General features: G+C 41.2%; 2 protein-coding genes across 7 annotated transcripts; both read right to left on the bottom strand.

Annotated features, from left to right (window-relative positions):
* Positions 1 to 9,722: 9,722 nt before the first annotated feature.
* Positions 9,723 to 62,625, bottom strand: fermt2 (FERM domain containing kindlin 2). 3 transcript variants are annotated; one of them, XM_061695699.1, is made up of 16 exons: positions 61,571 to 62,624; positions 59,597 to 59,755; positions 41,744 to 41,977; positions 34,035 to 34,163; positions 32,399 to 32,431; positions 26,724 to 26,949; positions 26,544 to 26,646; positions 25,174 to 25,281; positions 22,170 to 22,304; positions 21,108 to 21,157; positions 19,305 to 19,429; positions 19,114 to 19,220; positions 18,804 to 19,022; positions 13,664 to 13,788; positions 12,840 to 12,981; positions 9,723 to 11,868 (listed from the first exon to the last, which is right to left on the bottom strand). In XM_061695699.1, exons 2-16 carry the CDS (start codon positions 59,751 to 59,753, stop codon positions 11,695 to 11,697), a joined length of 2,067 nt encoding a protein of 688 aa, XP_061551683.1. In that variant the 5' UTR covers positions 59,754 to 59,755; positions 61,571 to 62,624; the 3' UTR covers positions 9,723 to 11,694. The 3 variants fall into 3 exon arrangements, with proteins under 3 accessions (XP_061551683.1, XP_061551684.1, XP_061551685.1); XM_061695700.1 differs by lacking the exon at positions 32,399 to 32,431 and having other exon boundaries at positions 61,571 to 62,623; XM_061695701.1 differs by lacking the exons at positions 9,723 to 11,868; positions 12,840 to 12,981; positions 13,664 to 13,788 and adding an exon at positions 13,795 to 15,324 and having other exon boundaries at positions 61,571 to 62,625.
* A 5,885-nt stretch (positions 62,626 to 68,510) lies between these two features.
* ddhd1a (DDHD domain containing 1a) lies at positions 68,511 to 85,422 on the bottom strand. 4 transcript variants are annotated; one of them, XM_061696786.1, is made up of 14 exons: positions 84,428 to 85,422; positions 81,422 to 81,601; positions 78,041 to 78,142; positions 75,014 to 75,142; positions 74,586 to 74,733; positions 73,821 to 73,930; positions 73,613 to 73,719; positions 72,654 to 72,916; positions 71,966 to 72,041; positions 71,741 to 71,890; positions 71,049 to 71,113; positions 70,193 to 70,365; positions 69,903 to 70,103; positions 68,511 to 68,717 (listed from the first exon to the last, which is right to left on the bottom strand). In XM_061696786.1, exons 1-14 carry the CDS (start codon positions 85,125 to 85,127, stop codon positions 68,530 to 68,532), a joined length of 2,592 nt encoding a protein of 863 aa, XP_061552770.1. In that variant the 5' UTR covers positions 85,128 to 85,422; the 3' UTR covers positions 68,511 to 68,529. The 4 variants fall into 4 exon arrangements, with proteins under 4 accessions (XP_061552770.1, XP_061552772.1, XP_061552773.1 ...); XM_061696790.1 differs by having other exon boundaries at positions 68,611 to 68,712; XM_061696788.1 differs by lacking the exon at positions 78,041 to 78,142.
* Positions 85,423 to 102,060: the final 16,638 nt, after the last annotated feature.

Here is a 102,060-nt window from a genome sequence, read left to right as displayed (position 1 = left end):
ACTCTAATTAATATTGCGTTTGTGTCATAAGAATTAAAGTGGGCGCCATGTTTAGCCAAATCGTCGTCAGCCGCAGACCAGAAGTGATGTTGAGACTACAGGAGCGTGTTTCCTGCGAATTCAGCACATTTAAGCAAGCTTGATTTGTTAAAAAAAATAAATAATAATGGATTGGCTTGGTGTTGGCACGCTGTTAAGTGTGCAGATTTTTCATTTTTGCCTGTTAAACTACCTTTTGAAAAGTAGTCCGCCGGCTGTCGGTTCTTGCCGCTAGCAGCTAGCCACTGGTTGCTAACGCCGGCGACATGGCGCCGTATTATGTAATTTAAATCAATTCCAGGATTATTAATGAGCATTTTCTTCTAGCATATTACATTAGCGATTGAACATTATTTCAGGATGGTGTTGTGCTATTGTTGGTGGCAACAGTATATGACTAGTCAAAGGTAGGATACCAACTTGATTGATACGAGAACAGCCATTGCGAGTCAGCCGCTACTCCGCCATTAGCTGGCTAGATAAGTGGATCTCTCCGCTCTTGTCATTGCTGAATGTTTCAGAACGAAAACATATCCGCACACAAAATAGTTTCCCTCTGAACTAATTAGCTTTGGAGTTTTATGAGCAACATGTTTCCATAGCTTAGTTTACATTGTGAACTGACTAACAAATCAAAAAATGTATTAGCTAATGATAACAACTGAAAAAAAAAATAGATCAGTTACTTGAATATGTTTTATCCACATAAGACTGAGTTTCACTTTTCTCCATGTTGCTGCTGTCCCCATTTTTTTATGCCTTATAAGACCCCAACATCTCAATCCGGTATACTGTATGCACAACCTATTTCCGCATTTGGCAAAATGGCGAAAGGGACCGTGCCAAAAAAAAAACATATGACCTTTAAATGTCTACCTTGTCCTTTTTTTAAAACAAGATTTCACCACAGAGCCACCAAACATTACAATATTCGACGTTTAAGTTTTGTTTGTGTTAAAATGTATTTTAAAAGAATTATATCCACGTATTTAACTTTTGTCCGAAGATTTTTGCAAGTTCGGCTTCAAACAATCATGTAATCAAACCAGTCATGCTCATTAGCTTAGTTTACACAGGAAGCCAGTTATTCCTTTTTTCTGGGTTTGGTCATGTGACGTTTCACATACTGTATAGCGGATTAATCAATCAATGAAATCTACTATCGACTAAAGCACAGTCAGAAATTATTCAAATTCTTATTTCATAGCTCACATCAGATTAGGTTGTAATTTATGTCAAAGTCTTACCTTACCTTTTAGAAGAACACCACTTTATCCATTCTGATTGATACCACAGTATTGGAACTTTTTCGAAAAGCATAAAGCACAAAGAACAGTCTTCAAGGTCGTCACAAAAAAGCGGAGGGTGCTTTGGCTATACTACCTGAAAAGGTTTCTCAACACGTAACAGTAGCATTTATGAGAATGTACAGCCCTCCGGAGGCTCATAAAACTGGGCCAGGAAAGAATTGGACACCCCTTGTAGACCCCCTTGGATCATTTTAAATGCCACAGAGCCTAGCTGCGTTATGAAGGATGACCCCAGCCACCCTTGTTGTGCTCTTTCTGGTACCTTGTGGACTCTGCTACAGGATGTAGTACGACATATTTCAGTGTTATTTATCTGTATGGGGTTTGGCTGCACATATTAAATGAAGTGCACACGACACAGGGGTGCGAGACAATGTTCAGCGGCCATAAACCCAATTCGTTCCGCGGTGGTGGGCCTATAATGGCGCCAAACGTAATATTTTACACATTTAATTATTTAATTATCCACTCGCTGGCTCAAAACCTCCAAATAACTCGGACAGAGTAGCTTGCCCTCCCAATAGTCGCGTGAACTGTTACCAGCTCCTCCACCAGGGAAGTTTTCGTTACACTTCTGCGAATTCCTGACTGCTACCTGAACACCTTCCAGGAAGGTGTCCGTGTTTATGACAGTTCTTGTTTCTGCAGCCATGCGAGCACAACACTAGGCTACCACCACGAGGCTATGTAGCTGTGAAAGCGTCTACCAGTGTGTGTATGTTTGTGTCTGTCTCGTGCTTTGCTTGGCCAGTTGTGAGTCATCCAAGAGAATCCCGTGCTAAGCTGCAGAATCATTTCCATGTTGTTTTGGCTGTGGATACATTTTTTAGACACTACAACCTTGCCCGTGGTACTTCAGCATTTACTGTATGTGTCGTTAAACCCAGTGGCACGGTGAACGACTGGTTAGCATATCTGCCTCACAGTTCTGAGGACCGGGATTCAAATCCCGGCCCCGCCTGTGTGGAGTTTGCATGTTCTCCCCGTGCTTGGTGCGTTTTCTCCGGGCACTCTGGTTTCCTCCAACATCCCAAAAACATGCGTTGTAGGTTGATTGAAGACTCTAAATTGCCCATAGGTGTGAATGTGAGTGCGAATGGTTGTTTGTTTCTATGTGCCCTACAATTGGCTGGCGACCGGTTCAGGGTGTACCCCGCCTCCCGCCCAAAGATTGGCTCCAGCAGCCCGCGACCCTAGTGAGGATAAGCGGTAAAGAAGATGGGTGGATAGTTAAACCCATTAGAATTTGACAAATGATCGAATGCCATCTTACAAAATAAGACTACTTTTTTTCCTGTTTAGCAAAAAATACTCTATTGGGGTTCCACCTGGATCTGTGTTAGCTCCACAGGTATTTATGTTCACCTAGTTAAAAGTGTCACCCCAAGCACATAGTCTACAAGTTATTGTTGGTCTCGATAGGTTGTGTTCATGCTTATTACGTTTTTCAGTACAAAACCATTTAAAACAAAAATTGATACATGGTGCACTTTGCTTGAAAATCTTGTTCCTGGTTTACTGAAGGTTGACACTGGTATCATGAAAATCAAGATCGGATCTGGTTTTAGGAGCAATGTAAATGTCAAAAGTTGTCTTTGTCCGATGACAATCACAATAACTGCAAATATTTCGTAAAAGCACACCACAAACGGCTTTCATTTGACCACTTTACCATAGATGCATAAATCTGTCTTTGCACAATCATCTCGTGTTGTACTTTCAATATTTCAAAATGGGCGGAATGTCTGTGTCCAAACAAAGACATTATGTATAATAATGGCGAATGGATTTTTATGGCAGAGTAAAACATGTTTCCACAAAGTTCACGATTCCATCAAAGCAGTTCGTTGATATTTTACAGTAACATCATCATAGTTGAATGGCTAATTTAACTGATTTTGACGCTGATCATTCACATTTGGTTTAACAATTTTTTGTTCAATCACCAGTTTATAACAATTAGTTCATTATCCAGGATTGTCGGAACATGATTTATTGAAACAAAGGAACAGCGATAAGCTTGTCTTCACCTGTTTTTGAGTTTCTGTTGGTTCTGGCACGGAAAAGAGATCTTCGGTTGACAACGGTCGCGGCATACGCCGTTTCGTGGTTACGATACATGGTCACATGGAACACTCACAAATATTCACTGTAATTATGACTTTCAAACTCATAGACCACTGCATTTTCTGACTTATGTACAAATTTGGGCTATGTCGCTGCCATAGGACCAAAACCACCGTCATAAACCGATGACCCCCCCGAACTGGTTAAAACACGGCGGTAGTAACACGTTTTACTTGCTTGTTCAGCTTTACACCTTTACCAATTCATGCAGTGGAACACTGAGAATCTCATGTTAAAAATTCAAAATCGTCTTAAAGCGTAGATAGGAGGTTGACAACAGATGGCAACGAAAGAGATAAAATGCCGTTGGACAGCGTTTTAAGGAAAAATGTGCAACAATACCCAAACTTCAACAGTACCGCTGCCTTTTGGGTTACCCAGACTCACCTGGTGAAGCAGTCTTGGAAGACACCAGGGTTCACATGATTGTGTTTACATCTAATCTGCACTGGTAGAGAAATCCCAGCAGAGTTCATTACAACCGTGAACAAACCCGGTTGTCTCTCACCCGTGGCGAAATTCTACAAATGATTCACTAATCACACAGCGTGAATGAAACCATGTACTTGGCAGCTGGCAGTCGCTAATAATGAAGTCTGAATGTTCCTCGTTTAAGCTTCTCAACTCACAAGTTTGTCTGGCTCTTTGAACACACAACTACAGCAAGCTGCTCCGCCATCTGCAGCACCAGGTGGAAACTGTTCGTTTGGAGAATCCACAGGGAGAAAAATGTTTTCCTCTGAAATTTTTCTGCTTACTTTGAGACCATCAACTTTGATTTCAACAAGCTCAGTAAATGCAGATGAGAGGTGGGCGGGAGAGGGGTTGGCTGCGAGGGAGGTCCGTAGGGAAGGACAACAACAAGACGGTTGTGGAAACTGTGGAAAGGCAGAAGTAAAACCTCCCTGATATGAGTAAACCTGCTCTAAGTAATGAGTCACTGTTTCCTAGTGGGGTATACCACAAAAAAAAAAAAGTGGGGGATCAAAGGGCATTGGCTTTTTCCTGCTAGTCACTTTGGGAGAACAGGGAGCTTCGTCTCCGGAGGGAAAAAGCTAACTGCTGATTTACTCCTGATGAAAGACGTGTGACCGTGTCCAGGTTCGTACTGACGACGCCAGGCTACAGGCCACAGCGGACCGCAGAGCAGTTTCCCAACAGATGAGCTGAAAAACGTACACTTTTTATGGCTCAAGTGGTGCTTGGATGCATGAAGTTGTTTTCTTTTTTTTGTGCCGTGATCTTTTGGGTTGGCTAGGTGGTGAATTTATGGTTTAGGGAGCTTGTAGTCTTCTGTTTTTATGACTCGTGGGTTAGGACATGTACACACATAGAACCCACACATTAAAAGCACCAAAAATATGTATATATATTTTTTTATATTAAAAGTTTATATTCACACACACATACATACATACCATGGCAGAAATTGTCCAATACTGGCAATATGACTTATGACTGAATGGTGACCATCTCATTATTTTCTTTGTATGTATGTATATATATATATATATATATATATATATATATATATATATATATATATATATATGCATGCTACACATCTTACAAATTTTCCAAGGGTATGTAAACATATGAGCACACGTGTAATAAGTGTGGAAAGAACACTGACCGAATATCTTCTCGGAAAATCCGACTTTTAGGTTCTCTGGAACATCTTCTGGACTACACGTTTTTGGGTTTAGGTGCCACCTAAAGGAGGGTAGTTTGTAGTTGACAAGATGTACAGCACTTCATGTGTGTGTCTGCAGAAGATCTCCTAGTAAACATTGTCAAGTGTTCCAAAGAAAACGTATTTAATGAAACATCTTGAAGTTTGTCCGCATAGCACGAGCAAGTGATGAAGGAAGCCACCAAAGAACCAAAGAGGTTTCGAGGTTAATCGCCCCACATCTCCTCCTCGGTTCCCATCAATTGTCATTCAGTAATGAGAAGCGCTCCCAAAGGAGGCGGGTGGAGGGTTGCTATCAGAGGCCTACCTGGCACGTTGTTCCCCTTGGCTTACATGTCCGACTTTTTCCCCCTCCCTCCTCCTCCTCCCTGAATCCTACAACACATAAACATCCTCTCACCCACATGGAGCTGGGCCTGGGCTGTGTGCGGCCTGGATGGGGTAGGGTGCTGTGGGCAGGTGCCTCGGCCTCCACGGTGAGCCGGGTAAACATGGAACTGCCGATAACTGAGAGATGGATCTCCTTAATACACTTGTAGAACTAGTAACACTAAAAATTGGGAATATAGGGGACGGAGTTCCCCACCACTGTGGTTTTCAAACTTTTTATTCCTACAAAGTACATTTAATATTATTGTATGCCACTGTAGAATTATGCAGTTGGAACACTAACACTGGGCTTAAATAATGATTGAATTCAAATGTATTGCACATACACGTTTAATGAAAATTGTGACTATAAAGATGTTCCAAAACAAACAGTTCTAAATCATTAAATGACAATGAGTTGTACTTCAAGGTTAAATACACCTGAATTGTACTTAACAAATGTACTGTCCTGAGTAAAAAAATGAAATAAAAAATAAGGTAACGTTATGCATGTTTGCACATTTAATTCAGTGATTCTTTCACATACCACGAGAGGGAGCCCACATACCAACATTTTTTGCCCGTCTTTCAAAAATGTACACTGGAATCTCTAAAATCGAACACCCGTGACACACTATTATTGGAATTTTGGAGAAAATGTGCCTCTTCAGCAAGCATCAAAAGAACAACTCTGAGGTTTGTTTAGCTTTTTCTTTTGGGTTTTTGATGAAGATAATAATTAACGGTTAATTGTTCATGAGTAGAGATAATGATGTTTTTGTTGCATCTAAATACATTAGAATAGCACAGAGAACCTATTTTGGTAGTTCAATTCAAAATGTGTAACTCGTATTTTACATATTTACCACACACTGAAATATTCATGATTTTATTTCTCATCATTATAATGAGTATAGCTTATAGAAAATCAAAAAACCCACAATTTCCAGCTTCAAAAATTGGAAAATGACATTCTGCCTAGCAACAAATGGCAGGTCCAGAAATTCTGCTTGTCTACATTGAAGAGTCTTCATGGACATGTATAAAAGCCACTTCAAAAGATTCATCTTATATATAATTGTGTCATCTGTGTCGTTTCTAACATTAGAATTGAAATATCAAAAATTCACATGGTCAGCATGTGGGGGGACAGATTCATTTGTTTATCTTGGGTTGATGCTTGTCAAAACGGACTCGCTTTATTTTATTAACAGATCATCGAAATTCCCCGCATGACCTTTTAAGACAAAAAAAGTTATTCTTATACGCTTTGTTTTTCCTCACAGCAGTTTTGAACCGTGGCTTAGGAATGGGCGAGACAGCCACTTGAACAGAGATTTAAAGCAGATATCAGCCATCCATCATGTATACGTGCAGAACCAGTCACTAGTAATGGCTTTCATACGCCGATCCATCACCGCTGCTTTGGAATTCTGCATTACTGAAAGTAAACTCACCAGAACAGTTCAATTATATCACGATCTCCTGAGAACTTAGTTGGGAATGAAATGGTACACTGGTACTTTAACTTACAAATGCCCCAATTTATTTTAGTTTTTTTTTAGAATGGCGGATGACTTGATTGTCATCTTTGTGTTCTGAGCAAAAATGTGACTTATCACCAAGCTTTTTTCTCATTGTGCGTCTTAAGAAAATGAGTGCTGAGAAGAAGCGGATGATGTCTGTTCTGCCCTGCTTGAGCGAGCAAAGTGTTCTTCCAAGATCTGCTTCAAACATTAGGTCAGAAAATAAACCACGTGGTACACTCGTAAAGAAGTTGACTAATCGCGTCTTCCAATCGGCCAATTTCCAGAAGACTTCGACTCGCCTGTCTGCTGCCTTCGCCAGACTAAAACATTTTTTGGAGCAGCGGAATGTGCGGCCAGCAAGGCGATACAATCTTCACACATTCGCACGCATCGAGAGTATGAAAGTAAGATGGCGGTGGAGAAGAATATCGGCTAGCCTCTGGTCGCCAAAATGTTGTCTATTAAAGCACGGACAAGTGTGTGCTAACGATAACTTTTTTTTTCTATTCTCAAATACAATAAAAGCACAAGTCAAATAGACAAATGTTTGATTTTTGGGAGCCCGGCTACGACATGCTACGCTTAGAAATACAAGATGAGAGCAGCTGGTTTGTTAAAGGGAAACACGCACAGGACTCTAATCCACTGATCATGTTCAGCGTCATGATGATTTGTATTTTTAATCATTTGTTTTTATTTGTTTCTTTTCCGGATTGTCGAAATATGTCTTTACATGCAACTGCTCCGTGACACGAAAAAAAGTTGGGGACCGCTGCACTGTGCAAATCAAAACATCAATGATGTCACCAATTAATCGACTTCAATTGGACTTCCGTCACATTGTATTCGACTACAAAAGATCTTTAGTCGTTCAACCCCGACCACTAAGTAATTTAACACCGAAGAAATTGCTATGGTAAAATACACTCTCTCTAAAACACTGTGAATGCAATGCTCCTTATGGCCAATTATGTATGTAAAAATAATGTCTATAAACATTTTTGACCAGTTTTATATGTCAGGCTGCCACGCGGTCTCATAAATTTATAAATTTGACTTTGTCAGTGCCTCACCAGCCATGAACGTCACCACATTGTCACATCATCGCAAAGCCATTTTCCCCAATGTGACTTTTTTCGTAACGTCACTTGTTTTTATTCTTTTGAGTGAAGAAGTGATGAAAGGGAACGTCACCATCATCATCAACAGCAGCAGCAGCACGAGGCTCCATCTTGGCCCTGTACTCACGTGACATGATGTCAAGGGTAGACCGGCTCCATACCGGCACATTAGCATCCAAAAGTCTCAATTTGTAATGGTGTTGTTTATGCATGACATCAGTCCAGACAAATTGTTTGAGGGAAAAAAAACAAAAAAATCTTGTTATCCGACGAGATGAGATGAGAACACTGCGACACAGAACTGATGATATTATCATTAGAGTCTTGGCATCATGTCATGTTTAGTAGTTTTCCATGGAAACAAGTCACTTTTGTTTTGATGTGGCTCTCAAGTGGCCACACTGACTCTGAGTAATGATGTAGTGCATCTGGCTGGGATACAAGGAGATAACGCATTATTTGGTGTCAATACTCGGGTTGGTGTGTTGTTTTTCCTGATTTTTCAAGGATTCTTTTGGGGGACACACACACACAAACACACAAAGACTTCCCTGGATGACCACAATGTATTCCACGAGGCAATTTGATGAAACATAGCAAAAGTGTCAGGTAATGATTGAAGTTGAATCTAGGTGAAAGAAAATTATGGTCACATGGAAAACAATCAACTCTGCTTAGAGAATTTAGTTTAAAAATCATTTTTAAGGATGCTCTATTTTTTTGATGGAAATTTTTTTTTTTTACAAAAATCTTTGAGCAAATGTTTATATTTTTTTAATTTCCCCACAAATTGGGTTAACTTTTATTATTTACATTCACTTTTTACTGAGATAAAAAAAAATCGTAATGAATTAAAAATAAAAACACTTCAAAACTAACTTAACTTTTTTCCCTCGTCATTTTTTTCTGTCCGAGTGAGTTGTAGCAGGTGCCCGATACGATGCCCGCTCATCTAAATGTGCAAATGGAAAGACAAGGCAACCACTCTTCTATAATCTCTCCTCTGTGTGCGGTTTGATTGGTGTTGACAATGGAGAGAAGAATCCTTCTGAGGGGGTCAATTTTGGGAAGCCAAATCCAAGTTACTGCACTCCCCTCTGGTGGGAAAATGTAGTTAGTGCAAGTGTGGTGTGTATTTTGTTGCAAACTGCTTTTGTACCATTTTTTTTTTTTTTAACTGGAAAAACAATACAAGGTGCAAAGTTAAAATCACTTTACAGTATTTAGAATTTTACTGCCACTCACATGAGAAGTAACGTTACAACCGAGCTGTAATATGAGAAGTCTTGTTTCTAAGAACAAATTCTCATTCCCCCCGCACCCAAGGTCATACCATTTCAAGAAAATTCTTTAACTATTGTATAGTACATTCATCTGATTAAAGTCAAATTTGTTTCTGTAAAAAAAGTAATTTTCTGACAATTAGATTTATCCCCCAGGATGTTTTTTTTTTTTTTTTTAAATTCTAAGAACAGTCCGAATTTTGAGAAAAAATATTGAACTTTGAAACATTTTGAATTAAACCGAAAGAAATCAAGTGAGGCATTAAATAAAAATTAATTTTATTTTTTTTTAAAATAAATGCATGTATTTTTACAGTCAAAAACAACAACAACAAAAGAACAGGACATGCACCGTCACTCCTGACAAGAATGGCAAACAAAACAAAGACAACTTCATATTTTGTAAAATACTTTTTGGACGACGACAAAAAGCTGCAAAGTAGTGTTTGAGTAAAAGAAACTAAGGCATTTCCGTAAATTTAGGATATTTTCATCTTAACGTTATGACTGACAATGGCATACGCGCTGTCATTCGTCACGTTAAGAACACATGCACACACACTTGCGCACAAACACACGTGCACAAACGCACACAAACACTTACCCCTCAAAGCAGAGAGAAAAAGACTGTACAATTCTATAAAAGCTGTGTTTTTACATTAGTTACAAAAAAAAATAATAATACTTCACGTTGCTTGCATAATTCATTGTGGGGTGGTGTGTGGCCTTTGCTGGTGCGTTCTCATACAAATCCTATTGAGAAGACGAATAATACTATGTGGCGTGAGAGACGGGTAGAGGTAATATGAGGATTATTTTACACGTCCGTTTTGTTAGACCGATTGTATTAAAACAAAAACAAAAAAAATGCGGATAGTAATATTTCATAATTTTGCTCAATATTAAAAGTGACTTCACACTTCATGCAAAGTGGGTGTGGTCTCTTAGTGGAAGATAGTCCAAGTAGCCCAAATTCAATGTTATGGTGTCCAAGTGCTTACAGGGGAGAGGGTGGCTTTTAGGACCTAGGGGAGAGGCTGGGGAAAGCCCTTTGAGCAGTTATTCGATATCATACTAGATCGCTCATGTGTCCAGGTACTAGTACGCGCTGTCCTCACTGGTAAGGCAATTCATGACACTAGTAGAATGAGTGTCGTTTCTAACTGGTAATGCTGTTTCCACTACTGCCTTCTTCAACGGCATGACATTTTTCACACTAGTAGAAGAACTATGTGTTACTAGTGAGGCAAAACAGTGCACTAGTTGAAAACTGCCTGCTTTTATTACTGCTATTTTGCCCCAGTCAGTCTACTAGTGCACTGTATTATCTTAATAGTGAGGAAAAGTACCGCTTTCCATAGAGGCATGTGTCCCAAACTAGTAGCCTCATGGACCCTAATAGTAGTGCCAAAGTGCCAACTAGTAGTTTTGCCTCACTAGCTCACTTACCTCAGTAGTAGCTGTCCTCCTAGTGGACTCTGGTCATCCTACTAGTGAGCCCAGGTCATCGTACTAGTCCGCTCTCATCATTCTACTATTGATCTCTCATCATGCTACTAGTGCACCAAATTATCTTACTCATGAGAAGTAAGATTAATTTCCATGAGTAACGTAGTTGTCCTATTAGTGCGACCTCGTTCTACTACTGTGCTGAATTGACTTACTAGTGAGGACAAAGACCACATTTGTACATGGACACCAGGGCACTAGTAGGAAATCCAATAAATGCGCAAATGACTTCGCATAGAGGGATGTGTCAGACACTAGTAAACTCCTGGCTCTTACTCATAGCACCAAAGTACCCCCTGGTAGTTGTGACTCACTAGTAATTGGTAGTTGTCCTACTAGTATGCCAGAGTTGTACTACAAGCATGCAAAAATGTTACGGTAGTGTACAAAAACATTACTGGTAAGACGGTCGGTCATTCTACTAGTATGCTGAACTGTCATAATTATATGTAGATACCAAGAATATTGAATAAATAGTATACTATTATTTATTCGATATCTAGCTTGAGGTCCATCTCCTAGTATGTTCTTTGTCCTCTCTAGTAGGTCAACTACATGTTACTAGTGAGGCAAAAGTGCACACTACGAGTGCCATAAAATTCAACTAGCCACCATGTAGCGCGCGCGCTTTACTAGTGGGAACCAAGAGCGTGGCAATCCATGGATTCGGTTCTGATAAAGTGAGCGGGTTGTGGTCCTGCTCATTAGGTCCGGTCAGACCCACCCGCTGGTGAGCTTGTAGAACATGTCATCGTCCAGAGTCTCGTTCTGGTCCTTGGCCCGCGTGGACAGGAAGATGTAACCCCCGATGAACTCGTGGACCACCTTGCAGTCCACCTCGGCGCAGATGAACGACAGGCTGGGCTCGTCCGCAAACTCCACGGTCACCTGCAGAGGGCGCCAGACAAACAAACAAAAAGAAGACGGATAACAGACGCATATTGAGGCTCCATGCTATTGCCGTTAGCATCTGTGCGTGAAGTCATTGTGTATGCCATTGAGATTTATTTCAGAGCCAAAGCCTTGACACCCTATGTCTTAAAACCCACACTATGAAACCGTAAACCTGGTTTAAAACCCCACTTTTAATCCCTAACCCTGGTTTGCAAGGAGCCTAACTCGAAACCCTATTCCAGGTTTGAAACCTCACATTGTAAGCCTAACCCATGGTTGAAATTTTAACACTCGTTTGAAGCCCTACATTAAATCCAGACCAATGCTTGAAAGCTGAATTTGAAACCTGGTTTCTAGTTTGAAATTTGAACACTTGTTTGAAACCCTACTTTGAAACATTAACTTTAAATCCTGACCCATGCTTAAAACCCTTCTTTCAGAACATACTTTAACACAGTCTTGAAACCGTAACCACTGCCAAAAACCCTAATTTGAAATCCAAGCCCCGGTTTGAATCCATTTTAAATTGTAACTGTGCTTTGAAACCGTAATTTGAAACCTTACTTTCACACCTAATTGAAACCATAATTTGAAGCCCGAACCCAAGATTTGAAATTTGAAACTCTAACCCAAGCTTGAAGCCCTTAGTTGCAAGCCTACTTTTAAATCTCAAGTCCCAAATTCATTAGATGAAAGCCAGCATGGCTTGAAACTCTTAACATAGGCCCTGAACCCAAACATTGGTTTGAAATCATACTTTGAAACCCTAACCAAGGCACTAAATCCTAATTTAAAAGCCTAACCATGGCTTCAAACCCTAATTTGAAACTCAAACCTTGGCTTGAAACCATACTTTGAAACAATAACCAAGGCTAGAAATCACAATTTGAAATCCTAACCAAGGCTACAAACCTTTATTTGAAACGGCTAAAGCTAAGCTAAGGTGTTTTGTGTGTGTTTTGTACCATCTTGATCTCCCAGTTGACGTTCCACTGTTTCATGTTGCTGAAGCGCCAGGTCTTGATGGCGTCCCCGGTGCCGGCGTCCATGCGGATCAGACGGTTGTACGTGATGCCAATCAGCTCGTCACGCTTGCCGCCCTGGAACCTGATCGCATATGTGTGTGAGCGGGTACCGTGACGGAAGGGCCCGCTTCCAGATCCACTATATCAAAATCGTAACGATTAGGGAGTAGGGAATGAGTGAAGGATTCCAAACGCACCGACTGCATTCGGAATCATTCACTCATTCCCTAATCACTGGACAGTATATGAATTTTTAGTGGACCTTTCAGTGAGCATTGTGGTTCACCATTTAAAAATCCCTACAACAGTGATTAGGGTGTAGGGAATGAATGAACGATTCACTGCGTTCGGAATAATTCACTCATTCCATAGTCCCTAATCACTAGAATGTACAGTGAAGCCTCATTTATCGCAGGAGTTAGGTTCCAGGACTCAGCGCGATAAGCGAATTTCCGCAAAGTAGAGACACCGTATTGATTTAATTATTTAAAGTGTATTTTGACCTTTTAAAACCCTATCATATTATTCATAGGATAATCATTTCATAGGATATCACATTATTGCACACTACTTAGCAATAACAATTGAAATTAAATTTAAAAAAATAAGATGGGTACTGTAATAATGTCCATATCTTAAAAACCCTGCGAAGTCGTGAATCCGCGATAGTCGAACCGCGAAGTAGCGAGGGTTCACTGTATAGGCATTTTGAGTGAATGTTTAGTGAACTACTACTGTATGTTATCGTCTAAGACTAATCGTACTTGGCCAGGAAGTGAGTGATTCCGAACTCTGGCAGCGACTGCCACGCCTGGATGAAGCGCATCTTGGCCTCAATTAGACTCATCTGGGCCACGTTCTGGTGGGCTTCAAGGATGCGGGCTGAGATCTGAAATACAGATACGCATGCACGCGTTAAACGCTACTTGTGTATGTTTGATGAGCCATCACCAAGACCCCCCAGAGTGTCACCAAGTTGGACAGAGGAGCTGATGTCCCAACCAAGGGCTAAAGGAGAACTCCAACCCATGCAACACTGCATGCATTGAATGTATGTACACCCGTTTTCTCACCACCTTTCCCTGTCACCAACCCACAATGGGGGATCAAGTAAGCAATTTTCTCCCTCCCTTCTGTGGTACTGTAGATCAGCGCTGTAACAGAGGCAAGCGACAGCCCTAATCCATGCTAGAAAGCCTACTTTCAATCCTGAACCTAGATTTGAAGCCCTACTTTGAAACCATAAAGATGGCTTTAAAACTACTACTTTAAACTCAAATTTGAAACCTCAACTTGAAACACTAACCAAGACTCGACCACTATTTTGAGACCTTCACCCTTAGTTGAAACCCTAATTGGAAACTAAGTGTCTTTAAAGCCTAATTTGATACCCGAAAGCCTAATTTTAAACCCTATCCTAGTTTAAAATTAGAACCCAGGCTTGAAACCCTACACCTGTCTTGTAACCCTAATTTTAAACTCCCAACCCCAGTTTGAAACCCTATCCCTGCCTTGAAACCCTACTTTGAAAACCCAATTTAGTTCAAAAGTGAAACCCAGGCTGCAAACAGTGTATTAAAACCCCAATTTTAAATACAAACTAGTTTGAAAGCTTAACCCGGTCTTGAAACCTTAACCTCTTGTTTGAACCTATATCCTCGTTTACTACCGTTACCCAGGTTGTAAGCCATTATTCAAAATCCCAACCCAGACTTGAAACACCATCCTAGTTTGAGACCCTAGTGCAGGTTTGAAACCCTATTTCAAACAGGCCGGGACAGATGTGTGAAGTTTTGCCAACCGCTCTTGTTGTGTTGACAGCAACTGTTGCTGTCCGCCAAGTATGTTACATTACACATGACACCAGATGCTGGCGTCATCTACTGATCAGATTGAGTGATGCCCTGTCACTGTATGACAGCGTGCACAGTTTTGCAAAATCCCACTTTCAATGGGTTCTGTGTAAAAGGCACAAATGGCAGATCCCTGTTATTGCCTATTTGGCCATTTTTTTGGAGGATCTCCGCATGAAAGAGTCTTCTATGCCTTTTAACGAATTTGAGCTGTGGCTAAATCAAAAAGAAGACACTGTTTCTTTGAGTCGAAAGTTGAACTCCAGATGCTGACGACTTCCCATTCCTAAGGCATTAAGCGGTCACATAAAAGCCAAATAAATGCGGACAACACCAGTGTGGGGACTTAAATCATTGAAGCGGATCATCTCGTGCATTACATATGTGGTCCTTTAACACAGAGATGGGTTAAGTGTTAAACAGGTTAGAAGCTAAATCTAGCACGCTCACTGCTATTTGACACTAAGATGTGGTTACATGAGAGGAGGCTACTACCTACAAGTGGTCAGGTTATCAAACATGCACCCAGTGGACACTCAGGATCAACTTACCAAATCCCTGATTAAGCCTTGCTGGAGAGGGAGGACAGAAGGGATGAGAAACGCAGGAGAAAGAATCAAACCGACTGGACTCAGGAAGTAAAATCATGTCCACAAGGATGTAGTAGGTAGGAAAGAAAAGAACATTTAGTGGTGAGTCATTGAGATGTCGGCTTATTCTACATTTGATCCCAAATTATTCATCTTTGCCAAATTAAACTTTAATTTGTGAATGAGGAAGGCATTGTATTAGGGATATAAATTAATCTAAAACTTTAATTGAGATTACTCACTCTTTGAAATATTTTACATTCACTTTTTTGTGTGTGCATAATAAATACTTTATTCTACAGCATGCACAATAACCACGAAAAATAGGCACAAAATAGTACATTTTATATCAATTTTACATTTTGACAAAATTATTTGTATTATTGTATTATTTTAAGTTACATTTATATTATTTTATTTGTATTTTCCCACAAAGTTAAGATACCATTTACTGTATCTCCAACTACAATCAGGACACTCGTATGGTCCATAGCTCAAAAAAAGGAAGGGCGGGGGGGGGTTAAAATAAGTTTTAATAATACTTAATATTTTAATATATTTGTTTCTACGGGGTTTCTATTTGTGAGGGTGGTGATTTTGATATAATATTATATATAATATAACAAAAAGTATATATACACTGAAGGCTATACAGTATTTATATACAACACATTTTTCATTGTAGCCAAGCCCTTGTGATTAGAAAGCTTTCTTCACATGAGTCTAGTTTTCAATTTTACTCTCAAATTCTCAATCTTATTCAATGACTATCAACTCTAAATATCAGTTTCTTACCCATTCACCTCGAACATTCACAAAATGTTGCTTGTGTATGACAATCTCCTGCAATTCCTCTTAGACCCACAAGAGTTTGTAATTTCTGTTGGCCATTTGTTTTTCCTGACCACACACACCCAGGAAGTTGATTGTTATTGTGTTGTTTTCTCTTCTCTTAACATGTGCGATTTGGATGGGGAATTCCCGTGTGTGTGTCTCCACTGGGACTTTCTGTTAACAGGAAGTCCTCTTTGAGGTGGGGGTGGGGGAATCAAAGCTGACATTGCTTTTCCCAGGCAGTATGACCACCACAGTATTATTTGTACTGTTCGCTTTTTACAGGATACCAGTTCTTTTGAATACTGTTGTCCACATTTGTATTGAAATGTAACCACATGGCGTGAGTAAGCTATGGAGACCACCTCACCCTCCTCCTAACACACTGATGGCAGCAGTGTACTCAGCTGTTCCAGCGCGCGCGCGCACACACACACACACACACACACACACGCACACGCACACACAGCTGATGATTACGTTAAAGCACAATTCATCCTGACTTACATGTGACACGTCTGCATGCGGGTAGCAACAAGCAGCAATGGGAAGTAACCAAGTTCAAATACTTCGTTACTCTCAGTAGATTTTGCAGGTATCTGTACTTATTTATTTTTCCTGAAGACTTTTTACCTTTACTCCCTACATTTGAAAACGGGTATCTGTAGTTTCTGCCCCTTACTTCGTCCAAATAGGCTCTGCAAATGAAAACTCGACGTAAAAAAGACAGAAGTCAACTGAGGTTGAGATCTTGGGGTTTTTAAAAGAGGAAAAAAGGGACAGCAGCGACATGGGGAAACGTGAACCAGGGAGCATTAAAGACGACTACAACAGATTGGGAATAACTTGCTTGTACCAATCTATGGCCTTTACTGTACACTAATAATTTGTGGCAAATGCATTGTCTTGTGGGAGCCTAAAAAAATCACAAGCTTTTGGCATTCAAAAATTCTTGTCTAATCTGAAAAAAACATATACAGTACTGCCCCAAATTAACGAGTTATCTAAAATATGAGTTTTTGTCTAAGATGCGCACCGTCACTTGGACCATTTTTTTGCTTTGACTTGCAAGCAAAAACTTGAGATACAAGAGCTAGATTATGGCAGCGAATTTATAGATAGTGAAAACGCAGACATATGAAATAACACTCACAGGTGTGTGCATATATATATATATATATATATATATATATATACACACACACACACACACACACACACACACACACACACACACACACTAGACTTAACGCCGATCGGATCGGCTTGATCAGTATCGGTCGATAATTAGCCTTTTATGCTGATCGGCGATCAGCCCCAAAAATCCTGATCGTGTAAAGCCCAATATATACTTTATCCTCTGCGTAGTATGTCTATAAGCATAATATATTATAATTATTATTATTTTTCCCCCTCTTCTCAGTATGAGCACTATGTAAGGTAATAAAAGACGGAAAATATTTTGTGTAGAGATAACTGGGATAGGCTCCAGCACGCCCGCAACCCTAGTGAGGATAAGCGGTACAGAAAATGGATGGATGGATGGCATTTGTTTCCTCTGTTGTAAAAATAAATATGTAAAAATTCACTTCTACTTTTTACTTTCGTACTTTTTTTTTTTTTTTTATTGCCATACCTGGCAATGAGGGACGGGCCGGGGGGTCCAGGGACCCTCAAGTCTACCGAAGTACGTGTTACTTGGTAGGACAGGAGGGGAGAGCATTCCAGGGTAAGACAAGGCCGATGCCAGGAGGCACCCATCTGGGAAGCATCAGACGCCACTCTGTCCCAACCCACTCCCCCAGCAGAGAGTCATCAACAAGTCAACAAGCTCCCACTAAACAATCACACAGCCACAACGCAAACCATATGGTGCCTCACTGAGAGCACACTGCTTACTTTAAGACACACTCGCTAGTTACTTACAGGTTACCGGAATGTACTGTTATTGGTTTCTGCCCCGAAGTACAGGTTGTTATTGTGGTCTTTTGCTGTTGCTTTTTTGTTCAGTCTTTTTTTTTTTTTTTTTTTAAATCTTTCTAAACCCCAGAATTAGTAATGTTGTTGCTATTTGTTCCCTGTTCTCTCGCCGTCCCCTTTCAAACTACACACTAGTAGATGACATTATTATTGTTATCTTCTATTATTACTTTTTATTGTTTCCATATCTGTCTGTCCCTTCAATTCAAGAAGCAGCAGATGTCTTGCTATTGCTGTTTCCCATTTTTTGCTCAAACGACACATTAGCTTTTGTTCTTAATTTCTGTTGCTGCTCTCTTCTCCGTCTGTTCCTTCTCAAACCAAGGACCACTGGTGTTTCTGTTGTCATCTGCTTTCTTTTTTTTGTCTGCCCCCTCTCAAACCACCTACTAAAAGGTTATATTATGGTTTTATTTCTTTTTTGCTGTCATTTTTTTTTCTCCATCCTTTCTCAAACAAACTTGTTTTTTTATTTCTCTCCTCTGGATGCCCTCTCAAACTGAGTACCAGGGGTGTTATTATTTCTATGGTTTTCTTTTGCTATTGCTGTTAGTTGTCTCTCGTTCTCTTTCTGTACCCACTCAACCGTGCACTGTCCAGTGGCAATCACACACACACACACACACACACTACAACCTCCGACTCACCTGCTTGTTCTTGTACTTCTTTAGGTAGCGCGGTGACACAAGGCACTCAGGGTTGATGTCTGTGGTGATGGGCTCGATGAATTGTGGGTCAGGGTTCATGTGCTGCATTTTTAGGAAGGACAGGATGTTCTGCACCTCCAGGTTGTAGGAGCTGTCCGCCATGGTCTTCCCCTTGGATGCCAAACGACACGCGGCCATCCAGTGGGCATACTGCTTCTCCTAGGGGAAAAGGCACCACAATCCTGACACTGAACTCAAATCCAAGTGTTCAAAAATTCAGCACTATTGACAACCACAGTGGCGGGCTCACCGTATCGCACCGCAGCCAGATCTCGTTCATTCCATCCGCCACAGGGATTAGCAGCTTGATGTTGAATTTCTGACCTGATATGTTCACATCCGGGGTCACCTCGCAGCCTACAATGACAGCATGGCATTTGTTAGAGAGAGGACATACGAGATACGTGTGTGAAAAGGACAGTGTTTTTTATTTTTATGCACCTCTGAGGTTCATTTGGTGAGCGGGCGTCCCGTGCGCCTCCTCTTTACTCTTGTAACAGGAAATTGTGATGTCTTTGAACGTGCACCAGTACTGCTTGTAGCCCTTCAGTGTCAGTTTCTTGGGTCTGGAAAATACATCATACATAGAAGTTAATGCAGTTAGTTTCAGAATAACAGTAGTGTGTTAAAAACAAAAAACAATAGCTTTATTTTTCCATACAAGCTAAATCTAGTGGGAACACTACATATCCTTTTCACAAGGGGAAAATGTGTCAAATGGGTTATTCCTTTACATGAAAAGAAATATGATGGATTTTTCTTTAGAAATTCAAACATGCTGAAAGAATTTGCTTTCCTGTAAATCACTTAACTAATAATTATTTGTACACGCACTGTACAAGAGCTGCTTCACATCTGTGTTGAGCTGAGTCTGGACTATCTTCCACAATCTCTCTGCATTTCTTGAACATTTCTTAAAAATTACATACACCCATTGGTTAAAATGAAGGTAAACTCACCATTACAGTGAACGCCCACACGTTCACAGGGCGCCATTCATCTATTTGCGGATTTTTTGAGGAACCTATAATCCTTTATTCGCAATTTTTTGTTTGCTCAGGCCAAACTCATATGTAATATCAAAATATTGCTGTGGTGCCATCTTATTACCAAACAACAATATTAAACAGAAGGGACTAGCTTCATTTAGTGTTTTCCTCGTGGATATTCATTATTCGCGCCAGGGCTTGGTCTCCATGCCCCACAAAGAGCAGGGCTTCATTATATTCCACTGGCCACAATAATTTTGCTTATATCTTTGGTACATCTGTAATGTTTCTTATGTCTTATTTACAACATATTTCATACAGTTTTGATTTATCTTCTTTCATTCACAGTGGGTCTTCTTTGGGGTAGTCATGCATGTGTATAAGGGTGGGGAAAATACTGATGTTGCAACGTACTGTATCGCTGTCATTTACAAAGCAGTACTGATAAATGTGATACAAATATCGGCACTGTCGCCATCTATAATCTGCCCTGCATGTCCTCTTAACACTGCATATCAAATAAAAAGAGGTTTCATTGACAGTTTTTATTAAATTCTTGTCTGTAAAAAAAAAAAAAAAAAAAAAGCTTCAGACTATATTTTTATAGCAAAACTGATTTAATTTATTTCACATTTTCTGTCTGTGCATGCCGCTTCATTATGTTTTGCCTTCAGTTCAATAGCTATCGGAATGTAGCATAGGTATTTTTCTTCTAGTATTACTGGCAAGATTTTGTTAAAAATCGTGTGTGAATGTATATGACAAATCGGTGTATTCTGACGTCAGCCTTGCATCAACCGTGTAGATTCAATCTCTCGGTTTACACTGCAGTCGCATTGGGAGATATCCGATTCATATCTACGTTTGATCTGAAATTTTGTCACGATGTTGTGTAAATTCAGCCTGGCAGTGATGTCAAGCCAAGGTGGGATGCAATAGCATTAATGAGGAAATGCATTTTCAAATCAACCTCAATTCGACCCCCTCTCCGCCCTTGAATTAGTCTGTCAGCAAAGGCACAAAGCCAAAGACTGAATACACTTTAAAACGTGCTTAGTCTTAAACTTCAAAGCTAAACAGAAAGGCCTATGGCAAACAATCTAATATGGATATTAAACAGGCCTCAGTGTTCGCAGTTATTTAAGGCCATTTCCTGCTTCCTGCTTTTTGGATAAATGCGCCACCCTACCCCCACTTTAGCAAGGTTTTCTGAATGAACAAGCTGTCTTGTGGTATCAGCTCGAGGTGGACTTACTTGAAGACCTTGACGTAGTCCGCCAGCTCGGGAATAGACGTGATGTCACCCTGCGAGGAAAGGGGGGGAGGAAAAAAAAAAAAGACCATTGACCAAAAAAGACCAAATCCAAACATTGTTGTTAGCTGAAGCTGAAGAAAAGCCTAACAATTAACAAGGTTAAACAATGCCATGCTCAGCTGACTATCGAGCAGTTTCATTTTGTTTCAACGTTCATTACACAACAAGGAATGCAGACCAGAGTGGAACCTCTTAAAAGTGGAACTACACAATATTTCCCATTTGAAAAAATGACGATTAATTAGTTCCAGGCACAAACTGCCATCATAAAACCCATTTCAACTGTATAGTGAGCTCCAACTTTTTTGGTTGGGCATTTGTAAATTCACGTATTTTCAGGTTGTTTTTTTGTTACCATCTGGTAGCATTTTTGTGACAAAGAACTATTAAAGTGAGTTGAGCAGCTTTATTGAGAAAAAAAAGTAGTCATTTTCTACCATCTAGTGTCATCATTAGGCAATTATAGTATAAACCTTTGACCTTTAACCACAGGTGTCAAACTGGTGGCCTGGGGGCCAGATCCGGCCCTCCATTTTATGTGGCCCGCGAAAGCAAATCAAAATTGCTCTTTGTGTTCTGGTATAATACCATTGAGATATTTGCAAGCATTTTTGTGTTACCAATCCCACTTTGAAAAGAAATGTAATGGTCTAAAAAGATGTTTTTAAAGGCTTCTGATTTCAAAAATGGTTATTTATCAATGTGTTATGTATACTGTATGTAATTACAGTATATGAGGTAATCTTTGATTTATATGGGTTCACAGTTGTAGCGGCCCTCCGAGGGTAGTCGTAACTACGATGTGGCCCTTGACAAAAATGAGTTTGACACCCCTGCCTTAAACCTCTGGATTTTTGTGATTTGCGGTAGAGCTGTGTCCCTATCCGCCGGCCCGTAACCAGTTTCAATTGACATTTGATGCATTTTTTTGGCCCGAAAATGTTTGTGGAACTCCATATGGTTCCACTTTTGGGGAGGCTCATTCGGCGGGTGTCTTCCTACCAGGGCATTGGACGTCTTGCCTCCCTCCAGCGTGATCTCCAGGTCGGAGAGGGCCGCGTCCACCTCGTCCACCTCCTTCTCGCTGTTGTTCATGTGGTTGTCCGACGACATGACGGACAGCTTGTTGATGTGGTACTGGCGGGAGGGAGAGAGAGGATGGAAGGGGGTGTTACACTCCATGACAGGGAATCATGAACACTGAGTTCAATTCATTTTGTGACCACACTCGTGACTCAAATCTCAAAATCAACTTTCCTCATTGAAATGATTTTGAAATTTTTTGACCCTTCAAGTACCAGTTTGCCTGCAAAATGCACAGGTTGTATGACCAGCTTGGTGATTTTTTTTTTTTTTTAATAAATATGTAACCCCAGTAGGTGTTGAATGACTGAAGTTTTTTTTTTTGTAGTTGACTATAATGAAATATAATGTATGGGGAAGACATTTGAAGTCAATGTTGTAAAGTGTCACAAGGCTGGTGCATGTTGGATCGTACAACTTATGATGAATAAAGTTCTCATTAGCACACAGTTGTCGTCTGTGCATTATTTGGCATAACATTTTGGCAACGAACATGGAGCTTTCTCTTCGAACCGCTGCGCTCGTTCTTCACAAACAGTCCTGTGATCTGGGTGGTATGAATATTTTAAAGACTAGGGCCAATCGGAATAGCCAGAGCTAGTGAGGCTAACCACTATTTTCATCCACGACCATCTTGTTTTCCTACTCTCTGACCTGCGCAGACAAAGACTGTCGCCTTGTTGGCCGGCCATTGCACTGCTCCACATGGCCTTATAGTCTGGCGACGGCACCAGAGAGACGAGTTGAAAGTCCTCTGGAAATTGGCCAATCCGCTACATGCGGAACACCACGTGACCAAACCCAGAAAACAAGCAAGCAGACTTCCTGTGTATGCCACAACAACAAGCAAAACAATAGGTTGATGAAATTATTGTTTGAACCCGAACTTGCTAAAAAAATATTACAGCTGGTGTTTTCAGACAAAGTGAAATACATGCACAGTGTATTATTGATTTACCCGTAAACATATATTACATATCTAAACATGAACGAAACCTAAATATCAGATATTGTCATCTTCGGTGGCTTTGTGGTAACATCTTGTTTTAAAAAAAGACATTGTCGACGTTTAAAGTGCTTTGCAACATTCCCTTCCATTCAACCACTAATTCTTAAGTAACCTTTTTGTTCTTTATTTTGCTAATAATACAGTCTATCAACAACCAGCACAGGGCGCTTCCACTTCTTAAATAAAATGTTATTCTCCTCCATCATTAGTTGAGGGTATCTCCACTTTATAAAGTCAAAATTATGTCAGTCATTTGCGCCATTGGAGTGCAGTAAGCCATTAAAACACCTCTTTTGAGAACTCACATGAATGATGATTACGACAAGAAATTGCTTCCTTGTCCGACAATTTATAGTTGATGTAATCGGTTAGAAAACATAAAAAAATTCGAATGAAACCCATTTTACCCAAATTTATGACTAGTAAATAAGGAAATAAAAAAATTACTTTTCAGAGTTTTCGCTTAACCAAAAGTGGCCACGATAGAGCCAACAGGTAGCTGAAGTAGGAAATTTAAAAAACAGACAAAAATCCACACCCTTGGGAAGTTTCATTACATTTGCATTAACCCAGCTAAAATGATTGGGAAAAAAATAAGCCAGGTGGACACAAATGGCCAGCATAGAGCCCAAAAGGCTAGGAGGTGAGAAGTAAAAGAATAAGCGTCAACATTAGCCACAACAACACGGAATACAAGTTGTTGACAAATGCTATTTCTAATGCCAATCCTCTTCTGTTATTTGAATGAACAGCTGTCGACCAGTGAGACACCCACAGACACATTCTCATAGTTAATGTTAGCCAATTTGGGACAAAGGGCGCAAATGTGACTCATCACTCCTCTACTGCTCTCTTTTAAACATTTGCGAGGCCTGGCGAGGTTGTTTCCTGTTAGCTGCAAAGTTCAAAATGACCCCAGTCTATTTTCTAACACCTGATTATCTCATCTCAATGTGCCTCCAACAGTAGCTGGCGACATAGTGAATGCGGGCAATCCGGGGTCTTTTTTTAGGCTCTAGTATCCGCCTTCCCCTCTCGTGAAACCTCAGCCAACACTGTGAGATCACGCTACCCTTGATGAAAATTAATATCAAACAGTAAGGAGTGTCCAAACACCCAAGTTAGATTAGCGTCTCTCTCGAGTGAGGAGTAACAGGAAACCAGCTAATTATAACCGTGAAGATGAAACTCATGAGCGAGAACAGTGTCCAACTGGGCGCTGGTTGGTTCGGGGGGCCAAACGCACAGCATCCTGTGACCCGAGGATCGTCTATAATTAACCCCACGTGTGAGGACAGGGTGGCGTCCTCAGGATCATGGCACCCACACTTTATGACGGTCTGAAATAGTAAAGGTACCACCCCAAAGACTAAAGTGGGGTACAAACATACCCGATTCTCAACAGCTTAACTGATTTTTAAAATGATGACGATAAAAAAAAAAAAAATTATTCTACACAAAAATTGTCATGTATGTGCTTACTGATCTTACAGTATCTGGCCAAGAGTTATAAAAGTTGGGAACTTTCCATGGAAATTAATGGGAATAAACTGGAACCAAAACTGAAGGTTGAGTAATAAATGTATTGTAATGCCCTTGCATGTAGGCAAGGAGAGCTATTGATCTTGCTAGGATGTCTGATAATGAGAAAAACTAAATGTTTAGATTTATCGCTTGAATATGATACCTTTATATTAAATTAGCCTAAATTCCCAGTTAATTCCCATTAATCGCCATAGAAAATTTGCTGGCTTTGATCGCAAGGGAGAGAAAATGCTAACATTTGTACCGATCATCGGTATGTGTGTACCCAGCGGGGGAGTGTGCTCACATCTGTAGGTCACCATGGATGACTGAATGTTGGATTTCAAATGCTGACAAAGCATCAAAGACTGAGTGAAAAGTCGGCTTTACCTGCAAGGCGGCAAACATCATCATTTCCTCCTCCGTGCACTCGATTTCCTCCAGCAGGATGGCCCACTTTGACTGCTCGTAGAGCTGGTTCACCCTTATGGCGTCATACTGGGGAGGGAGAGGTTGTTCATGGTAGTTAATATACAAAGAAACATGCACCCAAAGCAGGCTGTACAGTACGATAATAGATGCGCGTAAACCTTGAAAACTACATAATACAGTGGAACCAATAAAGTCAAAAGTTGTTGTACAATTTGTAAACGAACCCAAATATTCTTCCTCCTCAATATTTATTCAAAAAGACAGACCACCACGAAGGATTACGTCACACGAGACGCACAGTTTAGTGAGCATCAAAGGAAAAACTTTCACTTTGTTTTGTTGTTTTTGCAACACTCATTTTAAAAGATGGCCCCGCTTCAACATGGGGAATCAAGTGGTCTTAGAGAGCAAGACACAAGTGAATTCCTTTTGGATTACGCCTTTGCCATTAAAGTTAGTTAATCCTGAGTATTTTCTTGTTTTGATGTCTTAATATTAACCGTATTAACCTGGCATGGACCTTACTGCAGTATTGGAAAGGGTCTAGCTGTTCAGTATAAATTACTTACGCAAAGATGCTAATGAAAAAAGCAGTGCGACAATAACTAAAGAACCGAACAGGGAAGTAAATCCAACAGTGTCGACATAAATTGCAGACCTTGTCTGATCAGTACAACACGACCAATAAGACTCATTACATAAATATCAATTGATAACATCTAATTGCCCTACGGTTGCTAATTTAAATAGCCTAATAGCTAATCGCTAGCGTCCTACTTTTTCCCACCCAGTCACGTGTCTGTCAAGCATTTTCATAGGGTGATTAGTTTATAATTTAGGTTTTATTATGCAGTGGTGACTTGAGATACAAGTGACCCGACTTAAGAGTTTTTTTTAGATGCCAGCTATCATCTGGACTATTTTTTGCTTTGACTGTGAGTGCAAACCTGGGACACAAGTGTATGGTGGCAGTAAACCGCAGTAGACTCACGGCACAATAAGCAGCTGTTTGACAAATAGTGAACATTTAATAAAAAAAAAAAAAGAGGCTTCAAGCTATTTAATGCCACTCCCAATTGAAGTTTAGTGTCAAACTAAACAAAGCAAAGAATTACGACCCTAGTGAGGATAAGCGGTACGGAAAATTAATGAATGAATGGATATTTAAAATTATGAGACGATCTCGAAATAGGAACGAGTCAAAGTTCGACAAACATCCCTGAATGGATTGTGTTAAGCGTTTCCACTATCATGTAAATACTGCAACAATTTAACTTGATGGAAGCATCCTGAAAAAAGTGTATTGACTATGATTTATGGAAAATTACCTTTGGGTTGAGGTCAAAGAAACTGTGGTATTTAAACCTTAGCAGCAACACCTCATTCTCTTTGACATCTTGTTCCATCAGAGACCTGGAGGAGTCCAACCACCTGTACATACACGGTCAACATATTTGTAATACAGACGAAATACAGTGCACAGAGCGACTAAGTGACGTTCCCCTCACCCCTGGTTGATCTTAGCCTTGTCCAGCAGTGACTGCGGTTTGTAGATCTTGACCAAGATGTCCGGGGAGGCGATAGGCTGGCTGACAGCGAGGATGCCGGGGTTGCCCTCCGAAAGGGGGCTGTCGCCGAACCAGGCGGACGTGGGTGACAGCGGGCTGCCGTCCCTTGAGTCGTACGTGGGCGTCATGGTCTTACTGTACAAGCCAGGGCTGGAGTAGATGCTTCCTGAAAGTCATCCATTCAGGGGCTCACATTAGAAACTCTGGTAACCAACAAACTAAAAGTGGAGCAGATACAGCTAAAAAAAAAAAAAGAAAAAAAAGAAAGTTTATTTGATGATACAAGCATGAAATTAAGCAGAAACACTCATTCATGGTGTAGACTAAGAGAAAAAGTGTTCGCCACCAAAAATTCCAAGATGGCACCATACAATGCTTATTGTGAAAACATTTCAACATATTGTTTCATGAATAGCCAAAGTGAGGTTATTGAAATAAACGTTGGCTTGGCAAAATGGTCAACAAATACTGTAACTGCCTAACACGCAAAGTTCCACAGTATTGCTACATATTTGTCCATATTTGATTTTTATCTCTTGCTATAGTCATGTTCATAGAAGTACTGAAAAAACAGTTATGATAGTCATGAACGTATTACAGGTATTAACTGTCTGAAGTTGAGAAACTACTGTACATGGTTTCTTTTTGTGCCCCCGCTATTTTGCAAATTTTTTCATTGATTGTTTTTTACGTTTTTTTTTTTCTCATAGTATACTAACTGCAATGCCGTAGCATGTGGGAAAGAAGCACCACATTCGCCAATGCACTTTTCAGCCCTTCATTTAGTACCGTGAGAATAGTAAAACACAGTGAGCACACTCACACAGGAAGCTGCTGTCAGCCATGGCTCACACCTATACACTTACACACAGACGTTTAAATGTGTTAAAAGCGTGTGGAAGAGGTAAAAATATTAAAAGCTGAAAATACAATTATTTACATTGTCTGTGGCAGATTGTCACCTCTTGCGGGTGGGTCTGAAACGTATCCCCACGATAAACGGGGGTCACCTTACATAATGTATCAATATCATAACCCGATGGCTCATCATTTAAATGCTGTGCAATCTGTAGATTATCCGGATAGTGTTAAAGAGGTTTCTGACAGTTTTTAGTGCACTGGTGGCCAATTTTAAAGAAAAATGGAGGCCATTTTTGATGGCTAGCACTTCTCTCCCCAGATAATGACATATATTGTATAAGTAATATACAATATATATAATGACTATATTCATACCAATTTTCATGCTTTTATCATCACCTGAATCACATTTAGCTGCTCCACTGTAAGTACATATTGACAAAATATGAAGGTGAACACTCTCTCACACTTAGCAGCCCAGCCATGAACCAGCCCCACACATTGCAGATGAGTGGCTTCAATAACGTCGTCCTGGTGGGACTGATGTGGATCAGCATGCACACGATGCACGAGATGATCAGGTTTTACCCACTTAAGGGAGTACACACAAAAGATTGAGAGCCCCTCAAAAAAAGAAACTACACCAGCTGTTGGCTTATCTGGTAAATCCATTGCGTCATTGAGTCTTGTCATTTCTAGTGCGGGAAGACTTGGAGAATACATTTTAAATAAAGTTAGTCTTCGTTTTTTTTTTCGTCTTTGTGAGGTGCGCGTGGCAAATGTTTGGGAAAGGCTGCTTCAGGGCCATGGGATAATCGGGCCTTTGCCGGCTTTGGTCGGTATGGGGGAATATCAGGCTGTAAATCTGTCATATTACCTTTATGTGTGTACCCCCCTTGTGAGTAAAGCGGAGCAGGAGTGCACTCCACGCAGAAAACTACATCGCACAAGTTGGCATAGAGGGGAAGCGGAAAGCTTTCCATGGATATAAGCCAAAGTACTTTAATATTGAGGAGTCTGACAAATATTTCCTGTTGTTTCCATCAAACACCATTACCCTTCCATTCCCGGTCCCCTCTTTTAGTGTCTACAAGCAACACTGTACTTGAATCCCTTCTGAAATCAGGAAGTGGGCTTGGTTTGTGTTTCAAACAGAGGTCATGAGAACAGGGTACAAGCTAGGGGGGGACCCATCCTCAGCAGAGACGGGGGTTATTCATGCGCTCCTTGACGGATTTCCTCTAATGCCCGAGTTCAACGGGTCAGGAAGAGCCCTATCGGTCTCTCCCACAGGGGTCTCTTCAGGAATCCAACAGTGGAGGACCATGTACAAGAAGAAAAAAAGCTGCTTTAAAAACACAACTCCTCCATCCTGTTTACAGACTATCTGATAGGAGAGTAAACGTCACACTGAATGCTTACATGCTCCAACTCCCTGAGACTCCCACACATGGGATTCATAGATAGACCACTAAAGGTTGTTAAGATTGAGACATAAACATTGTCACTCCTTAAAATGGTGCAGTTCCCTCTCAAAACAGTTTTTGCAGTGATGATCTCGCTCAGAAAGCTACTATATTCAAAAGCTGGGCATAGACTGTGCAATGAGGCCTGAATTTTAAATTTCAAGTCTGGACAATTGGATAAATTTGGTCAGTGATCTGGCAGAGTTTCAGAGAAATTGATGCATCTGAGACATATATTAAGTAGAATTTATCCTCCTCTACCTTTCACACAGAACCAAGCAAGGCAGAATAGTACTTTACATGATGTCACTTGTTATGTTACTTGTCAGACAGTGACATTTTTTTTTTTTTAAGACAATAAGGGGGGGAACGTGTTCACAACCCCTTTTCGGCTTTCCACTATTCCTTTTCATACAGATGGGTTGCCTTCAGCCAGAAATTTGGTCATCACATTCATCTCGAACAAGTGATGCAGAAGCCTCTTTTACAAAGTTTATACAAATTTGCCGCATCCAAGTCATCCGTATAAGTACAGCATTTGTCCTCCTTTGCCTTTCACACAGAACCAGGGCGGAATATTACCAAAATTTTGTCCGCTTTCGTACACAGCCTCTGGAATAAGATAACAATATGCGTGACGTCGTCTGTGCCAGTGTCTGGTGTGACATTAATTACAAGTTGGACAGCGGCAATCGCTTTCAACACAGCAAGGCGGGAGAAGGAAGTGTCAGGTGTTAAACTTCACACCTCTATTTAGGCCAGCCGCCAGTGTCTTTCATACAGGCGTCATACCACTTCTGATACTACCGCTGACGATGGGAAATTGCCATCAGCCAGAAATTACACAGTACGCAGATACCAAGCCACATAAATAGACCCAGCATTTCTCTTCCTGTACCTTTCACACAGAACAAAGTGAGGCAGAATATTACCGCAAGTGTGTGTGTGCTTTCACACTGCCACAGGGAATCCTGCTTTCATATAATGTATGTCTGCCAACCGCAAATGCTTTCAAACACAATGATGTCAGTGTCAGGTGTTAACATTTGGCTTTTCCGCTACGCCATTTCACACAGGCACTATCCCGCTTCTGTTATGTCGCTGATACTTCCTCCAAAGTCGTTAAATTGCTGGGTTGCCGTCAGCCAGAAATTTGGTGGTCATATCCTCCTTTGCCTTTCACACAGAACCAATCAAGGCACGATATTACCACAACTGTGTGTACTTTCACACAGATGGAATCCTGCCGATACATAATAAATGTCAGATAGCCACATTTGCTTTCAACACATCTGGGCGGTAGGCCCAGGTGTTGAACTTCACTCCCCCAATCCGGCTTTGTGGTTTCTGGTGTTAAACGTCACACACCAATCCGGCTTTGTGCCATTTCCCTTTTTGCGATTAGTCGACTAATCGGTTATGTAAATTGTAACCCTGCACCAGCAAGCAGTTGCTTTTATTTTAGCATCATTAGCTTCCATCTTGAAGTGTTCAAGGTACGTGCAAATTAGAAATAAAGACAATTAGGTAATAGTACATTCAACTTTTAGTAGATTTTGAAGCTTGTACCAGCATTCCTGACATGTTTATATATGAAGTGCTAATTAAAAGGTGACAACTCTGGCCTTTAAAAACAAACCAAAAACTGCACAATCATGTACAATCACAAAAGGGGAACCTGGAAATACAGTAACCTTTCATGTGTACATTTTATTTTGCTCTTTTCTTATGAATTCTTATGAATTGCACATGCTTTGATGTCGACAAAAAAGTAAACCTCATGAAAGTCTGTTCAGAATTGAGCAACTAATTTATTTTCAATATACATGCATTGCCTTTGATGGAAACATTGTCCCCACCAACGTGGCCGCCAGGTAGGTACGTTGCTTAGCTGGGCTGCTACAGAATCATCTTTATTTGCCAAGTATGTCCAAAAAACACACAAGGAATTTGTCTCCGGTAGTTGGAACCGCTCTAGTACGACAACAGTCAGTCAATTGACAGAGAACACTTTTGAGACAAAGACATTGACAAAAACAGTCACTGAGCAATAAAGAGTTGCTAGTTAACTGGTAATGCCGGTACATTTTTTTTTTTTTTTTTTTTTGACAATTGTGCAAAAAGATGCAGAGTCCTCTAGCACATAGAGCAGTTCGAAAGACTAATATTGCAATAGTCCGACGCAATGACCATTGTGCAAAGGGTCGCCGAGACTTCAAGCAAGTAGTGCGATAATCTGGGACAATGTTGATTGTGCAAATGTTGCAGATACTCCTCAATCAGTGTGCAAATGGAGCGGATATGCAAATAGCAACAACAGATATGCAAATAGTGCAGCGTGGCGAGACTACTACAGTGAGTGCACGAGTAATGTAAAATTGGCCCCACATTGGCCTAGGCCTATCTATCGTCTATTCATATCTGTGGTTATAATGTTTCATCAAACACAAAAGCTGTGTGCTATTGCTAATGAAATCTTCGTTAGACGTATGTTAATGTTTACAGCTTTAAGCAATTAGCTCATTACCGTTAACATTTAATATTACCAGCTAACTAGCCAAATAGCTTCCCGAGATGACTGTCCCTCTTCCTCAGAAATTGAATCAGCCACATCGTGCTTGCATCACTGTCGTGCTCTCATGATAGGAAAGTTCTGTCTCGCAGGTTTTGCATCACATTCCTCTATAGTATTTTTGCTGAAATGCTTAAAGTTTCAGGCTCCGTTGCTAACGCTTGTTCGCCGTAGTTCTTCCGGGTACATCACCGGCTGACCCGGAGGACCAATACTGCGCATGCGCGTCAGCATGGAAGACCCGGATTACCACTACTGTCCATGTGCATCACAGCCAGAAGGGTACAGGCATTTTTGGGTAAAAGTAAATAAATAAATAAACAAATAAACAACGATTATCAAATTAATTGTCAACGATTTTGACCGTGACTAGTCAACTAATCTTGGCAGCCCTATTTGCAACAATTTGAAATGCACGTAAAAACAACTACAGGATCTCTGTTCAATTTACGATTAACTCATACAGTGCTTTTTGATTATTTGTAACAACTACTGTGTATGCTCAGCTCAAGGTAGGCCCAAGCTCTCATAAGGTGGCCCTCTGACTCAGCTGACTTCCCCTCAGAAGAGTCAGATGACCCAGACTACTGCGAAGGTTATGGATGCCATGTGAGCTCCACGCGGCAGCTGTGGTATGGGTGGGGATGAAGAAAAGGAAAGGCGATGGTGAGGAAGCAGTGCTGCAGAAACAGGAGAGGACAGAGGGGAAAGCTTACCTTTGACAGGTCCGATGTATATAATCTCTGAGGCTAGGATGAAGAAAAAAAGGCAGGGAAAATGGAGGACAGCGGAGGAAACATCAATGGGAATATTCAGGATACTTCTTTTAAGGAGGGAAGGAAACAGAGGTGAAAGGAAAAAAGTATGAATAGATGATGGTCATTTTCAGATTTGATAGCGATAATGACTCAAGTTTGCCTCTGTAGAGGCATAGAAGGCCTGCCCATTCTGAGACACTTATTGAAGTGTCAAAACAGGCAAGGCATTGCTGTGAGAGTCCCAAGTGTGAAGGCTGACCCAAGTCTAACACAAACCACGGGCATGACCGTGGAGACGCTTTGCTTAAGTTTTAAAATTGACTCATTCTATGTGCTTTAATGGTCTTGGCACTAGACATTTTCTAAACGGAATATTTAAAAGATAGAGGGTGAGGTCTCCAGTCTCCAAGTGGAAATAATTGGTCATATAACCTCACTGCTATTAACAGACTGTTATTTGTGGCTTCTACCATACGGTGCGGGTACGCTATTATTTATGCGTTTAAGCATAATTTTCAAACAAGGGTATTAAACCAAAATGCTCTTTAAAATGAAGTCAATAAGCGGGGGGAAAAAAATGCAACTTTGGAATTGATCGGTTAATTACATAAAAATGGAGCGAACTGCTTAGTAGTGACCAGCAGAGGCACTTTAGACTCAGTCCTAATTATTTTGTTGTCAAAAAGAGTCCACAACGTCAGCTATGGGAAACAGAGTTACAGCCACGCTCTTAAAAAAAATATTAAAAATAAATAAATACATTTTAAAAAAGTCAAATTAAATTTTGACATTTTGGGGGTCAGTTTACTGGGCCTTTAAACCCTAGACTGTTCAATTCTGCCCATGACAGATAAAGGAAATTAAGGAAAAATGTCCATCCCAGCTCTGTGCATTACTACACTGAGTACATTAAGTGTGCAGGAGTAGTAGTTAGCGACCAAGTCAGTTTTGGTAGTGATTGCATCGCTTCCTCCCTCATCGTGATTTCAATCAGGAGACACAGGCTTGCCATCAAGGCCCTCACACATGGGACGGAATAACGTCACGCAATTTGGCTAGCTATAGCATGTGATCTGATGGGGGTGGGGAACGGATTGTACACATTCTTGTCGTTAAGTGCTCCCTCACAACATCAAACAAAAATAATATATCTGTCCATCGAGAGAAAAAGACACCCTGGAGGAAATGTAATGACGAAGGTTTTTGGGCGTTGGCGCCGTCCTCCATTAAAAGAACTTAAATTGTGTTTTTGGGATGTTCACTGTACATGCAAATGTATGATCTTTTGCTGTGTACTTGGTTTAACAGTGAAAGTGACGCTGACCCTGTTGTGTTCCGCTCCTCCCTGCCCACTTGAGTCATAACTCAGCCCTTGCTAGGCTAAAGCAGGGGGGTGGTTTTGCACAGCACTGTCAGGCGTTTAAAATGGTAGCGTGACCAACTATGTGTGGAATCTCAACCATCCGCCATCCTGCCCGCCAAGGAAGCCAGGGCTGCAGAGCCCACGCAGGGCTCGAATATTTGGACCAGCGCATCTTGGTGGCTTTCGGACCAAAATTCGAAATAGATGCACCACGGGAAGTCAGTGACTGACCTGATCCAGGGGTTAACAGCGGACCCTCTACCTCCAGATCATCCTCCTCGGCCTCCTCCAACTTTTTCTTCTTCTTTTTGGGATCACGCGGCTTGCGCAGTAGAGATAACTCCTCTGGGTGACGAATATCTGCATAGAGAGACAGGTTGAACGGGTGAACAGCAGGTTGAATGGTTGAACCTAAGGTGAAAAGTCAGTACATCAACAATCGTGCTTTTCCTTTTTTCTTTTCTTCTCTTTTTTAAGCTCTGCCACAAAAATGGCGAGAATGACATGACAACGAGGGCATAGTAAATGATAACCATACAACAGAAAATGAAAGTGAACGTTAAGGAAATTGATTTCAGAGCTGCCAAATGTTACGGAATTTCCGTATATTGTTACAGATATCACTGAACATTGACTCATTACGGCCGTAAAACTGATTGTTCCGGACAATGAGGGGGAAAAAAATAAATAAATACAGCGTCTGACATTATCGTCACATCCACATTGAATCACTTTTTAGTACGCCGCCCGGCTGCTAAGCCGCGGAGGCGAAAGTTCTCTCGAATTAATCCATACACACAGATATTTTTGATGATGGGAGATCAAAATCTCATATACTGGCAGATTGAGTCAGGCTGCAACTGCATCCACCATTACAAAGTTGATGTGATAAAAACAAAATGACAACTATTGAAGCTGTAATTTATTGATGATAAGGACTGTCGCACGGAAATGTTCTTGATAAAATTTTTAAAATATGGAAATTGACAAATTTAGGCAAATTGCTCTGAAGTCAATTTTTATAGGTTGGCAGCTCTGTTATTGTCAATAGATTTTACGATTAATTAGTAGCCGCACTTGCGTATCATATAGCAGTTAAAAAAGTTAATGTTACTTTTTACATTGATGTCAGCTTAAACCCAGGAACTGATTAATTTAAAGTTACATTATTTCCAATCAGAAAACGTTGGCCATTGTGTTTGAATGTACAGAGTTGGAACTTAAAGGTTCTCACTAAATGTTGAACATGCTTCAGTGCTCTTTAAGCGCTACATGCAAAATTTAAAATGATAACACACCACATGTATTTTAAAAATGTGTGTTAAAAAAAAGATGTCTATGGAAAGAGTCAGCACAGGGACACGAGAGAAGGTAAGAAATGCAGAGACAGCTGCGGCACATGAGCACTGGAAAAATTGCAAATCTCTTTTCTCAAGGCCCCTACAAATCTTTCCTTGGAGTATACCTAATCCCCAAGTGAGACAGGCCAGACACAACCTCAACCATCCCACCCCCACTTTCAACAGCCATTTCTCAAACTCATGCACACACGCAAAAGTGCAATTGGGTTGCTGTAGAACAGTAGAACCTTAAACGCATCTTAACTGTGTGTGTGTGTGTGTGTATTTGAAGAGGATTTGATATAATGACTAAAACAGAGCAGCAGCTTTCTATGCTTTACCCCCCTTCTCAGGCCTCGGAGGCCAGGGAAGCATCACTCACCATAGACGGACATGTCACATGATGGTGGGCTTGAGTGGGAGCGGTGAGTTGGTCCTAAATGTGTCAAGGCCGGAGAGCTGATATGGCAAAGGCAAAGCACTTTTACACCCTCACAAATGTATTTACTGTGGTAACTTAAATGTGTTGTGAATTTGCCTTTTGGTTTTAGCAGCTGCTTCTGGCAGGTAGTGTCCATCTGACTTGCTGTACAGTAAGTATGCTGGGTCGCAGTAAGTGGCTTAATAAAGTAACATTACAGTCTGCAGCAACGTATTTGCTCGACTATCTTTATTTGCATCTACAAATACTGTAGATATTTTACAGAGTGAAGTCGCCTCTGAAAAAAAGGGTGGATTTCTTTCAGTCATACAGATCATCTGAAAATTACGTGATCGATCCAGTCATGTATTATGATCAGGACAACTGTACCCGTAAGTCGAGGTACCACTGTACATCCATTTGAATTCAGACTATGGTAAACAGAGTGCTGCTGCGGATAATGAATATCCTAGAGTAATTGACACCCACCCAAAAACACTTCTATCAGACAAGGATATGGCCTGACTAAATAGACCTCTTGCTATCAGTAGTTAAATAGTTGCTTGGCACCAAGATGCCACCAGATGACAAAAAAGTAGTATTTTTATATTAATCATACCTTCGTCTGAGGAAAAAAACAGCAAATAGATGAGTATTTCAGTATTTGAGGATAGGTTCCCCAAAAATCAACGAATAGGCAAATTTGCAAATGCCAGTTCCACTTACAGTATTTGCCGATAGAAAATGTCAAGTCATACAAGTATAAACATATGTTAACCACTTTATAATAAAACTAAAGTAAAATTGGTCACCCTTTGAAGATGCCCAACACAACACAAAAATGTTCTCCTCTGGTCAATTCCGCAGTCCCCGAATTCAGCTGTTAGCCATTATGCTATTGCTATCAGCATCTGCTTGGTTTAAAAAAAAAAAAAAAAAAAAAAAAAAAGAAAAGAAAAAGTCTACTACTCACCTATGGACAAACCACTGACTTCCCACCTTCACAACGAACAATTTAGTCTTCAATTAAGCTAACATGCATGTTCTAGGAATATGGGAGGAAGCCAGAGTACCCGGAGAAAACCCACCCAAGCATGGGGAGAACATGCAAACTTCACACAGGAAGGCCAGGGCTGAGACTCAAACCCAGGACCTAAAAAAATTGCTCCCCCTGTTCCAGTTTTGCATCGTGTTCTGAGCAGCCATGACAAACACACTACCATTGCCTTCCTTTATCGCAAAAATATATTCTGTTCTATGGTTACCATCAAACTTGTCCTCTTTGCCATCACATCGCACAAACTAGCCAACATGATGTTTTAAAATGTCTGTTTTTTGGTGTAATCTTCAGTAAAACTCAAAATTGTTTTGAAACACTGAGTCCACTGTAGTTTGTGTTATATTAGGATAATGGATGGGGGTGTGTGATTTAAGAGTCTGTCCAGAGAAGCGTGAGCCGAGGGAGAACATGGTAGCAAGAAGGCTCCTTGTTTGCTTTGTGTAACTAAAGCAAAAGCATTCCAGGGGTATTAAAAACTACCAGATGGGAGTTCGCTCACTCTCACTCTTCTCCTCCTCCTCTGGTCTCACTGTTGCGTTAAGACACTATCCCTGTGCCCTTATACAGCCATGTGAGCTGCAGGCGTGCTGCCGAGCTTCAGGCCCACTTAGCTGGGCTTCAGTACACGCACGCACACACACTTAAAACACACACACGCACACGTGTGTGTGTTTTAAGTGACGCGTGGCATTTAACTTACTACTGAGGAATAATGGGAATTAAGTAATGGTACACCCTATTTTTTTTTATTCACCACAAACCAAATGATTTCCCACAGACATGTGCAAGATCTTTACCTTATCTTGCAAGACTGAATTCCTGCGAGCTTATATCTAGCTCATGACTTCAGCTCTGTTAGCTTCTAAAAAGGTATTTTTCTTAGGCTTTTTTGTGTTTTATTGTGATGCCACCACAAAACGGTACAACTTGAATTGTTGCCAAAAACCATAGAACAGGAAATGGAACGTGTACAAGAACCAAATTATCTGGAAATTGAGCTGCACAGTTCAATGTTTTTAGTTTCCTATTATTACTATTATAAAAAGAAGTCAACTTCTTTTTACACTCTCATGACAGTCCAATATTGCAGACCTTGTCTCTATTTAGACCTCCATAGAGTGACTCTCTAACATGGACTCAGTATGAAAGTGTCAATTTTATTTCAGAAAACTACCTTAGTTTTGTCATAAGAGCATCCAGTTTTTTATCCACTGTGTTCCTATTTGGCTGAGACCGCCCACTTTCCTCTGATTGGTTGCCTCCGTGTAGGAGACCCACTTGTGAGAGCACACGTGTGTGTTATGTTGAGAGTGCTGGCTCAGGGGCCGAGTGGTAGGCGGAGATGTTCGCTAGTAATGTAGATATGCTCAAGAAATTCAAAATGACTTGTTTTTAGGCCTCTTGTCAGTAAATGGTTTGGCAAAATATGTCCCCTTTAAGATTGTTAAACTGTTACTTTAAAAAATATATTGTATGGTTATTAAAAGGTTATATGATAGCAGTTCTACGGCTGAGGAAAACCTTGACTGAGTAGCACAACTAATCTCATTACCAAAATTATATGAATGACGTTATGTTTGTGACTGAGAAGCAAATCTGATGCAAAGTCCCCCTTTGCAACAATTTCACTAACTTTGGTGGAAAGGTCCTGAGGGTTTTCGTTGCTGGGAAAATTCAGACAGACAAAGAAAACACCGGCAGAAGCAGATTTTACTGGGAAGAGGAACAATAGAGATACACTGCTCCCTGCTAATACAGTATTTCTCAAATTTATTGCTGACCGACCGAGTAAGCGTATGTTGAATTATAGGTTCATAATATTTCACGAGCTGGCAGGAAAAAAAGTTTACCAACACTTGCCACATACTTGTGGGCCTAGAGTGTTGACGTTTACACAAAAAAAAAAAAAAAAAAAAAAAAAAAAAAACAAGGTCCATTAGCGGAATTGACACCGCCAAAAGGAGAGTCAATCTTCCATCCAGGAGACATGCGGCAGTGAGCAGGCCTAGAGCCAGAGCTGAAGGCTTGACTTAGTTCCAGCAATGAATAAAAAAATAAGCTGTGCTGGAGATGTGAGCTCCCTGGAACACATGATTCACTGCAGTGACTAAGGCCAATCACTACACAGTCACATTCTAAATTTACAGAGCTCGAGCGCAATCACAGATTATTATTTATTAAAAAAAAAAAAAAGACCCTAGATGGACTAAAAAAAAAGGAGTGATTGCATCTTTGCTGACATTTCACTCATGTAGCTCAGATGCAAAGAGAGCGACTCACTAGGAACATTGTTATGACAACAGAGGGCAGGCATCCCAAGCAGACGTCGGTTAACAGGCCGTAAATCCGTCAGAATACCGGATCATAGAATGCTAAAAAAGGTCAGTCCTAACACTTGAATGGCCACATACATACACTGTATGTGTGCGTGCGTGTATATATATAAAAATACAAATCAGAGGATTTAAAAACTGACCAATATTTTCAGGAACAACCAAATGTACCACTTAAGCAGCAGTACTGATACATTAGAAAAATATGACTTCAGTAAAAAGTAACCCTCTAAATAATTACAGAAGTACTCCACGAAAAAAACTACAAGTACAGAGTAACGTGATTATTTTTTTTAATTAATCCGAGCATAAACGTCAAATAGCTTACTTATAAAAGGTGCAATGATTAATTGACAACTAATCGATTATCAAATTGATCAACAACTATATTGATAATCAATTAATCGTTTAGAGACCTTTTTAACTTAACATTGTCCAAATCCTCTGATTTTAGTCTCTGAACAGTAAATAGTCTCTTATTTCTGTAGTCCTCCATGAAAGCAGGCTGATTATCGTTTGTGTTTAATCAAAATAAGACATTCGCAAATATCTGATTTTGCTTTGGAAAACAACGATCAACATTGTTCCTTATTTTTTGACGTTACAGAACAAACCAGTCACCCACAATAATAAATTAATGAGAAAAAAATAACCAATTGAATCTAGTACGGAAATACTTATTTGAAGCCATAGAATGAATAACCTGTACCGTAATTGGTCGTGTATAATGCGCATTTATTACCCCCAAAAATGGTCAAACGTCAATAGTGCGCATTATACTACCACTATTCCACCGCCCCCTAGAGGTCATGAAAAAGTTGTACACTTTCATTCTAGTATTCTACCTAGAGGTTATGAAATAGGTGGAGACTACACTTTCATTACAATATGACTAAATTAAATGATTCAGCAACTGACCACATTTATTAGGAACATGTTATGTCACCCAAATCAGATATCACCACGTGTGCAGTAGATGTGTTGTTTCATTCAGTCAGATTCATGATAACCAAAACTAATAAATGCCACACCGCAAATAAACTGCTCTTTATTCCGCTCAGTAGGGAAGATAATCTGATATTACCATGTATAGGGTAGACGTCATTGGTGGTGGGTTTTTTTCAGTCCGACACAAGATTACCATAACTTGAGAAAACCCCCCACCTCAAATAAACCCCCCTTTATTCTGCTCAGTAGGGACAATGTCTTCAACCGCTTACATTTGTCACTAGTATAAGCCACTAGCTGGCGTTGCAACGCCACTTGGTATCCAAGGAAGATTGTTTTATTGATTAAAGTTCATTAATTTACTTTGTTTTAAAATCAAAAGGTCATTGAACAGATTGTGAGCTTCCATTGTTTAAGAGATGTGGTATTTGCTTCCTGTTATGGGTCTTTACGACAGTGTCAGTCTTCGCACAGATGACGACTAAACAACTAAAGTCGTTCATGTGGCGCTTAAGTGAAGCAGCCTGACTCTTGTTTACGTTACGTTACGTTGTGGTATACTGAGCTGAGAAATATAAGTGCCCTTTTTTGCTGCACACTTGGACTTCCAGCTCCAGTCTTGTGAAAATCGTGTATGCACTCATGAGGAGGTAAACAACGGTACTCTGTGCAGGGGTTTATAACACGGCAAAGGTGACTGAAGTGAACTCTGGGATGTCTAAACAAGACGAGCCCATGTCTGACTGGACAAACGGACGAGGAGCTGGTTTTAATCAGTGTCAGATGGGTGGTTTATGTGGAAAACAAACAGTGTTGAGGAACGGTATCATAAAACGTTATAACCCACGTTTGTCATTGGTAGTGTAGTGGTTCACATAGGATGGATGGCTGGGCCCTTTAACAGCACTTAAACTGATACTTTTTTTTCTCCATGTTAAGGAGTTTTGGCTGATGATAACCCAGCTGGAAGGCAAATTATAGTTAGTTAGGTCAACCTGTGAATTCCGTGGCTTCCAAGGCAGTATCAGTTGTGACAGAGTCGTGCGTAAGGGTATTCCGCAATAACATGATCGGGGTGTGAAGTTTAACACCCGACAGTCACTTCTCTCGCCCTTTTGTGTCAAAAGCGGCATGTTTGTCCAAGGGAAGCTACCCAGACATACAACCTTGACATCCTCCACCCTCTTATCTCCCTTGTCTTTGGGAGTAATCCAGTGAGCAGCCGTTTGATATTTATGAATGGTTCGTACTTTGCTGTGTTCCAAGCCAAAAATGATAATGTCTGTTTACCAAACATAAGCACAAGACAAGATGGAGCCCGAGTCCCAAGAACATGAGACCAGAGCAAACAGTGCACTACCTACAAGTTGGCAGAGCTGACTGAGCATGTTGGGTAAACACTATACTATATACTATATGAATATACTGTATTGGGGAAAAATTAGGACTGCAACAGCAAATCGATATTGATTTAAAAATCTAGCTGGTCTTTTTAATCTTTTTTTAAATATAGCTGAGGCAGAGAAAGTCATCTAAAGTGTTTTAGAATTTTTCACGCTACACAATGCTAGATAATGTGTTGAGTTGTCCGGTACCAAATGGCTCGCCGGTACTGGGCCATTGGTTGGGGACAACTGATTTATTACTTTAAGAGCGCTAGGATGGTCGTGCAGCAACTTGTTCATGCAATTTTCTGCACTGCCAATTTGAAATAATGTCCTGTTTTTGAATAAAGGGATGCGAATAAAAAAAATATATATTTCTTCCCATTCATTGATTATTAAAATAGTCATTAGATTCAGCCCTAAAAAAAATAATAATAATACCGCTCCACTTACTGAAGGTCTTGCAGATGTCGGAGACTGCTTTGAAGACACGGTCGGAGAAGTTGACTTTTACTTTCATGTGCTTCATGTTGGGCAGCTGCAGACGCAGGAGCTTGTGCTGCGGCGTGAAGAGCAGCCGGGCGTCGGCCTGGATGCCGTACTTGTCGAGCGTCCAGTGGGTCTTCAGCAGCCACGTCTTCTTCTTCTCCCACCATAGCGCGTGGTCTGACCAGTCCTTCTTCACGTCTGGTGGCGAAAGCGAGATGTTAACATGAAAACATACTAATATAAAAAAGGAAGAGTCATTCAAGATGGCCATGTACTTTAGTAATGAATAGGTTTTTGTTATTAATATTATTTGTCATGGAGGATTTTGGAGGCACATGAAGTGTTCATTCCATGTTTTTTTTTTTTAGTTCCACAAAAATTGCAGTCACTTGTCACACTGCTACAGTGAGGTGAATGTGCTAACCAGTCAGTAACCGTGACAAGCAAAAAATAAATCTTTAAGATTAAAAATCATAAATAGACACAAATAAGCTGAAAAGTAGCAAAATGGAACAAGGCCTGAAGCTTAATCACTAGCACTGCTTTTAATTTGCATGTTTTTTACTGGTTGCTTTTGTGACCATTCCTGTTCAACTGAGAAAATAAAGGACTTGCATGACTCGCATTTGAATCCGTTTGTGATTTTTGACAAGAATGAGAATTTAACGTTTTACAGTAGCGGTTAATTTCAGGTGATACTTGTGTTCTTGTTAATGTAACAAATGAGATGCGAGTTGCATCAGTTAAGAGTGTTTAAAGAACGTTCTGTTGTTTTGAACAGTCATTACAGTGGTAAACATCTCTTTTTACTTGTCTGACACTTAGCGATGTGTAAGAGGCTCAAAGCAGATATATGTTTTGTTTGTAAATACATTAAATATGTTTGAAGTGGCGGCACAGTGAGCGACTAGTTAGAGTGTCTGCCTCACAGTTCTGAGGACCGGGGTTCAATCCCCGGCCCCGCCTGTGTGGAGTTCGCATGTTCTCCCCGTGCCTGCGTGGGTTTTCTCCGGGCACTCCGGTTTCCTCCCACATCCCAAAAACATGCGTGATAGGTTGATTGAAGACTCTAAATTGCCCGAAGGTGTGAATGTGAGTACGAATGGTTGTTTGTTTAAATATGCCCTGCGATTGGCTGGGAACCAGTTCAGGGTGTACCCCGCCTCCTGCCCGTTGATAGCTGGGATCGGCTCCAGCACTCCCGCGACCCTTGTGAGGATAAGTGGCTCAGAAAATGGATGGATGTTTGAAGTGCTGAAAACATATGCGAAGACATCACAATACAGTGCTGAATTGTTGCGCTATAGCTTAAGCATCTTTTTCACCGTTTAAATTTTTCTGATTTTGTGGTGACATCACGGGACTGGGGCGTATACTTTGTAGTGAGAGTTCCCTCCCCCACTATATAAGTACGAAGTGACATCATTTCGTTTGTTATATACCTCAGTTATGAGAGGTAGCTGTGCTTAGCTTCCATAACAAGGCCCGTTTACCACTCCCGCGTTCATTTAGCAAGCTAACGATGGCTACACCCCAAAAATGCGTCTTCACTGGATTCCTCAAATTACAGAATAGCTCGGTGACGTTTTTTAAGCTCCCAAAAAACAAGGAAATAAAAAAGCGATGGATTGACTTTTTAAAGACACGCAAGATGGCGAGCTGAACATCAACACCACCAGCCTACTCTGCAGTGCACATTTTACGACTAATAGTTTTGTAAACTTTTACCAGAGACAACATGGCTTCGTGGGTAACTTGATACTAGTGAATGGGGGAGTGCCGACTGCCTAACGACCTGGGCTTCCGCTTACCATCCCACTGTTGTCAGGTGCAGTGTTCGGCTGTGACATTGTCAGCAACAACGAGAGTAAGTTGACTTGTGTGCTTATTTTTATGATTATAAACCACAATAACCATTCAATTTTGAAGTTGAGCCTCCCAACGTGATGTTACCTCATATAAGCTATCACCCTCACAGTATGGTTGATTCCTTTTGCCACATTCATCTGACACGCCTACAGTGTCTGAGAGCTGAGAGGTGGCCCTTATTATTAAAGTGTTTTTTTTTTTTCTTTTTTTAATTCATTCAAACTTGCTAGGCTTGTTAACATTATTCTTCTCTGTGGTGTTCTGAATTTACATGCCATTTTTTGGGGGTCTGTATAGAGCCACTTTACAATGTAACCTAAAACATGGCCTGTGCAGTTAAAACAGGTTTGGACTTAAGAACTAATTAATCCAAACATTTTAAAATATGAAATTTTGCTGTGAATTGCAAACAAATAAGGGATGGCCCAGCATCACGGAATGAATTGTGTTGGCCTTTGAAGGTTCCATTGTAATTCCTTTCATCCAATTGGATGCATAAATCAAGGACACAGCTGGCATTGGTCCAACATGTCAACCTAATGTCCCTTTTGGGCAGAAGATCATATGTGGGGTCTTCCAAAGAGTATTTATGAAGACAAAGTGTGAGGGAGTCGACTGTGTGAGAGATATCGGGATTCATACCCGCCGCTTTGTTGCAAAGTCACGCTGTGATCGCTGGAAAGCAGAGACAAGCCACCCAAAACCCTGCATTGCTTCCAGGGTGTTGCTCGAGAGCCACTCAACATGATGACAACGTAGCCCTGCTCTCATTGTGTATGATGCTATGGAAGGTAAGGACCCCAGGGATTGGAGGAAATTCAAAGCAGCTGTTTTGCTGGCTTACCACGCTCGAGATTCAGTTTCAGATTTAAACTCCCCACTATTGCACGGAGAATTGCTTTAACACCCCTACTTTAAACACACATTGGCAAAAGGATAGTTTCATAATTATACTTTCAGATCTCCCTTGGAGTGGTGATGTCATTACTCTAGCATTATTCAAGGAGTGGTGTCTAATTTCCTACGCCCTCGTACTCTTGAGACACTGTCCAGCCCATACAGTCTCCCCGCGGGTCTTTTCCTTTGCTCGCTGAGTCACTGCTCAGATGCAGACGTCCGTTTATTAAATCTTCCTTTTATCAGTTCAGTCGACATACTATATTGCGACAGCGCATGTGTGTTAAGAGGCTCCGAACGGAGACGTGGTAATGGCAAAATAATACACCCATACAGAAAACAAGGAAAATGACTATTTGAGGCAATGACACTTTTAAAGACACCAAAAAACTAAATTACTGTGATTTGAGGGTCACCATTACTGAAATAAATTACTTAATTGGTCAGATCACAGTTTCCCACAAAATGTTACTGATGTTTCCAGTTGACTGGTTTGTACCCAAAATGTGTCACTGGTTTTAACAGAAAGCACAGCTTAATTCCTTTTTCATTTAATTATTTTTTTTTTCAACACAATAGTCTGCTTCAAACAACCTCTAGTTTGTTTTGCCAGGTAATTGAACTCTACAGACCAAACCAAACAGTCGCGGTATGAACTACAGCATGATTTAATTATGGTAACAAAACAATCAAACCGTGTAAGATCCTTAACCACGTAATGGTGATGTACAGTAGCTAAAGTATTGCGTAAACCCATAAGTCCATTGAATTGAAAAACGTGATTTTGTGACAGTTCCAGATTTGACGAAATAGCCAATAATGGACATCTTAATTTGTGGATGTGGCCAGCTTGAGCTAGTGATGTGGTTGTGGAACATTTCCCAGAGCTCGTAGAACAAAAAGGTGGCTCAGGTCCCTACCAAAATGGATATAAATCGAGCCGCCATTTTTTGTGCCACTTCTGGGTCCGGCCGGGACCCTGTTGTGGGTGTGGAAGGTTTTCCCAACATCCTGGCCAAAAGGTTGCTCTTAGAGAACCGTATACATGATAACCAGAAGACAATTTTGGTAAGGCTATCTATGTTTACCGACAGTTAAGTCACCATTATGTTAAATTAAGGTTGAATCATATTGTAAGTACAACAATGAAATGGGCCAGAGTTTGTTTGGAACGGAAACCACCAGATTTGGTCTGCATCAGAGTTTAATTACAGTGTTCATGTCTGACCAGATGAATCGCACAAAAGGGGTCAATGTACTAGGGTTTATATAAAAACAATGTGCCAGTCTGTCTGTCATTATATACTAGGGTTTATATAAAAACAATGTGCCAGTCTGTCTGTCATTATAAAATGACGGGACGACGCATTTAAAAAAAAAAAAAAAGCCCCCAGGACCAAAATATGTAATTCATCAATGATGGCTTAAAAAAAACGACACCCAAGCAACTATTTATGCAGAGTTGTTTGGCGCGCCAGCTCGATGAGAACCAGACAAGAGTTACTCATCATTCAACGGCACAACACATTAGCCAAATGTGGCACCGAATGTCACATCAACATGACTGCAGCATAAGGACAAAATGGAGAGCTCTCATTGACAGTAAGTTGTTTTTTCATCATAAATAGCAACGACTGACTCATTGCTTCCGTCTTGTCTAAAAAGGAAAATATTACGCTGATATCGAAAGTGATTGGATGCCATGGAAACCTCAACCCTTGAAAGGGGCATCCGTAAGAAGTGTTGACACCCCCCTGCAGATCCCATCTAAAAGAGCTAAATGAAAGGGGTTTGACATAAATCAACACATTGGCAGCTTAGAATCAGGAAACAAGACCGCTGTGATGCCAAGCACAGCAAACCGGGTCGAGGAAGAGATTACAAAGGTGATTAGAACTGGGAAGAAAGTTCAACAAGAGTGGCCAGCAGCCTCTCAATGCAGATGTCATTATTGTGGGGCCCAACTGAGGGAGGGCGCAAGGGGGTGATGCAGTTTGCCGCTACCACACCGTTTACACTGCAAACACTTTGTAGCAGAGTGAAAACATTCCATAGTTTTCTTTGAGGGGGGACATTGCGTGCATTACTAGCGGCATTGGGTCTAGCTGTCATCACCACTTCCTGATGCCTCAGCTGTGCAACACCTCTTCATGACTACCATAATGAGCTGCTTTCACACAGAGATCCAGCAAAATTGTTGCAATTGAGCCATAACAGTAAATCTACCGAGACAGGAAGGTTTTGTCAACTTCATGGGGTGAATTGGGACTTATGGGAACCAGAAGGAACCAGTCAACGGAAGCCTCTTTCACGGCAACAATCTTGGAAATCGAACAATCGACAAGTCGCCTTTGTCCATGCTCACCATGACACAGAAAAGAGAAGGAAAAATGCCAGCAGCGTAAAAGGGGCTTAAGATGTGGGTTCATGTCCTGACTATGAGGACTTGAAGACAAACAATACGTACGAAAGAGGCATTATGATTTCAGCACAACATACTGGGAGACATGAGTGCCGAGTATTAAATGTAACACTCCTGTCCCAGCAGAATATCCTTACACACAGGGAGCAACCTGCCTCTATTAGGAATCTGACAGGTGGAAAATTGCAGAGTCAACTTTGTACCTCAATTCCACGTTGCTTTTCTGTATAAACGGGACTAACATGGAAAAAACACGGAAAAATTACAGCTTTACAACAGCTGTCTTAACACTAGAGCCGATATAAAAAAGGCAAAAAAGACTAATTAGGATGAAGGTTCGAAAAATAGTCGAATGTATTTTCATAAGATTTTTTTATGTCACAAGCATGTAATTTCTCATGTCTGACAGCAATGCTAGCACTTATCCACTCACTCTGCACCACAAACCAAATTCTATAGAAATCAGGAAATCTCAGCCCTCATATAGTCAGCCTACCTAAACCACCACAGTGACTGTAGGGCGCTATAAATGCACATTAAGCCCCTTGCACACTGCATGTTAAATTGCTCTTTTTGTCCGTGCCGTTTACTGAAGTCCACCAAGGACGTTTCTACCATCTGAAGTAGAATCAGATCTGTAACAGAGGTAGGACACGACCTCCCACCTGTCCCAACGCACACCCAGAGCCGAAAGGGACAATCCTTCCCATCTGCAAGGTTCACTTCGCTGGCCCTTTTGTGTCGAAATAAACTATTTTCTGCCTACCAGGCATCATCTAATTATCTGATTTGGGGATGCAGCAGTGTCGTGTTGTGAAACTGCACACATTTGGGGAAATATCCCGCTCTGCTGAACTTTGAGCAAACAATTTTGCGGGATCACTGTGTGAAAGAGGCTTCACTGACCGCTCTTCTTGACTCCTGCCTGTTCCAACTCACCCGCTGAACCTGACGGGAAGTTTTTTTTTTTTTTTTATGTTACAACATGAAATTACCTGATCGCGGGATGCAATTTTGATTATCTCTGTGTGAAAGGGGGTTGCTTTACCTCAACAATCATAATTCCAGTCTGTTCCATCTCACCCCTAACAACCATATGATTTCCAGTCCTGATTCCAGTCTCCCGTCTATGTCATGTTCAAAAGACGAGAAGCTGGTTCACGGGGGATTGAGGCCAAGCCAGTCTGAAACTAACAACAATTTTGTAATTGTTGCGTATCCCTCAAAAACTTTAGAATGTACTGAAATTGACATTAGATGCAACAAGGTGACGGCAAAGAACTATTGTCTAAATGAAGCTCCTCAACTCTAGTACCAAGATGCCATCAGTTGGCGCCAAAGCAATACTGTTATTGCTTGAACACAAGAAGAGCAAACAGGCAAAGTTTTCAGCAAATAACGGAGCATAGGTTCCCAAAAAAACAAAACTGAAAATTGGCTAATGCAGAATCACGAATATGTGGGGGATCACTTTATGTATTTTCGATCTGTTATGGCTCCAATGTGACAATGTTGGCTGTTGTGGATCTCTCTACCCGAAAGACATTTTCCTCCCGATTAAGTGATGCTGCGTCATACTGTGTGAAAGCTTCACTTGCGTCTGATGCAACCATTTTGCAGCCTCTCTGTGTGAAAGAGGTTTCAGTTCAATGTTCCTTTTAGCTCCCGTCTGTCCTAACTCACCGCCAACAGGACAAATACCTTCCTGTCTGCAATTCCACGTGGGGCTTGGGGTTGGACGTTGGATGGGTTCTTTCGGCAACGAGGAGGTAACTTAATCCACACGCAGTGAACAGGGAGGGCAAACGGCATGTCCCGACTAAAAATACAGCCTCCCAAACCTGACGTAATGCGGCAGACCGGAGAAGAAGCAGGAGAGGGCTGGTGGGGGTGGGGGAATGGTGAGGGTGGTGGGGGGGGGTTTGCCTAAGTAATTGGGTGCATGAAACGTGGACCTGCGAGCCCCTCACCGTGATGCGTGTGTGTCTTGAAAGACAAGGGTAGGGAAAGCAGAGCCACTGTTTTATGACCTCTAAAGGACGGGAACGATGATCCTAAGATTTAATGCGTGTGTGCCGTGTTCTTATTTGGCCATTAACGGCATGAGACGCGTGTGTGTTTCTACGTGGGCACGCTTTAACGAACTAAATTAATCCATAAATTCTGTTTAAGTGATTCGTTTTTATTCAACACTCTCCAACCAGGACCGCTTTCCTTGCTACCACAGTCAGCAACACTGCTTTACACCGTTTATCAAGAAGATTCAAGGGCATCAAACCAGTAAAGGCAACCTTTGTTCATAAGAATAATGCATAAAACATTGTTTCCTTTGAGCATTCTTCATACGCATGTTCATGTTCGCACTGTTACTAATGTAAGCCTTGGGGGAGGGGACACTGGAGATGGATGGAGGAGAAAATGAAAAGGACTTGGAAAATGGAGGAAGATCAATAAGGAGTCACTGTGATAAGTGACTGAGCAGGCCAAAACAAAAAATAACAATTTTCTTCGGAAAAACAGGTATTAAATAATTACTAAGGTTCTAAAAACGCGTCGATCTAGTGGCTAATATCTAGAAACGATCAATTCTGAATGTAGGTTATGCTTGTTCTTCTACAACGGGGTGTTAAATGACTGATACCCCCCTAAAAGGGTTTGTAATTGCCTATAGATCCCACAAGATGGCAGCAAAGGACTACCTTTGTCTAAATGAAGCTCCTCAACTCACTTCAACAGTTCCTTAGCAAGGTACCACCAGATGGCACCAAACCAATACTGTGTGTTTTAACCTGACCACAAAACTGCAAATGGGTAAGTTTTTAAAATATCTGAGGACAGGTAAAATAAATAAACAAACAAACAAACAGGCAAATGCCGAAACACGAATATGAAAGGATTCAGTCATTTGACCGTGGATTATTTATGTTTCGTATCATTTCCTATGGGGAAAAATTCCTTGGTTGAACTATTTTTTTTATTTATTTTTTTTAATTATAATATTGGGTAATTTCTCCCATCTAAACTTTCTTGCAACAACATAATACATATATTGTTGATAATAAATGCCTAGTGTAATTCAACTGAGAGAGAAAAGAAACAGCAGTGACAATCAGCTGAGTCCACAAGCAAAACACAAGACTCATGACATTGACTGATAAGAGTTAAAATAAGACAGACGTTGCCAGTCAGTGCATTTCCATGCGTATGCACACAAACACAGTGTAATCTTTTGGTCTGTTTTTCCAAAGGTACGCTGGTTATGGCGGCAGGGGTTTTGGAAGGGCATGATGGCAAAGTTAAGCATTTTCGGATGATAATACCACAACAAGGGGAAGAGGCTCGCCCTGTCGTTTTTATGGTGCCTCCAGTGTGAAGCCGCTAGACGACAACTTTGTTTCCATACACAACAGACATCTGCAGGTTTGTTTGTCTAAATCAAGCATCCAGTTTGTAAAAAGGCAGTGTTGGTTAACATTTAAAACACAATGCCAATGTTCTAGGTCTCCATTTCACACAGTCAAGCGAGATACCATCAACACCAGACAGTCAGCATGAATACAACAGCCGCGATAAAGCCAGGTGATGACAATATCTGTACAACACATACAAACACAGAGGATTAGTGTGGCTGATTGATGTGATACAAAACACGAGCTCATGACAAAAGCAGCGAAACTGGTTCACCTGACTCATCATTTTTACAGCAAAAATTCAATGTCTCCGAGGTATTGTACAACCTAACCTATATCTATAAAGTGTTTGCCATTGACAAGGCTAGTTGAGAACATTTTAGTCATGTATTAATACCAGATCAAATCTGTTGATTTTTAACCTGTGTCCCTGCTTCTACTCTGTACTGAAGCAATTAAAGTTACCAAACTATGTTTACGTGTACAGCTGTAGAGCAATTTTTGACCACGATTTCTGCGCAAAGTACAGCGCTCAAGTCTCACAAAAATAGAACCATCCTTATGCGAGACATTCAGATAAATATATCTCAATAGCGTTGTATCATGAGTTACTCCGATCTGTGTCCCTAGTATTAACCAGAATCCATGCTTGGCTTTTTTTTTTTTTTGGGTACCATTTCTTAAGTGTGACTACACAAAATAAATGCGGAGGGGTGGTCGAGCTGTGGCTATTTGCAATCAATCCAAATGAATAAAAATTACTTTTTAGCTGGGTCCTTGGTTCTAGGTGTGCTTGAGCATTAAGTTAGCATGGACTTAATGTCCCTAGAGTTGTACAATTCAAAATTAGACCAAAAGGATCCTAAAAATAAGATCTTGACATCCGAATGCCGATATATCACATAAAGTGATATTAAAAGTTGTGTGTTCGTATCGAATTGTGATTTGCCATTGCCTTTTTGTACAATTTAGGGCTACATTCTTTCAACATCAGATGGTTGTTCACAAAATAAGTGCTGGTTGGGTCTTACAATTTAGAGTTGTCCACATTTTCCATAAATCTAAATGAATACATTGTAGTAAAGTGCAATTGTTGCTTAAACTTTGTGATAGCTCTAAAATTTAATGACCCGTTAGTCCAACAATTTGGAATTTGACCACAAATTTGGAATTTGACCACAAATTTCAGGGCAAAAATTCACACAATATTCCACGTTACAAGGCTGTCGCTTGAGTCTGTTAACATGAACATGATAGAGACTATGTATCTTAGATCGTTTTCTTCCAATATATTGATGATCACAAGATTGCCATGTCGTGACGTCTCCGACTGAATCTGTAATACTAAACAGCATGTAGGTATGCTTGATAGTTTTTTTCTGTGCAATTTTCTACTAAATTCTCATAAAATGGGGTGGCTGAAAACAATGGTCAAGGTAAAGTCTTGACTATTTTTGATACATTTTACAGTGAATAAATTAAAATTGGAGGTTTTTAATAGTATAGTAGAATGAGGAGCATTTTCATGTTTGCTCAAGAATTAATTATAGCACACAGCACAAACATTACTGGGCAAAATCCACCTATAATTAAGGCTTTTTAGCCAGCCTAAAATATATTCAAAAGGGACAATTAGGCTTGTGATCTTTGACAATAACTTTATACTCAAGTCAATGATCTCAGAAGGTCACGACTGGACTAGAAACTGTCAGGGGACATCACAACGGTTTGATATTGATTGTACTGCCAATAGCAGTTACACCCTCAGGGACACCAGCCAGTCTAAATTAACGACACAGAGAGTAGCTACAGTATCTGAACTAACTGGGGCTATTGTAAATGCTAGACCTATCCGAGCATGGAACACTTTAGAAGGCGTAGGCAGAAAGCAAGTTTGCAGTTCAAGATAAGTACAGGCACGAGTATGCTTGCATTGCGGCATTAGCAGCCAGATGGCTATTAGCGTAAACCTTAGAGACAGGTACTTTGTGTCATCATCCAAACAGGGGCAAGAAAGTGGTACACTCTAGTGCTTCACATCACCCTGACGCAGTTTGATAAAAATTAGGGACGTTGTGGAATAACAACATTACCAAGAAAGCTGAGAGGGGACTCAGATAAATATAGAAGATATGCAATGTGCAAGATGTTAGACACTGTTAGAAAGATGAAGTACTGTGAATGTGAAATTAATCAAATGTAGCATTAAAGGAAAAACTCTTTCCATTCTAGTTGATCATGTTATGACCATACATTTTTCATACAATAATGTACAGTGCCATTTTTCTTACTTTAAACCGTATTACAATTTATTTATCTTCCCCTATTAATCTTTATTTATTTATTATCTCTATTCAGAGATTGAACTCCCATTACGTGAAATCTTCGTGTGAACAGTGGCCAACTTCTTTTTACACTTGGTTGACACTTTAGAATGCCAACTGCCCATACTTGACTCAAAGATTGAGATCACGTTTTGTTTTTAGTGTCTTTTTTTTTTCAACTCTTGTATGAGATTTAAGACTGTGTCATTTAAGTGTGAGAATGTATTTTTTTGTCTCTACTTTTTATTCTTTTATTTTTTTTACTAATGTGACCCTTAAGAATAGCAACCATTCATCAGTGACTCATCATCGAAAAACGAGAACACATTTCATGTTTTTATTGGAATTGGGGAGCAAAAGTACACAAGAAAGAATTTCAGGGTTTAAATGAAACTACTCTCCGTACACTCTGCGACTATAAACGACACATTAAATCATTCTCTGGTTAAAGGTTACGCCTTGGCTGTGGAAAAACAACACCTTCCATTTGGGCCTTCATTGTGAAATGACTATAGAACCTTAACGAAAAAGCGGCGTATTGGTTTACGCATTGAGACGCAGGTGTGCGGTTCTGCGACAACAATGCCAGAGGCTCTAAAATGTCCTTGCACTGGATTCCTTGTGTCGCATAAACCACTGAAGGAAAAGGGAAGGGGCAAAAAGCACAGGAGGCTAAAGTTCTATGGAAGAGAATGATTGGGAGAGTTAATAGGGGTGGGAATTGGACTATACGATAACATGACATTTTGCCAAGGATACCAATAATATCACAATAAAGAGAAAACCATATTCGATAAATGACTCACTCAACCCAAGTAACTAGTGAAAAGTCATGATTTGATATTGTGATATTTGGCGAACTATGCCACTTATATACAGATACAGCAACTGTGTGATAATTGTTATATATTGGAAGAAAAACATTTAGAATACATCGCAATACCTATGCATCTAATAAATCATCAATGAACACAATATGATATCACAATACTTTGGCAACAATTCAGATTCACAAAACTATGTATCCCTCCAAGGCAATTAAGGATGCCAGTAATTTACATACAGCGTGTGTACCATGTACGATACATCACAATATATATACAACTAATAAAAAACTCACAATACTGTATATCACATCACAATATTTAGGCAACAATACAAATAATATCGCGATACAGCGATAACCATTACATATTGGTAGAAAACATGTAAAACATCACTAAAGCAACGTGGCTAATCGAAATGCAAAACGCCACAGTATATTTAAATTATATTTTTATCAGTGACTGGGCAGTCACTGATATATTGGAAGACAACCATCTATAATACCTCACAATATCAAATACTGTATGCATTATGTCTCTATGGGTCGTTTAGCTCCGCAATGAGGGGAATGCAGTGATTCACATAAGATTACAGGTTAAATTTGTCATGAAGTACTGATACAGTACTATATTACAAGTGAAAACTATACGTCAAGGTATCGATATTTTGCCGCACCTCCAGGCAGATTTATTGTATGCTGAAAGTTGTCCCTAGTCAGCATATGAGCAGAGAACAGCACAATCACTGCCCTGCAACATCTTGCAAGTCAAACAGGAAAGCGCTGGCCTGGGCAGGACCGCTATTTAGGCTAACTACTTCCTGTCAAGGAGATTAGGGAGCAGGATGATCCCGAGGGCTGCTTTTTGATTCATAAAAGCCAGATCCTTGCTATCTCCCATCGACATGACTGGATAGTTTGAGAATGGCAACATAGTTTAAAAAGTCAAGGTTATGTTTCCCCAAGAGGTATTCAAATGTAAAGGATTGGCATTTAAAAAATAAATAAAAATAAAAATAAAAAACAGAATACTGGGAATTGACCAAGCTGCAGAGGGCGAGAAGAAGGTGCGTATAAACCCAGAGGAAGTTAGGCTTCCTGTTGTATGTCACATCTGTTTCCTCGCAAAACTTGTGCTCCAATTGTTTGTAAAAGAAAAAAAATAAAAGTTCCTAGCAGGACAGAGAATTGAGGAAAGTCTCCTTCTGAGCGAGTCCACAAGAACATTATGAGATGTGTGGATGAGCAAAATAAACGAGCACCTAACTGGACCAGCTATGTTGCCTTTTTGGGCAGTCGGGACCTGATTCAGGAGATGCTTGCCGTTTTTAGGTTGCTGACACTTTGGAGCGCACATGGCATTTTTTCATACTTGTGTTTTAAAAGAAACAGAAAAGACTGACGACTAATCTATATGTTTGAACCCTCCCTTGATATGTGAGGAAAGGTCTCGGTGGTTGACCGGTCGGCTAATTTTCAAGGACCACCCACCACTGGAAAGTACTACACCAAGGATCAGTCACAGTACAACATTTTATGTTTGCTCAACTTCTATTTATGGAAGAGCTGAGCAGCCAGCACCGCAACCTAGATATCGCCTCAAAATGGAGTCTAACGCTCTATGAATTTGTCAATATTTTTTTTTAATCACTGACATGGTTGGTCACGGGGCGGCACGGTTGACGACTGGTTAGCACATCTGCCTCACAGTTCTGAGTACCCGGGTTCAAAGCCGGCCTCGCCATGTTCTCCCCGTGCCTGAGTGGATTTTCTCCGACTACGCCGGTTTCCTCCCACATTCCAAAAACACGCATAGTAGGTTGATTGAAGACTCTAAATTGCCCAGAGGTGTGAATGTGAGTGCGAATGGTAGTTTGTTATTTGTGCCCTGTGATTGGCTGGAGACCAGTTCAGGGTGTATCCCGCCTCTTGCCCAAACATAGCTGGGATAGCCTCCAGCACGCCTGCGACCCTAGTGAGGATAAGCGGCACGGGAAATGGACAGATTGATGGTTGGTCGTCACTCTCGCACAGAACCAGTAAGTATGCCAAGAGTAAGCAGACAGTTAGTCCAGACAAACAGAATACTGATGGTCTATTTCTGCAACAACCATCTAGTGCAGGGGTGTTTAAACTTTTTCTTCTAAAAAGGACCACACCGGAAAATAAAATTTATTTACTTTTTAAAAAAAAAATTTTTTTGGTTTTAAATCGAAGGATCCACCTTTAATTCATTGAACACGCCAAAACTGATCCTTCGTTGCAGGTAAAGGTACTTTAGAGAATTATATAGAGTGGTACCTCGACTTGTGACAATTTTTTTCACGATACGATTTTATTGCCTTGAGCGTTTCAGCAACCTATATTTGAACATAAACGGTAGCAACACATGCAGGCAGTGCATACAACAATACTCCCAGGCACATTCTTGAAAATGACTACTATTACTGCAGCTTAATTGCGACCGTCTTCTTCCGTTTCATCGTCAAATGCACGTGTACTATGTCTATGTACTATACTGCCTCCTGCTAGCCAAGGCACACACACACACCAGAATCAATGCGTATTGAATTCCTACATGAAATTATTATATACAAACTATTTTAATTGTTTACATTCTGTTTGTTATTTCTGTACATTTTCATAAACTACAATATTTTACTGTGCTATTTTGTTTATTTTTTTCACAATGGACACTTTTGTTGCTGTCCATTAAAAAGCATGTAGGCCAAATTTTTGCATTTTTTGTTTTGTTTTTTTGTACTGTAACGCCAAAATGCATCCTATTTGTAATGTCCCCCTCCCCACACCCCCCCCCCCAAAAAAAGAAAGAAAAACAAAAACACAATTTTGAGACGTATGCTTTTTTGGGGGGGGGCAGTGATGATAAAGTCTATAACAAAAAGCTTAGTGTGTACATGGGTGATTCTTTGGAATTCTGATCCCAACTACTTATTCCATCCACACAAGTTGGAAAAAAGTAGTATAAGAAGGAGGGGAGAACTCTACAGAGGGAGGGGGCTGAGAATGCAGCAGTGACGGCAGTAACGGGGAAACAACATGCCAGACCCTGGAAGTCATTTCCTGCTGCATCCAAGACTTTTATGGAATTCTAGTAGTAATGTGGCTGACAAGTTCCTCTCTCTGACCCCTCCCCATTGTTACTTCATGCGTCACACCCCACCACCACCCTACACTCAGCTGCAACATTTGCATACACAGCTGATTCAAGCAAGGCGTTTTCAATAGCGTAAGCTTGTCTTGCTTCGTTTACAAAACTACGGATTTTAACAAGAGTCTCAATCCAAATATCGTAGATGGTCATAGATGATGCCGATGTATCCCACTGGGCATTCATTAGCCAATAGGGCTTCGTTTACTTCTCTTTGCGGTTTGTGATACTAGCAAACAAACTTGGTCTTGACCCCGAAAAATCAATGGTTATCCTCGCTACAGCGAAAATGACAGGTCACAAAGTATTTATTGACTGGCCATATATGGGACCTTATGTACAGTGGATATAAAAAGTCTACACACCCCTGTTCAAATGCTAGTTTTTTTTTTTTTTTTGTGATACAAAAAAATGACATTCAAACTTGTGTTGTAATGTGCTGTAAGATGTAACAACAAAAAATGTCAGGAAAAGCATACTAGAACATCATGGGGTTGATCAGAGGCACTTTAAATGGTGGCAGGCGTGTGCTGACTCCCATTCGACATGAGTTTGAATGTGATCATTCTCAACACAGCCACATCCCCAACTATAAGAGTGTGTGCACACTTGTGGAACCACATGACCTCAGTTGTTTATTTTTACTTCCCCTCTCGTAAAGATTTTTTTCAATTAAGTTGTACACCATTTAAGCCACAGTAAATGCAGAAAAAGGTTTGAAATTATCTCGGTTACATTTTGTTTACATCACAAAAACCTGGCATTTGAACAGGGGTGTGTAGACATTTTATCTACTCGGTAATCACTTGGTTTGTACTGTAATTTTGCCGGCCAACCGCACTTAATACGAGCCAATATCCCCGGTCTTGACGGCTGAACCTGGCCCTTTAATGACAATAGCAGTAACTTTACTAGAACCTCCCGCCCACAAGTGTTGTTTGTTTGTGCAATATTTGTATTATCTTTTCCAGGCACTGGCAGCACTTGGTCAGAGAACAAGTGAACTGACAGAAAGGTGAAAGCATTACGAGAGGGTGGCTTTAAATAAGGGTTACAGTGGGGGCTGAAGTACCGCTGTGATCAATAGCTGAGTGCCTTCCTGGCATTTGTCTATTTAATCCATTATCGAAGGCCATCTGAGCCTGGGATAGTGCGCGCGGGACGGCTGGAGAGGATGAGCTGACTGACTGAAGCAGGCGAGCATCTGTCCAATCGCGTGGCCGTGCTCACGTGCGCTAACACGTGCACAAGTAGCGGCGAGAAATGCATTTTATATGGACAGCTGCCATTGTCAACACATTGCCGCGTGGATGTGGTGAACAGCATGGACAGAGTATTGGGCGATTAGTTTTAAAAATATACATGCCCAATGAATGGGGTTCGCCTTCTCTGCAAAAGGAGGCTAATGGTATCCGAGAGGAGATTAAGGGCAGGGAGAAAATGGCATGTTGCAGAAAAGTGGAGACTGAAGAGTATAATACTCCAACAACAATGGAGGAGAATGAAGGTTTTCTGTTATTAATTCTCCACATAAGGAGACTCAAGTTATCTGAGAGGAACTTGAGGGCAGCTAGAAAAGGGGGTGCAAGCAGCAAATTGGAGACTGTGGAATATAATACTACTGCACGCATGCTAAACCAAAGACATGTTAGCTTTTGTTTCATGAGTGCTTGAATGCTAAGGGCGTTAGCACAGGCTAAATGGTGAGTGGAAAACAAACAAGCACAACAACACAATTCATTGGCTAAAGACGAGCGCAGTGGACAAAGGCCTCAATCATGAGGTGGACAGGAGAGCTAAAAAAGGGAGTGTGGGCTGGAAATAAAAGCCTTGTGCAGCACTGGAGGAATGTCGGGCATTCGGACAGGCAGCCTTCCACACACGACACACTGTCACCCCCAACCCAAAAAAATATATATATATCACAGCTCCTTTCTCCGTGGCCTCTGTGAAACAAGGCACTGTTCAAGTGGCTGCAACACAGAACCACACTTAATGCTCGTTGCTAGCATCATTTGTCAAGACTGCAGTTGCACAACTGCATCCTTTCTTTCGAGCTTGAGCCAATGACTTTTGTGGATTATTTCTTATTACTTTATCGTTATTTATTTCTATTGTGCAAGGTGGCAGGTATTATGTGGGTCTGGAAGCTTAACCCCAGCGATGGAGGATGCGGGATTACTGTGTAACAGTTACATTGAGCGTGCACATGTGCCCATGCGTGACCACGTGCCATGGACGTTTTGGACAATTTCTAGTCCTTGTGTTTATTTCTATTGTGCATGTTGGTGGTTATCATGAATTACTGGCATGAGGAGTCACCACATAATTATAGATCATGTACATTTCAAGTGCACAGAACAATTTTTGGGACTGAATTATTATTGGTCTTTTTTGTGGATTATGTCAAGTTACATACCGCATGTTTATTTCTATAGTGCGCGTTTCATTTTATAAATAATTATTGGAGAGAGGAGCTATGTTATGTGATAATACACTGCGCATGCAGGACTGAGCAGTCTGTGGACTACTTTTTGACATTTATTTTTTAATCATTTTGTTCATTACTATTCTGCAAGATGACGGTTATCATGAATAACAGGTCGAGAAGCCATGCATTAATCACATGATAGTACACTGCTTGTGCCTGTGTTTGACTGTTTTTATTTTAAACTCTTGATTGGATCATTTCTAGTAATTCTGTTAATTTTTATTGTGCAAGGTGGTGATGATCATGAATAACTGGCAAGGGGGAACCTGTACAAAACTTGATAATGCGTCACAGCACAAACACACCCAATTGAAGGTGTCAGTTAGGTCCAAGCAAGTTTGAATGCCGTAAAAATAGTATAGCACAAGACTGTGCTTGAGTTTTTTTATGACACTTAGACATAGCTCACCTAATTTCTCCACCAGCTTTAGCATGACACCACCTATGTGGATCTCGCCGGTGACCCGCAGCGACACGTCACGGTGGAGGTCAGTGACGTGCATCTTTAGCTCCCACGTCCCGTCGGCGTAGCAGCCATCAGGCATCCGGATCCCGTCCAGCGCCATACCTGTCAACACCCCCCGAAAAAAGAAACACACAAACTACAGTAAGAGACTTCAGATTTTGAACTCAAGAACTGTTTTGGATTAAAGGTTAAACATCTCCAACAAACAAGAGGAGTCCAGTTGCTTTGATTCAAATTTTGCAGATTCCTACAACGTGGATGACTGAGAATCTACACAGACAACACTAATAGACATTGTGAAATTATCACCTTTATGTAATAGTAACCTTTTAACCCTTACACATTGCATGAGTCAAAGTTGACCCGGTTTGACATTGTACAGCAATACAAATACGGTAAATGTCACTATTTCACCTTTAAATTGATGACTGTCCCTAAAGTGACCCAAAATACACACACAAAAAAAGAAAATATTTAATAAGGTCATTGTTTTCTATAGATACTACAAAGTTTGTGTACACTGAGGGTGTTCTAGGTAAAATTTGAATTCGTCAACTGAAGTGGGTTTTAGCTTTAACAGTGTGTCATAACTGAAGGAAAATGGTGGTGATGTGTGTATTTTTTATGGGACAGTGGTATCAGTGTTCAAGAGGTAGCTTGAAACATTCCCGAAAACTGCCTGTGTTCCACCACATTTGCACATTTCCCACAGGAACCTACACCTGTTATTCTTTGGAGGGTCATGGGGGAATCGCGACACAGTGTAAGAATGATCATCGTAAGTAATAGACGTCATACAGAGGTCAAAGTGTGCCTTGACCCAGGCGTGCAGTCACGGACTGAGACCTAAACCCGCCAAAACAAATACAGTGAACCTTCTAACATTCTGGTGGGATTCGTAGATTTTCAGGAGAACCTATCCTCTGTTATTCATACTATCTAGTGGCATCTTGGTTTCAAGGATGCATGTTGAAGTGAGTTGAGGCGTTTCATTTAGACATAAATCGTGAAAGTTTGCCGGCATTTTTTTTTCATCCATAGGTAGTTACAAAACATTGACCACGAACATACTGTACTATGTGCACATGGAAAATGAACAGTATGTAAGGCTTAAAAAGTCCTTTTATATATATATATATATAAACTCTACTCGTCATTAGAATGGGGGCAGTTGGGATATACCCCTTTAAATATACTTTTTATATTTGAAATGGTAAAGTATTACATTTAGCTTTGTTCCCTTACTAACGTCGGCAGAGTACTGAAATTTGATAACAAAAACATGTTTTTTATATATTTAGAGTACAAATTTAATTGATAGGATGTCATTTTTCACGGTTAAGGTTTGCTTTAATTAGCAGCTGCGAATGCCTCCATGCTAGGTCACCGCGAAACAAAGTTAAACGAACAAAAAAACAAACCATAAAAATGAAATAATACGGATTTAAAAGATTATTTTACGTACTTATCACGGTACAAGACGCACCCTAGTGTGGTGGGGAAAATAGAGGGGGGAAAAAAAGTAAACGAGCCAATCTGTCACTCTTAAAAGCGACCCGGTCCAGGAGAGCGAAGGGGGGCTTCGCCGGGCTAAATGTGTCCGAAAAAGGAGCCTCTCGCCCGGGTCGAGGGGTGGGACCTCGGACCCCTTTGCCGACTTGTTACCTGCGGAAGTGATTCACCTGTTGGAAAGTAACGGTTTCACGCTTTACACCACACTTCCACGTACGTATGCTTCATTATGTAAGCTTGGTACTGCACTTCCAGCGCGCAATAAGTATTCTAAAACGGCAGCGAAATGGCTGTAATGAACGGGTCGGAAAGTTGGATGCTAACGGCTACAAGCTAGGGTTTAAAAATCGGCATTGTACGGTTAAAGTAAACGAGATTTGTTTTTTAAAAAACAAAAACACTCACCTTCACGATAAAGACACTCAAATGCTCGACGACACGATACACAACTGCTTTGTCCTCCTTTATAACATATAGGATGGGTTTTGGGGAGGGGAAGACGGTCCAAAAATAGAGGAAAAAATTCCCGACGAGTCGCCCTAGAAGAAGTGGAGTATTCCCAAACACTTTTCCAGCAGGCTTCGTCTTAATGGAGTCCAGCCGTCCACTCTTCCTCCTCCTCTTCCTCCTCCTCTTCCCCCTCCTCTTCCCCCTCCTCCTCTTTCCAGCATGAAATCACGTCACTGCTCCAATCCCACTTTTCCGCTCCCTCACTGCCACCGGGTTTAATATAAGAAAGTATAAAAGTAGCGAGACACTTTCTAAATTGATTTAAGGAAAGAAGAAAGGAAGGAAGATGGAAAGGAAGGATAGTACGAAAGGAAGTATGAGGGAAGAGACAAGGAAGGAAAGAGGAATGGAGGGAGGTAGGAAGAAGTGATGGACAGAAGAAAGTAAAGAAGTAGGGAGGGGAAGGAGGAAAGATGACAGGTAGGAATGATAAAAGGATGGAATGGAGAGAGGATGAAGAAAGGAAGGTAGAAATGAAGACTGTGATAAAAGAAGGGAGGGAGGAGGAGGTTGGGAATCTTAGATGTGTGAAAGGAAGAATGAGGGAAGGAAGCAAGGAAGGACAGAAGAGTGGAAGGTGGGAAACAAGGGAGAAAGGGTGCGAAGTGCGAGAGGAAAGATTAAAGTACAGAAGGGGGAAGGAGGAAGGGATGAGGAAGGAAGGGACATGGATGATAGGAAGGAAGGAAAAGTGGAAGGAGGATGGTGAAAAGAAGAGGGAAGGAAGCAAAGGAGGACAGAGGAATGTAGGGAGGGTGAAAGGAAGTGAGGGAGAAATGAAGGCTAGAAGCACAGAAGGGGCTATAAGAAGGAAGGGAGGGGAAGAATGGAAGGAATGACAATGAAAAAGGGAATGGAAAAGGGGAGGAAGTATGCAAGAAAGGACAGAGAAATGAAGGAACGCAGGGAGGAAGAGCTAGGTTGCAAGCAAGAGAAGAAGTATGAAACGGAGGGAGGAAGTATGGAACCAAAGAAGGTTATAGTAAGAGAGGGAGGAGGGGAAGGAAGAAATAATGGAAGGTATGAAGAAAGTTAGGAAGGGGTAAACTTGGGAGAGAGGAAGAAGGAAGGAAGAGTGGTCAGAGTCTGGGAACAAAGGATGTTATAAAAAGAAGGAAGGGTGATGGAAGGATGGTCAATGAAGGAAGATGGGAAGGAAGGGAAAGAGGAAGGAGGGATGGAAGGGCATGAAGGAGGGTGTGCAGAAGGTAGCAGGGGGAAAGAGAAAGGAAGGGTGAAATAATGGAAGGTTGGAAGGAAGGGAATGAAAGCGAAGGGGAAGAAAGGATGGCAGATAAAAAGGAAGGAGAGTAACACAGAAGAAGGATGAACCAGGAAGGAAGGGAAAAGGAAGGTAGACAGTATGTATGTATTCTGTTCAATTTTCCTTCTCTGAATGTTACATTTTTAAAAATTAATTGGTTGGCGACCCGTCCGGGGTGTGCCACGCCTCTCGCCCCAAAGTCAGCTGGTATCAACTCCAGCTCACCCGCCACCCTAATGGGGACAAACGAAAACAGCTGGTGGTATGTGGGCTCCCTCTATTGGTACACGAAAGAATCAGCGCCTAATACAGTTCAGTTGTATTTAACTTTTGACTTCGCTACGCCACTGCATTTTAATGTCGGTCATGATGGTGGTACTTAAAGAGAGCTCAGTATTCTTTGTACTTGGTGTAAAAAGTTTGATAGCCTGTAGAAAACAGATGGATATCGTCACTCGTTTCCTCCTGCGTTGACCGTTTTTGGCTCACCAACAATTCATGTGAGTGAGCACAGCGGCCATAAATGGAAACAGCAGGGGAAGCAGCCTGAGCAGATGGCTCAATAGGAGCCATTCCCCACCCCCTCCGTATTAATTATACTTCACCGTCCTCTCCTGGCCCGTCGCAGAACAGCTAGTCCCGGTTTCAATGTTTTATGAGTTTCCTCCGGGGCCCGTGCCGTGCAGATGTTTCACAGCCTGCGTTCAAAGTCACAAGGAAGCCCATTGACCATTTAGAACACCGCTTTGTTGTTTCCCTCATGGTGAGAGCGGTTGGGGCTCGGAAAGAATCTCATATCATCACAGTAGCCCACAAACACATCCTTTGTCCTCAAAAAGTCAAGACTTCCTACGCATTTGGATGAAGCCTTTCAAAGACAGTATTTCATTTGGACAATGGCAAGCTTTTTTGTCACTTTACACCTCGGTGAAGTTTAACTATTACAATTTCAAAACAAATCGTGTGAGATTTCTACTCAGTGAGCAACTAAAGTTCTATTTGTTGTTCTTTTGCCATCATCAATCACCCTTTGTCTCTTTTCCCTAACTGGTAACACACACACACACCCACACACCCACACACACGTTTCAAGGGTCTGGCATGTGTTGGGGATGTTAACCATAGTGCAGAAAATTCATCACAACATCAGAATGCAAAAAGAGGGTCTAAAACAGGGGTGTCAAACTAATTTTTGTTCATGGGCCAACATTCGCTTTAATTAGATCTCAAGCGGCCCAGACCACAATATTTGTGGCTTAAAAATGCAGAAATAACTATTCAAAGTTTTCCCCATTGTTTTGGCACAAATAATTACAAGTACTTTCAGAAAATATTCCCATTTATTCATTATTGTCTTTTTGCAAATGTTGTTGCAAATCATATGAGCAGTCAACAGTATTATGAATCAGTGAGCGTGCACCATTCAGTTGTGCATCCTTTGTAAATGTATACATAGAAATTGAAGTTGTGGCAGTGCATGGAAAACAAAAAGCAAAAAGGTTCCAACAAGCCAACCTTTTTTGAAGTGAAGATTTTGACCGAAATTTTGTCATATTCAATGTCTTTGAACATTTCTACAGGAGGTATTTATTTTCGCAGAATTGTAGTGTGAACATGGCACACCAATTTATATTAGTGTGCTCCTGAAACCTGGCATCGTTTGGCCTTCACAAGTGCATCAACGTCATTTAAGTGTTGTCAGTGCACCCTCCAGAAGACAAAATTAGCAACATAATGTACTTTTATTGAAAAATAGCAGTGAATGTGTTCTCCATCCCCACGGGCTGGATTGGATCCCCTGACGGGCCAGTTCTGGCCCGCGGGCCGTATATTTGACACCATTTTAGCAAGAAGCAAGAAAGGACGACTGGATGCAGTTGAGGGAGGAAGTATCAAACAGGATGCAAGGAATGAAGGATGGAAGAATGGAAGGTAGGTAGGTTGGAAGAGGAGAGGGATGGAAGGAAGTAGAGAAGGATGGTATAAGGGAGCAGGAAGAATGGAAGGAAGAAATAATGGAAGGTTGGAAAGAAGGGAATGTGGAGGAATGAAGGTAAGGGAGTGACAGAAGGATGGAAAAAAGGATGGTATGAAAAGGAAGGGAAAAAGGAAGGTTGGCAGGCAAAGGGAAGGAAGGTGGAATGCTGGAAGGAAGGAAACAAGGACATGTGACAGTAGGAAAGGATGAAGGAATAATTCAAAGAAGGACAGGAGACAAGAATAGTATAAAAGGAGGCAAGGAAGAAAGAAATTAAGGTAGGGAGGAAGGATAGACAGCAGGAAAGAATGAAGGACTAAGGAATAAAGGGAGGAGGAATGAAAGAGGGTAGACCAGAAGGATGGATGGAAGGAAGGAAGAATGGAAAGTAGGCAGGGAGGATGGATGGAAGGAAAGAATGACAGAAGAGGAAAGAAGGAGGGATAATGTAAGGTAGCAAGGAAGGACGAAGGGAGGTAGGGTGTAAGGTGGGAATGACAAAGGAATGAAGGAAAATTGAGGATTAAAGGAAGGATGGAAGGATGGAAAGAACACAAGGAAGGCTGAAGGGAGAAAGCATGGAAAGTAGAACAGGAAATGGAACATTACCTAAACGCACGTTTGGGGAAATGTGACGCCAACGGCACATTTTTCACCACGTTGAAAACCTGAAAGGAGTACTTTTCCTTCAGTTCCATCATCCAAAGCATACCACATCATTGACAGGACCAAATGACAGGTTAATGGCTTTGTTCCAACATAAGGAACACCCTTTAATGACAGGGGATAAATAGTAACAGTGTTTGGATGGAGGTTAGGATTCAATGACAAGACATTTGTTGTTGTTATTGCAAAAAAGCAGGGCAGGGAGAGGTCATAAATCACTCTTTTAATGCACATCCTTCTTTCCAGCTCATCCAATGACACATATTGCTCGATACTGAACATAATAGTTTAATGTGCCTTTGTTAATAAAAATACACTATCATTGTCAAAATAAAGTCCAGTGGTGTGCTTTGATTTAACATCAAGAAAGGCAGTGTGGCTTTCAGTCAACAGGACACACACGACTGATCTATGACACTAGTAGACAATAGTGCATCAGCCCTTGATTGTGCAGAAACAGCACAGAATCTATGATGTCCTTTAAAGACAGACTTGTATTAGTTTTTGTTTAGCAACATGAAATTCGGTCAATATTTCTATCAGTAGTAGACTCACAACAAAGCCCCAAACTCTCAAAAAAGCCTCAAGAACTCATGCCTGAACAGACACAAGACTGTCATTTTAGGGTCCTATGGGCTATTTTCAAAGGTCCTTAAAAGACGGACCCGTCATAGATATATTGAAAATCCAGCCCCCAAACCCAATGTAGTTGAGCCTCATGAAATTTGGTAGCCATGTCTATCAGGAGTGGACTCACAAAAAGTCTCCTATTTTAGCTTAGAGCGGCCACTTTCAAATTGCCAAATTCAGCCTCCTCACTTACTACATGAAATTCAGTAGATATGTCTATGGTGAGTAAAACCACAAAAAAGTCTCAAGAAGCTATGCCCCAAAAGACACAGGAAGTCTGCCATTTTGGTTTAGAAATGTTCATCAATCATTTTTGAAAGTCACTTTTATAGACGGCCTCGTCCTCAAGCTTTAGTCCAATGGTTAACAAATTTGAACTTCACATACTGAAACCCGGGTGACACTAAATTGCTAGGGTTTTGAGTTTTTGTCATTGCATGTGGGTGGAGCATGCCAGCGAGGTTTGATGACTCGCCATAAAACACGAAATTATAATAACTCCACAAGATCATGATCAAACATCCCTTGATGACTCATACGGAGCCCCTATTGGCAGAAATGTAATACTTAGTACTTTTACATGATTAAAAATCATATAAAGCCCCAATTGTATGTTCCTTCCTTCTAAATATATAACATGTTTGGCTGGTTTCAAAAGGCAAACCAGTGTATTCCAACAGGCAGCTGTGTTGCGAAGGCTCCAGACCGGCTTGTACGGGGCGATATGTACTGAAGCACTGGTGCTATGCTAATTAGCTACAGTAGTTCCCACTGTCATACTGGCTATTACACTAAAAATGTGTTTACAGCGTTTACAGTGGAACCTCTCAAGTGGACTGTTTCATCATGAAAAAGTTATGATAAAAATAGGACCAGAGGGAAATGGAGGCCTGGCTGTTAAGTACAATACAGTAATCCCTCACCTATTCATTATTGTTTTTTTTTTTTTTTTGGTACCCTATCCTCCATTATTTACTGAAAAACTCACCAATTAGCATTTTTTATGCTCTCTATAACACTGTAAGATGCCACATGATGGCACCAAAGCCCTTTCTAAATAGGAACTGGTCTCAAGGATGTATGTTGAAGTGATCTTAACTGAGAGACAATTTGGGGATGAGCCGAGTTTAGCCTGGGTTCTTAGCGGAAGTTAGTAGTTTGCGCGGCACTTCTGGTGCATTTTTAATCAAATCATCTGGAAGCAATTTATCTCCAAGTGTAATGTTGTAAGATGAGGTTGCTCGGAATTAAACTGTTTTGTGAACAGAGTTTGTGTTATATTTACAGTTTTAACTATTAAATAACAGACCCTGTAGGGACTGAACTATAGTAATGGTTTGTAAAATATAGGCAATTACAAAATGTTTTAGGGGGGGGTGTCAATTATTCACATTTTTTCGCTATTGATTGAAGGGCTCGGTCGATATTCTCCACAAATAGAGGGGAATAGTTGCATAAGCAAAACATTTAATCAATTACCTATTCAAGGAAGGAGAAAATATTACAGTGTATGGTAGCATTAGCGTTTACGATACACCAGCTTTAAATGTCCTATCTTCCAAGGCAATTAGTTTTACTTTATTGTAATTCTATTTTGTTGCATTCTAGTGATTACAATGAAAAATGTAAACTGTTACATAAAATATTGCAAATTTTCTTTACAGTGAACCTCCTTTTCGAATTTCCGTTAGCCCATTTATGGCATTTCACATTACGTTGGCATTGAGCTAGCAGGCTTTTGTCAGACGAAATTATATGATTTGTATGATTCGAACACGTTGGTGTTTAAATATACAATGTTGTTTTATGTGTCAGTTTTACAGGAAACCAAGTGGGCGTGACAAATAAAAATCTTGACGCAAGCACGCTTGGCATCTTATTTGGAGGGTGTCTTCATTTAGTTTCCTCAAAGTGATGTTATACGATAGTCTCCCATTTAAGAACAGGTGCTAAGGAATACATAAGAGTGTGTTTTAATAAATGTGTTAAGTTTAAATGTGTCTTAAGTGTGTGAGAGCAGTAAAACTATATATAAAACAAAATTATATATGATCTCTCTATAACCCAGATTGTCACCTATCCTGCGTGGGTTTGGAACACTGTATATGATTTCCCATGGTGAAATAATTGTTCTGTTCCACTTTGGAAGTTCCACTGTACTGGAATGAAACTAAATCAGCTTATTAGTTCACAGAACTGGATCATAGGAAAAATATCTGTGTGCATAAAAAACAAGAGAATAGTTTTTCAATCTAAAAATCAACAACAACAAACAAAAAAAAAAACAGAAGGTGGGGGGAATGGGGGGGGGCGTGTTCAGTCAGGTTCGGGGGTGTCTCCTCCTGGGACGGAGGGGGTTTTTCTATGCTCGTATATGAAGGTGAGCAGGAAGAGGGCGATGTCGTGTGAGCACCAGTAACCCGTGTGTGACGTGACGGCTGACCAGTAGCGACTTTCCACCAGGCCCTCGCGCAGCTCAAAGTCTATGCGGCGCTCCAGCTGCACTGGGGAAGCACACAAACATAAATTGCGTTAAGTTTTTGTTTGTTGTTTTTAAGGTATGCGAAATGTCTTTTTATGTATACGTGAAATAAAGCACCTACCTACCTGCCTACCGACCTACCTACCAGACGTGCTAACCACTATTCCACGATGTTGCCATTAATATAATTTATGTTTTAATTTAATAACATTTTTAATAACTTTTTAAAATCAATTCCTTACTTAAAAAAAAATACAAAACAAATTTTTTTGCATTTTATTTCTTATGAAAACTAAATTGATATCTGTAATATTTATGAGGGTAAAATCAGTAGCAATGATATGCATTATTTAATTAATATTTAAATTAAAATTTTACACTCTAGTGACATTGCTTTTTATTTTTTTAAATCTTTATCTAAAATACAAATGTTTTGTTTTTGTTTTACGGATTTATCAGACACAGATACGTTAATCACTATTCCACCAATCTGCCATTTATTATACTGTATGTTTGATTTACTAAATGTACTAATTTGTTATGAATTGCTTTTTAAAACATTTTTTAAAAGGTTGTTTTTTTTTTTTTTAGACTTTTTGGGATTAAAATTTAATTTTATATTTCAATTATATAGAAATTATAGCAATAATAACATATAGTATATAATAGTGCTCAATTCATATTTATTATTTTGTTTTTGATTAACTGAATTTTTGAATTTTATTGAAAACTCAAACATATATATATATATATATATATACACACACACACACACACACACACACTATGCGTTTTATATTAAAATTTTACATAATACTTGAAATGCTTTTTAATTCTTTTAATCTAAAACAAATATTTTGTTTTCTTTTTAAAAAGTAAAACACATTTTACTGTATTTTTGAAATACAATAAGCCAAACTATCTTTATTAATGCTCGTCACCAAACGGCCATGGTTACTAAAATTAAATTAAACATTGAATCCAATTTTTTTTGTTTTTAATTCCCTGTTTTTGATCCGATCCTAAAATTGGGATTATGAAAAATCCTTCTTTGTTTAAATTTTAGATTAAAAAACAATATAATCTGGCATTTTTTCATTTTCGAGTGCCAAATGAAAATGGAATGAACGAATGCCATGAAAGAAGAAGAGCCTGTGATGGACCTTGGCAGAAGCACAGTGAATGGGGGCGTATGCTAAATACTCACATGAGACATCTGCGGTGGGCGAGGTGGGCCGGGCCAAGGTGGAGAGGCCATACGCCGACTGGCTCTCGGTGCGTTTCTGCTGCTCGTCGTCTTCGGGGTTGGACCCACCCTCCAGTCCAACAGAGACGGAGGGTTGGCTGTTGGAGCGCGAGAAGCGGGAGAAGAGGATGCCACCGATGCCCTTCCCAATACTCGCTGCTCCTAAAGAGGAAAGGAGAGAAAGAGGGGAAAGTTAGCCTTAGTTCTTCATACGCAGGATAGCAGTGGATGATTAGGCGCTGATAACTTACCCAGGATGCTGGCCTTGCCTAAGTTGGTAATAGACTCTCCGTAGTGTCTCCGGGGGAGGACGGGAGAAGTGCTCGGACTGGGGATGCTCTCTGTGTCCGACGTCGGCTCCTTAGTGAGGTTGAGGAATGTGGGTCGCACCTCATCGTAAGGTGTCGGGTTGGTGGCACTACACCTGCAAAGGTTTCATCAACTGTACAGTGGATCAAAAAAGTCTGGTAGTGGATTTTCAAACCTTTTTCCACAATTAATATGACATATACAACTTAATTGGAAAAAAAATATTTTTTTTTAGAGGGGAAGTAAAAATACCAGTTTATGTGGTATGTTGCTTGGGATGTGGCAGTGTCTTACCAGGTCTTGAGGCGAATATCTAGCATGTTTGATAGTTTTCGCCCTGCAAGGTAAAAAAAAAAAAAAAAAAAAAAAAAAACTCCCTGTGTGTGCTACTTGAGCAGTGACCAATCAAAACGCATCCACCGTCGCCTCTAAGGCTGTGGACAATGGCACTGTAAGATGCAACTGCAAAAAATTTTTGGAAAAGCATACTAAAAGAGTTTGAATGTGATTGATTCATTTTGAACTCAGCCAGCCATATCGCCAGTGATAAGAACGTGTGCACACTTGTGCAACCACATAATGTCAGTTGTTTATTTTTACTTACCTGTTCTAAAATATTTTTCTTTTTTCAACTGAGTTCTACTGGTGACGGGTCAGATTAATGCTGGAATAAGTTTTTAAATGATTTAACTCATTTTGTTTTATTTCACAAAAACTTGACATTTGAACAGGGGTGTGAAGACTATTCATATCCCCCGGACATGGCTTGATCTCGTGTTACTGCCACATAAGTCTTACCAGTGTATTTGCACTGGCGCAATGTTGCTGTAGTGTTTGAGGATGAGGGGCTCCAGTCTGTAGGCCTGAAAAAGAGCAGAAAACTTGAGTTAACATCCCACCATAAGAAATTCTGGAACAGAATTATGACATTTTAATGATCATCGATGAAAGCTATAGTGTATATTTACACAACTACAATGTTTTAAAAATGTATATACATAGTTCAGTGTTTTTTATCTCATTGTTTAGAATTTTTTCTCAAATTTTTTAAAAATGTGTATTTTTTTAATTTAGTATTTTTGCCAAATATTTTGTATATTTGTAAAAATGTAATTTTTTTCCTTTTTTATACCCATGTATTTATTTTTATAATATTTTTTAATTTCCTGATTATTTCTATTGTTTCTATTATTTGTGTAGTTTTTATTTCAACATGCTTTGGTCTAGTTGTTTAAAATTAAAAATTACTTTCTAATATTTGATTATTTTTGTCTAAAAGTTTGTCATACCAGTTTTGATTAATTTTTTTGGTATTTATTGTTTTGCATCCAAGATTATGGCTTCTGCAGTTATGTTTCTTAACATAAATCCATGTGTGACGATAGCGTCTATGATAAGAGGTGATAACAGCTACTACCCGTTTTTTTCTTCTTTCTTTCTAATGTCCTATTTAAAGTAGGCGCTAATTTATAGTATTTGAGCCAACTGACCACAGGGTCCGTCGGGTGGAAGACGTTGAAGAGGTGACTGCAGATGGACGTGGGAAGAATGTGGTCTTGGTGGCAGCTGGTACCGGGTCGGATGCCCCTCAGTGCCAGAAAGACGGCCAGAGGAGAACCCATGCAGAAGAAGTTTTCCACCTAAAAAAATAAGAAAAATATGTAACTTAATCAACAAAATAAATTTTAGCTGTAACATCATTGACGTGTGCAAACCTTAAATTTGAGTGCAGGAGGCGCTGACGGTTTGGAGGCTTCCAGTGTTAAAAGTTGATTCTCCAACTCTTGTAATCTGGAAACGAATATAAAATACACCGATTTGCTGAGTCACTTGAAGTCTGTTATTACACAGAGTGGACAAGTGGTGGTGCAAGTCAGCGACAATGTGCAAGTGCGCAGCCCAGCGTCAAGACTGAGATTTGATATACAGTTTTCATTGTATTTTCGTCTCGTATGTATTAGTAATATTTGTTTTTTAAATTCTCAATATTTTTATATTTCTATGTAAAAACATTTTAATTGAATTGTAGTATTTTTGTATTTTTCATATAAATGTGGTATTTAATATTTTGTATTACTTTGTTCAATTTTTAATGAAAATGATTTTCCTAATAGTTTTTTTCTGGTTAACATTTTCTAATTGTGTATTGTTCCATCAATTTTTGTTTTTTAAACTTCTACATTTTCCATCCAATATATTTGTCCAATTTTTCGGGTCTGTTTTTGTAGAATATTCCATCTAATATTTTGTGCATTTCTTTTCATTTTTGAGTATTTTTTTTTTTAAATGGATGGATGGTTGTTAATAATAATAATAATAAACCCGTATACAAGTAAAAGCCCATTTACCATAATTTCCATCACTGTAATAGCGATTTCCATAGCGTTAGAAAGCGAGTCATACCTGTTCCTGGTGTGCCGCAGTTGTTCCAGCAGATGCCTCTCCTCGTACGACATCCAGTGCATGCGCAGCTCCTCCTCCACGGCGTGGTGCTCCTGAAGGCAGAAGCGCACGGGGTCCCAGCCTGTCATGATGTCGTACGTGATCACGCAGCCCAGCGAGTGCGACACGATGGACACTTTGCCTCCCCTCTCCTCGAAGTCGAGGTTGCGCGAGCAAAACAGGCTGTACAGTCTGTTCAGCTCCTGTGTCAGTCCCTTAGTGATCTGAAGGAAAGGATAAAAAAAAGTCACGTGACTTCTTGCTTCATGGCTTTCCTGCCTTGTGCACACCCACTTGCTAAAAACTTCCTCTGAATAAACAATTTGAATGGCTGTACTTGGGTCACATGGAAGTGGTGCGATGCACGCGACTGGATTATTTCCTTGGACTTCTCACCGTTGGCCCGCCTCACATGCACCCACTTGCAAAAAGCTGCTCTGAATAAACAATTCCTTTGTCTGAAGCTGTACCACATGGAAAAGGTTGCAGTGCTCGTAATGGATCGGTGTGTTTCCTTGACCACCACTTGTTCGCCTTGCAGAGACCCACTCGCAAAAAGTTTGAATAAATGATTCGATTGGCTGGAGTAGTGTCATGAGGGAGGAGTTAGAATGCACGCAATTGGTCTGTATATTTCCTTGGCTTCTATCCTCACTGCTTGCTCACCTAGAACACACCCACTCGCAATACGTTGCTCTCTATGAACTATTTTATTACCTGAGATTTACTGTGCTTGCACGACGGGTATATGGATTCCCGGGACTTGGTTCTTCACCGCTTGTGTGCCTTGCACACACCCACTTGCATGAAAAGTTGCTCCCAATAAACCATTTGATTGGCTGGTATTGTGTGTGTGTGTCAGTCCATTTCCTTGACTTTTTTTCAATTGGTCTATAAGCATGTATGTGACTTTCACTTACCTCATCACGGTAAAGAGGACTGTTATAGTACATAATGTCCATGGCACTGCTGTTGAGAAGGTCTCTCAGGCCTCTCAACTTGTCTGGTGTAATGGAGTCCACGGTATCTATAGAGACAACCCACCGTGTATAAGCAAGGTAGGGGAAACATTTACTCAGTATTGCTAGTTTAATATTAACCTTCTGAATGCACAATGAAATGACAAACCTCCATCCAGAGCCAGTTTGGAGCGCCACTCCACAGGAAGGAACTCCACATGCTCATCATTGTGCTCTGAAAAGTGCTTCTCCTCCATCTTCCTCACACCTTCCCTCAACCTGAACAACAGCAAATGGGATGTAGGGTGTCACAGAACAGACTGCATTTTATTTTGGAGGTTTGGCTGTATGAAAACAACAGGAAGTGGTTTGACCCGGCACGTCGATGTTTCCTCTTTGCTGAGGAAGGTGTTGGAGACTAATCCCGATGTAACCACTAGTAAGGCTTAAAGTGTCCTGCAGCTCGACTTGGTCTACTTTACCTGATTAGCCGGCCTAAGCCTCAGGCGACGGCCTGACTATCTTTGTGACACACAGACACACGTCTTGGTTCGGCTACAGCAGGGTTTCCTATGGGACAGGAGCCAAAATGGTTCTCCCGTAATATTTTAATAGGGTCGCAGACTCATGATTTCAGGTTTTCTTGTAATAAATGCAATGCCTGTTGCATTTCGTTATCATGTACCGTATATACATGCTGTGGTAATACATGTTTGATTTGTACATTGGGGTCCAAATTGGAACCAAACGTATACAAATTTGATACAAATTGGAACTAAATTTCGGTTCAAATTAGAACTACATTTGAGTAGTTCTCTGATAGTGAAATATTGCCAGGTTGACTTCCCCTACATTCCATGAAAGAACACCGGCACGGAAACAAGGCAGAAAAATATCTGCTTTACATGCAGTGCAAAAGAGGACTAAAACTCACATTGCAGTGTTTTTGATAATACGTCCCTGGTCCATCTTCTGCCCGATCCCATGGACCACAAAGACAATGTGTGTGGTCTGTGGGGGTCTGTCCTCTGGAGAGGCCTCCTCCACGTAACCGCGGTGCAGCCGGGTTCCGCTGCTGGAGGCTGGGAGAGAATACGGCAGGGTTGGGGTTGTGGTTTCACATTTACATTGTTATGCTATGACCGTGGACCTGTTGCTTGGCAGCACTTCACACAGTGAAGCACTGGAGTCTCTATTTAGATCTACAGTCATGTGCTATGAACAAGGTGATAAGCGGCAGTGAAAATTTCTGTTGGTTGGATTGCATTAGGAAGGATTTCAAGGAGGAGTTTGAGGACTCAAGATTACAACCATTAAAAAATCAATCCTAACTACGGAAACTACTTCCCGAGAGAGACAGACCTTTGGAGAAGCCCAGTTTCTGCGTGACAGTGCGAGCGATTTTGGACGTGGTGGCGTCACTGTAGAGGTAGACCTCGTCCACACTGTGCCAGTCCACATGGGTCCGACTCAACTTCAGGCTGTGGATTGCTGCAGAATCGGGGTGGTGGGAGACAGCGGAGTGAAGGCATGTTAAGAACGGGATCAACATGGTTTATTCTGAAAAGACACAGGTGAATACAGGAGAGGTAAACACAAGAGTTGGGATTGTGTTGACAGGACAAATGCAGTCCAAGGGACTGATTTGTATTTGGAAGAAAATTAGGAACAAGACAGTCAACTCTTGCTTTTCTGTCCCGTATTTACGTGCTTGTAATGCGATGACAGAAGTAAGGAAGACAAAAATTATATTGAGCTTCCCCAGTCAGACGCTGATTTGACATGCAAATGATGACATAATCAACAAACTGATGGTTTGCTATAGAGTTTTGCACTTCCTTGTTATAGAGTGTAAAAGGAAAGGGGAAGACAAAAGTGTTGACTGAACTGGCAACCAACCATAAACCATTCAAACTTAATTTGTTAAAAATGCCGCTGTCTTTTCTTTGAAGAATAGGCATGCAAAAAAGGGGAAGTGTGAACAAGAGAAGCAGATGTCGAAGCACCACGGTCATAGGACTAACTTTCACATTCTCTCAGCATTATAAAGGCATTGGTGTAATTGCAGGACCGTGAATGAGAGGAAGTCCTTTGTGGAAGAAGAAGTAGATTCCAGCCTGCTGCTCTCAAAGGCTGAATAGCAACAAGGAGGTCATATTGATGGCTCCAAACAGAGGAATAAAATTGCCTCAGAAGTAGCCAGGGTGTACGTTAGATAGGCTGTGAGAGACTGTTTACTATTCTATGACAGTCCCAGCCTCACCTATGGTCACAAAAGTTTGGGTAGTGACCAATAGATTGGAAACCGAGGACCCCTTGTATTTCGTGTTGAACTGAATGTCCCCCGGTTGAGCCAGATCCAGTCAAGAGGAGACCTTAAGGCAGACCTGGAACACAAAAGAGGGACAATGCCTCGACGCTGACCTGGGAAGACCTCGGTATCCCAGCGGTAGAAAGAAAGCAGGAATCCTACTCTCTGGGTGACTCTGATAGCAGCAGCTACTCCGTCCTCTAGGATTGGGACTGGAATATGAGACCTCCATGGATGAATGTTGGGGCACTAGTCAGGAATCCAACCCATGGCAGTTCCATGAAAGGCAGTACTAAACTACCAGTGTAATTGGAGTTATGCAAGTAACCTAAAGAATTAGTCCGATAGGAGGACATAGCCCAGAGACCTCCCATTTTCGTTGAGGGTCAGGTGGTCCAGAAGTAGGCCAGTAGGCTGTACAACACATTGGGGGGCTCTGTAATCAAGGGCCACAATGGCTCCCCTGTTCAGTTCATCCCATGTATTTGGATCGCTACCAAGAGCTTTGTTCATCGCTTTTACTGTGGAAGGGGAGTTGGTGACAGCAGTTCATTAAATGTAGGATGGATGAGAGGAAGTATAGGTAGCAATGAGATTGAATAGATTTGATTTGGCTAGACAACACCAGGCACATTCCATGAAAGCATGTACTACTTGACGTCACATATGTAAACATGTGTTGTAAGCGTGTGTTCTACATGTCATGTTTTATGTAAGTGTGTGTTCTACCTGACGTCACTATATTGCCAAAAGTATTTGCTCACCTGGCTTGACTCACATATGAACTTAAGTTACATCCCATTCCTAATCCATAGGGTTCAATATGATGTCGGTCCACCCTTTGCAGCTATAACAGCTTCAACTCATCGGGGAAGGCTGTCCACAAGGTTTGAGTGTGTTTATGGGAATTATTGATCATTCTTCTATAAGCACATTTGTGAGGTCACACGCTGATGTAGGACGAGAAGGCCTGGCTCTCAAACTCAGCTCTAATTCATCCCAAAGGTGTTCTATCAGGTTGAGGTCAGGACTCTGTTCAAGCCAGTCAAGTTCGTCCACACCAGACTCTGTCATCGATGTCTTTATGGACGTTGCTTTGTGCACTGGTTCACAGTCATGTTGGAAGAGGAAGGGGCCAGCTTCAAACTGTTCCCACAAAGTTGGGAGCATGGAATTGTCCAAAATTTCTTGGTATGCTGAAACATTCAGAGTTGCTTTCACTGGAACTAAGGGGCCAATCCCAGCTCCTGAAATACAACACCACACCATAATTCCCCCCTCAACCAAACTTTACACTTGGCACTATGCAGTCAGACAAGTACCGTTCTCCTGGCAACCACCAAATTCAGACTCGTCCATCAGATTGCCAGATGGAGAAGTGTAATTCGTCACTCACCAATGCTCTAGAGTCCAGTGGCAGCATGCTTTACACCACTGCAGCAGACTCTTTGCATTGCACTTGGTGATATATTGAAGCTGGATGCGTGAGCTAATACCTTTGGCAATACAGTGTATATTGAACGTTTAGTAAAACGTCTGAGTGTTCTATATGTCACGTCTAAGTAAGCGTGTTATACGAAATGTCATGTAAATGTGGTCTCAAACACGACATGTTTTATCCTAGCGTGCTATAAATGTCACATGTGTGTTCTACTGAATGTGATATACATACACTGTTATCTTATACATTCAAATTCAACATCAAATTCTACCGTACCTATGCGTATGTTCTACAGGTCATGTACAGGATATGTAAGCAAATATTACATGTCATGTAGATGAGGGATAGTCAGTATCACCATGATTTATGCACTATCAAATCTAGGAAAGCGACAGAAAGAGTAGGAGCACCATACTTTAGGTCACAGCACAAAAGGGGAAGTTCTAGCAACTAGGCCCAGTTATGGCTACACTGGATAACTGAGCCTAGGACTAGATCTAAATATTAGCTCAATAAAGAGGAATCTAGTCTCACAAAGTCCAAGGCTCTACACGGGGTTTGAGAGGATAGAAGCTTCTGGGTTGATATAAAGAGACTGAAAAGAAAACTTTTTTTTTTTTTTTTTTTTTTACAGTACCTTGGCAGCGTTTGCGCTTGTGACATGTTGCTCTAGCGCTCGTCTGATATCCACTCCATTTGAACAGAAAGGGGAGGTAGAAAGGGGGCAGGTGGGAGAGGACTAACAACCAAGAGAGAGTGAGTGACAGCCATTGACACTGCCTACCCCGGTCATTGCTGTTCAACAAGTCAGTCGAGTGGCGTTGCTATCAGATTACTACTGGGGCCATGATAGAACAACTCAGTATTGTTGCCTACTATCAAGCCTGATGGTCTGATATGCAGCGCTGCTTGACACATGCCAAAGATGACCAAGGTAGTGACTGTAGATATTAGGTTAATACTGTACTTAGCAATTATCATGGCATTTGCACCACATCCTAAAAGCAAAACATAATAGATAGGTTATTATACAGTGGTACCTTGACTTAAGAGTGCACCAATTTATGAGTTTCTAAGTTATGAGCAATTACAATGTAATTTCTTTGCTCTGTGTTGGAAGCACAAATTTGAGGTACAAGCGAGCTCCACATATGCCACGGTTTGTGTGAAATAAAAAAAATAAAAATAAATTTAAAAAACGGCGCATTTAAGGTACTGTCATGCCCCCTTACACGTGGGCAAGGGGAGCTACAGTCATCGATGCACTTTCATCCGTTTATTGAACCCTACAAAGCCACACATCTGACACACGGATACTACAGTACATATAGTAATTACACTTTATGAAACAACTAGTTACTTTTTATTTCTCTTATTCTTTTATTTCTTTTATTTATTAGTTGCTATGTTATTCTATTATCATCATTGTGCTATTCGCAGGGGATATGGAATGAGCCCTGCCGTGAATTGAGAAAATCAGCAAGAAATTGAAGCCCCCCTAAAACGGTTTATATTGCCCTGTAACTGCCTATAGATGCTACAAGATGGCCCCAAAAGGCCCACTTTTGTCTAAATGAAGGTTCTCAACTCACTTCAACAGTACCTTGGCACTGAAATATCTTCAGATCGTACCAAATCGGCGCTGTTATCATTGTTTTCATTTAACCTTTTTTTTTTTTTTTCTTCTCCATTCAAGTAAGGCAATTGAGAACAGATTATCATTTGCAATGCTGACCTGGCTACAGACAGCAGAAGTATTATTATTGCTTTGGCTGAGCACAAAAACAGTGACGGGGTGAGGTTTTTTTTTGTAAATAATGTAGGATACATAGGTTCCCCCCAAAAATTTGCAAATACAGAACCGTGATTATGCGGGGATTAACTGTATAGTTGCTATTTAACTTTATTAAAAACATGACAAAAAATTATATATATTTTTTTATTAATGGCAATTGAATTCATTTCAATGGGGAAAATTTATTTGATACACAAGTAAATTGACTTACACGCTTGGTCAAGGAATTATTTAAACTCTTAAGTAAAGGTACCGCTGTACTGTATGTTAAAGAGCACAGATACATCAATAAGTACTATCGTCATAAATTGCACTCAAAATGTCAGGTCAATGTAAACTGCAAGGAGGTATCTGGGTTTGACATTTTAAAACGCCTAACCGGCATTTGTTAGCCAAATCAGCAGGTTTTGAATATCAAACGCGACTAAATCATCGATTTCCATGCGAACTCAGCCACCAGTTTTTGTAAATGTCAGCGGCGTCGTCTTTGGCTGAGGTGAAAACGCTGACAATGAGAGAAAGACCTGCGGAGTACACAGGAAGTAAGCCATGAGGGGGAGTCCACTGGGCTTTTAAAGCCATTAAAGAGTTGACGGACTATGTGAAGATACCCACATTTTATTCAAAAGCTAACTATGCAGCCACATCACAGATGTTGAGATTTTGGAATTTATATGTAGGTGACGAAACCTCTCCCAGTCTCAATAGACGTGAGTTACGCTTTTTCTGTGTTTTTTGTTTGTGTTTTTTTGGGATCAAGGACGATTCCATTGTCACTAGGCATTATGGTGTTAAGGTTTTATTATTCAACAGTGGTTAACTTCCTTTTATAATTGCATGATAGACAGTTTTTATTTTGACCCCATAATGGCCTAATGGCAACACGGTGGTGGTTAGCACATCTGCCTCACACACAGGTCTGAGGTTTGTAGGTTGAAGTTTTCTTCAGGTACTCTGGCTTCCTCACACATTCCAAAAACATGTATGTTAGGTTAATTGAATTCTCCATAGGTATGAATGGTTGTTTGTGCCCTGTGATGGGCTGGCGACAAGTCCAAGTTCTACCCGGCTGAATTCAACCAAATGTCAACATTCTAACAGTTGGTATGTTAAGACCTGGCAATATAGCCACTGGAGTATAGAAAGGGCCAAGGCTGACTGATAAGGGGTTTGCATTTTGTCCCATAATCAGATGCTATTTCTTAAGAGAACAGATCCAATAATAACATGCTAGCAGTTCCTGTCTGTGGTTATCACTAGTGCTTGGACTTGCACCCTAACACCCCATTTGCTATTCGTATTGCCAGTAACGTATGACGAGCAAATCACAATCGAATCACTACTCCTTGTACTATTCCAAAATAATAGTCTAACTAATGAAAAATCCAATTTGATGAATTTAAAACTATCTATTGAACCGGTCAGCAGGTACGCTGGCACATTTTGAGTGATTTGTTATAGCTTCTGCGTCTCCGTACAGGAAGGTTTTTCTTTTTAGTTTAAAATGGCTTACTTTAACCAGGATCCCCCGCCATAGCTTGGCCACAGGTAGAATCCCGGGTCGGTTTTGCGCTCGTCGGTGCCACAAATGCTAACGGAGCGGACCAAGTTGCCACCTTTCAAACTAGTGTGCTGCTGCTTAGAAGAAGAAGATGATGCTGGCAACCGAGCCGCTCTAGCGTCACTGTATTGGATTAACTTTCTCCCATTTAATCTGCTGCCATGCTGTGGTTGCCTTCTCCAGCAGTGGCTCTTCTTCGGCTTCCATTGTGGGGCCTCCATATTATCCATGCCCATACAGGTAATTGGAGAGCTGGGCTAAAAGCATGCCTCTGTCAGCGGAGAGTTTTTTTTTTGTTTTTTTTATCTTGGTGACGCTAAAAGGCATACATGCGCTGAAGCAATGCAAAAATGGCGGCGACTGTCACAGTATTACAGCGCTTGTCAGAAAAAAGTAAGAAAAAAAAATGTTCTCTGACTTTTTATTCAGATGTAAAAATTCTGATTCTGGATTATTTCTCATTGGGATTTGCGAGTCAATCAGAATCACCACTGATTTGTTCGTAGCGCTAGTTATCACCACCTGTAACGAAGTTAACCAATATCGCAATTTTCCTCTTTGCCATCACAGGTACCTACAAAAAAAGCTAAACAACAATGCAACAACAACAAAAGCACAGGTTCCACTTTACTAGATCTATAAAGTGTACAGTAATGGCTCACCGTCTTTACCATCGACGGTCCTGACAACCATGTCGCTGGCGTCGAAGGTGTCCTGCGTCTGCTGTCCATGGAAATGGCTGAGGTGCTCGCTTTCGATGAGGTCACTCTCATCCTCCTCTAAGGGTAGCCATGTGCCGTCGATGAACCACTGACCTCGCAGCACCGGAATATGGTCTTGCTCTGCAAAACAAAACAAAAAACAAAAAAAAAAGAATGAAAAAAAATCTCAACAGATTAATATCATAAAGTGGTTGCAAATAGCTTTACTTATACTGAATTAGGATGTATACCACTGTGTTAGAGGTCTGTATAAAAAATAAATAGAGCCTAAAATGCAGATGGTATGTGTAAAGCTGCCACTGCCACTTGAAAGAGAAACTGCAGCTCAGATTGCTATCTTGCAATGGTTTAGCATAGCAACTGTTAGCATGTTAGCATTTGAGCAATACTCATTAGAATTAGTACCCTGACTACAGGGCAAGTCGGGTATTGACCTGCCATAGTGCTTTCTACTCATATTGCAAGCTACCTATGTTAACATACCAACTGTTAGCGTTTGGTAAAATTACAAATAGTAGCTCAGGGGGTAAACAATAAAACCCATATCAATTTGCCTTATGACTTTCTCGACTGGCGTTGTTATCTTGTTGTATGTTAGCATAAATCTGCTAGCATGTAGGAATTTGTTTCATTCTTAGAAATACTACCGACAACACAGCAAGAGATTTAAAAAAAAAAAAAAAAACATTCTTATACTCACTTTGCGTGCTACACGTTAGCATAAAAAATGCTAGGATGTTACCATTTGAACAGTTTTCATTCAAACAGTACTTGAACTAGTGTGCAAGATGTAAAATACTAATCAATCTGCCATCATGCTTTCTCAATCCAGGCTGATGTCTTGCTATATGTTAGCGTAGCAACTGTTAGCATTTGATCAAATCGCAATAGAAACGGTCCCCGACTACAGGGAATGATGTAAACCTATCTATCTGCCTTAATGCCTTCGCTACTTTGTTACTATCTTACTAAGTATTAGCATAACAAGTGTTAGCATGTTAGAATTTGATCCATTATAATTAACTTAGTTCAATAATTCATCTTTTGAATTTTTCATAGCCATGACTAATAGGGGGAAAAAACAATCGATTATTATGCTACTGCTTATAAACTAGGCTACTATATGAGGAAATGGGTTACGTTGCTGCTTTTCTAGAAAGGGTTGACTGTAATTTAACTCCGATAAATCCAGCAGGGCCAAGTCTCAGTGGCTAATGGAGTTCCGCCAGCTGTGATTAGTCTCGCACAATCAGTCTGCTGCTTAGTCTCGCACAATCAGTCTGCTGCTGCGGTAACTAATGACGACAAGGAAAATAATAATAATACAAGCACGTGGATCAAAGGATATTTAAACGAAGAGCATCACTGGTAATCACCGTCTTTACAAGGTGACGAATGAGACTGATGTACAACCACAAACAGCATAGCATGTTAAGTCATAACAAGATGGGCAGCTGGCAGGGGAACATCACAACTCTGACAAAAATGTGTAAAGGCTTGTTTGTTAAGCTCTTCAGGCCAGATACGATAATAATGCTTTGTGTCTATGTAGTACCGTTTCAGTATATCCGCTCTTCAAATGAATACACTCTTGGCTTAAAGGGGAAATACAATGGTGCCTTGAATTACGGGTTTAATTTGTAAATGACTTAACTCGTAAGTCAATTTACTGATGTAGCAAATACATTTCCCCCATTGAAATTAAGAAACAATTTGACAAGAGTAATTCGGCGCCTTTGTGCTGACTCCATCAGGGGAAATACAATTGTGCGTCCTACATAGTATGTGCCCCCTGACTGTGGCTGGTCCGGGTCAAATTTGACCAGTGTCTTCTAAAATGGATTTTATGAAATACCAGTGTGTGTGTTCAGTCAAGGAAAATGGTGGTTATGGTGGGAATCTTGAAACTGTGAAAGTGTGCATGCCATAAATGTGTGAATATTTTATGGGACATTGTTACCAGAGTTCAAGAGGGAGTTTGAAACAGCCCAGAGAATGTGTGTGACCAGCACGTTTGCCCAGGTTCCCGCAGAGACATGCACCTGCTGGTCTTTGAAGGGTCACTGGGGAATCGTGCAACAGTAAAAGAGTCGAGGTCATGATTATGTGTAATTTTATGGGACAATGGGAACTGTGATAACAGGGGAGTCTGAAACAATCCCAAAAACTGTCCGTGTTTCCACCACATTTGCACAGATTCCCGCAGAAACATGAACCTTTTGGACTTTCAAGACTCATGGCGGAATCGAGAAATAGTGAAATAATCCAAAATGTGTGCATGGATAATGAACAGTATGTAAGGGAAGTAAGCCATTTTCAAAGTGTGGTATGTGGGTTACCGCTCATCGTAGGAGGAAGGGGGAAAAAAAACAGTACAGTTCATCCATTATCTGAGCCGCTTATCCACACAAGGGTCTCGGGAGCGCTGGAGCCTATCCCAGCTATCATTGGGCAGGAGGCGGGGTACACCTTGAACTGGTTGCCAGCCAATCGCAGAGCACATTTAAACAAAGAAGTCTTCAATCAATCTACCATGCATGTTTTTGGGATGTGGGAGGAAACCGGAGTGCCCGGAGAAAACCCACGCAGGCACGGGAAGAACATGCAAACTCCACACAGGTGGAGCCGGGGATTGAACCGGCAGTACTGTGGCCGACTCTAACCAGTCGGCCACAGTACAGTTCAGTGTTACATTTTTTACAAGTCTTTTGCATTTTCCTAAATTTAGATGCAATGTTAATGTTCAAACTGTGCATATTGTTACAGTGGTTACAACTACATTAAATGTACTTTAGGAATAAAATTTAAAAACCCACATTTTGGATGAACCAGGCCTACTAGACTACTGAATGTTGCTCATGATGGTGGTACTTGAAGGGCTAAGAATGTTTTGAGGGGATACTTGGTCTCACAAGTTTGAGAACCACAAGTTTAAGGGATACTTACGCTTCCAGTAAACAGGGTAGCATCCTCTTTCTCTGACGTCCACCTCATAGAGTCCTCCACGCACACACACAGGCTCCACACGGACATCAATGCTGTCAGGGTCCCTCTCATCCGTGCTCATGGACGGCGTGGATGTGTTCAAGGACCCCTGGTCTCCGAGGACGCCAATGGTTCGTGTCTCCACTGACACTTCTCCGTTGACTTCCACCGGGGGGCTGGTCGCACCGGGGCTGAGCTCACTGTACTTCCGATACATGAGCTCGATGTTAAGCGAGTCGTGTCCCACGAAGGGCTTCCACGTCTTCTTGTCCTCCTTGTAGAACCAGCGCACCTCCTCGGGACCCAGCTCGGCCACCACGTCGCCGAAGTGGTGCCTCGAGCTGTTGGAGCGCGACCGCTTCCGTCTCTCGAACAGCGGGCCCTCGCCGTTGACGTCCCCCGCGTAGGGTGAGGCGCCGGGCGGGAAGCTGAGATCCTCCAGGAGACGGAGCCCGTTCCGGTCGTCGTCCGGCGCGTCCAGTCCGGGCTGGACGGACGACATCCCGGGCAGCACGGCTTCATCCATGGGGCTCATGTCATGACAACACCCGCACTCATCGCTACCCATCGAGTGCCACTGTTTATTGTTATTATTAGCCGCCGTCTCTCCCTCCGGGGGACATTGTTTCTCTTTTAAAGACGTAATGTCACAATTGTTCATAACTACTTGAGCCACTTAAGCATCACTACTCCGTCTCGAGCTAGGTAGCTAACGAGCTAGCCGCTGCTAACGAAGCCGGTAGAAGTCCGACGCTAGCTTCTAAGCGAGTCTTCCTTACGGGTCTATGTCAACTTCAAACCTTTTATTTTCACCACTTTCCCCCTTTAATCCATCGTGCCGGCCACTTTGCGGTTATGTTACTTTTAACCGTCCACGAGGAGTTTCTTTCGGTAAATTCAAAGGCAGCAGTCGTAGTCGTCCATAGTGAGTGGAGCCGAGTGGTGCGCGTTCGCAGTTTGACAGCTGACGCACTGGCACGGGAGCGCGCACGTCGAAACCACGCGAACGTCCGACGTCGTGTTCTATCCGCAAGATGGAGACAAAGATCAACCAATAGTGACAGAACTGCAGTAACACATCTGACCGCCAGATGTCGACAAAGACCGTTTGATAAGATGCTACCCCCCCCCCCCCACACACACACACAGAGACAGACATAACAGACGGATAGAGGTTTTTAAAGTAAGAAACCACAAAAATATCATCACAGAGCTCTGACATCACTCCACGAATAAAGTACTTTTTTTTTCTTCAACAAAAGGTGTATATTTTAATTAATACGGTCCTTTTTTAAACTATAAACGATTTTTTTACAGTACAAGATGCATAATATGAGACTAAAAGTGTATATTGAAGATCCAATCTTTAACTTTTACTTAAATATCACAATATTATGACTTTATCTTTAAAAAAAATACAACTTTATTCTCTTAGAATTTCGGCTTTTCATCCTGACAAAATACGTGTTTGTTCTTGTAAAGATTTACTTTTTTTTCTTGAAAAAAATATTAATTTGTTACCATCTTGAGAAATGGTGAATTTGTGGTGAATTTATATAATGTCTTCATTAAATTGGGAATTAACTCACGAAAATTCTTTTATTTCTTAAACATTTTGAAGTTAGAATGGTTTGAAAAGTAGAATTGTTTGGAGTGTTGGAACATTTTGAAGTTTGCATTCTTTGAGAAATATGAAGTGAATTTGTTTAATTTCTACTTTAAGATGGGAATTTTTCTCAGGGAAAATGTGGAATTCTTCAAAAAGTAGGAATTTCTGGAGTGTTGGAACATTTTGAAGTGAATGGTTAAAATTGGTTGAGAAATGGTGAATCTGTTACATTTTTCCATGACTTTGTATCTTTTTTTCCCTTGTGAAACATGTATAATTATGAGGAAAAGTGGGAAGCTGCAGGATGTGAACAATTGTAGCCAATGTTTGTTGAGAAATAGGGAATTTGTGTTTTGTTTTGTTTTTCTCTATTAAATTGGGAAATGCTCGAATGGAAAATGTGGAAACTTGAACATTTTGAAGTTCAAAGGGTTTGAATCAGTTGAAGAAATGGTGCATTTGATGTGAATTTGTAAAATGTATCCATTCATTCTGGAATCTTCTCATGTGAAATGTGGACTACTTGAAAAAAAGCAGGAATTTTTCAAAAAACATTTTGAAGTTAGACTGCTTTAAATGCTTTGAGAAATATGAAGTGAATTTGTTCAATTTCTCCAGTAGAACAATATTGAACAGAATGGTTTGAACGGTTTAGAAATGGTGAATTTGTTACATTTTCCCATGAATTGGTAATTTTCTCTTTGAAAATGTGTGATTCTTCAGGAAAGTAGGAATGTTGGAGTCGTGAACATTTGAAAGTTTAATTTGTTGAGAAATTGTGAAATTGATGTGAATGTTTGACATTTCTCCATTCATTTGGGAAAACAAATATTGTGGGAAAAGTGGAAATTCGTGCTTTTCACAGGGAGAGTTGGAATACTTGAACATTTTGAAGTTTTAATGGTTTGAAAAGTAGTAATTTTTGTGAATGTTTAACATTTTACATTTAAAATCCCTCGTTTACTCATGGACTATGTGTAATTCTTAAAAATAAATCAATCAATCAAAAAGTAACATTTTTAGCGTTTGAAACGGTTTTGAAGTTATAATGCTTACAATCACTAGAGAAATAGTAAATTTGAGGTGGATATTTACATTTTCCCATTCTTTGGAATGTTTTTTTCAATGTTTTTTTTTTTCCATTGTGGACAATGTGGCATTATGGGAAAAGTGGAAAACCGGGGGATGTAAAATACCCGCACGGATGTTCTGAATGGGCATTTTGATGTTTGAATGGTTTGAATCGGTTGGAAAACGTGGGAGTTTTTTGTTAAACATTAGTGGTTAAGTCATGTTTTGCAAGCACCTGCATGAGTGGATGAGCAACAAAGTGCCCCTTTTTCTTCCAGTAAGTGAGCCAATAGATATTTATAACCAGCTGCTCACCTCTCTCCCCCTCCTCTGCTGTCCTTATAGAGCTCTCCTTCTAAAGAGCACTCTTGTCACTTGTTGCCTTTGTTCTTAGACAAAGACAACTTGCCCTTCATCTGCCTGTAATTGGGCCCTGGGACTCTTGGAATGCGCTTGATGTCTCCGCTCCAATAGACAGCAGTTGAAAATGCAACCAAGCGTCTCGACATATATCCTCCAGTTTTGTTCATTGTGTTCAGGAAAAGAAAAAGAAAAAAAAAAGGCTCAATAAAAATTGACAGGTTGACCTCCTGATGAATACCTGGTCAGCCTAGAAATGGAAATAAAATGCTACTTTTAACCTATTGCAGCGCTATGGGCGCTGCAGTGTTATACTCCGCAGTCTCCACTTTGCTGTAGCAAACCTGGCTTTTGACACTGCACTAGTATATTCACTTCCTGTGAAGTAAACACAGGAGACCGTGGTTCTTCTCCACTGTTTTGCTAGCGTGATGCATTCAATACATCGTGGTTTTTGCAGTTTCCTGTAAAAAGCGGTGTTGCGGAGCACGTTTCAAGGCCAAATGTGTCACTCGCAGTTAGGCCGGGCGATGCTGACCATGCACAGATGGCTAGCGCTCCTTTTGCCGCATTGTTAGCGAAGGGGAAGCAATTAAGCCTGTTGAAATTCCACTCGCAAATTATTTTCAAACAGTAGTTGGCAGCCTACCAAAAAAACAATGCCAACAAGAAAGGCCTTACTTTTTTTTCCCGGTTCATAGCAAATAATCTTCAACTCTGGCAACCATTAGGGTGTGCCATGTTCGAGGCGTGTGGGAAATCTCGACAGATTAGCTGGAAAATCTGTAACAATCAAGCGAAATGTTGGAGGACTTTCGCAACCACAAACGTGACTGTTTGTGTGTGTGTGTTGCCCAAGCTCAGAACCAAAGAGCTTGGACAACCTTGTCGCTGTGTTCTGAACCCTGCGGTGTTACACTCCGCAGTCTCCACTTTGCTGCAGCATTCCCATTTTCTCTTCGACAGAAATGACATGACATGAAATGACTTCACCTCCAAGTCGAGGGTGTCGCTACTGCTGGTATTGGCTAGGACACCACAGGGTGGAGTTTCCTCTGCATTTTTTTTTTGGGGCCATTTCCGGTAGCCGTTTTTACTTTCCTTTCAGTAACAAGGAACAAAGCAACAACAATGGCGACTGTGGAACAGTGTCTGCTAGAACAAATGGACCTAGATGACCAGATGATACGTTTAAGTATGCTGCAAAATCGATCGAGAAGGCGGCGGCGTAGATGGTATGTAGTACCAAGGCGCACGCTGAGTACATCATCGCAGCATGTGACTAAAACGGACCAATCGCGAGAGATGATCTCCGCGGCGTTTGACACACAGCCACTATTTTTGTCTTGTGCGCGACAAGCTACGCAGAGGGGCCGGGCGGGGCAATTCGTCGGTCAGGTGATGCAATGCGGGCGTTGTCGGCTGCGCCACCGCGGGAGTATAAAGACGCCTTTAGTCTGGTCCCTCAGCTCGGACCCGTTTGCCTGGGTGATCCTACCATGGGTAAGAAGCCCCCGACAACGCAGCTTCTAAGATCACTGGGACACACAAACCCCCCTACCACGGTAAGGTGACGGCTCAAAGAGGAGGGAAAAAAAAAACACACATGCGAACATACTTTGTTTTGGACGCGGCAGTATTATACTCCTCAGTCTCCAGTTTGCTACCGAGCCCCGTTTTCTCGCTCTGGACACAGCAGTGTTATACTCCAGAGTCTCCATTTCGATGCAGTGCCCTTTTTTCTTACTGCCCTCAGCCTTGTTTTGGATAAATAATTGTGGGGGGGAAAAAAAAAAACTTTAATTGTTTTCATTAATAGCAACAAATCTTCCACTCTGGTAACCATTAGGGGAGTGTCACATCCAAGGCGTGCCGAAAATCCTGACGGATTAGGTGGGAAATTTGGAACAATCAAGTAAAATGCTGAAAGATTATCGAAACCGCAAATGTGATTTTGTGTGTACGTGTGTGTGTGTGTGTGTTAAAACAACCTTGTACGAGCCCTTTGGTGTTGGTCATGACTCATTTACTCCTGACTCCTTCACCTTTCACCCCTCCTTTGCTACATTCTCCATGATGTAATGTGTGTTTTTCACCACCACCTGATTCCAAAGACTCCCATCTGCCTCCACCTCTACCTGGGTGGGGAGGTAATGGATGAAGCTGCCCCCGTCTGGTCCCTCCATCCCGGTAGCTCGTAGCCGTGGTCGGCCAAACGTCTCCGCCTTCCCGCCCCCATTCCTGGATGTCTGGTTCCCAGGTGCCAGCCGCTTGTTGGTCCTGTTTTGCCCCGTAGTAACAACCTCCTCCAGGGCAAGCAGACCCATTGTCATGCGATGTCTGATATACACCGGAGCCCCCGGTCTGCCTGACTGCCGACTGTTAATGCGCCCTCCTTATGCGAGGTGCTATTTTAATTACAATGTGACCGCTTAAATAATGGACTCTATTGTCTTTACGACGCTGGCACAGTGACCGACTGGTTAGCACATCTGCCTCACAGTTCTGAGGACCGGGGTTCATATCCCGGCCCCGCCTGTGTGGAGTTTGCATGTTCTCCCCGTGCCTGGGTGGGTTTTCCCCAGGCACTCCGGTTTCCTCCCACATCCCAAAAACATGCATGGTAGGTTAATTGGCTGGCAACCAGTTCAGGGTGTACCCCACCTCTCGCCCAAAGATAGCTGGGATAGGCGCCAGCAGCCCGCGACCCTAGTGAGGATAAGCGGTGAAGAAAATGGATGGATGGATGTCTTTACGACGTCTTTTACTTTGCATTGCTGTTCTTTTTTATTTTTATTTTTTTACAGTTATTTAAATGAAACATCCACTCTCCTGAAGTGACACTGCTATAGCATTAAGACACTAAAACGTGTGTTTACACTGTACGTTGAAGTGCCTATCCCAGCTATCAGCAAAATTTATACAGTAATTTAAATTTAAAAAAGCACTAGATTTTATTTTTAAATTATTTGATTTATTTGATTTCAATAAAGGTATTTGATTTAAAAAAAATTTTGTTTCATTCGATGTTATATTCTAGTCATGTTTATTTTCATTTTTGACACATTATTGCAAAATTTTAATGATAAATATTTTTTACAAATACAATTAATCGAGAAGAAGGAGCCTCTTTCACGTGGGGGCAAAGCAAAATATGCGTAACCGAGCTATAGCAGCATAGCATGGTGTTTGTAAGCAAGAAAGTCTTCTTTTGACAGTGTTTTCATTTCAAGTGTGATGTAGTGTGTGTGCAGATTGAAAGTGGTTTGTAATCGGAATTACAAAAAGAAAAAAGGCGGGAGGGTAGTCTAAACAGACAAACACTCCTGCCGCCTGATTGATGCGTAAAAAACAAAAAGTGAGAGCAACCCCCTGCTGTCTGCACTGCTTTTTGTTGACTTGAGCATGTGAGTCCATCAGGGACCCCCCAACACACACACACACGCACGTGCACACACACACACACACACACACAATCATGAACACACACACAGACAAACAGAGGGATGAAGAAAGGGGCAGTGTGAACGAGTGGAAAGACACACCTCATTAATCTACGTGGCACTTAGCACTCCGCGGCTGTCTGCTTTAGCGCCTTGTTTACTTTGGGGGCAAAAGTGAGTGACGCTCATTAAAAGGCACAATGTGTAAGTTAATATTTACTAAAAGCTTTGGATGGAATTGCTCAACACGCTCATTCCGCTCTGGGCTCGACATTTTTAACTTGTCTATATACAATCAATCAAAACTTTATTTGTAAGTGCTCTTTATACAAAAAAGAACGCAATTCAAAGCACTGCACATGAATTAAAAATATAATAATAATAATAATAATAATAATAAAAACAGCCCCACCCACTACTTGTTCACTTGTTCATATACAGGTTAAACATAATACCACAATGACCTAATAATCTGAAGCTAAATACAGAACATCCAAGTGAGGAAACATCATCACAGGGAGCCGTCTGCACCAGGACTGGACCGTAGGCCGCGGCAACCCAGCCACCAGGATGGGGACCCCATGAGGCAGCATTACGACCGCGGCCCACCACAGCTCCCAGTACAGAGGGCTCCCTCTAAGGAAACACTGGAAACAGTCAAATATCACTGAAAGATATTAATCAAACCAAAAATGTATAGACTAATATGATAAAAAAAAAAACATGAACAAGACCTGAAAATATTATATAAAAGCAGCATAAGGATAAGTACAATAAATCTTAACGAACAGAATCGGCCTTTGCTAAACAGTTAGCGTGCACAATTAGCATTAGCGTGCTAGTAATGACAATTTTAGGTTAAAAAGAACTCTAACTACCATTCAGTTCACTCACACATTATGTTATATGTACATTACACATGTCATAGTGTCTCAAAAATCACTTACAGATGCTCCTCTGTCGTTTTTAGCAAAGTTTATCAGTGGCCCAACCTCATCCGTCTGCATGAAACATCCATGTGAAACATTGGTTCTGGCGGCGCAAACATGGTTCCGGGTAGAACATCTCTTGGGGGCGGGGTCACGGGGCAGCTGAGACTTTCCCCCCAGCCCTTATATATATATATATATCTATATCTATATATATATATATATATATATATATATATATATATATATATATATCTATATCTATATATATATATATATATATATATATATATATATATATATATAGAGAGAGAGAGAGAGAGAGAGAGAGAGAGAGAGAGAGAGAGAGAGAGAGAGAGAGAGAGAGAGAGAGAGAGAGAGAGAGAGAGAGAGAGAGAGAGAGAGAGAGAGAGAGAGAGTTTTTTACCGTACTGTACGTATGCATCATTTACCAAGACAGCACTTTACCCTCGGGACCTCTACAAGGAGACTTACATGTGTTCTCGCCCATCTCGGATGATGTTTCACACTGTCGGTCTTGACTTATCTGAGTGAGGTTCCCTGGGAATACAGACACAGTGTTGGAATGTTTGTACAGAATGGCCCAGAGGGGAACGGGGGGGACCCGCATAGACGGGTATGCGCCAGACTAGAGGGGCGGCTGATGTATAGTTGAGGCCCACATGTTCCCCTGTATTCCAATATACAGTATAGAGTATATGTAAATCCGTGTGTGTACAAGAGTCCCTGGGAAAAAAACAAGTGCAATTGGTGAAGATTTATACCCACATGGTGACGGTGTAAGATGTGGTGGAGACTGCCAGAGTGTGAACATCTTCATTTCTTTGATCTTGTCCTTTTTCCGTCTTTTCTTTTATAGGACAGGCACAAAGATGGCACCGCAAATCTCCGTCAACATCCATCTAATGGACGTCAGATGTTAGTGTTAAAAAAAAGAAAAAAAAGGGGGAACAAAGGCAAACGCAGGAATTTAGGCAAGAATTATTAACAGCGGTTAGCTTCTGTGTACACTTGTGTACACTCTTTTTATACATGATTTGTATACGTAATGTATTTTTCTAATCCGCCCATAACCACTAATCCTAACCACTTACACTTACCCCCCCAACCTTATCAAAACTACCAGCCCTAACATTAACCCAACCCTGACCCTATCCCCCCAACCACTAGCCCTACTATAACCACAAACTCAAATAGTCTCAAATTTTGGTGGCAAAATATGAGGGGCAGTCTGGATCCCCAGTAAAAGTCTGACAAATGTAGAGTTGAGCAGGTTGACGGCATTTCAGCCACCAACTGCCCTGTGGCTCTGCAGGACAGGGGCAGAGGGCCTCATTATATCTCTGTCCATGCCGGGCCCCTAAGTCCTTCCAACCCCCAGCGACCGTTCTGTTTATTTAGAGCGCCGGAGCCTTCCTAAGCTACGTTCGGCCTAATGAGCCCATTATCTGCCAATGATCCAAAAAGGCGCTTGGCCTCTTTTGTTCTCGCCCCCTCCCTGTTCCTCTCCACCTGATTTCACCACCACTTTCCCTCTCTCTTTATTTTTTATCTCACAGACATCCTCCCATTTCCTCCGTCCGCCTACATGTGCGTTTTATGCCGACGTTGGGAACTACTTGGGTCTGGTTTTTACAGCCCAACACCTGCACACGTTGTTGCCGCTCTTCATCATCACATGACACGACGCCTTAACGGTCTTCAGGGGACGACTGAGGGAGATTTGTGAAGACACCTACAGAAGCGCAACAAGATGCAACATGGGAATAAAAATGTGTTCTGGCTGGGTTTGGCGCAGTCCCACATGTGTTTTACCATCCGGGCTTGTGTGTCCTATTACAGGTGGGGGAGCTAAACATCTTGTACAGAAAACTTGTCGACTGTTTTTTCCCATTTTTTGGTGTGTGAAAACTGTCCCTAAGTTAACATTATGTTTGTGTGTGAATGGATGGGGATAGATGTGACAAACGAATGGGATATAGTGATAGAGGTCCATAGAATTTCGGTCAAAAATGCATGAAAACAAAAAAAAGCAGTAAGGTCTGATTTTCATGTAATGTTTCTACTCTATTCAAACACACAAGCAAATACTGTGTCTGTCCATTCATATATATACGTGCATACAATGTAAACATGTGCCTATGTGTTCGCAGATTCATTCATGCACACATTCCCAGACACACACACATACACGCGCGCACCTTGTTATCTTATTTGTTCATTTCATTGGTGCTATTGATTATGATCATACATCATTCATCATACAGTTTGCCTTCAAGCGTTAACGGGGTTTATCGATCTGAACCATACTTTGTTGAACCAGCCCATATTGGCTCTGAGTTATCGGGGGAAAAAAAAGAATTCCGCAGTTTTGAGGTAAAATCATGCGCGGGGTCTTCGCCATGCTGGCCATGTTTGTTTACTTTGCTATGCCACCATTTTTGGGGACCTTGTCTCTCCAGGCACGATTGCTTCCATTTTTTTGGGTATCATTTCCTCCTAAATTATCGTGAGCGCACATTGTTTTGATCAGCTCCAGGAATCCAGCATGAAAAAAAAAAAATGAAAAAAAAAAAATCACCCGAGTGGATCAGAAGGTTTCTCATGCTGCTTTTCTAATGCCATCCATTTGTTGTCTGCTCACTTCACTCCAGCTTTAGCCGCATGCTAAATTCCTGCACATGGCTCACCCCACCCCCTTTTTTCCTTTTGTATTTTTTTTTTTTTTTTGTGTGCACATTTTTGGCTTCCTGCTAGGCCCTCGCTATCGTACACCAGATTGTGCGGTTGCTTCGTCTATGTTCCCATCTGAAAATAGATGATTAGAGTCATCGTGGAAGACAAATACAACTTTTCTGGATGCTCTAAATTTGTTTAGGCACATTTAATAGTGTCAATTATTGAGGGGCCAAACGCAGGACTCGGCCCTTTCTGTAGTCTTAATAACATTGGCTGCAATGAGAAGCAGATGCTGACCTGCTTGGTCCCTTTGAAAAAAAAAAAAGACATTTGAGTAGCTCTGCTTTTAATTTATGAGCCCCCACTGCCCCTCCTCATCCTTCACATCTGGAATTCTTTATAATTAAAACATAAAGCCCGACGTTGTACTTCCACCTGTCAAACGCTGAGAGGATGAACATAGTAATGGGCTGGAGGGACTGCTTTTTGGCAAGGAGCAATAATGGGGTGCAAAGAGGGATTGTTTTTCTTTGTGGCACCGTAAAGGTCCAGGACCGACGTCACACTGGCGTCGGTTTATGGGGATGTAAAAAGTCGGAGAAAGAAATCCTCTAACAAATAAGTCATTTACCCACACCCCCACCACTACCCCCCAGCTTCAAAGCGATTACGTTAAGACGCAAACAAAAGATTCACGATTCCAAGCCGACTTCCCGATTAATAGATTTTCTCTTTGCGTGCATGTGAGTAAACTAATGGAAGCAAAGAAATGAACTGAACATGGCTGACGACAAACATCATTACCACCTCGTAATAGGGTTTGTTCTACAGATCAGGGGGACACACTTGATTGTGTGTCGGCGTGTGTGCGCGTGAGTCGATTCGACCGATGTTTACTTTGCATGTTTTACCGTTTCCTGCCATTCATCCATGCCAGTTCCAAGCCTGGATTAAATGAGATGGTTGTGTCAGAAAATCCTCTTTTTTTTTTGGAGGGGGGGGCGTACTCCGTTACACGCTGAAAAATGCGGTTCTTTTGTTACGATTAATGTTGCAGGTTCTCTGTGTAAAAGACGCAAAAGAAAGATCAAGGCGGTTTCTGATGCATTTTTTGCTGATTCCAAATCCAAGATTTCCTGTCCATTTTTAAAAACTATACCTGGACTCAGTCTGCGGTATTCGCGACATTCCAACGACTGTATCTATAGGGTAGTTTGAGGCAGACGGAGGTCCTGAAAGTGTGTTCTTTAATTGTGTTCTGGTCGGTTCGTGAGCAGAATCTGAGCAGGATGAGACGGTGTCCACTCCCTTCAAAGTGTAGGCGTCACATCAGCCCAGAAGTAAAAACGGAGCGGCTACTCTCAGGGGTGTGATTGAAAGGGTGAGAAGTTAATTTGGCAGCTTTTCCTCCTCGCTTTGCTAATGTTTCCTCTCAGGGCTAAACACCCCCTCCTCGGACCCCCACCCGTTCGGGCCACCGCACCTCTCTAAAGTCCATAACGAGCCACGTCCACCCACCGCCCACTCCCACCTATCGCCTCCATCCAGATACACCCTACATGCTAAGGGTTGCTCCAAGCCACCCATCACCTCCCACCCTCCACCCCTTACATCTTTGTGGAAATCCACCCTCCATCGCCGCATTGCACGCTGACCCGAGACGAAACCTTTTCTCCCCAGGAAACATCCTGCTCCGAAACACTTCGGCTCAAGTGTGTTTTCTCCGGGGACCCGGGGAAGAGAGGGGGGTGGGTGGCAGGAGGTGTGTGTGTCCGAGGTGATGGCGGCGCGGTACTTGAGCTAAATGGACACCATGTTGGTGTATCTTCACGGCCTGTCAATCAGGAGCCCGCTGATGTGTACGGGGGTCTCTGCTACAGCTCAGCGGAGGATGAAGGGTCACGAGGGGGCGGCGGCAGCGGCGGGTAATGGGGCCAGGGGCATGTGTTGTGTGTTACGCAGTTAGGGGGGGGGGCCGCATGGTGTCCTTGTTCTCTTCACTCAGCACATGAAGGATGACTGGAGAGTGTGATGGTGTGTGGGGAGCGCTGCCGGTTGTAGCAGCAGATTAAGGGGGCAGGAGGGGTGTTGAAAATGCATTTAAAAGCCAGCTTTTGATAGACTTTTCTACAAGGGACGTGGGGTAACCTGCTCCCAAAGCTTGCTTCCCATAATTTCCCCACAGGGATAACTAGTTTTCTGAATTTGAATCTGAATCACCCTATCACACTGTTTTAACGCACAGGCAGGAGTCCATTTACAACCCACCTCTGTTTAACTTTGACAGTGTTTACGGCAAGACCGTTTAGCCTCCTCTCACGTACGATATTTCAAGTTTCAAATCTCGGTCAGAGAAGGTTAACAACAATCCTTAATGTTCATATACTTTTTACATTTATCATGATTTCACAAGCGAACACCCAAAGTCCACACCGAGGTTAGTACGACCTGCACTCACGGAAAGTCTTCAAATCCTTCCCCGCCCGACCTTGAAGCCAAGTCCTTACAGGCCAAGCTACTGCCGCACCGTATAGTTTTTATTGCGATACAACCCCGGTGGGAAATTCTCGAAAATGGCAGACTGAGGGAGTGCGTAGCAGTTTTTGGGTGTGGTTTCTCACTCCAGGGCAGCTCGGAGAGCCTAGCTCCAGCAGGAACTAGTCCCAATTTTTGTGCCTGCAAGTCCTTCGACACTGAGCCACTGCCATTCAGAAGGAGGCATCAAACAAAGGGTGTCCACTTGTTTCCACCAAAAGGTCCTTGCGCTTCCACAGCAGGGTGTCAAGACCAGGACAGCAATAGCAGCCTATGTCTGTCCGTTGTCTCGCAGGATTTTTCTGTTTCTGGTTCATCACTCATATTTTCTGTTAACCAATCGGGGTTTCTCTCTACATAAGTGAGCCAAACTTCTGAATTCTGGCCACCCTCTGAAAGGATGCAGAAAAGTTAGTTTTACAACTGACCTGACCACATATTGGTGCTTAGAGACAGTACAAACACAACAATTCACACTCACATTCGCACCTATAGAAAATTTTGAGTGTTCAATAAAATGAGTAATGTTTGAAAAAGCTGAAGTACCCGTATCATTACAACTAGTATCCCAATGAAAGGGTGCTGAAAAGTGGTTTGGTATATCTTTTGGAATTTAATGACAGAAAAAAACAAAAACTAAATCATTGATGGTGTAGTATTAAACACAACCTGCAGCTCTTTGTTTTTGCTGCTCGAGTCAGTAGGGTGCATTACCTTTACTCGTTACTATTTTAACTGATCGTCAGTCAACCTACATATAAAAACAGACTACCATTGCGTCACCAGTGGCACTATTATTCTCTGTCAACCAATCAAGGGGCTCCAGTGTGTCAAGATTCTTGTTTGTCTATAGGCGCCCTGCGACTGGTCGGCAACCATCCAAGGTGTACCGTCTGCCTCTTGCCCAAAGTCAGTTTGGATACGCTCCAGCTCACCTGCGACCCTAATGACACTGAACCAAACCCGATTTCTTGGTGCCCAGATGTTCGATGTTAATGTTAAATAGACCTACGAATGACTGACCGGAACCGAACGCAGTCTTTAACGCGACCTGCAACACCTTGCATCTGCTTTTCGAAGCAGCAGAGTGCATTACTTCAGCACGCCTAACTGGCAGGTAGCCATACGCCACACCAACATTAACTGGGGGACCCCTGGAGAATGAGGCAATATAAGTATCTCAAACAATTTTAAAGCACTTAAGAGCATTTACTCGGACATGGAAAATGACTTAAACGGTTTCTGCATTCAACAGTTGAGCACCAGCAGCGGGTCCCTCCGGTACTGAGCTTGTCATAGTGGGTGGGGTGGTACCGTTGGGTTTTGGGTATGAGTGACATCATCTAGCGAGCTGTAACTCATTTTCCTGCAGTGGACTAATTAAACAGGTTTTGGGCCGGGGCCAGCGCCTTACACATTGACGAGTGACGTCAAGACGTACCTATAGTCCCTGCTTTAACACCGTACAAATCATGACCTCACATGTACAGACCCACGCACACATGCTCACAGGGGCACATCTCGTACATTTGTGGCGGCCCCCGTGCCCGTTGCGTGCCTCTCTATTTTTCTAAGCGACATTCCCAGACAATGTCTTCGAACCATGATGTCATCCCATGTGACACGCTAACCGACACGCGCCGAGTGTGTCGTTATCTTCGTCTGATGCTAAGGCTAACATATGAGGTGCGGTACTGCAAGTGACAAAGTGGACACATTTCTAACCTCTAAAGCTGGTTCCTGTTTCTGTATTGCAATGAAACCCCGTTTATTGCAGTGGATACAGTACGTTCCGGACCCACCCACAATAGGTGAGAATGCACGCTATAGAGAGACCACATATATTTTCTATAAATTGCTGCACCTCTCCCACATGCTTTAAACACATTCAAACTAATTAAAACATACTTAAACATTGGAATACACCTTTTAAACATGTAAACATATATGGACACTAAACATATATGAACACTATATGTATATAAAATACTGTATATAATGTAGTGTCTGTGTCCATGCATTAACCTTTAAAAGGCGTGGCTTGGCGAGTTGGCGGATGGTGTCGGTGAGTATTTGTGTGAGCGTCTGTGCGTGAGTTGTCGTCTACAGCAGCTCCTTTCGCGTGTTCTCATTTGGTATTTGTCTGTATAGCTGTTTGTCCAGTTCAATAAAATATTAATATAATTACCAGAGCAGAGAGGAGTTGCAACGTCTCAATAAACAGTATAACCGTCTGTCTGTATCACACAGCCTCCAGATGGCCAAGGTGGGCACACCAGAAAGAGCAGCACAATGGCAATTTAATGGATGCAGTGTGACAATTTTTTTTTATTCTTTTTTATTCTATTTAATTATGTCATTACTGTATGTTTTTATAAAGTACAATATTTATGGAGTGCTTTGCTTCCTCATTAAAATACACATAACAACTTTTTTTAGGGGGGGGGGGGCTGCAGTGGATAAATGGCATTTCCATTCATTTCAATGGGAAAATATGATATGAAATACAAGCTATCCCAAGGCACCATTGTATACTGTAAAAACACATGAAAATGATTGCCAACCCCCATTCTGGGTGGTTAGCAATTGATATCTGATTGCCGGATGTCATGTCATTGTGTGAAAGTGCATACAATCGTAATTGTTTCCCCCTGTTCTATATCAACTACACGACACAAAATGAGAGTACGAAGCTCACAAGAAATTTTAGGTAGTAACAGAGCCATAACAGAGGCGGGACGAGCTATTGGCGAAAATTGTATACGTCAACACGCACACCGACATTGACAGCATCAAAATAACAGATGGCCAGATGCTGTGTCGCTGTCTGAAAGCAGACATATTCCGTTTTGCTGGGTTCTGTATGACAGCCACGGTGCAGAGTCTGGAGGTCAATTTGCGTGAAACGGGCTTCAATGACAGCGTGTTGACGCAGCTAACGGCACACGTGGCTAACACAGCACAGAGACAGGCCGGCTCGGTCGGTGACAGTGTGCAGCCGCTCCCCTGCCTCATTTATCTGCCATGGCAGGAGGACAGAATGCAATTTCCTGCGGTGAGTGTGTGAGGGAGGGCGGGAGTGAGTACGGGGATGCATGGAGGTTTTAAGGGGGTTGGGGGTGCAAAAAGAACTTCAAAGAAAGCTATCAGGAACTTGAGTAGTGCCAGCGCTATGTGCCAACCCGCAGCCGCTCGCTCACCCTGCGGTGCGCCCAGATGTGACACACACTGCTCGTGTGTGTGCGTGTGTGGATAAAAATACCTCGTCCATTTAGAGGAGCAAACACCTCAAGCTCACTCGCAGCGGCCATTAGCGCGCTTGCGGCATGAGCAGGAGGTCACGGTTTATCAGCACCACCACCCTTACCTCTAATACCCCCCCCCCCCACCCCGCACCCCCTCACATACACCCCACCCTACAGTTTGCCTGGGAGGTTCCAGCTTGGCTAAATATAAGCGTGCTGTTATACAGTGGTGCCTTGAAATACGAATGACTCGACTTGCAAGGATTTTGAGATACTAGCCGTCTTTTACTTTTTTTGCTCTGACTTGGGAGCGCGGACTTGAGATACGAGCCCTGTATGGTGGCAGTGAACTCGACTCAACTCACTACACAATTAGCAGCACTTTGGCAAACAGTTAAGAACTCTTCAAAAAAGGGGCTCCAAACTGTTTTTGCCACTCCCAGCTGAAGTTTACTGTCAAACTAAACATTAAACAAAAATAATTACCCATTTGTGTCTTTAAAACAACAAACCTTTCAGTTCATTACATTCATGCTAACGCAAAAATATGTCTATGTTGGGGGCTATAACCCGTTAAGCAATTGATTGAGCACAAATGTTGCAGCAACTCATGTAGACAGACCAGATAACAGTACTCACAGTCATATATTCTTTGTCCTCTGGTAAGAACGACTACTATTAGTGCTGTACTGATGAGCTTGAGAGGAGTTGTGACATCTCAATGAACAGTATGTCCATTTATCTTTATTGTACTGACCCAAGGATAAAGCAAATTCCTTCCTCCTGACTGACATTGCACCTGCACACGTTCAGAATTATTATTGTTCATACATATACTTTTTCCATGGAAAAATAAGATAATTGAATCTAAAAATATTTTTTAAAGTATTACATGTAAAAGCTCAAATGAATACATTCGAAATGCAAAATTATGTAATTGGTACAATAGTTTTATTTAAATATAATATATATTTAAAATCTAATATACTTTTGAATTTTGAACATTTTAAATATTGCCTTTTGATCTCTGATGAAATCTTTTTAGGCTCGGTCAATAGAAAAAGTGAGATTAAAAAAAATACATTATTTAATGTTTTCCTTTCGAATATTTAGAGAACCATGTGAAGGTAATTATAAAAATATATATTATTTATACATCCATTCGTATATCATATACTCATCCACTCTTGCGCTAGATGGTGCAGGTGTACCTAATTTTGGTGTACCATTGTCACCTTTTTTGTTTCATAGCAGAGCCCCACTGTGTTTCCTCGTGTTTTTAATCGTTGCCATGGCTGTAGAGAATAGATATTTCTTGTACAGCAACGAGGGCAGCTGGTTAAACAAGTGCGACTAAATAAACGTGCCGACCTCAGTGTGTGCGTGTTTGCATCGTGACCACCGCGACTGGGCCTCCTCACGCAAACCCGACATTCCCAACACAGCTGCACCGAACAGAAAGGAACCTGGACAGAACCTGCTTCTACTGCCTTACAGTGAGCTATGCGGCATCCATTTTTACTTTGACTTTATGACCTTGTGGAGCTGACTTATTAGAGTTTCGTGTTCAAATTTGGTAGCGATTGGACAAAATCTAGGAATTTCTAGTTGGTCTTCGAAGGACACCTAAAAAAAGGCCAAATGACCCTGGATTGGTCGCTTCAAACCAAAATGGTAGACTTCCTGTTTTTTCAATCATGGG

Source organism: Phycodurus eques, chromosome 14 (genome assembly GCF_024500275.1).
Source record: "Phycodurus eques isolate BA_2022a chromosome 14, UOR_Pequ_1.1, whole genome shotgun sequence".
In the NCBI taxonomy this organism is placed as follows: Eukaryota; Metazoa; Chordata; class Actinopteri; order Syngnathiformes; family Syngnathidae; genus Phycodurus; species Phycodurus eques.
The sequence above is the reverse complement of the archived record's forward strand: the minus strand, read 5'-3'. Positions and strand labels throughout refer to the sequence as shown.

What these genes read in the sequence shown, in the direction of transcription:
- fermt2 (XM_061695699.1), bottom strand. Translation starts at nt 59,753, where the DNA reads ATGGCGCTGGACGGGATCCGGATGCCTGATGGCTGCTACGCCGACGGG. An exon ending in AAAGCTGGTGGAGAAATTAG is followed by an intron (nt 41,978 to 59,596) that starts GTGAGCTATGTC and finishes TTTCGCCACCAG; the next exon opens with ACGTGAAGAAGGACTGGTCA. An exon ending in TGATGTTTGCCGCCTTGCAG is followed by an intron (nt 22,305 to 25,173) that starts GTAAAGCCGACT and finishes CCCTCCCGCCAG; the next exon opens with TACCACATCAACAAGCTGTC.
- ddhd1a (XM_061696786.1), bottom strand. Translation starts at nt 85,127, where the DNA reads ATGAACAATTGTGACATTACGTCTTTAAAAGAGAAACAATGTCCCCCG. An exon ending in CTACCCTGTTTACTGGAAGC is followed by an intron (nt 81,602 to 84,427) that starts GTAAGTATCCCT and finishes TTTGTTTTGCAG; the next exon opens with AGCAAGACCATATTCCGGTG. An exon ending in CTCCTGCACTCAAATTTAAG is followed by an intron (nt 71,891 to 71,965) that starts GTTTGCACACGT and finishes TTATTTTTTTAG; the next exon opens with GTGGAAAACTTCTTCTGCAT.